Consider the following 124,820-nt stretch of genomic DNA (forward strand, 5'->3'; position numbering starts at 1 on the left):
CACGGGCCTCCCTGTCTGCTGCCAGATGCTCCTCCAGAGGCCAGGTTTCCCAGCAGGCCCCAGTGAGGAAGGGCCTGGACATCCCCCGGCCTCAAGCTGACAGCCAGGTCCGGCTGTGGACCATGCCGCCCTGGCCCGTGCTCCAGCAAGGACGGGAGAGGCCAAGGAGCCCCCGGCCTGTCTCACCACAGCGCCCATTGCTCTGTGCTCTGAGTTTCTTCTGAAAGGGTTACTGAGATACCGTGTCCAACCTGGACATGCCACTGATGGGACTGTTTCCACAGACAGCACTTCTGACCTCAAATGTGGGGTATTCCCCTTACCACCCAGCTTTCTGCCACCAGTGGGTATCCTGTGATTCAGCTCAGTTCTAACACTGACTTACAGAGTCAGGGCAGAGACCCTGAGCCCCGCTCCTTGACACCCCTTGCAAGTGCTGGGCCCCTGTTCCTCTGACTGACCTGTTAAAAATCAGGGGTTCCCACAACCCCGTCCTCAAATCCAGTAATTTACTGGGAGGGATCACAGAACTCTGGGAAACACGTTCCTGTCTCTGGTTCCTTCTAAAGGACAGCTGGGAAACAGACGGGAGAGAGGCACAAGGCAGGTGTGTGGGGGGGGGCACCTGGAGCCCCCCAGGGTACTCCCCCACATACACACGTCTCCAACCCAGAAGTTCTCTGAGCCCCTTCCTGAAGGTGTTTTACAAGGCTTCTTGCAGAGGGACTAATCAACTCAGTGGCGGGTGGTGACTGACTCAGTCCCCAGCCCTCTGTCCATGCCCTCCAGGGGGCACTGAACATCCCAATCCTCTAACCACCAGCCCCCATCCTGAAGCCCTTGAGGGTCCCACTGGGAGTCACCTCATTAGCACAAAATTAGGGCTTATTGAGAATAACAGGACACCCCTCTCACCCTCACCACTCAGGGCCTTACAGGTCTTTACAAGCTGTGTCAAGGACCAAGGATGGAGAGCAAATTCTATTTTTTATTATCCGGCAATAAACAGGGGGGGACTGGGAAGGGGGTTCGTGGTTTAAGGACAAGCAGGAAAGAGACGAGACATGACGAACTGGGCAATGAGCTCCAAGCTGAGGGGGCAGCTCACCAAAGGCCCTGAGCTGGCTGCTGCATTTAAGGAGCAAGGAGGAGGCGGTGTGAGGGTCAGAGCAGGGAGAGGGCAGGGGGACAGGAGGAGGAGGAGGTCTGAGGGTCAGAGCAGGGAGAAGGCAGGGAAATGAGACCCAAAGGGCGACGGGGAGGCTTCGGGGGCCACTGGGAAGCTGGACAGCGCTGTTGTCAGATGTGGAGCAGGGCTGGGACAAGATCAGAAATGGGTCTGGGCATGGGCTGTGGGCCATCCACATCCACTAACTCAGTCTGTGTTTGTTGCACTTCTGAGCAAGTGTCATGACCAGTCTCATGAGCTTGGCAAGCTGCCTCTGAGGCCCAGCCCCCTCCTCTCTGACAGGAGGGGTTGCAGGCCCCACCCAGATGGCTGGTGAGATGGGTGAGATGCTGCACACTCAAGCTGAGCCCAGGGCAGGCAGGGCGAGCGTGGAGTGGGCCCACTGGGCTGTGTCAGGGCAGTACCAGGAGCCCAGCCTGAGGCTGCTGGCCTTCAGGATCAGGGCCACCCTCTGGCCACCTTTGTGCTCGCAGTTTCTCCCCTTGACCTGCCCACAGTGCGTGGCCCCTGAAAGGTTGCTGGTGAGCACCCCCAGGTCCTGGCCACCTTGGGCCATGTGATCAGGCGCCCAGAGACCCCTGACTGCTGAGTCTGCTTTCCCTTTGCCCCAGCGGGGAGCCTCTACCAGCTGTGCGCCCGCCGAGTGTCTGAGATCCTCCGAAACAAAGTGCACAGGACAGAGGAAGTGAAGGATGTGGAATTCTATGCCTTTTCCTACTATTACGACCTTGCCGCAAATGTGGGCCTCATAGGTAAGGATGGAGCCGGGTTTGCTATGAGGGGGCCTGGGGTGTGGGACCTCCGGCAGAGGGCCCGCCAGTCACATCAGGGTGGTGGGAGGGCAGGGACCTGTCGTGAGTAGAGAGTACTAGGCCCCTTTTATAAATAATTCAGTTCTCTGAGCTGCTTAATGCAGGAAGGCTTCCTGGCTGTTGGTTCATTCTCCTCTCACCTGTTGTGATTCTCAAACCCTCAGCTGCTGGCACCCAGTCCTCAGACCACCCTCAGGAGCTTATATGTGTCACCCTGACCCCTTCCTGACCTGTGAGTGCCATCAGGGCAGAAGACGGCATTGGGAGTCTGGGACCAGTGCTCGTCAGACCCGCTAGAAAATCTCGAGAGGGTGATGAGGTCACTTCACTGGGTCAGGACTGGAAATGTCTTTTGATAAGATAGATTAAGGGTGTCAGAATGTTATCGATGGCGAGGATGAAACATTAGTGTGCATAGAAAATCACCCTGGAGAAACAGAGGCCAGCAGGACGAGGAAGGAGGAATGGGGGAAGGTGTCTTCCCAGCAGGAAGACCCACTGCCGGGTCTTCCGTGGATGACGGCCAGCAGGACGAGGCTGGAATGGGGGAAGGTGACCCCTCACCTGGGCCCAGGTCCCTCTCTCTGGGGCATCCTAGCAGCTGCCCTTCCAGCGGAGCCAGGGCACCTCATCCTTACTCTCTGATGCCCAGACATGCAGCCGTCCACCTCTGGACCTCTCCCCTAGGGTGCGTGGGCCCCAGGGCCTCAGTGCTGTCTCTGCTCCGCAGCCCTAGTGCCAACGGGGCACTTGGTCTCATCCACAGATGCGGAGAAGGGAGGCAGCCTTGTCGTTGAAGACTTTGAGATAGCGGCCAAGTATGGTGAGTGGCCTGGAGGCAGGACACCATCCCGGGCTCGAGGCAGGCCCTGGCCCCGGAATTTCTCTTCAGCTCCTGCCTGTCGCCCAGACAAGCCTTCAGGGGTGTGAGCATGTGAGGGGCCACCGAGCCAGCTGGACCCCAGCCCACCACGCCTTGTGTGGCCTGAGCGGTGGGGGCAAGGGTTTTAGTCCTGGGGTGTGAGGCGTGGACTCCCCTGATTTCACTTTTTCTGACTCTGGCTAGGGTAACCTCAAGCCCCCAAAGTGTCCCAGCAGATTCACAGTTGCCAGGGACCCCTGCACAGCAGAGCCCAGAGAGGGGGACCAAGATCCGTCCCCCTAGGGTGTGGCCGGGGGCGGGTTGCCCACCCTTCCCTCCTCACTCCCCACTGGCAGGTGTGCAGGCCGCTTGTAGCAGTTCCACCCTGAGTCCCTTTCCCAGTTGCAGGTCCAAGGAGTTAACTCTGTATTTCTCCATCGAACGACCTCCTTCCCCTCTCCCTGCCCCCAGAAAGGCTTCTTTTCCATCGTTCTCCTCACTTCTGGGTTTGTCTCCTGGACACCAGCGGGAGAAGGCTCTGAGCAGAGGCTATGGGTGGTTTGTCTGTCCTCGCTAAGAGGGGTGGGTTGCTCTCTCTCATCAGCTTTGAGGGTGTTTCCAGTCCTCAGGAGGCTTGGGTCCACACCCAGGAGAGGTGGCTGGGGTCACCGGGTGGAGACAGAGCCAGGGTGGGTAGTAGACCCTGGGTTGACCTCAAGTCCCTGCTGGTCCTGGGCTCTGACCAGCAGGGAGGCCCTGGGCGGCACAGGGCCTAGGGGGTGGTGCCCTGCATGGGTGGAACTAGGCAGCCTGGGCCCGTGCCCACACCCAGGAGCCGTGTCCCCCTCAGTGTGCCGGACGGCAGAGACCCGGCCGCCACCCAGCCCCTTCCTGTGCCTGGACCTCACCTACATCAGCTTGCTGCTCCAGGAGCTCGGCTTCCCGGGGGACAAAGTGCTGAAGGTAGGGACCCTGGGGTGCCCCCTCCCTGCCCCTCAAGAGCACGTGCCCGTCTTCCCCACACACGTGCTCCTCTCCCTGCTTGTCTCTTCAAGCTGACCCGGAAGATCGACAACGTGGAGACCAGCTGGGCTCTGGGCGCCACTTTTCATTACATCGATTCCCTGAGCCGACACAAGAACCCCGCCTCGTAGCCACTGAGTTGCCGGCCATTCCCACAGAAGCACAGGCTCTGCGAGAGCAGGCCCCTTTAGGACCCCTGACTTGCGGTATGGGGGCCACGGCGCCAACCGGGACCCTCCTCCCCATGGCCGCACACACCAGCCCCTGGGTGCACTGGAACGCAGCCCAGGCTTTGGCTCCAGGTGGACGGTGTCCAGACGGGGCAGGGGGCGCAGGCTGAGGCCAGGGCGGCCCCGCTGCCATCCACACTGTCCCGTCTCAGGCCTGGGGTGGCTGTGACATGCATCCTTTGACAGGAGTCTTGTTCTGTGCTGCTCTCCAGCGGGCGTCCCCCCCGGCCAGTGGGCCTGGCATCCCCCGGGGTGTGGACTGTGACGTCATCCAGAAGCCGCGTCCTCAGGGGGCTCAGGCTCAGCTGCCGGGTTGGCACTGAGCATGGGGCAGGGGGGCTGAAGGGGATGCCTCTCCATGGCCCACCTGCCCGGGCTCCTCGAGGGTCCTGAATGTGAGTGTGCGCTGCTGTGAAGAGTGTGTGTGTGTCTGTGTGGTGCCAAGCACTCACGCAGAAGCTGTGTCCTGAGCCGTGTGTGTGTGTGTCTGTGTGGTGCCAAGTGCTCATGCAGAAGCTGTGTCCTGAGTCGTGTGTGTGTGTCTGAATGTGAGTGTACACTGTGAAGAGTGTGTGTGTGTCTGTGTGGTGCCAAGCGCTCACGCAGAAGCTGTGTCCTGAGCCGTGTGTGTATGTGTGTCTGAATGTGAGTGTGCACTGCTGTGAAGAGTGTGTGTCTGTGTGTGACATCTGTGTGGTGCCAAGCGCTCGCACAGAATCTGTGTCCTGAGCCGCACGCGTGTGTGTGAGTGACGTCTGTGTGGTGCCGAGTGCTCACACAGAAGCTCTGTGCTGAGCCCACTGGATGTATCGCTGCCTGAGCCGTTGGCCTCCAAGCAATGTCCACCCGGCCACAGCCCTGGATCCACCCTCTGGCGGCCCAGCCCCCATGGGCTCACGGGGTGCTGGCCGAGCCGGGCACAGGGCTCTGTGGGCCCCAGGCCCACAGCTGCTCCTGTGGTGAATGTACAGTTCTCGAAATAAGCTGAACCTCATGTGTTCCACTTGAAATAAAGGGTTTTCCAGGGTTTCAGCTCCTCTGATTCTTCTTGGTGAGCATCAGCTCTGTCCCTCCACCCCCAGCGCCCACATTGGGCACCTGATGTTCCCGTTCACCAAAGTTGAAACAAAAACCTGCCCCCGTGGTTGGTGCGTGATGGCAGGATTAAAGTCCTGTCAGTGCCTCTTGGGGAGACAGCAGCAGCAGGACACACACAGGCCCCGCTGGGCACTCCTGGTGTGCCCTGTCCGGGGTAGGCCTGTGGAGGTCCAGGCTTTTCTGGGGTCCAGCAGAGCAGAGCACCCTCTGGACTGTGACATCTGTGGGCTCATCACTTCCAGGGCCGAGTGGTCTGGAGCGGGTACTGACCTCCAGCTGCAGTGTGTCTAGTGAGGATCTGGTTTTAATCAAGGACCAGGAGAAGGGGGTCACAGCCCGGACAAAGACCAGACCAACCCCTCCTAGGGCTGCAAGGGTCCAGAGCGGCGTGACTGCTGCATAAGCCCACTTGTCAGGCATACAGGGACGGAGCCCTGACCCCTGAGTGGGAAGGACCAGGAGAGAGAGACAGGTGTGAAACCTGAGAAGACTTGAGCCTGCAGGACAGATACGGGGAGTCTGCATCCTTCCCCGGGGGGCCTGACTAGGTGGGGGGTCACCACATCCCCAACTCCAGAGGGCTGGGGGCAGGCCATCAGAACACAGATGCTGAAAACCGGAGCCAACTGCCCTCTGCCCAGTGGGTTCACCGAAGTGTCAACCTTGAGGTGGGGGACAGAGGTCTGTGTCTGGGCACGGCAGGAAAAGACAGTGGGGAGATGCTTTCCCCAGACAAAAAGCCACCTCAGGACTGAAGCCTGAGGATCTGCTTGACAAGGAAATGAAAACCTGCTCCCCCCATCCTGCACCCCCACCTTGGCAGGCCTCCCAGCCCCTTCCTTCCACGATAGCAGCTTAGCTACTGTGCGGACTCCGGAGGCCAGGGATCAAAAATGCACGAAGGCCAAAGTGAAAATTGATTTGGTCCATTTATAGGTCGGTGATCTCAGGTCTGAAAAAGTAAACAACTGGCCGTCTCCCAAGAGAGTCCCAAATAAGTCATGGAACGTTTTTGAGCTGAGCAGACTATGCAAGTCATTCACTGTCTTTGTGATAATAAAGCAGGCTCTTGCTTTTTCAAAAATAGCCACACAATGCACATCCCAGCACGTCGTGGGTGATGCACACAGGTAAGAGGTTCCCACCCATGTGTCCTGCCCCACTGGTCCCACGCTCACCTTCCCGCGCTCACTCAGAATAGCCACCCCATCTGCATGACAAGACCCCACGGCATCCAGCTTGCACTCCTGCACACATGCGTGAACCAGCCTGACACTGCAGACCCAACGGCAGCAACATGCAAATGTGCTTCGTTTTAGGGTGCTTCTCAGAAGCGTATTTTAATAAGGAGTTTAAGAGATAAATTGCTGCTTAAATTGAATGGTGGTGGAGAGGCTTGGATTGACAGAAATTAGAAAAAAAAAAAATGAATCTTTCTCCCTAACATGAAATGTACCCTCTGAATACTCAGAATCATTCCACTTACTTCTTCATCCTCACAGGGTTAAACATCGAGAAAATAGGAAATATGCCTTGAGCTCTGTGGTCTTAGGTGGCTCACTGAGGGGTTGCCCTCTAGGGTCAGGTTCTGAGAGGCTGTTGTGTGGAGTTGGGAATCTATCTTCTCCACCCTCCTGAAGAGCCGGGACAAGTCTTGAGAGAGAGAAATGGACTGTTTGAAGGGGCAGCCTTGCCAATCCAGAGAACTGCTTGAGTGACAAGCACCCGTGAAGATCAGGGCCCTGTTGGGAGCCAAGTCCTTTAAGAAGCTACACTCTCCAGAAGATAGTTCTGAGAACCCCTAGAAGAGCTCTGGGAAGGACTTCACTCAAAATGCTTCCTAGGGCTTGCCTACTGCTCTTTCCCCACCTCACGTAGGAATGGGTTCCCCAGCCAAGACAGTCTTGAGCCATTCTTTTCCTAATTGAGGTTCAGTTGATGTATAACTGGATTAGCTTCCCTCTACAACATAATGTATATGTTGTGGGGTGATCACAGTAAGTCTAGTTAACATACATAGCATACATAAGTCTAGTTAACATAACAGTCACCATACACAGTTACAGAATACTTTTTCTTGTGATACCTACCCTCTTCAGTTCAGTTGCTCAGTCGTGTCCGACTCTGTGACCCCATGAATTGCAGCACGCCAGGCCTCCCTGTCCATCACCAACTCCCGGAGTTCACCCAGACTCACGTCCATCGAGTCAGTGATGCCATCCAGCCATCTCATCCTCTGTCGTCCCCTTCTCCTCCTGCCCCCAATCCCTCCCAGCATCAGGGTCTTTTCCAATGAGTCAAGGTGCATGAGGTGCCCAAAGTACTGGGGTTTCAGCCTCAGCATCAGTCCTTCCAATGAACACCCAGGACTGGTCTCCTTTAGGATGTACTGGTTGGATCAGGAGACGAAACTGCAAGGATGCAGTCCAAGGAGCTCTCAAGAGTCTTCTCCAACACCAAGTTTCAAAAGCATCAATTCTTCAGCATTCAGCTTTCTTCTTAGCTTTCAAACAAGCAATGTGGTATTGTTAACTATGGTCACCGTTCTGTATACTACATCCCCAGGGCTTTTATAACTGGAAATCTACCTTCTGATCTATTTCATGCTCCCCACTACTCCTGACCTCTGGAAACCAGCAGTCTGATGTCTGTTTTGATGACTTCTGTTTTTTAGATTCCACGTGTGTGATACCTCAGTTGGTAAAGAATCTGCCTGTAATGCAGGAGACCCTGGTTCGATTCCTGGGTCAGGAAGATCCCCTGGAGAAGGGATAGGCTACCCACTCCAGTATTCTTGGGCTTCCTTTGGGGCTCAGCTGGTAAAGAATTGGCCTGTAATGTGGGAGACCTGGATTCGATCCCTGCGTTGGGAAGATCTCCTGGAGAAGGGAAAGGCTACCCACTCCAGTATTCTGGCCTGAAGAATTCCAGGGACTGTGTAGTCCACGGGGTCGCAAAGAGTCAGACACAGCTGAGCGACCTTCATTTTGTGTGATTTTACAGTACTTGTCTTTCTCTGTCTGACTTATTTCACTTAGCATGATGTTCTTTAGGTTCATCCATGTTGAAAATGGCAAGATTTAATTCTTTCTTATGGCTGAGTCATATTCCATTACATACATAAACCACATCTTTATCCATTCATCTGTTGATGGACATCTAGGTTGCTTTCATATCTTGACTATTGTAAATAATGCTGCTATGAATGTCAGGGTGCATGTATCTTTTCTAATTAATGATTTCATTTCCTTTGGATATAGTCCCCAAAGTGGAATTTCTGCATCATATGGTAGTTCTATTTTCCTTAAAAGGAAACTTCATATTATTTTCCATGGTGAATGCACCAATTTATATTCCCACCAACAGGGCCCAAAAGTTCCCCTTCTCCACATCCTCGCCAGTACTTAACTCTTGGCTTTTGATGATAGCCTTTCTGACAAGTGTGAGATGATATCTCATTGTAGTTTTGATTTGCATTTTCCTGATGGTGAGTGATATTGAGCATCTTTTTCTGTGTCGGTTGGGTGTCTGTATCTCTTTGGCAAAATGTCTATTCAGATCCTCTGCCCATTTTTAATCAGATTGCTTGTTTTTTTGCTATTGAGCTGTATGAATTCTTTATAAAATTTGGATATTAGCCCCTTATCAGATATATGATTTTTAAATACTTCCTTCCCTTCAGTAGGCTGCCGTTTTGTTTTGTGGATGGTTTGCTTTCCTCTGCAGGGCAAGAACGTTTTAAATTGTGACTATTCTGCCAAATTTCCCTACAACTCCACTGGCAGTCAGGTGCCAGCTTCCTGAGCTCTCACCAACACAGCACTGGCTAGGCTGTTTGCTCTGCCATTCTAACAGGTAAAAATGATAACTGATGATTTCACTAGGCACCGATCTCATTCATCTTGTATGTGCATGTCTAGGAGTATTTCCTTTTCTGTGAAACATCTGTTCATGTCCCTTGACAATTTGTCTATCAGATTATGGTCATTTTCTTGCTGATTTTTAGGAAACTTTTATATATCAAGGAAATTAGCTATTGTGACAGAATATGTTGCAAATTTCCCCCATTTTATCAATATTACTACATTTTTACTTTACAGTACTTTTTCAATACACAGTTTTACTATTTTAATGTATTCAGATGAATCCAATTTCTCTCTCTCTCTTTTTGTGGCTATACTGCATGGCTTATGGGGTCTTAGTTCCTTGACCAGGGATTGAACCTGGCAGTGAAAGCACCAAGTCTTAACCACTGGACCGCCAGGGAATTCCCTAAATTTGTCTAATTTATGACAGTTTTTGTACAATTTATCTTGCTTGTTGAATTCTGGGTTTTGTGTCATCATTAGAAAGGGTCCCCCACTGAGAGAGTTTTAAAAGTTAACAAAACAGTTTTTTTTTAAGATATAGTTTTCATTTTTATATTACTTTCAGTATCCCTGCACATGCTTTTGAATACTCTCAAGGAAAACAAATCATTGTTTCAGGGTGGATTTGATTTTTAGAACAATTTCATAATCATTGGAAAGCAAATGGATAATATCATTTTGGGGATAAAATCAAGGGTGGCAATAAAGTCATGAGGTGATTCCCTAAAGGAATTTTCAGAAAGTGTCCAGAATCATCACAGGTCAGTAATATAAATACCACATCTCCCAAGGTAAGCACTGTGAGAAGCCACACTTGGGTGTGCAATTTCTGGTAAAGCTGTTTTTAAATGCCTTGTTTGGAGACCATGAACTGTGAAGAGGGTTCTTCCTCATAGAGGAAACTCTGTTTTCTACCCCTCCACTCCCCTCGATCTGCTGTCAGCGCCTCACGCTGAAACCAGACGGGTGGGCCTTTTCCCACCAGACAGTTCTCTGAGCCCAGCTGGGTGTCCTGCAATTCAACTCCATCTGACTCCATCCACCCAGAGATGGAGACAGCACCAGACCTCGCAGCTAAGGGTTCAGTCCTACACGATCGCCCGCCCTCCAGAGGCCCTTCTCAAGTCCAGGTACTTGGGATTGGACCTGTGCTTCCGATCGACCAGCTCTAAGTCAGACGTCCCCGCAACGCCCCCCCTCAGATTCTGTAGTTCGCTAGAGAGGCTCACAGAATTCAGGAGAACAGTTTACTCCTTATTGCCAGTTCATCACACAGGATACAAACCAACAGGCAGATGGAAGGGACAGGAGGGGAGAGCATAGGGGAGGGTATGGAGCACCCACACTCCCCGGGCATACCACCCTCCTGGCACCTTATCACCCTGGGAGCTCTCCGAACCCCGTACTCTGCAGATTTTTATGGAGGCCTAATTATATAGGTTTGGTTGACTAAGTCACTGATTTCCAGCCCCCATCGCCACCGCAGAGGTTGGGCCTAAAAGAGGCAGACTCCCTGAGCACTCTAATCACTTGGTTGGTTGCCCCAGCAACCAGCCACCACCCCAGTGGTTACCTGGAGGCTTGCCAAAAATCACCTCATTAACCCAAGTTCAAGTATGATTGAAGGGGCTAACAGGACTGAGGATAAGAGACGAAATACAACAAAAGATGCTCCCGCTGCTCTTATGTTTACAAACTCCCCAGAGTTTGGGCACTTATGAGCCAGGAACAGGACAAAGACCAGACATATATTTTGTTCTATAAATCATGACATCACAGTCCTGGAAAGAAGCTTTAGATGGGCAGGGGTCCAACAGCCCTGTCTTCAATACTGTAAGGGTTGGGACTCCATGCTTTCATTGCCCAGGGTGCAAGTTCAATCCCTGGGTAGGGAACTAGGAGCTGGCAAGCCAAATGGCACAGTCTAAAAAAAGTAAATAAAACAACTTGAAAGGTTTATCAGAGCCTGGCCCTGCCTGCGTGGCTCCAGAGGCCAGAATTCAGACTCATAGAGAAGCTGGTAATGGGGAAAGATGTCCTGAAAGAAGATGGCTCTTGATTCAAGGGCCAGCATTCAAGGGTACCCGAAAAGGCCTCCCTGCTGGGGGGTGAGAGGTCAGCATCGGTTGCATCCCTGGCTGCTTCATACTTCCCACTTCCTTGGACTCACCTTGAAAATTATGTTGAGTGTGTGGCCAGATAAGAAAACCACATGCTGCGTCCCTCAGTTCTGAGCTATAATAACAACCATGGCCTGTGTTGATGGAGGGCTTACTGGGTGTCAGGCATGAAGTCAGCAGTCCATCATGTAGCTCAGAGGCCGGGATGTCTGAGCTGAAGGTCAGTGACAGGAGATGAAGGGGGTCCCTTGCACCCAGGTCCACAGGCTTCCAAACCCCAAACTGGTGTGCCTCCCAAGTTAAGAGTGTCTCCAGATGAATTTTTCATCACATCAGGCCTTGAATGTAGCTATTTATCAAAAGTGGGTTTCCTTGCTGGAGAATCAGTCATTACAATACTCATGAGCATGGACTATTTAGAAAAATAATCAAAAGAAATTTTAAAAAATTAGCTCCAGGACTTCCTTCGTGGTCCAATGGTTAAGAATCCACTTGCCAATGCAGGGGACTCGGGTTCAATCCCTGGTCTGGGAAGATTCCACATGCAGTGGAGCAAATAAGCATGTGAGCCACAACTGCTGAGCCCTTGCTCTGCAACTACCAAGTCTGCACCACAACGAGAGGGGCCATGACAATAAGAGGCCCGTACACCACAAGTGGAGATGGGCCCCCATTCCACAGTTAGAGAAAGCCTGCACACAGCAGTGACGACCCAGCTCTGCCAAATAAAAAATATTTCTAAAGAATCACATTTAAAAAAAAAAGAAAAAAACCAGCTCCAGGCTTGACTGCCTCTGTCACTTTGATAGTCCAGATGTCTTGCTTTGCCGCATTATTGACTAGTGGATACAAGCTTCTCTTTAAGAGCCTGAGTGCAGCCTGTAAACCTCAGTGTCTGCCCCGGGTGGATGTGGCTAAGAAGCAGACATCTCCAGTTCGGCACCCTCTCCGGAAGCCTCTTTGAAGGTCAGGAGGGCGCCAGAGTGGTGCGTTTGTGGCACAGAACACAGGCAGTGGGATGGGTCCAAACGTACCTTCCAGGACGTGAGGTGATCAGCATATGTAGCTGATGGTTCTCCAGACCCACTGGAAAGCAGCTCCAGATTGAATGGGTTTGCACAGGAAAATGCTGGAGTTCAGGGCCTGCAGATACTTGTTCTACAGCAACAAGGGGAGAGGGGAATGTAAACCAGGGTTTTCAGCTTTCTCTTCCCTTTAGAGAAGAGATTTCAAGTAATTATTTTAAGTGACTCTTCATGCATTTGGAATATTATTTGGCAGTAAAAATGGCATAATCTATAACATGGATGAAGCTTGAAAACATGAGGCCAAGTGAAAGAAGCTAGACACAAGAGATCACATATTGCATGATTCTGTTTACACAAAACGTCCAGAATAAGCAAATCCACAGAGACGGCAAGCAGACTGGGGGTTGCCTAGGGCTCTGGGTGGGTGTGGGGAGAACTGGCAGTAGCTCCTAACTGGGGGGTACAGGGTTTTGCGGGGTTGATGAGAAGGTTCTAAATTTAGATTATGGTGATGGTGATGGTTGCATGACTCTAAAATATTAAACGCTGTTAAACACTACTGAATCAGGCTCTTTAAGGGGATAACTTATGGAATATAATTATAAAATGGTATAATATACCATATATAAAATCTCAATAGTTCAGCGTGCTGAGTGCCCAGTTGCTCAGTCATGTACAACTCTTTGTGACCCCATGGACTATAGCCCACCAGGCTCCTCTGTCCATGGAATTTTCCAGGCAAGAATACTGGAGTGAGTTGCCATTTCCTTCTCCAGGGGACCTTCCTGACCCAGGGATAGAATTTTAGTCTCTCACGTCTCCTGCATTGGCAGGATGGTTCTTTACCACTGCGCCAAAATAAAGCAGTTTGAAAAATGAAGACTGGAACTCTGGGAAGGCAGCTACCTAGAACAGCACATTCCCCCTAGAAAGTTCCCTTTGTGCTTAACCACATCTTATCATTTTGTTCCAGTCTGAAAGCACAAGGTCCTTTCTTCCTTTTTCAGCTCCTGCTGCTGCTGCTGCTAACTCACTTCCGTCGTGTCCGACTCTGTGCGACCCCATAGACGGCAGCCCACCAGGCTCCCCCATCCCTGGGATTCTTCAAGCAAGAACACTGGAGAGGGTTGCCATTTCCTTCTCCAATTCGTGAAAGTGAAGTCGTGTCTGACTGTTAGCGACCCCATGGATTGCAGCCCACCAGGCTCCTCTATCCATGGAATTTTACTGGCAAGAGTACTGGAGTGGGGTGCCATTGCCTTCTCCATATATAGTCACTGCTGCTGCTGCTGCTGCTGCTAAGTCGCTTCAGTCGTATCTGACTCTGTGCCACCCCAGAGACGGCAGCCCACCGGGCTCCCCCATCCCTGGGATTCTCCAGGCAAGAACACTGGAGTGGGTTGCCATTTCCTTCTCCTTTCAGCTCCTAGGCATTAAAAAAAAAATTGATTTCTCTAAGTTTACTTACTTTTAATTTAATAGACATATAACACTGTATTAGTTCAGTGTGTACAACATGGGCTTCCCCAGTGGCTCAGATAGTAAAGAATCTGCCCACAATGCAGGAGACCTGGGTTTGATCCCTGAGTCAGGAAGACCCCCTGGAGAAGGAAATGGCACTCACTCCAGTATTCTTGCCCGGAGAATCCCATGGACAGAGGAGTCTGACGGACTACAGATCACATAGAGTAGGACACGACTAAGAGACTAAACAGCCGTAGAACGGCAGTACAAGGAATGATTCAATACTTGAATATATTGCAAAATGATCACCACATCTCTAGTTACCATCCACCACCTCACATAGTTACAAGATTTTACCCTGGGGTTTCCCTGGTGGTCCAGTGGTTAAGAATCTGCCTTGCAATTCAGGGGACACGGGTTCAGTCCCTGGTCCAGGAAGATCCCACATGCCCCAGAGCAACTAAGCTGGTGAGCTGCAGCTACTAAAGCCTGCAAGCTTAGCGCCTGTGTTCAGCAACAAGAGAAGCCACCACACGGAGAAGCCCCCACATGATGACAAAAGAGTAGGCGTGCTCTCTGCAGCTAGAGAAAGCCCTCCACAAAGACAAAGACCCACCACAGCCAAAAGATAAATTAATAAATCTTTTTAAAAACTTATCCTTTTTTTCTTGTGATGACAACTTTAGGATCTACTCTCTTGCGTGGGTGCATGCTCAGTTACTCAGTCGTGTCCAACTCTTTGCAACCCTGTGGACAGTAGCCCACCAGGCTTCTCTGTCCGTGGGATTCTCCAGGCAATAATACTGGAGTGGGTTGCCATGCCCTCCTCCAGGGGCTCTTTCTGACAGGGATGGAACCTGAATCTTTGTGTCTCCTGTACTGGCAGGCAGATTCTTTACCACTGAGCTACTTGGGGGAGAAGGGAATGGCAACCCACTCCAGTATTCTTGCCTGGAGAATCCTAAGGACAGAGGAACCTGGTGGGCCACAGTCCATGGGGTCACAGAGAGTTGGACACAACTATAGTGACTTTGCACACATGCATGAACCTGGGAAGAGCCAAGATCTACTCTCTTAGCCACTTTCAAATACGCAATGCAATATTAGTACCTATAGTCCTACTGTGTGTTACATTCTCAGGACTTTTTTTTTTTTCTTTATTTATGGCTGTATCAGGTCTTCATTGCAGCCTGCAGGCTTCTCTCTAGTTTAGACTCGTGGGTTTGGTTGCCTTGCAGCATGTGGGAGCTTGTGCAGCCCGCAGCATTGGAAGGTGGTCTCTTAACCACCGGGGAAGTCCAGAAGTTTGCACCTCTTCACCCATCTCACCCACCCTCAGTCCCCTACCTCTGGAAGCCACCACATCTGTATCTATGAGATTGGGGTTTTTTGTTAGTTTGCTTTGTTGTTTAGATTTCATGTTAGTGAATTCATGCAGTACTTATCGTTCTCTGAGTTATTTCACTTAGCATAACATCCTCTAGGTCCATCCGTGTGGTCGCAAGTGGCAAGAAGATATCTTCTTTTTTCTTGCTGAGTAGTATTCCATTGTATACATATAAACATCTTTATCCATTCATCCATCAGTGGACACTTAGGCTGTTTCCATATCTTGGCTATTGTGAATAATGCTGCAATAAACATAGAGGTGCATATATCTTTGAATTAGTATTTTTGTTTTTCTAGATGAATACTCAGGAGTGGAATTGCTGGCTCAAACAGTAGCTCTATTTTTATTTTTTAAGGAAATTCCATACTGTTTCCTATAGTGGCTGCACATTCCCAGCAACAGTACTCAGGTTTTCCCTTTCTTCACATCCTCACCAACACTTTTCTTTTCACGCACTTGGCCATCTGCATGTCTTCCTTGGGAATCGTTTATTCAGATTCTCTGCCCATTTTTTAATCAAGTTGTTTGTTTCATTTTTGTTTCTGTTTTTGCTTTGCTATTGAGTTGTATGAGTTATTTATATATTTTTAATATTACCAGATATGCAAGTGATTTGCAAGTATTTTCTTCCATTCAGTAGGTTGCATTTTGTTGTTGATGGTTTCCTTTGCTGTGTGGAAGCTTTTCAAAATCTTGTACACTGGAAATTGTAAGACATTGATGAAAGAAATTGAAGAAGACACAAGTAAATGGAAAGGTATTTCATGTTTATGGATTGGAAGAATTAATATTGTTAAAATGTTCATACTACCCAAAGCAATCTAAAGATTCACTGCAATCCCTATCAAAATTCCAATGGTATTTTTCACAGAAATAGAAGAGTCCTAAACTTTGTATGGAGACACAAAAGACTCTGAATAGCCAAAGCTATCTTGAGAAAAAAGAACAAAGCTGGAGATATCCTGAGCTATAATAACAATAACATAATGATCAAAATGTTGTGGGATGGGCATAAAAACAGATACATAGATTAAGGGACCAGAATAACAAGTCCAAAAATAAACACATGCATATGTGGCCAATTAATTTTCAACTAAAGAGTCAAGAATATACAATGGAAAATGGACAGTCCTTTCAATAAATGGTGCTGGAAAAACTGGAGAGCCAAAAAAAAAAAAAGAATAAAACTGAACCACAAACTTACACTACACACAAAAATTAACTCAAACTGGATTAAAGACTTGAACTTGAGACCTGAAACCGTAAAACTCCTAGAAGAAAACAGGTAGAAACTCACTGATGTCAGTCTTGGCAATGATTTTTTTTTTTATCTGACTCCAAAAGCAAAGGTCATAAAAGCAAAAATAAACACTAAACAGGAAAAAGCTTCTACGCAGCAAAGGGAACTAGCAATTATCTGAAAAGGCAACCCCTAGACTTTTTTCAGTCTCCTCATGGTCTCCCCTCAGGCTGAGAGGATCCCCTCCCACTTGAGGTGAGAGGTCAGGTCAGCTCCTTCCTGGTGAAGCCCTGGGTCATGCAGGGGCTAGACTCATGGGGAAGGGCACTCAGCTGCCCTCCTGAGTCATAAAAGATTGCCTAAAAGAAAGCAAGAGAATTGAAAATCCAGAGAAGAGAGACACTGACTTTACTTCCCCTCCCCCCAGATTTCCTTGTGGAACCAAGGATTCTCTTGTTTCCCAGTAAGACTGCCTGGTAGGACTCCACCCAAAGCAAACAGCAGGGCTAAAGGGTTAGCAAAGCAAATAAGGTTTCACCAAGAAACCTTCCTTCGCTTCCCTGTTGGGTGGACTCTTCTCACTCAGAACCTCAGCTGGAATTTCTCTTCACTGAATGGATCTCAGGAGAAACTCAGTATCGCTTCCTAGAGGCCTGGATTTTCAAAAGCTGCCTGTTTGACATAGCCTGTTTTTGGTACTTAAGCTTTCTAGCTTTTACTGCTGACCTAGGGAATTTTTTTTTTTTTTTGAAGAATATCTTTATTGAGGTATTCTCCTGTAGTAAAATGTACCGGTCTTAAGTATAGAGTTCAAACAATTTTGACAAATACAACCTGTAGCCTACCTTAGTCTGTCACCCCAGAAAGTCCCCAGACAATCCCCCTACACTTGGCCCCTGGGGGACTGTTCTGAATTACATCCCAACACATTCCTTTTGCCAATTCTGGAACTTTGTGTAAATGAAATGGTGCAGTTTGTGCTCTTTTATGTCTGGGCTTCTGTTTGGCATCATGTTTGTAAGACTCACTGGTGTCTATTCATTCCTTTTTATGGTTGAGTTAATATTCCACTATTTCAATATCCTACACATTGTCTCTTCACTTTCCTATTGATAGTCACATAGGCTATTTCCACTTTGGGGTAGTAGTGATAAGGCTCCTGTGAACCTCCTTGCATTTTTTATAGACATACATTTTTTATTTCTCTTGGATGAATACCTAAAAGTGGAATGGTCGGGTCACATGCTAAGTGTCTATCTGACGATTTTATAAGAACCTGCCGGCACCCCACTCCAGTACTCTTGCCTGGAAAATCCCATGGATGGAGGAGCCTGGTAGGCTGCAGTCCATGGGGTTGCGAAGAGTCAGACACGACTGAGCGACTTCACTTTCACTTTCACTTTCATGCATTGGAGAAGGAAATGGCAAACCACTCCAGTGTTCTTGCCTGGAGAATCCCAGGGGAGCCTCGTGAGCTGCCATCTATGGGGTCGCACAGAGTTGGACACGACTGAAGTGACTTAGCAGCAGCAGCCACACCGTTTCCAGTGTGGCTCTAAAGGTTACTCTCCCTTGAGCCGCATGCTTCCATCTCTCCATGCTGTTGGTAATTTTCATGTTGAGCATTGTAACAGGTGAGTCCTGGGGCCTCCTGGGGTTTTTATGTGTGTCTCCCTGATGTGACCTAATCAATTTTAAAGAGGCTTCAAGAATCCTGCCCAGGCCAGCCACCTCTCCCACTCAGTGCACCCTTGCCTGCATGCGGCAGATAGAACCACAGGGATTTGCTCTATTTGGAGTATAATCATGGAGCCTAGCATGGGAGGCCATGCTGGGGACATGGGGCGCTCTCGGAGGAGCACATGTTCTAGGCCAGGGGCAGCACCCTCTATAAAGGGCAGAATCAGGGCCCACAGCTGACATCAGTCACGATGCTCAGCTCTGTCGTGGACATGTGAAAGCAGCCTAGACGAAATGCAGAGGAATTTGTAGACAGTGAAGTTTGGATTTCATCTAATTTTCATGTCATGAAAATTATCCTTCTTTTGATTCGTTTCAATCATTTACAAATGTAGAAAGTGTTCCTAACTTGAGGGCCAGGCCAAAACAGGTGGTGGGCCAGCCCGGGCCGAGGGCAAGCAGAGGCAGCGCCCTGAGATGCAGCTTGAAGCCAGGCCGGCAGCCTTCACAGCAAATCTGCCCCGCCAGAAAGAGGCTCCCCAAGGGCGAGGGCTGTGGAGGGCGAGAACCAGACCAGGGAGCCTGCGGATGTCGGCTGTGTGTCCTTCACCGCCTCTCACAGCCCCACAGGCAGCCCCCAAGCTTCACCATTCCAGCACTGCTTCTCTCTCTCCACCCCCAGCTCTCTCACTGACCCTGGCTCTGACCGCTTCCTCTTCGGCCTGGTCACCTTAGAATGCCTGCCCATTAGCTACAGGGGGGGCCTGCCCTCACCTGTCACCTCAACTCCCCCAGGTCAGCCTGGACCTGCTAGGGAGGGACTGAGACTGGTTTAGCAAGCTCACCTGGCCAGGGTCCTGGTTTGCAGAAGCTGTGCTGAGCTCAACCTTCTGTTGAGGGACTGGCCAGTCTGCCTTGTCGGGGGGATAGTTCTGGGGACTATCTGGGAGACAGGGGAGCCCATGAGGAAACTACCATGGGAATCCTGGCATGAGGACCCAAAGGAGTAGCTGAGGATGGATAGATCAGATCAAATCAGATCAGTCGCTCAGTCGTGTCCAACTCTTTGTGACCCCATGAATCGCAGCACGCCAGGCCTCCCTGTCCATCACCAACTCCCGGAGTTCACCCAGACTCACGTCCATTGAGTCAGTGATGCCATCCAGCCATCTCATCCTCTGTCGTCCCCTTCTCCTCCTGCCCCAAATCCCTCCCAGCATCAGAGTCTTTTCCAATGAGTCAACTCTTTGCATGAGGTGGCCAAAGTACTGGAATTTCAGCTTTAGCATCATTCCTTTCAAAGAAATCCCAGGGCTGATCTCCTTCAGAATGGACTGGTTGGATCTCCTTGCAGTCCCAGGGACTCTCAAGAGTCTTCTCCAACACCACAGTTCAAAAGCATCAATTCTTCGGCGCTCAGCCTTCTTCACAGTCCAACTCTCACATCCATACATGACCACAGGAAAAACCATAGCCTTGATTAGATGAACCTTTGTTGGCAAACTAATGTCTCTGCTTTTCAATATGCTATCTAGGTTGGTCATAACTTTCCTTCCAAGGAGTAAGCGTCTTAATTTCATGGCTGCAGTCACCATCTGCAGTGATTTTGGAGCCCAAAAAAATAAAGTCTGACACTGTTTCCACTGTTTCCCCATCTATTTCCCATGAAGTGGTGGGACTGGATGCCATGATCTTCATTTTCTGAATGTTGAGCTTTTTAAGCCAACTTTTTCACTCTCCACTTTCACTTTCATCAAGAGGCTTTTTAGTTCCTTTTCACTTTCTGCCATAAGGGTGGTGTCATCTGCATATCTGAGGTTATTGATATTTCTCCTGGCAATCTTGATTCCAGCTTGTGTTTCTTCCAGTCCAGCATTTCTCATGATGTACTCTGCATAGAAGTTAAATAAACAGGGTGACAATATACAGCCTTGACGAACTCCTTTTCCTATTTGGAACCAGTCTGTTGTTCCATGTCCAGTTCTAACTGTTGCTTCCTGACCTGCATACAAATTTCTCAAGAGGCAGATCAGGTGGTCTGGTATTCCCATCTCTTTCAGAATTTTCCACAGTTTATTGTGATCCACACAATCAAAGGCTTCGGCATAGTCAATAAAGCAGAAATTGATGTTTTTCTGGAACTCTCTTGCTTTTTCCATGATCCAGCGGATGTTGGCAATTTGATCTCTGGTTCCTCTGCCTTTTCTAAAACCAGCTTGAACATCAGGAAGTTCATGGTTTACGTATTGCTGAAGCCTGGCTTGGAGAATTTGGAGCATTACTTTACTAGCGTGTGAGATGAGTGCAATTGTGCGGTAGTTTGAGCATTCTTTGGCATTGCCTTTCTTTGGGATTGGAATGAAAACTGACTTTTCCAGTCCTGTGGCCACTGCTGAGTTTTCCAAATTTGCTGGCATATTGAGTGCAGCACTTTCACAGCATCATCTTTCAGGATTTGGAATAGCTAAACTGGAATCCCATCACCTCCACTAGCTTTGTTCATAGTGATGCTTTCTAAGGCCAACTTGGCTTCACATTCCAGGATGTCTGGCTCTAGGTCAGTGATCACACCATCGTGATTATCTGGGTCGTGAAGATCTTTTTTGTACAGTTCTTCTGTGTATTCTTGCCATCTCTTCTTAATATCTTCTGCTTCCGTTAGGTCTATACCATTTCTGTCCTTTATCGAGCCCATCTTTGCATGAAATGTTCCTTTGGTATCTTTGATTTTCTTGAAGAGATATCTAGTCTTTCCCATTCTGTTGTTTTCCTCTATTTCTTTGCATTGATCGCTGAAGAAGGCTTTCTTATCTCCTCTTGCTATTCTTTGGAACTCTGAATTCAGATGTTTATATCTTTCCTTTTCTCCTTTGCTTTTCACTTCTCTTCTTTTCACAGCTATTTGTAAGGCCTCCCCAGACAGCCATTTTGCTTTTTTGCATTTCTTTTCCACAGGGATGGTCTTGATCCCCGTTTCCTGTACAATGTCACGAACCTCATTCCATACTTCATCAGGCACTCTATCTATCAGATCTAGGCCCTTAAATCTATTTCTCACTTCCACTGTACAATCATAAGAGATTTGGTTTAGGTCATACCTGAATGGTCCAGTGGTTTTCCCTACTTTCTTCAATTTAAGTCTGAATTTGGCAATAAGGAGTTCATGGTCTGAGTCACAGTCAGCTCCTGCTCTTGTTTTTGCTGACTGTATAGAGCTTCTCCATCTTTGGCTGCAAAGAATATATAATCAATCTGATTTCGGTGTTGACCATCTGGTGATGTCCACGTATAGAGTCTTCTCTCGTGTTGTTGGAAGACGGTGTTTGTTATGACCAGTGCATTTTCTTGGCAAAACTCTATCAGTCTTTGCCCTGCTTCACTCCGTATTCCAAGGCCAAATTTGCATGTTACTCCAGGTGTTTCTTGACTTCCTACGTTTGCATTCCAGTCCCCTATAATGAAAAGGACATCTTTTTTGGGTGTTAGTTCTAACAGGTCTTGTAGGTCTTCATAGAACCGTTCAACTTCAGCTTCTTCAGCGTTACTGGTTGGGGCATAGACTTGGATTACTGCGATATTGAATGGTTTGCCTTGGAAACGAACAGAGATCATTCTGTCGTTTTTGAGATTGCATCCAAGTACTGCATTTTGGACTCTTTTGTTGACCATGATGGCCACTCCATTTCTTCTGAGGGATTCCTGCCCACAGTAGTAGATATAATGGTCATCTGAGTTAAATTCACCCATTCCAGTCCGTTTCAGTTCGCTGATTCCTAGAATGTCGACATTCACTCTTGCCATCTCTTGTTTGACCACTTCCAATTTGCCTTGATTCATGGACCTGACATTCCAGGTTCCTATGCAATATTGTTCTTTACAGCATTGGACCTTGCTTCTATCACCAGTTACATCCACAGTTGGGTATTGTTTTTGCTTTGGCTCCATCCCTTCATTCTTTCTGGAATTATTTCTCCACTGATCTCCAGTAGCATATTGGGCACCTACTGACCTGGGGAGTTTCTCTTTCAGTATAAAGAGACTAGAAACACTGGGAACAAATGGCTAGAGGTACCAGACTTCCTTTTGGAGGACCAGCTCTAGAGAGAGAGAGTCCTCGAGAGCTCGGGAGAGAAGGTGCGTCCACCAGGCCTGATGTATCGGCACCTGATTTGGGAACAGGCAGGAAGGAAGGCACTGGCCTAGAGAAGGATCTGGAGCCCTGTTGGGTGTGCAGGGAGGGCGAGGAAACAGGATGAGGTGAAGAGAAAGATGGTGGAAGGCCCTGGGCTGCATACGTGACCCCCGCCCTGGCCCTGCCCCAGGACTACACCACTACACCCACACCGGGTGACTCCTATGTGTGCCGTAATGAGATCGCACACCACGTGCGATCAAGAGCTTTCCAGAGGCCATGGAGACACCCCTCACCCAGCTGTGTCCACCCCTAAGGCTCAGCACCAGCCTTAGATCTGCAGGCCTAGAGACTGGCCAGTCCTACACCCTCATGTGAGTGGAGTCCTGAAGTGCTGCCTTCTCTCACGCAGCATTGTTCCTCTATGCTGTTGGATGTGGGCCATCGTGTTCATGGCTCTGGGCTATGCAACCGTGGGAATATGCCACAGTTTATTTAGCAGCCCAGCACTGGTGGGCATTTGCGTAGTTTCCAGTTTGGGACTGTTTCGAATATTTTAATGTTACGGGCATTTCTGTACATGCCTTTTGGTCAGCTTAAGCATTCATTTCTGTTGGGTATTTTCTTTGGAGTAGTATTGCTGGGTCAGAGGTAGGTGTTTGTTTAGCTTTAGTGAATGCTACCAGTTTTTTCACGTTCCACCCCCGTTGATGCAGAAATCACAGAGGCTAAGATAGGATCGAGGAGGAGCTGCGGGAGCAAGACTGAAGCCAGGGACCGGAAGATGGCCCTGGGGCACAGCAGCAGAGAGTGAGTGAGGGGGTCCCAGCCCAGGACCTTCAAGTAGGAACTAGCTGAGAGGCTTTGGAGACGGTAAGGAGCAGGAGGAGACGCCGTCTCGGGGGCGTGGACAGGAGAGAGATGCTGGGAGGAATGGGCCGCAAGCCCAGGACCTCACCCTCAGCTTTGCGCGTGGAAAAACTCAACAGTACTCCCTCACTCAGGCGTAGGTACTCCGCCCCTTCTGCGGCCCCGCCCTCCATCAGGCCCCGCCCCTCCGGCGGCCCGGCCCCTCCAGCAGGCCCCGCCCTGCCCGCGGCCCTGGCGCGGCGCGCAGTCGCGCCCGCGGCCCCTCCTCTCCTTGCCGCCGCGGCGCACTGCGCAGGCGCGGCCTGGCAGCTAGTGAAGCCGCAGCATCCCTAGCGCGGGTGTGTCCCAGCGGCTCGCCTCGTCCTCCTCCTGCTCGTCGTCCTCCTCGTCCTCGTCCTCCGGGCGGCCGGCGCGATGGCAAAGCCGCTGACCGACGGCGAGAGGCGGAAGCAGATCAGCGTGCGCGGGCTGGCGGGGCTGGGCGACGTGGCAGAGGTGCGGAAGAGCTTCAACCGGCACCTGCACTTCACGCTCGTCAAGGACCGCAATGTCGCCACGCGCCGCGACTACTACCTGGCGCTGGCGCACACCGTGCGGGACCACCTGGTGGGCCGCTGGATTCGCACGCAGCAGCGCTACTACGAGCGGGACCCCAAGGTGAGGCGCGCCGGGGAAGAGGGCGCCCGGGGGAAGACGGCTGCCCGGTGGCTCGGACAGGGAAGCGTCCGCCTGCAATGCGGGAGATGCGGGCTCGGTCACCGGGTGGGGAAGACCTTCTGGAGGAGGGCACGGCAGCCCAGTCCAGTGTTCCTGCCTGGAGAATCCCATGGACACACGAGCCTGGCGGGCTGGGGTACGCGGGGTCGCAGAGAGTCGGGCATGACTGAGCGAATCTCTGTCTTTATGTCTGTCCCGGGTGGAGAGAGACCTCGGTGGGGAGGGACCTCCGGGGTGGGGAGAGACCCCCAGGTGAGGAGGGAACCCCCCCTGAGATGGGGAGAAACCCCGCACCCCCAGGTGAGGAGAGACCCCTGGGTAAGGAGAGATCCCTGGGATGGTGAGAGACTCAGGGTGGAGAAGGACCTCTGGGGAGAAGAGACCGCTCCCACCCCGGGTGAGGAGAGACCCCAGTGAGGAGGGACGGACCACCCTTGAGATGGGGGGAGACCGCCCCCACCCCTTGCCCTGGGTAAGAGGGGACCCCTGGGTGAGGAGAGATCTCTGGTGAGAAGACCGCTGGGGTGAAGACACACACACACACACACACGCACAGGTGAGGCGGCCCTGCACACACACGCACACCCGGGTGAGGCGGCCCTGCACACACACGTACACCCGGGTGAGGCGGCCCTGCACACACACACACACCCAGGTGAGGCAGTCCTGCACACACACACACACACACACACACCCATGGGTGAGGTGGCCCTGCACACACACATACACGGGTGAGGTGGCCCTGCACACAGGCGCGCGCGTGCGCACACACACACACACACACACCCGGGTGAGGCGGCCCTGCACACAGCTTCATCTACACCTGCACACCACACGCTGAGTGCCTGAAGCCGAGCGGGGGGCCTGCTGTCCGGTGGTGGAGCTGGGTCACCGGGAAGCCTCTGAGACTGAGGCCCTCAGGGATGGGCCCTGCCTTCTAGGAGCGCACACCTGCTCTGGAGAACTTCTCTTAGCTGAAGGTTGGCAGACAGTAAGGAACTGTTGATTCTTTTTACATTTTATACAAGCATAGGTTTATGGTAGATGAGTACAAGGTGCACAAGAGAGAACTTGTTCATCACGTCCATTACTAACTGTGTTAAGAATCCAGGTGTATGTCTTTCTGCATCCTCTCCTGTTCTTGAATATACATGCACACCTTTCAAAGCATGTTGAGTGTACAGTTTTGTGGCTCTTCTGTTTCATTCATCAACATTTGTAACACTTGTAGTTTTTCAACAACTTGCCGAGTAAATATGATTCCTCAGTATCATTGATAGTTTTCAGTCTGATGCATATGTCATAGGCTTGGCCAGGCCCCTGCTGCCAGTTTTGTTTGTTTTTTTGGTTTTGTTTCTTGCTTCTCAACCATGGAGCATTGTCCCCTTTGTTTTATACTAATGTAGAGTGAAAACTGATGAGGGAAAGACACAGCTGTAGACCTGACACCAGTTTGCAAAGTTTGATTTGCAGTAGACACCTGGGCACTGGGCAGCTGCTTTGTTGATAGTGTTTTTGTAGGGTGTTAAGAAATGTTTATAATTGCTAAGTCTGAGATCGGTTGCTTTTCCAAGCTTTTTCTGGGGCACTCCTTTTTCTAAAAGAGTAGTGGTATAAAAGACAGATTTGTTAGAATACTAACCAGCCTCTTGGTGTTTAGTATGCAAGACAGTGAAGTCACACCAAATGGCTAAAACAGGTTATTTCAACAAGGGCTTGGGTCGACTTTGCCAAGGAAGCTGGCCAAGAGGCAGGGCTCCCCCAGAATTCCCTGCTGGTGGCAGAGCTCCACTTTGAAATATCATTGTTATTCATACAGCAGGTGACAAGCTACATTTCTGCCTGCACACTCAAGGGCATTTCCCTGCAGCTGAACCAGAATGTACCACAGCACCCAAGGGACCCCTTAGAGTCTTTATTCTATGTTTAGATCCGAAAAAGACTGATGATGGGCTCAGGGATTGCGGAAATAACCTTTCCTGAACAGGATTAAATTCCTCTAACAAAACAGGTTTGCTGATCCTCACTGATGGCTAGGGTGGCCATAGGCATAAACATTCCTCTTTTAAGGAAACCACACAGCCTGTAAATGGAAGGTTGTTTGCCTCTCCTGGATAGGAAGGTCCTTTGAAAGTGGAAACTTTGAATTTAACTGCTTCGGTCTGTCTGATCCATGTTGAAAATAGGCTCATCATTTCCTTTTCCTGCAAAAGTTACATGTTTGCTTGTAAAGCAGGGGTCACCAACCTTTTAGGGACCAGGGTCTGGTTTCATGGAAGACAGTTTCTCCACCGCCCCTGGTGGGGTGGGAGGGGATGGTTTCTGGATGATTCAAGCACATTACATTTGTGCACTTTGTTTCTATTATTATTACATTAGCTCCACCTCAGACCCTCAGGCATTAGACCTCGGAGGTTAGGGAGCCCTGTTGGAGAGGACAAGAAACCCTGTTTTGTTAGAGGAATTTAATCGTGTTCAGGAAAGGTTATTTCTGCAGTCCCTGAGCCCATCACCAGTCTTTTACGGATCTAAACATAGAATAAAGACTCTTAACGGGTCCCTACGGTGCTGTGGTACTTTCTGGTTCAGCTGCAGGGAAATGCCCTTGAGTGTGCAGGCAGAGATGTAGCTTGTCACTGCTACACCTCTGATGCTGGGAGGATCAGAGCATGAGGGAAGGTGTGAGGGCTCCCAGAAATAATCCTGCAGAGCCACACCCCCACCCTAAGCACGGCCTCAAAGATCTGTACCATTACTTCAGACTTTGGCAGCCTGACGATCTAAACAATAATCAGACTGCTTTTATTTAATATTTTTATTTACTTAAAAACAGTTATCCAGGTCCTTGTGGTTATTGGAGACAAAAATTTGAAAACACAGATAAGCCAAAAGGATACATTAACTGTAATCTCGCCACCTAGTGATAACAATGTAAATGCTACAGACGTCTTGTGTTCCGCATCTCTTTTTCTGGGCAGGTAGAGACACTTGTTTTTATTACACAAAATAGTGCAGTGCCATGCTGCACCTATTGTTTCGTAACTCTTTAAAGCATTCTATTTTTGGTAATAGTAGAAACAATTGAAGCTCAGTGCTCAGAGGAAGAGTTTTCAAGTAAGCTGCCTGGCAAGGCAGCAAGTCAAAATATCTGGCTAAAATTAAGAGGTCTGCACTTGGCAGGACTCAGCGCTTAATTCTAAAGCGGCTCCAGGAGACTGAGGAGATGGGGAGGTCAGGACTCCACTCCAGACTCGAGAACGGAGAGGAGCTGGGTGGTAAGGGATGGCTCACACAGATCCAAGCCCCTCAAGACCTGGCTTTACCACTCAGATTGTTCCACCTTGGGCTGGGGTAGATTTCTTTCTTAGTTTTTTTCATCTTTAAAATGAGGAAGGTCAAGCTAGGTAATCCATTTCTGAGTCCCTTTCCTTTCTAAAACATCATAGTTTTGTGTTTGCTGGTAAAATGTTTCCATTTTACATCGACATTCAGTCCAAAAAGAATTTGAGAATGCTTGAGGAAGACATGACATGGGCTTCCCTGGCAGTCCAGTGGTTAAGAATTTGCCTGCCAGTGCAAGGGACACAGATTTGATCCCTGGTCTAGGAAGATTTCACATGCCTCTGAGCAGCTAAGCCCATGTACCACAGCTGCTGAGCTCGTGTGCAGCAACTGCTGAAGCCCAAGGCCCCTAAAGCCTGTGCTCTACAAGAGAAGCAGTGAGAACCTCTGCAATGCGCAGAGCAATGTGCTCTGCAATGAGAAGCCCGAGCACCACAACAAAAAAGACCCAGCACAGCCAAGAATAACAAGTAAATAATTTTTTTTTTTAAAGATACAATCAATACAAAAGGCTCAACTTCATAGAAAACCTCAAAGAGAAAGTTGGGGCAAAAGACAGTAAGGGTAGGAAAGTGGATTAAGTTTAGGTGTAAAGTCAGGACACAAAATGCCAACCTAAGTTCTGGCAACAGAGCACATGGCAGGTCATGTGCAGTTATGGGAGTCCTCAGTCTCTACTAGAGATTCTAGAATGGCAGGTGAGAGATTGCTTCCGTGGATCTCTAGAGCAGACGTTGTACAAGGTGGACAGCTGGCCCGATGGCACCCCTGCAGTGGATGGACTGGTCAGTTTACCATGGCTCTTCTCCATGAGCTCTTGGCAGAACCATCATGGTAGACTAAGAAAAGAAGCTCTACCACTGGGCCCAAGCTCCTATCTTAAATATTTCTAGTAAGATAATCATAAATAATACAGTCAGTCTTATGGTTTTACTGGATTTGGTATTGAAGGAAGATAATCTGGAGCAGTGTTTTATACCCTTGGCTGCCCACAACCCCCACTTCTGAACTTCTGTTCTAATAAGGCAGGAGTGGGACCAGCACCGGGATCTTTTTGACCCAGGCAGCGGTTCTGACGTGTTTGCTGTGTTTGCACTCTGTGGTTCTGGTTGTGGCTGTGGTGTTCTGATGTGTTTGCACTCATCTGTGTGAACTTGATCTTGTATCCCGTGGACAAGCCTCCCTGATAGCAGAGAGCTCAGAATTACTTTCTGTGGCCAGAAGCTGGGGAGGGGCAGCTGGTTCGTGTTGCTGATTACCCTGACAGCTTGCCGAGTGGAAGGTTGGGTGAAGCCACTGTCTATGAGATGGGGAAACTCTGCGTGTGTGCCAGTTTCTCATAGAAGACAGCCTAACCTCTGCTCCTTTAGGCTGTGATGGTTCATTTTCTGTGTCAGCTTGGCTGGGCTATGGAGCCCAGATATTTGGTCCGATATTAATGTGGATGTTTGTTTGAAGGTGTTTTCTGACTAAACATGAGAGTAATGTTTAGTCAGTGGATTTTGAGGAAAGTAGTGTCTTCTGTAACGTAGGTGGGCCTCTATTCAGTTGAAGGCCTGAACAGAGCAAAGACGGACACCCCATTTGGAGTCCAGATGCCACTCCTCCATGCCTCACCTCTCCAGATTTTGGTCTTGAACCTCTGTGATTACGTGACCCAGCTCCTTAAATAAATCTGTGTGTATGTCCTGGAGATTCTCTTTCTCTGAGGAGCCCTGACTTATCCAAGCTGCTGTAGATGGCAGGCCCTTTGTATCTTTATGAAATTTTGTAACCCATCTCACTTCTGTATCCCAGCCCTTTGTAGATGATTTTTTAAATTTTATTTTTTGTCTGCATCACATGACATATGGGATGTTAGTCCCCCCCCACCAGGGATCAAACATTTGTGCCCTACATTGGGAAGGCAGAGTCTTCATCACTGGACAGCCAGAGAAATCCTTGATGATTTTTTAAATGTTTATTTTGCATGATTCCAGACTTTCAAAAGTTGCAAGAATGATGTAAGAATTCCCATATGTTCTTTATCCGAATTCCCCATTTTTAACTTGTTTGTTATATCCTTCTCTCTTTATAAATACAATTTTTTTTTCTGTGAACCATTTGAAAGTAAGTTTTAGACTTGATAACCAACACTTTCCCTCTACAAACTCAAATATGTGATTGGAAAAAAACCAGGGAGACTCCCTTATACTAGCAGAGCACTTAGAAAAAACTTGGGGTGTTCACACCATCACAGTGTTGTCACCTGAAGATCTTACTTGGCTTTGTTGGTTGTCCCACTGATAAGAAATACAAGTAAGAAGACTGAGAGGACTTTATACATCTTTTCAGATGTACCTCCTTCCCCACCCTACCCCCACCCCCTCATTAAGCAGAGCAGGCTCTAGCCCATATGGAATCCCATACATTTTAAGACACGAAGCAGGTAAATAGCAGGCAATAGATGGTTAGCTTTTTCTACCTTGTAGAGAAGGGGGTTCTTAGAATATGGCGAAAGGGCAGGAGAAATGAATACAGAAATTTAGAAAGGTGATTGGATGACAGAAAGGTTTCGCTAGATCTTCTGGAATGGGAATTACATATAATTTCAGTTTTAGCTGAGTGTCTTTTCTCAGCCTTGAAACATCACTTCAAGGTGAAAGTAGCTCTGTTTACCGGGCTTCCCAGGTGTCGCTAGTGGTAAAGAACCTGCCTGCTAGTGCAGGAGACATAAGAGACATGGGTTTGATTCCTGGGTCAGGAAGATTCCCTGGAGGAGGGCATTTCAACCCACTCCAGTATTCATGCCTGGAGAATCTTATGGACAGAGGAGCCATAGGGTCGCAAAGAGTCGGACACGACTGAAGCGACTTAGCAGGCACGCACAGCTCTGTGCACAGCACTGAGTCATAACACTGAGTCACAGGTGGAGCTTGACATGGTCCAGATCACTTAATATAAATTGATCAGGCTCTGGCTATCAGTCAGTGACAAGGAGGCCTCCATGACTGTCTGGCTCTGGGATGGGTCAAGAGGACACTTCATAGGTAGGGCTTAGCAGCATGTGAGGTAGACGGCTCAGGACTATAAAATTGACGTCATGGAGCGCAAAGTGAATCTGTTCCCTGCAAAACTAAATGATCTCTAAGATCCCTGCAGGTTCTCAAATCCTGTAATTTTATCCTATTTTACATTTCGCAGATTTACTTTGAACAAACATACCTGCGTTCTAATCCTAGGTAATAGTACCTAAAGTAAAAAAAAAAAAAAAAGAAGTTTGTGGTCTTCATTGAGATACAGCCTGCCAATTAGGGGAAACCAAGATTCCTTGGGATTTGACTCCAAAGGAACATGCTGAGTGTGACTTTGTAGGTTAGGCCCTAAGACGTGTGGTAGATACCACCCTTCCTCTTCATGTGAGCAGAGTTGTGGTTTTATATAGAAAGCCATTTTCTCCAAAAAGCCCCTTGGACGCAGTGGCATGGACGTGGAGACGTGCTTAGGACAGGAGTGAGCCTCAGCTCTCTGGCCAGTGGGGGCCATCCCCCCTCCATAGCAGCTCTCGTCTCGCAGTGGGATAACAGACACGAGGGGGCCTCCGTGGCTTTGGAGAGGCTGGGGGGGCCCACCAGAGCTGACCTCTGTATTGGGTCAGTGATCAGTGTCCCTGTGTCATGTCAGGGCCAGTTCTGTCTGGCAGGAGCCTCTCTGTGCTGGGAGGGCAGCTGGTGAGTTAAGATGACAGGAGACTGTGTGGCTGCATGTTCCTGGCACAGATAGAATCCGGTTCTTGGTGGCGGGGAAGTGGATTGCCCCAGTCTGCACTCAGCTTCATTGCCCTGAGTGTTGAGAAAGTTCTTTGTTTCCTCTTCCTGCAGAGCGTTCAGACCTTGCTGTTAAACAAGGGCTCTAAACACACTTTTAGGAGAGGGAGAGTAAATGGAGATCTCAGAAAGCCCAGTTCTATTATTATTAATCTCAGTTCTATAGAGAGATTGACAAATGAGGCTGTATCTATTTATATTAAACTCCATGTTCATAGAGTTCATTAACTCCTGAGACTCTTTGTGAAGTCGCTCCGTCGTGTCTGACTCTTTGCAACCCCATGGACTGTAGCCTACCAGGCTACTCCATCCATGGGATTCTCCAGGCGAGAGTACTGGAGTGGATTGCCATTTCCTTCTCCAGGGGCTCTTCCCAACCCAGGGATCGAACCTAGGTTTCCCGCATTGCAGGCAGATACTTTACCATCTGAGCCACCAGGGAAGCCCTCTAAGACTCTTTAGGAGATTAATATGCTGTATAATATTTTCATTGATCATGTTTTCATCTGTTTTTGTCAAAGAGCTTTGTTGATGGTTTTCTGTGATGTTATCTGTTGGGGTGGGCTCTGCATGTAATAAATAAACTCAATTGAGAAAAAAAATCAAGGCTGCCTCTAGGCCATATAACACTTGTTACAGCCATATTGCAAAGAAGGAACCCAGCCAAAAGGTTCAGTGACCTAGTTCAGCCCTGGAGATGGCCCCCTAGAGGTGTGTGGCAAGGTTAAGGGGGCCCTGCTGTTCTCAGGCTCCAGGAGATGAGTATCTGGTCCTCAGTCAGAACCCCTGAGCTGGGAGGCCCTGTCCAGAGTTACAAAGATGGTGCCGGGACACTGGGCTGGGCCTGGCGGGCTGTGGGCCCACAGCAGCAGAGTTTGGGGCCAGCAAGTATTGGCCCTTTGCAGGTGAGCCCCCAGGCTTTTTCTTGGACCATGCCTGTGCCCTCAGCTGTTTTTGTTTGTATTTTCCAGAATTACCACCCTGTTCTACAGGTTCCACACCCCTCCCCAAAAATCTGGCCTGGTGAGGGGCCCAGCATTGCTGAGTCCAGGGTGGACATGGTGCTCTCAGGGACATAAAGGGACCAGGTCACCCCATCTGCCGGGAAGGAGCCAGGATGGGACCCAGTCTGTATCATTCAAATGTCATCGGCCAGCTTCTCAAGAACTTTCAGTTTTGATGGCTTCACACCAAAGTATCTTAAGGAAACTGGGGAAAGCAAAATCAACATGTGTGGTGAAGTTATAAAAGTACTCCCCACACAGGCAAAAACAGCAGCAGAAAACAAGGCACAGACCCTGAGACCAGAGCTCTGGCCAGGCGGGGCCTACAGAGGTGCCTGGCACAGGGCTGACCCTGCTCCGTCCCTTCTGAGTAGGGACAGTGCTTGGGGGTCCCCAGTGCCATGGCTGTCCCTGCTGTCGTCTTGTGCAGGGAGCCACAGGAGACTCTCCCGGGCCTCTGTGCAGAACTAAGTACACTGCTGAACCCTGGACACCCGTGTTCAACTTGGGAGGAAAGTGAAAGAGAGTCAAAGATTTTAAGGCTGATTACAACATTTTATGCCTCAGCACCCATCTCTTAGGAAAAGAGATAATCAAGCTATTTTCCTGGTGCTAGTTAAACGTTGGAAAGATCAAACTACAACTTTTAAAATACATATTTGTATGAATAGTTGCAGGCAAAAAGAAAACATCTCAACCATATCCCTGACCTGCCAACTTATAAAACCTCTCGGGAGAACCCCAGAAGGAGGCCGGTGGGGGAAAATGCCCCTTGTGTGTGCCTGGGAGAAGGGAATGTTCACAAGATGTTCACTCGCTCAGACAGCTAGGCACTGTCATCTCGGTGTGTTTGCCTGTTGGTTACCAAGCCCCGTGGGAACCCCATAAACTAATAAATCAGCTCAAGTGTAGGGTAAATACCATCCAGGACGATGAAAGGTCAGGAAGAGGCAATGGGCCGTGTGCAGCAGTGACAGCTGTGGTGGGTGGAGAGAAGCTTGTAACACTGTGATGAGTCTGTGACTTAAACGACACTGAAACAGGGATGGGAATTTTGAAGCCAGGCATTCATATGATAAAAAAAATGTGGAAGAAAGGCTATCTGAGACTGAAATCTGTACTTTTTTTTTTGTATGCATACATGTTCTTTCGATTTGTAGATTTGATATGTATGGAAAGTTTTCTTAAATTATATTTTTTAAAAATACATTTCTTTATTTGGCTCCACTGGGTCTTAGTGGTGGCATTCAGGATCTTTAGTTGTGGCCTGTCAGGTCTGGTTCCCACCAGGGATCAAACCCAGGCCCCCTGCATTGGGAGCGTGGAGCCTTAACCACTGGACCACCAGGGAAGTCCCCCCAAGGCCTTACTCTGGATGGCTGGAAGCAGCATGGAGGTCCCGTGTAGGAGCAGGACTCTGTGGGCCGGATCTCGACTCTGCCGCTGCCTTCCATGGCCCATTGGGTGGTTGCAGGGGGCAGACAGCCCCAGGTGTGGGAAGCGTTGGAATCCTGCATGATCCCCAGCGAGTGTTGGTGGTCGTCTCTTCTTTTATACAGAAGTTTATCTCTTAGTCCCCCAAAGCCAGCAAATAGGCAGCAGATGAAAATAGGCAGACATGTCCATCCGTCTGTCCCATTGTGTTGACCGTGCCGTTGACACTGAGTGCCCAGTGCAGGTGTCAGGAGCTGTTTACCCTGCAGGGCTGGCTCACCCCTGCCAAGTGCCGACAGGGCTCCTTCTGGCCTGGGGGTCGATTCCCCACCACCGCCCTGCCCCACCTCCCTGCCCTCACAGGGGGGTTCCTTTTTGTCCCCTTGGGGACTCCAGAAGGGCAGTGCACAGAGTCTGCTTTTGAAGGACCCTCCCTGGGGGGCAGCCCCTGGAAAGGCGAGGTTGGCCAAGGCTGAAGGGAGGGAGCCCATTTTAGGGGTACGGGTAAGCGCAGTGTTGGCTGAGTGCAGCCTCTCAGAAGGTCTGCTCTGCACTGGGATCTGAACGTACATGGGGCGGAACCAGCTGTTTCAGATGCCTCCTTTTGCTCCCTCAGCGCATCTACTATCTGTCCCTGGAATTCTACATGGGCCGCACCCTACAGAACACGATGGTGAACCTGGGCCTCCAGAATGCCTGTGATGAAGCCATCTATCAGGTGTGGTCCTTGGGGCCGGGCTGCTGGGGTGGTCTCCTGTGGGCACCGAGCCTTAATTCAGCCCTGCGGAGGCGAGTGCTGCCATCTGGGACTGACCGCTCGGGCGTTGGGGGGATGGGTGGTGGGTGACGCGCCTTCTCAAGGAGAGAAAGTGAGGAGTGGATAGGAGCTAATGCCCGGATGGCAGGGATGGGGGCAGGTTGTGATGCCGAAGCTCAAAGCTTCTCGACCACTACGTGTCACATGCGCACCCCACGTGGCAGAAATCCTGATATCGTTTCATTTCTCTTTACTTTATTAAGCTGGTGGCCCACCTCCAGCTCCCCTCTCCCACCCTAAAGACACTTGTCCTGCACCTGCTTGTAAAATTGCCCTTCTCTCCTACTCGGAATTGTTGTCATTCAGTCGCTGAGTTATTAACGACTCTTTGCAACTCCACGGGCGGCAGCACGCCAGGCTTCCGTGTCCATCACCAACTCCCGGAGCTCACTCAAACTCACGTTCATTGAGTCGGTGATGGCATCCAATCATCTCATCCTCTGTCGTCCCCTTTTCCTCCTGCCCTCAATCTTTCCCAGCATCAGGGTCTTTTCCAATGAGTTGACTCTTTGCATCAGGTGGCCAAAGTATTAGAGCTTCTGTGGACAGAGGGGCCTGGTGGGCTATAGTCTATGGAGTTGCAAAGAATGGGATGCGACTGAACGACTAATACAAGCAATAGCAAATACAGAGAGGCATGTGTCTTTTTAAACATTGTACATTTTTTCCCCCTAAAATGCTATTTCACTTGCTGTTTAGCTTTTAGTTAAGCTTGTGTTGGGAAGGTTTCCATGATGACGGAACTTGAGAATCTCAGGCACATGTTAGCAGTGCCTGCCTTTCAGGCAGGACGTGGGTACCAGAGGCTGTGAGCTGGACTGTCGATGGTGCAGGGCTGGACGGCCTCCTCCCCAGGCTCCGCAGTTAAAGTGCAGTGTGAAAATAAAACATGCGAGACTCCCATGCTGGTCCACAGGTTACCACTTGACCTTCCAAAACAGGAGGTACCGGGAGCTAAGAGCCCACATGCCTCACGGCCAAAAAACCATAACACAGAAGCAATATTGTAACATGTTCAATAAAGACTTTTTAAAAAATGTTTAAAAAAAGAAAAAAACATCCCACTGCTGCCTCACCCCAGGCTCCAGTTCCAGAGCGGGTTCTGCTAAAAACTAGAAATTCATAAGAAGCCATTCTCTCCTGAGTGTGCCATCAAGGACACACTTAAAATTACAGGGAAGTTAAAACATACATGGAAATTGTCTGCTGTGATGAATGTCTTCACACACCATCATCACCTGGCCTCCTTAGTCTTCAAGCCCAAGTCATGGCTGGTCTTATTTCCTGTATAGCCCCACCACTCCCAAGTTATTTAAGAGCCAATATCAAATGTCTTAATAGTTCACGTGTAAATATTTCACTAGATATCTCTTTTCTTTTTCTTTGGCCAAGCTGCACAGCTTGCCAGACTCCTCTATCCTTCACTGTCTCCCAGAGTTTGCACAAACTCATGTCCATTGAGTTGGTGATGCCATCCAACCATCTCATCCTCTGTCGTCCCCTTTCTCCTCCTGCCTTCAGGCTTTCCCAGCATCAGGGTCTTTTCCAGTGAGTCAGCTCTTTGCATCAAGTGGCCAGAGTTCCTATTTTATAAATAAGTTTATTTGCACTGTTTTTTGGTTTCCACATACAAGTAATATCACATAGTAATTATCTTTGTCTGGCTTATTTTGTTTGCTATGATAATCTCTAGTTGCATCCGTGTTGCTGCAAATGGCACTATTTCGTTCTTTTTTATGGGTGAGTAATATTCCACACCTTCTTTATCATTTATCTTTCCATGGACATTTAGGTTGTTGTTTCCACGTCTTGGCTGTTGTGAAGGTGCTGCAACAAACATCGGGGTGCACATGTCTTTTCCAGTTAGAGTTTTCTGCTGACTGATATATGCCTAGGAGTAGGATTGCAAGATCATATGGTAGTTCTCTTTTTAATTTTTTGAGAAACCTCCATACTACTCTCCCAGTGGCTGTACCAATTTATATTCCCACCAGCAGGATAGGAGCATTCCCTTCTCCCCACATCGTAACACCAAATTTTAATGTTGGGTTCTCAAGTCTAAAAGAAAGCAGCCTCTAACCTCTGATTGCTACAAGCTCACAGGATTTAAATATCTTTCCACCTATTACTTGAGGGAAAATATGAAGTACTATTAAAATGTTACCTCTGTTTCTGTTCACAGTTGGGGCTGGACTTGGAAGAACTGGAGGAAATAGAAGAGGACGCTGGCCTGGGGAACGGAGGCTTGGGGAGGCTGGCAGGTAACCCCGGCCCCCGTCCAGGACAGGCCTTTCCTGACATGGCACTTGGTCAGTGTGCTCACTTGCACATGGAGAGGCCAAGGTCAGCCGTGCTCCCAGCGCTGGCCTGTCAGGGCAGATTTGTCTCTCAGAGTGGATGGGACAGTGTATCCTCCAGGTCGAAATCTTTGCCATCAGTAGGAAGAAAAAAATCAACTTATACTATTCTCTTTCATACAAGGGGCGCTTCATAATTATGGAGACCAGATTTGCCAGTCCTGGGACCTGGTGCAGAAAGAGATTTCCGACATACCTACCACCTTCCTGATTGGGAGGAGAACAGGGATAGAATCACACGCATTTACGAACATAGCCCAACTTAAAGCACCTGCTCCTGCCTTACTGCAGTGAGCTGACTGCCCCGAAGAGGCAGAGCTCTTCCTCTCGGAGCTGTCGCTCCTTTCTCACCCAATTGGAGAGCAGCCTCAGTTTGGTGTTTTTTAGTTTGGGGTATTTTTTCCCCCGCCTGTTTTAATTATTTTTGCCGGCCTTTATGGGGCGAAGGAGCTGGGTTAAGAACTCAGAAGCGGAAGCAGCAGCCCCAGTGAAACTGGATCACGCTGTGTCCTGCTGGGCTCTTGGGCCCAGAGCTTCTGGAGCAGAGAGGATCGATTCTGTGCCTCCCTGGAGTGTGTGGGGCCTCAGAGTTTATAGTACCATGCGATGGCCCCGCCTGCCCCTTCTGAGAGGCGTCCTCCTGTGAAGGGAGCAAATGTCCTAACATTGCTGTGTGCGTGTGTGTGTGTTTATGCTTTCAGAATTCAAGTTAAATTAAATTAAATTAAATTAAATTCAAGTTAAATTCTGCAGACGTTATAAGTGCAGCATGTTTCTGGCAGATGAAACATCCCACAGATCTTCACCCTGGGCTGGGTCTGCCCCGCATCCGGGGAAAGGCCCCGTGCACCCCACTTGAGGGCGGGGACGGTGTGTGGAGATGGGCCGAGTTTGGCCGTGTCCTTTGTGTTCGTCCCCCTTCCCACGCCCCCAAGTAGTCCCCATGTTGATGCTGTCTTGGCCATAGGCTCTTAGGCGAAAGAGCCTCAGCGGTGGCCCAGCAGCCTCAGCCTTTCCTTTTCACGAGACCTGAGGCCAACAGGTCCCCACGGAGCTACTGCCTGCCACCCTGGGGGCTTCCCCCCAACACGGGGTGTCTGCTTGCCTCGGTGTCCAGGCCTGGGCTCAGAGGCCTCGGATCTGCTGACTGTCCCTGTGTTTGTACTTCCAGCCTGCTTCCTTGACTCGATGGCCACCCTGGGCCTGGCGGCGTACGGCTACGGGATCCGCTATGAGTTTGGGATTTTCAACCAGAAGATTGTCAATGGCTGGCAGGTGGGTGTGGTTTTCTTCCTTTGCCCACTTGTGGCCCTCAGGCACACAAGAAAGTCACCAGGCGTTGTCAGGTCTGCTTCTGGACTTTCTGCTCCTCCAGGGAGGCTGTGTTCCAGCCCTTGGCAGAGCGGAGGGGACGGGGGTGGGCGGTGCTGAGGGCCCCGGGTGCTCCGTGATCTGCGTGCCATCCCCTCAGCCAGCAGGGCCTGTCGCCCATGTGTTCTCATTGCACATGGCTTCTGTGTGGCGACAGGACGTCTGGCGGGCTCAGGCCAGAGCCCAGCTGGGCCTCTTGTATTTGGGAAGATGCTGCTTCTGCAGACAGCTCGTGGTCCTGCTCCGCAGAGGGGACCAGGCTCTGACGTTGGAATCTCACTGACATACAGGGAAGGAACACCTTCCTGCCACCAGGAAGTCAAAGGCAGGACCAGTTCTGTGATGAGTGTCTGCCTGCCCCAGGCAGAAGGGGCTCGTCTTCTGTAGAGTCCTGAGAGAGGGACTCAGGAAGCAGTAACCTCAGCCACACACTGTCCCCAAACCACAGCCCAAATGCTCCTTCTTGGGACTTGCCTCCTTTCTGTCTCTGTGACTTGGTTGTCCTGGACGTGTGGTGTAGCCAGAGCCGTCTTTCTTTCGTGCCCTGATTGTCCGGTCACGTCATGTAGATGGAGTGGTGTGTGGACTCCGAGTGACATCTCGAGGTTCATCAGTGCGCCTCAGGACTTCTCCCTTTTACTGCTGAATTCAAAGCATTCTTAATGTCTTTTTATTTTGATCTGTTTTTCTGCATTTTATATGAATTTTTTTAATAGTCCAAAAGTGAAAGTGAACATTGCTTAGTCATGTCCGACTCTTTACAACCCCATGGACTATACAGTCCATAGAATTCTCCAGGCCGGAATAGTGGAGTGGGTAGCCTTTCTCTTCTCCAGGGGATCTTCCCAACCCAGGGATCAAACCCAGGTTCCCGCATTGCGGGCAGATTCTTTACCAGCTAAGCCACAAGGGAAGCCCAAAAATACTGGAGTGGGTAGCCTATCTCTTCTCCAGTGGATCTTTCCCGACCCAGGGATTGAACCAGGGTCTCCTGCATTGCAGGCTGATTCTTTACCAGCTGAGCTACCAGGGAAGCCCTAATAGTTCAAAGCGTTCACTTTTAAATCGAGAGCCTTGACCAGAATTGGGAATCTTTACCTTGTAAATCAACTGCAGTTGTGTTTCCATGCTGGGGCTCATCATCTGGTGGCGTGGTGGTGTGGGTCGGGGGCGGGGCCCATTGATGCCCAGGACCACCACCCCTCTCACCTGCCGCCCCCCCCACCGCCCCCACCCTCAACCTGCCGCCCCCCCACCCTCACCTGCCACCCCCCTGCCCTCACCTGCTGCCCCCCCCTCACCTGCCGCCCCCCCACCCTCACCTGCCATGCCCCCCCTCACCTGCTGTCCCCCTCACCTGCCATCCCCCCTCACCTTCCGCCCTCCCTTCACCTGCTGCCCCCCTCACTACCCCCACCCTCACCTACCACCCCCCTGCCCTCACCTGCTGCCCCCCCACCCTCACCTGCCCTCACCTGCCATGCCCCCCTCACCTGCTGCCCCCCTCACCTCTGCCCTCCCTTTACCTGCCACCCCCCCACCTGCCACCCTCACCCGCCATCCCCCTCACCTGCCGCCCCCTCACCTGCCGCCCCCCCTCACCTGCCCCCCTCAGCTGCCGCCCCCCCTCACCTGCTGCCCCCCTCACCTGCCGCCCCCCCTCACCCCTCCTCACCTGCCGCCCCCTCATCTGCCGCCCCCCCTGCCGCCACCTCACCTGCCCCCCTCATCTGCCGCCCCCCCACCTGCCCCCCTCAGCTGCCGCCCCCCTCACCTGCCTCCCTCAGCTGCCGCCCCCCTCACCTGCCGCCCCCCTTCACATGCTGCGCCCCCCTCACCTGCCGCCCCTTCAGGTGGAGGAGGCCGATGACTGGCTGCGATATGGGAACCCCTGGGAGAAGGCGCGGCCGGAGTACATGCTGCCTGTGCACTTCTATGGGCGCGTGGAGCACAGCCCCGAAGGCGTGCGCTGGCTGGACACGCAGGTACCACAGGCGCTTCCTGGGGAGGGGGGCTGAGCACAGGGACCCTCAACTTGCCTCATGTCAGGGGCTTCCCTTGGGGCTTCCCTGTGGGAGCTGACTCCCCACACACTTGGTCGGGACGGTTCAGACCCCAACCATGAAGCTACATCTGTAGTTAAACAGGAGCTGTGTCTCAGGGTGTTTTGTGGTGAGCAGGTTGGTGCCTGGAGGGACAGGGTACTGGGGGGTGGGTGGTGAGAACAGCTCTGCATCCCAGGGTCCAGCGCTCACTCACTGTGTAGCCCTGGCTCTCAGTAGGGTCTCCCGGTGCGGCTCACTGATTATTTGGAGCCATCAGTACCCTGGGCAGGGAGCCTTGGGCAGATGTCGCAGAATGGAGCATCCCCACCCAGCTGGGCCCTGGTAGGGGGACCAGAGCAGGAACACCAGGTGCTGGAGGAGCACGGTGCTGGCCCCGACGGGCACACACGCAGAGTCCCCCCAGCTCAGAGATGGCGGGAGGGTCAGAGGAGGGCTTTGTAGGGGACGGCGGTGGGGGGATAGTTTGCAGTGAGTAAGAAAGAGTCTGCTGTCCAGTGATCTGGGCAGATGAGGAAAAATAGGGCAACCCATGAGCCACAGCTGTTCTTGTGGGCTGTCCAGATTCAAGTCTGAACTGGGACTCAGGCCAGGCAGGCCGGCAGCCCAAGATGCCAGAATAAGTTGTATTTAATTTTAAAAAGTGGGGAAGGGGTCTGGTCTTCTAGGTGTGTGCGAGTGAACAAAGGCCTGGAGACCCCAGTGGGATGTGATGAGGGCCTTCCCATGGGGCTGGGCCGTGGAGAGGGCCGGAGTGGTTTGCAGATGCTTCGCAGGGCTGGTTGAGGCCAGGGTCAGGGACAGGGTTGTGGGGAGATGGAAGGGAAGGATGAGACTGGGGTATAGCCCCCCACCCAGTCCTTTGTGGCTCTGGGAGCTGCCTTCACACCCTGAAGCCACCCTCGGAAGTGGACCTGAGTGTGAGCAGCCCCACAGGAGGGCCCGAGGGCAGCGAGGACCCGAGGTGGGGGCGCCTCTGTTGGCTAGAGCACTCTGATGCTTCCGGGTACACGGGGATGGGGAGCAGGGAGCACACAGGCTGCTTTGGTTTGCTGAAGTTCAAGGTCAAGGCCATAGAAGGAGCCCCCACAGACATGGAGCATGGTCAGAAATAGCGGCTGTGTGCGGGGCGAGGCTAAGCGAGTCTCGAAATCAAAGTTGCCCACGCAGAGTTGAGGGACGAGAGGGCAGGTGTGGAGGGCGGAGGCCAAGGATGCGGGAGGAGGGGCTGCCCAGGGCCAGGTGACCATGGACACTGGTGTGGAAGGTAGGAGCTTAAGGAGGCCTGGAGAGCGGTTGGTGTTGTTCGAGGTGGGAAGAGAGAAGCCAGAGGAGGGTGGGTGGCAGCCACCAGCGGGAGGCTGCTTCTGTGAGGGAGCCACCCCAGCCTCGGGGGGCACGGCCCAGGTTGGGGACCACGCTTTCCCTTGGCAGGTGGTGCTGGCCATGCCGTACGACACCCCGGTGCCAGGCTACAAGAACGACACCGTCAACACCATGAGGCTGTGGTCCGCCAAGGCGCCCAACGACTTCAAGCTCCACGACTGTGCGTCCCCTCCTGTCCCCACCTGGGGCCTGATCCCAGACTGACCCCAGCTGCACTCACAGCCCACAGGGCTCCCCAGCGTGGGAGGGCTGAGGGCAGGTTTCCCGTGAGCCTTAGGCTTCCCTGGGATCCCACGTCCTCCAGAAAGAGCCAGGGCCTGGGGCTGGGAGGGGCTGGGCAGCAGAGCAACCGTGGGGCGCCTTCTGCTCAGGAGTGCTTGTCCTCAGACCCATCAGGGCGCTTGTGAGCCTGACAGGCTTGAGGGTCCTGACCCCGCTCTCTGCCCTCAGTCAACGTGGGCGGCTACATCGAGGCGGTCCTGGACCGGAACCTGGCCGAGAACATCTCCAGGGTCCTGTATCCCAACGACAACGTGAGCAGCTGCTGCCGTACCAGGGGGAAAGGGGACTCTCATCTGTGCTGCCTCTCAGTGCAGGAAGCTGGGCTCCATCAGGGCCCCCCTGCACCTCACACTGGTCTCAGCTGACCTCCTGAGAGTGAGGACAGACACAGCATCCCCGACGGGGCCCAGGAGCCCCCAGCCTCACACCTCCAGTCCTCCCCGTAAAGATGGCCACAGAGCCCTCACCTCACCTGCTGCTGGAGTCTGCTCTTCGGCACCTGGTGTGGCTCCCTGAGAATCGGGGGGTGTACTTGTCGGGTGGGCCCGGCAGTGCCTATCCTGTAGTGACGCCTTGAGACCCACACGATTGTGGTTTGAAAAGCTTTGTAGGCGTTTCCCTACATGTGAGATGGGGGTCTCAGCCACGTGCTCCACAGCCCCCAGATTCTTAGCAGACGAGCCCTCAGGGCCAGCTCGGTGGGTGTGGTTTCTATTTTACCAGCGAAATATGTGCACACCGCAGCACAAGACTCTGGGCTGAAGGGCTCACAGGAAAATGCCCCCCATTCCCCATCCTACCCCACAAGATTGCAAGCAGAGTCTCCCGCTTCAGGCGTGAGGCCTCCGGACGCCTGCACCCCAGAGGTTGTGTTCCTGGCCTTGGCCCGTCGTAGGGCGCTGTGACCCCCTCCTGGCTGCACTCCTTCCCTGTCTGAGGGTCACCTGACCTTGGCCCCAGATCTGGGCTGGACCCCAGCCTGGCCCCTCCCTGGGTTGGGGGCCCCTCCCTGGGTTGGGGGCCCCAGGGCCCAAGGCCAAGGCTGAGCCCAGACTTGTCCTCTGGGCATGTCTGCAGTTCTTCGAGGGGAAGGAGCTGCGGCTGAAGCAGGAGTACTTCGTGGTGGCCGCCACCCTGCAGGACATCATACGGCGCTTCAAGTCGTCCAAGTTCGGCTGCCGCGACCCCGTCAGGACCTCCTTCGAGACGTTCCCAGACAAGGTGTGCTTGCAGAGGGGCTGAGCTGGGAGGCGAAGCCGGCCGTTTCCGGGCGGGGCCTCCTCCTTCTGGCCACAGCGGGCTGGGCCGGGCTTGGTAGGCAGCGGCTCCGCAGCCTGGGTCTCCATGTCCTCCGAGGACCGGGCCTGCGATGCTGTGAAGGGCCCTGTCGGGCAGAGCAGCCAGGTTGCAGGCTCAGTGGAGAGGCCAGCCACCCGCGTCTGCCAGGCGGGAGCAGCGTTCCGAGGTGACCTGCTCCCTGCTCCTCGGCCCGTGCTCCACACTGGGACCCAGAGCCCGTGCCGTGCCATCCACTGCCCGCGGCCGGCCCCGTGACCAGGCTCCGTGGGCAGGCAGCTGAGGACCCCAGTTCTGCACGACCGGTCGAGAGGACTGAAGGGGTCACCCTGTGTCAACGCAGGTGGCCATCCAGCTGAACGACACCCACCCAGCGCTCGCCATCCCCGAGCTCATGCGGATCCTGGTGGACGTGGAGAAGGTGGACTGGGACAAGGTGAGCTCTGCACCCCGCCCTGCTGCAGGGCTGAGGACTGGGCTGGTCCTGGGACACGGAGCGGGGCCTTCCTGAGGGCCTCGGGAAGAGAGGGACGCTGTCGCTGGGAAGACAGGGCCGGGGGAAGGAGGATGTACAGGAGCGGCTCTGGGGTTTCTCCCGAGGGCAGAGTGCTGAGTACAGGCAGCAGGGCAAAGGCCAGAGAAGAGCGGTTTTCTGGACAAGAAAAGGATTCTGACACTTGTCGGAGCTTCTCATGTATGCTTTGTCATCTTGGAACTGTGGCCAAAGACCCAGAGGTGTTCAGCTTACAGAAATACATCGTTTATTTATAGGCTTGTTCTCCTCACCTCACTTATTTTGGTCCTAGACTCTTTAGAGGGGTTTTCTTGATATCACTAAATTAAATCAACATATAAAGCCATTTTACCCCCTTTTTTAGTGCCAGAGCCCCTTTCTGGTTTGGGGTGCACCTGTGGGTGGGGCTGAGCCGGTGCAGTTCACCTCTGGCCAGCAGAGGGCGGGGCCGCGCTCTTCACCAGCTGTCCGTGGACCACGGGTGTGAAGTCAGTTTGGTGGAAATAAAGCTGCCTGGAGCTCTGTCGGGTTTGCAGAGGAAACGGGGGCGATTCCCAGGTAGCAAAGAGGTGCTTGGTTCCGTGTATGTCCCGGGTCATGACAGGAGAGTGAATCGGTTTGGTGTATGTGCTGGGTCACATCAGACGAGTAAGGGGCGAAGCACTCACCACGGGTCTGGAAAGCTCCAGGCCCCAGAGCAGAGATATGCAGCTGGCAGGGCCCTTCCTGGTGGCATCTGAGCACCTGCCTCTGACCCTACACGTGCCCCTCAGCTTGGCGTCTGGCAGCTGGTCTTCTCTATTCACTGTGGGGTTTCTGGAGTATTGCGAGCTGGTCTTCTCTATTCACTGTGGGGTTTCTGGAGTGTTGCGAGCTGGTCTTCTCTGTTCATTGTGGGGTTTCTGGAGTGTTGCGAGCTGGTCTTCTCTGAGCACTGTGGGGTGTCCTGAAATGTTGTGAATTAGTCTTCTCTGAGCTTTGTGGGGTTTCTGGAGTGTTGCGAGCTGGTCTTCTCTGTTCATTGTGGGGTTTCTGGAGTGTTGTGAACTGGTCTTCTCTGTTCATTGTGGGCTGTCTGGAGTGTTGCGAGCTGGTCTTCTCTGAACACTGTAGGGTTTCTGGAGTGTTGCGAGCTGGTCTTCTCTGTTCATTGTGGGGTGTTCTGGAGTGTTGGGAACTGGTCTTCTCTGAACACTGTGGGGTTTATGGATTTTCACAGGCCTGGGAAATCACAAAGAAGACTTGTGCATACACCAACCACACGGTGCTGCCTGAGGCCTTGGAGCGCTGGCCAGTGTCCATGTTTGAGAAATTGCTGCCGCGGCACCTGGACATCATCTACGCCATCAATCAGAGGCACCTGGACGTGAGCATGGCGGGGCAGCGGGGGTGCACCTGCAGGGCCCGCCCATCCTGTCGTGATGGGGGGAGGAGGGCCGCGCCTGCTCCCCTGAGCCCTCTTCTCCACTCCATATCGGACTGTCAGGCCTGAAACAGGTGCTTCTTGAACAGAATAGACTCTGCTCACAGAGGACTTGGGGCCTGGGGGCTGGCCCTTGGCAGAGATGGTGGCTGGTCCCCACACTGGGAGCCCTGCTTTTGGGGTTAGGGGGAGCCCTTTTTCCCATATCTGAGGAGGTTCAGCTGTAAGTGTCTGTTCCTGGCACGCCAGAGGCCTTTGTCCCGAGCCATCACTGCAGCGTTTGGGTGATGGGGAAAAGTCACCTGTGTCTTTTCTCTGTCACGCATAGAGAGGATGCTGGTACAGGAACGGGGGGACTTAGGGTTCAGGTGTGATGATTTTCCTCCTTTTGATCTTTTGGTGAAAGAGTGGCTGTTCTCACTGCTAGACTGTGGTTACATCCTGCCTGGGCCACCGGGCGCAGCATCTTCATCTCTTCCTGTGGGTCACACGGCACCTGCTCAGCTCCGCCAAGTCCACGGGCTGAGCCCACGGCTCCCTGGGCCCAGGCAGCCCTGTGCTCAGGGCTAGCCAGCCTGGGTTCTAGCCTGCCTGGGGGAGCAGCCCCCGCCCTCCTGCTCACTGCTCTGTCCTTGTAGCATGTGGCCGCCCTGTTCCCTGGGGACGTGGACCGCCTGAGGAGGATGTCGGTGATCGAGGAAGGGGACTGCAAGCGGATCAACATGGCGCACCTGTGTGTCATTGGGTCCCACGCCGTGAACGGCGTGGCAAGGATCCACTCTGAGATCGTGAGGCAGTCAGTGTGAGTGGGGGGCGCCCTTCAGCTCCCACCCCATCCCTGCCACCTGCAGCACAGTGGCTGAGGCTGGTAACCACCCAGAGCTCAGTGGTGGGAGGGTGAGCCTCTGGCTCAATGGACGATGCTGGGGGTGAGCCCTCTTGTCACTAGGAGCCCCTCCGGCTGTCAGTGTTCTCCGTCTCTCCAGGCGGAAGATCTGCTCCTGGAGCACCTGCCTGGGGATGAGGGGCCCCGGGCCAGATGTGGGGAGGTCAGGGCTGAGGTCAGGGCTGGGGCTCATCCCCGAGAGGAACGAGGGATTCCGAGGGCAGGTTCCCTGCTCCAGCCCCTCTCCATGGGACGGGATCTCAGAATTCCGTCTTTCAGTCCTCATCCCAGTCCTCGAGTGGGACACCTGCCGTGAGCGCCCAGTGGCCTTCATCCTCAGGGCTGGCCTGAGGCTTTGTGTGATGTACCGTTTTATCCCCACTGTCTGTCCGCGGCCCGCTGTCAGGACCAGTGGGAGGAGGCCAGGCTCCAGCCACCTGCCGGGGTGGTTGGGCTCCTGGGGAGACAGACAGCAAGGCTGGGTCCGGGGCCCTCCAGAGGGCCCTGTGCCCTTTGCCCACCTTGTTCCAACCAGCGTTTGCCGAGTCGCCTGTGGTCTGTGTGTTTAGCTTTAAGGACTTTTACGAGCTGGAGCCCCAGAAGTTCCAGAATAAGACGAACGGCATCACGCCCCGCCGCTGGCTGCTCCTGTGTAACCCAGGGCTGGCAGAAACCATCGTGGAGGTGAGGCCGGTGCCCCTGGGCCCACCTGGGGCTGTGTGGGTGCGACCCACCCCCTTGTGTATGGAGAGTGGGGGCTCCTAGATCAGTGGAGGGTGGGCACTGCCGCCCACAGGTGTGACCAGCCTGGCGGTTGGTCGGCAGCCCTGGCAGTCCGTGCAGGAGTTCAGAGGGGGTCCTGGGCTTCAGGTCCAGCTTGTGAGTCCTGACGAGATGTGTGAGCTGGGAATGGGGTCATTGTTGAGTTGTTCCCGTGTTCTTGAGCGGCCCCGGTGTACAAGATCTCCTGGGAGGGGGTGTGGTGGAGATGAGCGGCCAAAGGGGACACAGAGCGCAGAAGCTGTGTATCCCTCACGGTTCTGCAGAGAATCGGGGAGGGTTTCCTGACAGACCTGAGCCAACTGAAGAAGCTGCTGCCACTGGTCGGGGACGAGGCACTCATCAGGGACGTGGCCCAGGTCAAGCAGGTAGGCCTGGCATGGGGCCAGGAGCCCAGCCCCCACTCGGCCCTGTGGAGGGGCCCTGGGTCCTCTGGGAGAGCTTGTCTGCGGGGGAAGCACGTGGGAATAGATGCAGGCCCCGCATCTCCACTCGAGGTACTGTCTGCGCCCCCAGGCCCCCCACAGCCGCCTCACGGCCAGGCAGGCCGGCTCTCCGGGCGGCCTCTGAAGACCGAGACTGACCCTCTGCTACGCCACTGGCCTGGCCCTGGGGGCCCAGAAATAGTGTTCACTTCAGGGTCTCCGCCCCTGTCTTCTCGTCTCCTCTTTCTGCTTTTCTCACCCTCGCTTCTCTCCCAGGGTTTGCTTGTTGGTCTGGTTTCTTGCTTAGCTCTGAGCTCTCGTGCGGATCCACTCTCAGGGTCATGCTTCCCCGCTTCTGCCCACGTGGACCGTGTCCTCCCTGGGGCGGCCCCTCCCTACCGTGTCTCTGACAGGCTCACAGGCTCAGCCTTGTGGACACCCCACTGTCCTTACCTCTGTTCTCCCAGGAAAATAAGGTCAAGTTCTCCGCCTTCCTGGAGAAGCAGTACGGGGTCAAGGTCAACCCCTCGTCCATGTTCGACGTGCACGTGAAGAGGATCCATGAGTACAAGCGGCAGCTGCTCAACTGCCTGCACGTGGTCACCTTGTACAACCGTGAGTGTCCTGCCCGCACCCCCCGCCATGGACCAGGCCTTTTTCTCACGCGCTTGATCTGACGTGACACGTTCGCTTTAAGCAGCGACTTCTGGTTTCCTGTGTTCACAGCAGAGCAGCTACAAGGAGTGAGATGTGAGCTCAGAGGTTGGGGAGCTTGAGGCCCAGGGGACGCCCTGCCTCTGGGGTGGGGCCTTGGGATCCCTGGAGGCTGTGTCGTAGGTTCTCTGTGTAGCCTTTCTTTCACATTTAGTTATTATTAGACTTGTTTACAGTTACCTGGAGACACTTTACTCAGCAAGGGAGGCATTTAAAGTGCACTCTTGGAAGATGGAATAGTATGTTACGTCTGTACGCCTTAAACTAGTAACGTTTAAGTGGCATTTAATTTTGAAGCAAATGTGAATCAAAGAGCTCCCTAACCACAAAGTCACTATGAACATTTTCTAGTTCTATAAATGAGGTAATAAAGCCTCAAGGAAACCCACAAGGTTTTTTAAATTTTGTAACATAGTAACATAGCAGCAGCAGTAGTAACATAGTAATATTAATAGTAAAATAGTAAAGTGAATCCTAATTTTGAAAACAAAGGAACCGCAAATACAGCTCTTCTAGAGAATGTCAGCTCCCCAGTTCCCACGAGGGAGACTTGGTCCCCAGGGCCCCACCCGGTCACTCATGAGACAGTTCAGATGCTGGTTTCGGTTCAGCGGCTCTGACCCAGTGCTCAGAAAAGGCCCAGGGGAGCGCCCTCCCGTGCGTGTGACCCAGGCATCTCCTGGGTCGGAGACGGCAGTTCCCGGAGACTGTGTTTTGAGCCGGGGTTTCCTTTCACAGTTGTGATTTCCTGCATTTCCTTTGTCGTTGCCCCAGCGGTGCCCCCGAGTCCCCTGCTCCTGAGCAGCGGGTCGGGTCTCCCAGAGGCCTGCCCTCCCTCCCCGCCCCCTCTGGTGGCCAGGGCCACCTACTGCCCCCCGCACTGCCCCTGCTCGGGGCCTTGGCAGCGTTCTGACGGGACTGACAGGGCGTGCGCCCCCCACCCACTCATCCACCGGTGTGTGTGTGCACGGGGGTGTGCTTGTGGTCTCCCCACGGGCAGCCCCCTCACCGTGCCCTGACTTGGGTCCCAGTCTGCTGTGAGGGCCGTCCAGTCACCCCTCTGCTTGGTTCCTGCGACCCGGGGTCTTCTGTGTCCGCGGCGTCGGTGGCCTTTCCCAGGAAGGGTGACTGGGCTGAGGTGATGTCCTCGGCCTCGCTCTTTCCTGAGGTAGCGCGGTCAGGAGGGTGGTCCTCGGGGGCAGCTCTCTTGGCCGGTTCGTCCGGCTCAGCTGTCGCTGGCCATCCGGTCAGTTCTCTCCATGCTCGAGGCCCTCTGAGCGTGTTGGCTGGTGTCTTCTCTCCCGTCTAAGGAGTGCTTTGAAATACGTGGAAACCCGGATCCGGCTTTCTCCTCCTGGGGCTCTGGTGCGGTGTGGGGTTGGGGTTTTCTCCCACCGTCGTTCCGCCCGTGGCGGGCTCGCTCCCCTCTTTTCTGCCCCGTGCTGTCTGCTGCTCCTGTCTCCGTGCTGTTCTCTGCCTGTTTCTCCTCCCTGTGCTTTCTGTGATCGGGTCGCACCTCATGGGGCCGTTCTGCCTTGTGGCCTGTGTTTTCCCCCACCTTGGTGTTGCGTTTTGGGCTGTGGTCTCCCGTCTGCGTTGACCATCCTCATAGGCTGGAGACTTACGGGGGGTGGCTTCCACTTCCCTTGTCTGTGGCGAAGCTGTGTATTGGGGTCGGAGGAGCTGCATCAAGGCCCTGGTCGTGAGCTCAGGGCACTGTAGGCCTCCCAGCTCCAGATGCCTCTCTGAGGCCATGTCCCTCTCTGTGGCCATGAACCTCTCTGTGACTGTGTCCCCTCTCTGAGGCCATGTCCCCTCTCTGAGGCTGTGTCCCTCTCTGAGGTTGTAAACCTCTCCGAGGCTGTGTTCCCTCTCCGAGGCCGTGTCCTCTCTCCAAGGCTGTGTCCTCTCTCCGAGGCCGTGTCCTCTCTCTGTGGCAGTGTCCCTCTCTGAGGCTGTGTCCCCTCTCTGAGGCCGTGTCCACTCTCTGAGGCCGTGTCCCCTCTCTGAGGCCATGTCCCCTCTCCGTGGCCATGTCCCTTTCTGAGGTCGTGAACCTCTCTGAGGTCGTGTCCCTCTCCGAGGCCGTGTTCCCTCTCTGAGGCCGTGTCCCCTCTCTGTGACCGTGTCCCTCTCCGAGGTCATGTCCCCTCTCCGAGGCCATGTCCTCTGTCTGTGGCAGTGTCCCTCTCCAAGGCTGTGTCCCCTCTCCGAGGCCATGTCCCCTGTCTGAGGCCGTGTCCCCTCTTTGTGACCGTGTCCCTCTCCGAGGCCGTGTCCCCTCTCCGAGGCTATGTCCTCTGTCTGTGGCAGCGTCCCTCTCTGAGGCCGTGTCCCCTCTCCGAGGCCATGTCCCCTCTCTGAGGCCGTGTCCCTCTCTGAGGCTGTGAACCTCTCTGAGGCCGTGTCCCCTCTCTGTGACTGTGTCCCCTCTCTGAGGCCGTGTCCCCTCTCTGTGACCGTGTCCCTCTCCGAGGTCATGTCCCCTCTCCGAGGCCATGTCCCCTCTCTGAGGCCGTGTCCCTCTCTGAGGCTGTGAACCTCTCTGAGGCCGTGTCCCCTCTCTGAGGCCGTGTCCCCTCTCTGTGACTGTGTCCCCTCTCTGAGGCCGTGTCCCCTCTCTGAGGCTGTGAACCTCTCTGAGGCCGTGTCCCCTCTCTGAGGCCGTGTCCCCTCTCTGTGACTGTGTCCCCTCTCTGAGGCCGTGTCCCCTCTCTGTGACTGTGTCCCCCCCTCTGTGGCTCTAATTCCAGGCTGGCTCAGGAGGCATCATGGCCTGTGGGCCTCTGCCCACCAGGTTGTCCAGGCCCCTTTCCGAGGTTTCCCTGTGGGAAAGGGGCTGACATAGTCCACCCGCCCAGCCCTCAGGGGCTCTTTGCCTGCCTCGCCCCCTCCCTCCCCACGAGGCCGGGATTCCTGAGACCCTGCGCTCACAGCCCCATCTCCCACCCATCTCGTGGCCCGGCAGGACTTGCTCAGTGATCTGGAGTTTGCGTATTTTTCTTCTTCACAATGTAGCTCGTGGATTTGGGGCTTTTTTTTTTTTTCCTTGTTCTCTAGGTCACTTTGTCCACTATCTGGAAGCAGGAAGGTTCAAAACTCAGGGACTACAGGAACCTGAGGTCAGACGTTAAAGATCAGCCACGCCCCTTAGCAGTTCCTGTAAATCTCCTGGGCGATTCCCAACCCTGGTGAATACTGTTCAGGGCAGCCCCGCACCTCTGTAGACACCACCACCCCGATGAAATCTGAAAACCCAGTGGCCTGGCAAGGACACCTCATTCTGCTGGGGCTGGAGGCGAGCTGTCTGTTCCTGTGCAGGAAAGCTCTGGGGGGGGCTTCTCACCCTCTGTCCCAGTAGGGAGGGGGCTCAGGGGTCTCACTGACACCCTGTGCAGGTTAATCACCACTGTCCCAAGGTCAACCCATTTTCGAGTGCCCATCACACGCAAGGGCCTTCAGTCCTGGTCACCAGACCCAAAGGAGCTCCTGTCTAGGCTGTTCTGGACACAAAGGCGCAGCTTTTCCAGTGAACCTTCTGGAAGAATCTGCTTCTGGTTAGCCTTTGGCACCAACCTGGACACAGTGCAGAGTTCTGTAAACAGAAGCTCCTGCGGTGCACCGCTTGCATTGGGCTGGTCTCTGAGGATGCTCGTCTCTGTGGCAAGCACAAGGCTCAGGCGTATCTGGCTCCAGTTGTCTCACTTGGCTGTCTTCTGTTTGTCTTGCAGGAATAAAGAAGGACCCGACCCAGGCCTTTGTGCCCAGGACTGTCATGATCGGGGGCAAGGTGAGGTGACGGCCTCTATGCTCTTGCTTGGCGTTGGGTGGGAACATACAGACCACCATGCTTTTCTGCAGTGTCCCTGTATCTGGGCTGGATGCTGCGGGTGGCTGGGCGCCGACCTGCACACAAAGCCCGGAGGTCCCGGCCCCAGCTGTGCCTCTGGGCCAGGACGTTCAGGTGTCTCGTCAGCTTGACCACAGGAAGGGAGCTGGATGGGGCCCCTGCCTGCCCAGGGCAGTAGGGTCCCCAGGGCCAGCATCCAGTGGGGAAGCACCGTTCCTCGGTGTGACTGCCAGCGTTCCACACGTCCCCTGCATCTTTGTGCTGAGTGGACACCAGTCACTGACTGCTTCATCAGCGAGATGTGGGCCTGCTCTCAGCCTGGCCTCACGCGTTTTATTTACCGTGGCACGTGCTTTAGGACACGTGATCATGGAGTCCCAGTGTGTTGCCAGGGGGTGTCGGCGGGTCCCACCACAGGTCTCTGGACTCTAGGCCCCGTGTCCCCACCCTCTGCCACCTTTCCCAGGAGCCTGGGCACGGCTGCTTCATGGGGGCCGCAAGCGGGCACAGGCTTGTTCTCTCTTCCGACTTGAGCAGCTGCACAGGTGGAGGCACCCTGTGGGCTCCCCCAGCTCAGGCAGCAGCTCACACCCGCCGTGTTCTGTCTCAGCCACGCCCCCACCCCCGACTCCTGCTGTTCCTGAAACAGATTCTGCACAGCATCTGTTTCATTTGTCAGTATTTCCATATGCATTTCTCAGAGATGGGGACTGTCAAAAAGTTTTAAAATGTGTTTTAGAAACGAAAATCCAGAGGAAAAAAGAATCAAAGAACGTCCACAAACCTGTTGCCTGATTTCTGCTGAAGTTTCTCAAAGTAGATTACAAACAGTAACATTTCACCCCTAAGAGCTTCATTAGTTGTCTTCCCAGTGACGTTTTCCTGCAAAACCACACAACGCCACCATCACATCCACAACACTTGACAAGATTCCTCCACATCATTAAATACCCAGCCAGGGCCACGTGCCTGGCTGTCTTATTAGAAATCTTGTTTGTTTGAATCAGGACCCGGTATGGCGCCAGGCAGCTGTGTCTCGTCCACAGGTTTCCGTCCACATCCCCTTTTTTCCCTGCAGTTTTTTACAGAAATCAGGTTGTGTGTCTCCCCCAGACCATGTCCCTCTGGTATCTCCCAGAACCTTCGTGGGTTCCCCGTGTTTCCTGGAGGTTGGTAGTCAGTCCTCAGGGATCCTTGTTCCCTCTCTCCATTTCTGAAAAACAAACTAGAATCAGGAACCCCAGTTTGAGGCTGACAGATCTGTGCGTGTGGGTAAGGGGCTGTCACGAGAGGTGCTTGGTCGGCACCAAGGGAGCGGCTGGGGTGCCGCGCCTCGTGGGCCTGTCGGGTTGAAGGACACACAGATGCCATGACCTCAGCCCCCGTGGGGCCCCCTCCCAGCAGCCAAGCCACTCAGCTGGGCGCGTCGAAACCAGGCCGCAGTGACCCTGCCCTGAGCACAGGGTGTGTGCTGTGTGCTCCTTTCCCCGTTGCAGGCAGCGCCCGGCTACCACATGGCTAAGAAGATCATCAAGCTGGTCACGTCCATTGGCAACATCGTCAACCATGACCCGATTGTGGGCGACAGGCTCAAAGTGATCTTCCTGGAAAACTACCGGGTGTCTTTGGCTGAGAAAGGTGAGCCTGCCCTGCCCGATGCCACAGGCGGCCCTTGCTGGTCAGGGTCTGTCTTGCCTCCAGGCAGATTAATGGCTCTGACACCACGTTCCCCAGCCAGAGGCGCCCCTGTCTGGTAGCCAAGGCCCTGGTCTCTGTACTTCCTGCCCTCCCCTCCTCGCGCCTCTGCCCCTCAGCTTGGTCTTTCTGCCCCTGGGCTCGCTCTTGGTGGCCCGTGCCCCCTGCTCTCCCCGTGCCCCCCGCTCTCCCCCTGCCCCAAGGATGCTTATGTTTGTCCCCACCTGTTCATTCTGGCCTGCATCTGCTCTGGGGGTGTCTAGCTGGGGCCCCTCCACCGTAGGAGTCCTGGGTATGTGTTGCCACCCAGAGAAGGGCCTGTGGCCACATGTGCCTCAGAGCAGGGCTCTCCTGAGCTGGACTGGCCTTTCTAAGGCAGCCACTTCTGGAGACCTGGCAGGAAGTGCGAGGAAACCTGAGCCTGGAATCATGGCCCGAGTCGCAGCCCCTCTGGTCCAGGGACTGTACGCTGCCCTCCAGGCGTCCAGTGGAGGGCAGGCTCTCACACTCCCTCCCTCTCCAGTGCGGCCAGGTCATCAGCACCATCCCTGGGATCCCGCCACTGCCCTGCACCATCTGTGGCTCCGGGGTTGGGTTGTGGTTTGTGCTTCACTGAGCTTCTCACACGTCTCACACTTTGCCGCCTGGAACTCCCAAGCTAGCTCTTGCACTTCCTAGAACTGACCTCGGGGACAGGCCCCATGCTCCCCAGCTCTTGGACTTGCTGTGGTCATGTGTCCACCATCCCGTCTGCTCATGTCCTTCTGCCCGAGGGGCCAGGGGTGCCTGTGTCTCCATCCTGGCACCTGGGCCTGACCGTGAAGACAAGGCCGGACTCTGGACTTGGTTGACTCTGAGTGCCCGTTGGTTGGGTTGGGGAAGCAGCATCCATCAGCCCTGAGGACCAGCTGAGGATGCAGGAGTAGGGACGCCGAGGCAGGCAGGATGGAAGCCGCGCTCCTGCCGCCATGGCAAGACCCTCACAGGAACCCGAGTGTGGGAGAAGCCACCCAGCTGCTGGGGGGTTGTGACTCAGCTGCCACGCCCAGTCTGTACAGAGGGGCTCCTGGGCATGAGGCCACGGGAAGACTGTCCCCAGTCCTCTGCTTCTGCGAGAGTCAATTCCTTTCGAAGTCATTTAAGGAGCCTACAGGCTGATGGACTAAGACAGCAGTGATGTCAGGATACAAGGGAAAGAATACCCCACCTGGTTTTGGTACGGCCCTGGTTTGCAGGTTCTAGAACAGAGGGCCTCTGCCACTGCAGGGCTTCTCGGCATCTCCACGTGGACCCGCTGCCTCGGGCTGCGGGTCAGGAAGGGGAGCTGTGTGGGGTGGGGGCGCAGCGCACGGTGTCCCCTTGCCGTTGCTGTTGCTCGTGTGCCTCCTGACTGACGGGTCTTGCCCGTGCCCTGCTCCCCGCAGTCATTCCCGCCGCCGACCTGTCGCAGCAGATCTCCACCGCGGGCACCGAGGCCTCGGGCACGGGCAACATGAAGTTCATGCTCAACGGGGCCCTCACCATCGGCACCATGGACGGGGCCAATGTGGAGATGGCCGAGGAGGCCGGGGCCGAGAACCTCTTCATCTTTGGTCTGCGGGTGGAGGATGTGGAGGCCCTAGACCGGAAAGGGTGGGTCCCTCTCGAGGCCTCCATCTCCTCTACGTGTCCCACACCCATGGATACCTTGAGGGGGTCCCAGCTTGGCCTTGTTGCCTGAAATCCCTCAGGGGACCCAGGGAGGCCACAGGCACCAGGGGCTGAACCCAAATGGTGGGAACCTTGTCAGCCCGCTTTGGGCCCTGTCCCGTGTCTGCTGCACGCCTCCCTCTCCCAAGATTCCCTGATGGCTCTCAAGTCCCACTTAACGTGTTATTTTCTTCTGCCAAGTCCTGGCACAGACTGGGGGTGGGAGCTCTGTGGGAACCTTTGAGCAGCTCCTCCTGGAGGACCATCTCAGCCACCACGTGTCTGTACCAGGAGGAGTTGGGGGTGATGTGCCCTCGGCGGCCAGCCCGACCTGGCTGGCCCCGGCCCCACCTGCTCACGAGTCCGCTGTCTCCTGCAGGTACAACGCCCATGAGTACTACGACCGCTTGCCCGAGCTGCGGCAGGCTGTGGACCAGATCAACGGCGGCTTCTTCTCCCCCCGAGAGCCCGACTGCTTTAAGGACGTTGTCAACATGCTGCTGAACCATGACAGGTGGGATAGGACCCACGTCCCTCCCCACCACTGGGTCAGACAGAGGGTGCCCAAGAGCACACATCATTTGGGGCAAAGCCTGGGCTTCGGTGAGGCTCACCTCCACCTCAGCCCATGGCCAGAGGCTCGGCCACATCCAGGCACTCAGGCTTGTGGGACCTCTGACCGTGCTTGGCAAGCCTTGGAGCCTGGTGATGGGATTGCACGACAAGCAGGAGGTGATGTCACCTCTGTGGGTGGATGGAGGTGATGTCACCTCTGTGGGTGGATGGAGGTGACGTGCCTGGGGTACAGGGAGCCTGGGTGTTAACTACTGCTGGGAGTCCAGGAGTGGTTCAGGTAGAATGAACTTGTGAGGCTATAAGTCTCTACGTGGTTGGTGTTTTATGACAAGCACTGACACGGGGTGATGCGTCTCTGGGCACAACCTTGCTCACTTGTCACAGGTCGACAGTTCCATCTACCTTGACCAGAGGCCTCTGCTCCACCCTGGTAAAATGCGGGTCTGCTGAAGGCCGAGAATCGACCTTTATTCATTCCAGTTTCAGTTCCCGTGGGTTAGTCTTGTCATATTCCAATGAATATCGTCTGCTGGCTTCTGTCAGACCCGATCATAACTCCGCGCATGCCTGGAGCTGGGCGCTCAGTCCTGCTGATTCTGGGATCCAGGAGGGACTTTACAGGGTTCTATGAATTGTGATCCCGATTCAGTTGTAAACAAAACACGTTTATGTGTCATAAATCCTGCATCACCAGTTGTCAACTCGTGAGACCTGAGAACAGGTGGTGGTGGAGCCTGCGTCCCCTGGGCCCCCCTGGAGGTGGAGGGGGACCTTAATCTGTGTTCCTGGAATCCACGGGCACAGTTTCTTTCAACAGCATGGGGCTATAATAAGGTTTTTCTAGAGTAGTGTCTGCAGGACAGCAGTGTTGCTCAGAGCGCAGCCACTGTGGCCACCCCTTCCTGTGGAGCACAGACGCAGCCAGCCAAACCTGGGGGCCCTTTTCCTGACCTCCCCTTCACCACCCGCCCAGCCCAGCTTCCTGTCTCCCATTTCAGGTTCAAGGTGTTTGCGGATTATGAAGCGTACGTGGCGTGCCAGGCCCGGGTGGACCAGCTGTACCGGGTGAGGTTCTTGGGCCCTGGCAGGGAAGTTGCAGGATGGGACCATGTCCTGCTGTCTCGGGCCACTCTCGGGAGCTTGCAGCTGACCTAGTGGCCCAGAGCAGGTTGGGCTTATTCCTCTCTTGCTCAGGGACTGCCTCAGCTGGGCATCTGCCTGGGCTACCTAGGACCCTTGGGCCCAGGCTGCTGTCCACACCAGCACGCATGCCCCTGCAGCCTGGGCGCTGCCACAGAGCCGGTGGACGGGGCAGAGGTGATGCCTCCCAGAGGTGCTGCCACGCCCTGGCCCACGGTCTGATCGCCTACGTGCAGTGAGGAAGGCAGGGATGACGCAGGGCATGAGGCCCAAGGCAGGAGACGGGGCTTGTGGGCAGTGAAGACCTTTGTGCTTAAAGGGAGGTGAATGGTTTCTAGGGCAGTGGACACGTTGCCAGTGAGCAGAGTGAGGGCCTGCAGCTCTAGAGCGGGCATGCTGGAGCTGGCTCTCCACTCCTGGCCCCAGGTCCCGCCTCTGTGTGACCTGCAGAAAGCGGGCACAGCCAGGGGGGCCTCCCAGGAAGACTCAGCTCCTGAGCTCGGGGAGGTGATGGGGTGTCATAGTCCGTGCACCTGGCCAGGGATGGCCGCAGGAGGGGACACTGGCGATGGGGGTGTGGCTGGGTAGTCACTGCCCAGATCTGTTAAAGCAGGTTCTTGGACACGGCCCGAGGGGCTTGTATCTAACCATCACCCTCAACTCAGGAAACAGCTCCTGAAGTCTCCTCCTGAGACAGGACAGGAGGGAGCCTGGGAGGCCAGGTGACCCCGGGCTCAAGGAAGTACCCTGGCTTCCCTTCCAGGAGCACCCTCCTGGCGCTGGATGCAGTCTAGGGGTGAATCCCCTCCTGGCAGGGTGTCTGTGCATCGTGTGCACTGTGCCCTGGCAGGACCCCTCGGGCTCCAGACCCTGTCTGCTCACCTGGAAGCTTCCTGGTGGGTTGGCCCCCTTCCCAGTGAGCTCTGAGCTTTGAGGGCCTGCCTTCTGTCAGGCTGCCCAGGGCTAAGCACATCTGGGAACAGACCAAGGTCACTAAGTGTCTGCCTCCCTCTGCAGAACCCCAAGGAGTGGACCAAGAAGGTCATCAGGAACATCGCCTGCTCGGGCAAGTTCTCCAGTGACCGGACCATCACGGAGTACGCCCACGACATCTGGGGTGCGGAGCCCCCTGCCCTGCAGACCCCACCGCCCAGCCTCCCCAGGGACTAGGCCCTGGTCTCGGGACCAGCTTTCATCCCCTTGCTGACTCTGCCCGTTGTTTCCAAGCATTTTCCTAGTTCCCTGCTTCTTTCAGTGCCGCTTCCAGGAGGGCTGGGGGAATCGTGGTGGTGGCTTTGAGGGGCTGGGGTGTGGAGATGCCCCCTCATTGCCTGCCGGAGAGCAGGTCCCAAGCACTGACAGGGCTCGCCCCCCCACACCCCCCCGCCCCCCAAGATGCCCACTCAGCTTCCCCACGGCCTCGTACAAACCTGTGTGAGCTCGTATTCAGTTTTGACCCTCTGCATTCTGGGGTCCAATCAGGTAGCCGTGACAAAGCTTGGGCAAGTGTGTTTCTGCAGCATGCAGGCTGGCCATCCAGTCTCTCCCAGCCCAGCTCTGCCTCCTGGCCATGCTGGCAGGGTCCAGTGTGCCGAGCCGAGTCCTCATAACTGCCATGTGGGCACCCGACCTGGGGTTTCCAGATTGAGAAGATAGCAGGGCCCCAGGGGAACCGAGGGTGATACTGGGGAGGACGCCTGTGTCCAGCACCAAGGGCTTCGGTTAGGACAGGCTGGCTGGTGCAGAATTGGTTTGATTTTGCTTTTTTGAAGATTTTTCACAAGAAAATGAAACTAGCTGAGGTCTTTCCTTGTTTTAGCAACGGAAAGTAGTACTTCTGAAGTTTATGCCAGGGGAGGCAATGCTGGGGTTTCACTTGGGGTCCCCACCTAGCTGGGTGAGGCTGCATGCCCAGCCCTCTGCGAGGCCTGCACCCTCCCTGTGCCTGTCAGGCAAGAGGCAGCAGGAAAACCTGGTCTGGAAAAGGACTGGTGGGCCCAGAGGGGAGCCCACCCTCCATTCTACCCAGACGGCAGGCTGGCACCAGGGATGGTGGCTGAGTGGTGGGAAGGACGAAGCCAGGGAGCAGGTGTGAGCTCGGGGTGGAAGCTTCCGGAGGCTCTACAGCCTCACATGCAGGACCTGGGTGGCTCGGGGCTCTGCTCTCACCCCACCAGAGCTGGGGGGTCTGCGGTCACGCCCCAAGCACCCATTGCTGCCCGCCTTTTAGGCCAAGCGTGACCGTCACCGTGCCCTTCGCTGTCACTGCCTCGTGTAAGAAAGCGATTAAATCTGCTTGTGCTCAGATGCTCTGGCCTCTGTGTGTCTCTGTACCCAGGGCGCTGCATGTCCCAGCTGGGATACACTATGGCCCACCACTCTGGGACTGGGGACAGGACGTTCTCTCACCCAGCTGCTGTGGGACTCAGAGCCCTGGGAGCCTGAGTCATCAAACCCAGCACTGGGAAAACACCAGCTGGGTGTTGGCGTTTTGGGTGTGAATTGTACTCTTCTTGTGTACCTGTCTTTTGCCACCCACTCCTGGTCCTGGGAAGTGGAACTCCTGGGCACCAAATCATTCCCCTCCCCAAACTGTATGGCTGCAAGTTAAATCAAAAACCCAGCGAGATGTGAACTCAGGGCTCAGTGTTACCCAGAGAACCCAAGTGTTGGGGGAGGGGCACCTGGTCTCAGGTCTGGGGCACCTCCCAGGACACTCGCTTCCATAGGCTGTGACCACAGATCAACGGTGGGCATCTCGAGCTGTTCCTGACCAGACTGACTCTGTGACTCAACAAAAGGTCAGTCCCACTCCACAGTTTCAGCTGAGCTTCTTGGACTGAGGTAATAAGCGGAGACACCCCTAAGCAGAGACATGTAGACCTAATTACCTGAAAGGTGTCAAGGGCGGGAGCTACTTGCTCAGCAACCTTGTTATGCTTTATCTTCAGGCTGTCAGACACCTGTAAAAAATACTAACAGCTTGTATTTTTACTTTATATCCTACTTTATCCTCCCCACCTACCCCCCACCATAAAATCTGAGGCAACTTACACAGACAAAAGATAAAGAAAAACAGGTCTGAAGACTTGAGCCCAGGCAGGGCAGGTGAAGTGTAGATGGTCTCAAATGGCCTCGCTGGTCAGGACGAGCAGGGGACGTGGCTCTGGGCTGCGGGGCTGCCAGGAGCCCCAGTGACAAAGCCCAAGAGGCCCCAGGGGGCTGGCCACACAGGCTTTGTGCTTTAGTTACATGAAGGCAGTTGTCAGGTCAGGATGGGCGTCCCAGAAAGCCAAGGGGATGTGAAGCTGAGGCCCAGGTGGCTGAGAATTGCAATGGGCAGCTCTAAGGTGTTTCGAAGAGGGTGTAATCTCCTGTTTCTGGGCCTCCAGCCAGTTCACAGCTGCTCACAGGCCAAGGGCAGTGAGTAAGAGAAGGCAAATAAGCTCCTCCCCACCCCGGGGAATTTCTGCACTGACTCCAAAGTGTCAGAGCCTAAGGATCTAGAGGAGGAAGTCCTGCCTTTAGGAGAGGGTGAAAGTTACTCAGTCGTGTCTGACTCTTTGCAACCCCATGGACTATACAGTCCATGGAATTCTTCAGGCCAGAATACTGGAGTGGGTAGCCTTTCCCTCCTCCAGGGGATCTTCCCAACCAGGATCGAACCCAGGTCTCCCGCATTGCAGGCGGATTCTCTACCAGCTAAGCCACAAGGGAAGCCCAAGAATACTGGAGTGGGTAGCCTATCCCTTCTCCAGTGGATCTTCCCAACTCAGGAATTGAACCAGGGTCTCCTGCATTTCAGACAGATTGTTTACCAACTGAGCTACCAGGGAAGCCCAAGGAGAGAGTTGGGTAAACCAAGTCCTCCGCCTGAGACCAGCCCTGTACTGTACGGCATGCAGCCCCCTTAGAAAGCCACACACCATCTCTCTCTGGGGGTGTGAGAGGGGGGCGGTGAGTGGGCACTGGCGTTGTGTGTGGGAGGTGGGCTTGGCCGAATGCCACGACCAGTGAGTGAACGAGCTGACACTCCCAGGGCAGAATGGGAGTCCCTGGACTCCAGCAGCCTGAGTCCTTCCACGAGTGACCAGGGCTCGTCCCAGGTCTCTGAGTGAAACCCCACCACCCATCTATCAACACAGCAACATTCAATGAGCTTGTTAACCGTAAGGTTGAAAGGCTCACCCACAAAGACCTGGTTTTAGGAAAATGCCATCTGCCCCACCAGAGTAGACAACCTCCCCATGAACACGCCTCCTCCGACACAACACCCCTCCCCGCGGGACCTCGGTGTCTGTAGGAGCAGGAAGAAAGCCCACAATCCTTGGCCTTATAGAGCCACCTCCTCCTCACATACGGTCGGGTTCTGAGAGTGGCCTGGGGCTGTAGGCACAGCCTGGACACCACTGGAGGCAGCACTGAGAAAACAGACAGACCACCACCACGATTTTATTCTTAAATAAATGCTCAGTCTAAGGTCTGGTTAGGCAGACAAGTGGGTGGACATCAGAGGAAGGCAGATCGCTGGCCCCTCCCCGGTGGGGAGCAGCGGGGCAGCCCAGGGAGGCAGGGACACCGAGGAAGGCAAGCAGGGCGGGCAGGGCAGGAGGGGCTGGTGGAGCCATGAGCGTCCATCTGGGGGGAACAGAAAGAACCCATGTTCGCCCACATTCTCAAGGGTGGTGCCAGAAAGCTCAGCGTGGTCCCAAGACCCCTCACCTCCTGTCCCAGGCTCCCCGTGCCTGGCTCAGGAGGTATGGGATTGACTAGCCGATGGCCAGAAAGTTCTGTCACTGTCTTCCCAACAAGCCCTCGGGTTGAGGGGCAGCACGAGGTGGAGAGGGCCACATGCCGCCTCCGCGTGGTCCACAGAGACCCCCTGCTCCCCGCCACCCAGGGCGGTGCCTCAGGTCTGCCAGGGCCTCCCCTGGAATCTGTGTTCCCTCTCCGGGCGCATCTCCGGGGGGCCGGGCTGGCAGGAGGAAAGGGGGACGAGGGCAGAGGCCTTCATGCTCCCGGGTGGCGAGCAACTCAGTGCTGGCGTCCCGGTTCCGACTTCCCCAGGAACTCCCTGGAGCAGAGGAGGACACCTGTCAGCCAAACCCCTCCAGGCCAGATCGGAGACCCCACCTCCCACGGTCCTCCCACAGCCCACCCGGGAGGCTGTAATGGAGCCCCGAGGACCACACTCTGCCTCGAACACCCTGCGAGGCAAATGGGCAGGGCGCCAAGGGCAGCGCCAAGTCCCGACACGGAGTGAGGGCAGGCCACTGCACCCTGGCACTGGAGGGTTCTCAGATCACATGTTTTGTGATGTGTGCCTTTTACAAGGAAAACCACGGTCCCAGAGCAATGCCATGCTCCTACCATCCCCTCAGCAACACACATTCCATGCACCAAGAAACGTCAAAAACACAGAGCTCTGCCTCTGGGACTTTGAGGGCCTCACATACCAAGTGGAGTTCCCCAGCACACATTTCTCCGAGGGCTGATTCCAGCAGCCGGGGCTCAGCAGAGGCCCTGCAGTTGGGACGTGGCGGCGGCCTGCACCTCCGAGTGGGAGGCAGGGAGTGTCTGGTCCATCCAAACCCTTCCCTCTGCCACCCGGGCACCCTCGTTCCCAGGCTTGTAACAGGTGGCCGGGCTGCAGCCCACGTGCCGGCCCAGGAGTCTGGCCAGCGCAGTGCAGCCAGGGGCACGGCCTCCCTCCCTGAGGCAGCTGGGGACCAACAGGCTTTGGGGGAGCTGGCCCAGACCTGCATCACCCCTACCATATACACCCCGTGCAGGGGCAGAGACCTGACGGGCCTGTGGGAGGGGACGGGGGCCTGAGGACAGTAGCCGTGGCGTCCTCACTGCTCGACCACACGCGGGGCCACAGCCCGGCAGGCCACATGTGCTGACACCGGACCCCCCTGACCAGCCTGACACGGCTATCCCAGCTGCGGCCGCAGGGGCTCGCCCAGCTCCCGCATGCCATCCTGCATGGTGGGTGATAGTAGTGCCTCACCTCAGGATCCGCGGGAGCTCGGGGCTCTTGTAGATGTACTTGTGCCTGTAGCCAAGGTCCGAGTGGAAGGGGATGAACTGAACCTTAAAGTCCCGGAAGCTGCGTGACGGTGCGGCGATGTTGTAGAGCTGGGGGAGGGAGAGGAGGCTTGGTGCCCGGGGCCTGGGGTGACCTGCCTCAGCCACAGGACCCTCGGGCCACCCCTCGAGACCCTCTCTGTCCTCACCCTGTCTCGAGACCAGCCTTCCTCAGGGGCCCTCAGCACCCTCAGGCCACCTGCCCTGGGATGCCACATGGCCTGAGTGCCCAGGGCAGCCTGTTGGCTCTGTCCCAGGGCTGGGTGGGCCGTATGCCTAGGTCAAGGTCCATCTACAAGCTGGCTTGGGGTCTGTGGCACCGCAGCCCCCTCCTTCCAGCCCAGGATGGCCAGGTCCTAGGCCCAGACGTGTTCGGAGGTGGCCTGGGCCCCCTGCCCTTTAGCCTGCCCCTGCCCCTCACCACCGCCACAGTCAGAGGGTGCTCCCTCCCACCCTACTCCCACCTACAGATCTGAGAGCAAAGGCAGATGCGGCAAAAGCAGATGCAGAGGCCCCACAGTGAGAGGATGTGCTCAGACGTCAGCCCAGAGGCAAGAGAACGCGTGAGAGCTGTGAACCGCCAACCTCCACTGCCTTCTCCCTCACAAGGGGCCCGGCCCGCAGCGGGACCCTCTTCCACACCTGCCTGGCCTGAACACGAGTCTGCCCGACGCCCACCTTTCTGCCGAGCTGGAAGGGCACGACCGGGTCGTCCTCGGCATGCAGGATGAGCAGGGAGCAGGAGATGTGCTTCACACTGCAGGAGGCGGAGGGAGAAAGGCACTGGATGGCCAGGACAGGCTGGGCCTCCCGGGCTCCCGGGCTGCCAGCAGCAGGGGCCAGTGAGGGAGCCCTGCACTGCAGCGTGGAGCGCCTCAAACTGCCAGGCGCTTTTAATACAAAGCCAGCAGCTGATTTCTTAGATGTTTCCATCAGTATCTGTTTTAGGTGACAAGTTTCAATCAAATCTAGAGCTCACTTCATTCACCAAATCGGGTCCCTGAATATTACCTGGAAATTTAAAAACAAAACAAAACAACTTTGCCAGTACACTATTCTTAAAAAGTTACAAAACAATATTTACAAACTGAGTAATAGGTGGGCCAGGAAACTTACTGCAAATGAACATTACTGGACATCAGCTGGCAAAAGAGCCACCCTCTAATTTCTCTTCTGTGTATATGACATTTAATTCCTGAATGTTTCAAATAAATGAACATTCTCAAGATGGTCACTGAATCCAAACCCCTCAGCAAACCGCCAACGGAAGGACAGGCTGCAGGACTGATGGGCCCTGGACGCTCCTAGCTGCCCCTCACTGAGGCCGCACGGGGAGCTGGTGGATGCAGCACACGCCTGCTTCTGGCGACCTCATGCTGAACTGAGGCTTTGCGTAGGCAGCCCCAGGGCAAGCCTGGCACCTGGCAGGACTAGGCCTGGGTGTGCGCCCAGCCATCTGGCAGGCTGCACTGCTGCTAGTGGCACACAGATCACCCACTCACCACATTCTACTCCCAGGGTGAAGTGCTTGCTGGTGTACAGGACAGTTTGACATTCGACATCTTTTCATAACTTCCACCCACCAAGCTGGTCCTTCACTTCTCCAACTCTCGAGGCCTAGCTCACATGCTGGCACCTTGGCAAGTATTTGGGAACAGACCTTCCCACCATGCAGGGGCTCCTGACTTCCAGGGGGTGAGGGACAGCCAGTCCCCCAACACTCACACTGGCTCAGCTGGGGGGCAGCCACAGGGTGACTTTCTCACTATCGTCATTTTTAGAGAAAATCCAGTTTATTCAGGTAATTCTTCTTTTAAAAATGTAGATTTTTAAATGCTAACTGAATATTCAGATAAAAAATTTTTTTAGAATAAATTAAAGTCCATGAAATAAAGATATCACAAAGATAATGTTAATTGAACTTGAACGTTGTTCAAAGAAAGAGTCCTTAAATAGAATATGTAACTTCTGGTTCACCTAATATATATATTTTTAGTATTAACCTTCAGAACATCTTTCCATAACCAAACACAAATCAAATGGCTAAGGCAAAGTCATTTTTTGAACAACAGTTACTATTGCTGCTTTAACACCTGTTCAAGAGTTCTGGTTTTGACAAATAATTTTCAAGTAAAACAGTTCTATGGACCAAAAGATATGGTGTTTCCCTATTTCTTTAACTCTACAGTCTTTCCACCTTCCTTCTTCCCTTCCTCTACCTTTATAGAGATGTGTTGCTTAGAAAAGACCCTTACATGTCCAGAATCCCACCCTCCTTGGTTAACATGACTCAAGACGCTTATTCTGAGGGTTCTTCGGGTTCTTCTAAATTCTCTCCCACAGTACTCACTTTTCATCATTTGCAAACTGAATTCCACTGCTTGTGATGGGATCAAGGAAGAACCAGTCAAACCCAGGGAAATATCGATAGATCTGGAGGTTAACATGTAGACAACAAGGAGAGAATCAATCACTACACCCCCATGGGGGGGTCACCCCTGCTTCCAATCAGGTGGCCCCAGAGCCGGGGGGGGATGGGTAGTAATATACCCCCATAGGGGCCGGGGTCACCTCTGCTTCCAATCAGGCTGACTGGTGGCCCCAGAGCTGGGGGGATGGGCAGAACTATACCCCTGTGGGGCCAGGGTCAGGCCTGCTTCCAATCAGGCTGACTGGTGGCCCCAGAGCTGGGGAGGGATGGGCAGAACTATACCCCTGTGGGGCCAGGGTCAGGCCTGCTTCCAATCAGGCTGACTGGTGGGCCCAGAGCTGGTGGGCGGGGTGGGGCGGGCGGTGGGCAGCAGTCCTGCTATCCCTCCCACCACCCTCAGACTCCCTTTTCAAGAGGCCCCAGACTGGCTGCGGGGGATTGCCCACAAACAGGACTCCCACACCCAAGACTCAGAGACCAGGCTTCCCACACAGAACAGGCCACAACCCCCAAGAAAACAGAGGACCATGTGATTCGGGAGAAGAGCAATATCAAAGAACACCCAACAAAGGATTCTTCTGTCTGTACCAGGCAGCATGAGGTCAGGCAGGCCGACACAGCACCACTGGACACACAGAAGCAGTGGGAGGAGGAGGAGGAAGCAACAGGACACAGAGGGGCCCCCTCTGGGCCCAGCCTGTAAACGGAGGGTCTCAGGCCTTGAGGCCAGCCAGTGAGGACCCAACAGCACGGGGTTCCCACCAAGGGTTCCCTGGGGTGCCCACCAGCTCCACTCCCAGCCCGCACCGGGCCCCAGGGGCAGCAATGCCAGATGGGCAACCTGTGCCATGAGGCAAGGCCTCCTATGGGTCTAGCCGCCCTCAGACAACCTGACTGTAACCATACCCTTCTACCTGGCACGAAGCTATAAATATCCTGAGTGGCTCTGCAGTCAGGCCAGTGCCCAGAATTAAATGAGAATTAACTTTCATAACATCTGTATTTATTAGAATACTTAAATAATTTTTATGACATTTTAATTTACTTATATGCATATTACTCATAGTCATTTTCATATGTTATAGCTATTATTTCCATTATATACATAAGTCTGTCTTTAATAAGCTCTGTACTTGCCACTGAGAACGGATGGCTCTTGGCTTCTTCACGGATATTAGTGAATGGAGATTCCAAGATGAGGGCATCTGGAGGAGTCTCTAGATAAATAAGACCAACAGGGAGCTGGGAGGTGAGCAATAAGCCCCAGTGGGACACTCCTCACGCCACCACCCCCTTGACAGGACCATGGACCCCAGGTGCCCACCTGGCTGGCCCTGCCCCTCAGGTCCTCCCCTGGGGTCATGTGAGGGAAGTAGTCTCAAGGGGACCCTGAGAACCATGTCTGCCGAGGCTGCCTGTTTGGAGCCCAGCCCCTGTCAAGGCACCGCCAGTTGCCAGAGAATCTGGGGAACAGGGTTGGGCCCTCGGGGGTTTGCTCAGGCCCCCATTTCAACGCCCAGCTCTTGTCTCACCACCCCGCTCATCCACCACCACCCACTTCACAAGAAACTGGCAGGGCCTGGAGCACAGCCGGTGCCTGAAGAGCCCTCCTGCATGGGAGCCGGGCCATACCTGTGGCGTAGGACCCCACGCAAATGCCTACCTCGCTCACAGAGGCGCCGCACCAGGTTTGTGGCCACTCTGGAAAGAGGGAAAAGTTCAGTTGGATCATGACAAAAACTTGCAGACGAGACTGTTCCTGGGGAAGCTAGGACTATCGCGGTGACGGGTGGGGTTTTGGGTGGGGTTGCACAGGGGCCCAGCAGCCAGCCCCTCCAACAGGGACTCTGTGATGGGACCTCCACGATCCCAAGGCACATGCTGCGCCTCACCTGGAAGGGCCCTTGTGGGCTGCAGAGCAACGCCCCAGCTCACACCCGGTCCTACAGACACAGATGGGAGGGGCCCCTGAAGGGGGCAGCACCTGGACTCTGCCCGGCCTAGGCCTCCTGCCTTGCTAGGACCAAGCTGGGCAGGTCCAGGCAGACACCCAGGGTGGGAAGGCCTGCTCCCCTCTGGCCAGGGCTCACTCTCACCCAGGAGGGCCAGTCCCAGACACTGCCCAGCCTGCAGACAATGTGTCCAAAGGAAAAGCAGCAGGAAAATGGAGGTGCTGAAGATCTGGGGCGCCTTTACACCGGCCACATGGAACATCAGAGCGCTTCCTCTTTCAGCAGATGGAACAAGGGAACCCCAACTGCTGCCTCCCCAAGTTTTTAAGTAATGACACCACGTGTGAGGCAAAAGGCCTGTGCTCCTGGATGCGCTGCATAGCACAGCCACGCTCAGCGAGGCCTGGGGAGCCCAAGTGCCCTGCACTGTGGGGCTCCATCCCCGGCCCCCACCAGGGCAGTAATGGAGGCTCTAGGACGCTGGGGGCCCCTCAGGCAGCCTGGGCTGCAGAGTCACCCGTGAAGACCTGCTCCCACAAACGCCATGCTGGGAACTCTCACCCGGTGCCAAGAGAATGGCCCCAAATATACACAGGGTTGTCTCCACTTCGCACTTTGATCCAGTCAAAAACATGGAGTGCATCATACGTCATGCCCCGCTCCGACGGCGTTCCTACTGAGTCACCCCAACCTGGGAAAGCAGCATCAAAGAGGACATCACGGGACTGCAAGGGGCAAGCCCCGCTCCGCCCCCGTCTCAGCAGAAGGCCCAGGCCATCTGGGGCCTCAAGTCTTGGCCAGGCCAGCTTGTATTCTCCCAACTCCTCAGCTGTCGCAATCTCTGAACCCAACCACCACCCTCACCTGAGTCTCAAAGAGCAGAAGCAGACAGGGTGGTCGGACCAGCAGACCCCTGGCACTGGCACCTGGGGCTTGGCCAGGCTCAGCTATTGATAGTCCAGCCCGCCCCAGCCTTGAGCCCAGCCCCGGCTCTGTGGCCCAGCTGTGAAGAGGCTTCAGGATGAGCAGATTCCAGGCTCAAGGCAACGCTGACCCACAAAGGAAGGGGCTCCTAGCATCCTGTTTGCATTACAGAGGAAAGCCAACTAAACTCTGACCTCCCACAGGTCCTTCCCTCCAGATTCTGGAAAAGTCAAATGTGACTGTCCTTTCCAGCAGCTCAGCAGTGAGTCATCATCAAATGATCTGAAAATACCACAAGGCTCATAGAGAGCAAGTCCTGCAACACAAGCAAAACCTAGAGGCAGGGGCACCACAGGCCACCTCCCCGGGGCGTCCCAGACCCAGATTAGCGGAAGAAGCCAGGGCCAGGAACAAGGCCAGAGGGCGGGCTCAGGGCACCAGCGAGGGCAGGGACAGAGACAGGGAGAAACACAAGAGAGACGGAGACGGGGAGACAAATGAGAGAACGAGACGGGGACAAGGAGCCACAGGCAGAACTTTGGTCTCTTGTACAGCTTAGAAAGGAAGAGACTCAACAGGAAGTGAAAAGAGGAAGTGTTAGATGGGATCTTATTTCTGTTAGAAGCACAGGAAGGTGAATAAGGGAGAGGGCTGCCCCCTCACTGCCCTGAGGTTCCAGCTGCAGGGGCAGGAGGGAAAGATGAGCCTCCTTTCGGAGTTTCTTCAACCCAGCACCTTCCTCCTAACAGAACACTCTTTCACAAAAGAACCAACCTGCACCCTAGGCTGGTGGAATAATGGCACTCAAAGACGTGCACGTCCACACCTGGAAACCCGTACCTCTGGAACCTCACACGGCAAGGGCAGTGAAGGGTGCAGAAGGAAAGAGGCTGCCAAGCAGGGGACCCCGAGACAGGACAGTGTCCTGGTCAGCATGAGCCTCAGGCAATCCCGGGTCTTTATGAGCAGAAGGGACAGAGTCAGGGCCAGAGTAATGCAGACGCGAGGGGCCACAGGCAAGGAACCAGCGTGGCCTGGAGAAGCTGCAAGAGGCTAGGAACCTGACTCTCCTGGAGCCTCCATCGTGTCCACACCTTGACTCATCCCAGTGACTAAAGACTTGGAACCTTGACCACCAGTGCTTCAAGATAGTTCATCCGTGCTGTTCTGAGACATTACATTTGTGGCCAGTGCTTCAAGACAGTTCATCCGTGCTGTTCTGAGACATTACATTTGTGGCCAGTGCTTCAAGATAGCTCATCCGTGCTGTTCTGAGACATTACATTTGTGGCAGCCATGGCAGCATCAAGAGGAGACTCTCCCAACGTGCACACCCAGGCGATGCCAACAGCTGCTGGTTCTGTGGGTGTGAAGCCCCGCCTCCCCCCAGCCAGGGTGAGCTGGACAAGAGGCCTCAGCCCTACGTCCTGTCCAGGCGAGGGCTGTCTGAGGCACACATCGCCGCCACTCTGCTCCCCGCTGACACAAAGCATCTTCCTCACGCAGCAAACTGCGGGAGGCAAGGAGAAACACAGAGGGACGAGAAGAGGAGTCCCTCTTTCCTGTCTCCGTAACTTCAACAAGACAAGCTCTGCTGAGCACGAAACAGGCCCAATACCCAGCTGTGGGGAAAGTCTGAGTCCCACAAAGAGGAGACAGCACCTTTGACACGTGAAAGCGGCCGGCAGAGGGTGTGTGCCGGGGTTCCAGGCGCCCATGCCTACTATCTAGGGGAGGATGCACGAAGGACTCACAGCCAAGAACCTGGACCCTCCACTACCTCCACACACTGACAATCTCACAAGGACCACAGGTCACGGCAGAGCCACCAGCATTTCAGAGTCACACATGGCCACCCCACACCAACCTCAAACAGGCGGGGTGAGCAAGGAACCCTCACCTCTGTAGTCAAAGGTGACCACGTGGTAGCCGAGGGAACTCAGCACCTGGAAGTGAAAAGCAAAAACTGAACAATGCGGCTCTGACTAACCCACCCGCCTCGCTCGAGGGAACTCAGTGAAGGCCATCACCTCACTGCCCCATCCTGCCACTGTGGGACACTCAGGAAGGCGGAGGCCAGCCTGAGCAGCACCTGTGCCCTCTGAGGTGCTTGCAGGCTGATGGCTGTCCAGGGGTTGCCAGGGGTTCTGACCACCCAGAGACCCAGGAGGAAGGACCCTGCAGTGTGGACTCCACACCTGGTGACCTTTAATGCAACCCAGCACTGTTCAGATTTAAGCTTCCATTGAATTTTTCTCACTTAGAAGAAAAAAGTCTCTCAGGATTAGGTGACTGCTTGCATGAAGTCACTATTCACTGTCCCACCCAAGCCCTGGCTGGGTGTGCTCAGAGCCACGAGGAAGCTGCCACAGACACCAGTGTCACCAACCTGAGGTGCGCTCCCGTCCCCGAGAAGAGAGCTTGGCCAGGGACTCCCAGCCCCCACAGGACCTGCACCCTCTGGAGCCATAGCTGTTCAGTCACCCACCCCACCCCCGCCTGGATCCAAGTCGCTCCAGGGAACCAGCCCTCCAACAGCCCAGAGCTGTCCACAGGGTGCTGGACAGACAGCAGTGCCCACATGTCTGACTTGTTCCTCCGGCCCTGTTCCCAAACACAGATCCACCCGAGAGGAGGGCGACAGGTGTGGTGGCCCCAGACGCTGCATCAGCAGCACGTGTCAGCTCGAAGACCCACACACCCTCTGATGACAGCCACATGGCGGAGAGGGTTTGCATCTCCCCTGGGATCCCGCACCCAGACACCTGCTTCCACCACATTGGCTGGGAACCTGCATCAATGGTGCCCTGCGCTTGGTGGACACGAGAAACCCCAGTGCTGGCAGAACTCCTGAGCCACAGCCCAGAGGACAGTGTAGCTCTCGGGCCCCTCAGTGTTCTCCCGTCATTTCCTATGTGAGTAAGTAACTTTACAAACAATTGCAAATCACTTTACGTTAACTTGTTAATTTCTGGCATAGGAGCCACAAAGTCCATTCATCCTGATCTTGGAAACTATCCCCAGAGGCAGCAAAATGGGAAACACTCCATGAGGAGATGTCCGTAAAAGGCAAGATGAAAAAGACCGACAACGATTAAGTCAGATTATTAGGGGGAACTCCGTTCTGTTCATGACTCCTGGAAAGAACAGCCAGAGGCAGTAGGCGAGCAACGCTCTCTGTCCACACAGTGAGGGTGGGCACTGCCCCGTCCATCTGTCCACTGCATGGCCTCTGCTGTGTGCCATAGCTAAGGGCACTGCTCTCCATCAGACGCCGTGAGCCGACCTCACCTACCTTGTAAAGCTCCACCCGGTGGTCGCCGCCTCTAGATCGTCAGGGAAAGGAAACAAGAACAGCTGTTAGTGCATCTTCTCAGAAAGGAGGCCCGGGATGAACACTACAGCATCCGGGCACTTAGAGCCTGGTCCCCAAATCCATGTGGGAGGGTGACGGACAGGTCACCTCCTCCTCTGGGCACCTATGTGGCTCCCCGCTGGTCTCCACAGTGTGGTGCCAGGCAAGGGACCATCTGAGCACCGTGGGGATGTTTCTTAATTATTACCTCATCTCTGGTTTGACTAAGGTGGCAGAACCTAGGAAACACAAAGGCCCCTCGACTCCCCAGTGTCCAGGACCACAGGTGAACAGAAGGGACGCCCATCCTCGCTGGCACATACACCACGGGGACAGGCCACAGGCACCTCCTGCCTCAACCTCCTCAGCCACAGAGCCACCGCCAACCTTCAGGGTGCTCCTCCGTGGCTGTTCACACCCCCACCACCTGGTCATCTGGCTCTTCCCCACCTGCTCCGGACAGTCTGCTGCTGTGCCTCCTACCATGCCATCCTTCCACACACATGTGCCCGTGGGAAGACGCTGGGTCAGAGCCGCCATCGTGATCCAACAGCTGCAGAGAACCTCCCAGGCCCTCACCGGCCGCCTCATGCCCACCCCTCTCCGGGCGAGGCCTGTCTGCCTCTGCCTCCCACTTCCTGCCCAGATGCTGTCCGGCTGTTCCCTGCAGACACCCTGAGGGGGACAGGGCTGCCTGATGAGTGGGAAGCGCATCAGTGGGCAGGCTCTCCCTCGACAGACTTCTCCGCTCTCTCCCTTCCTCATAATGAGCATTTGGGCCATTTTGGGTGTGTGTGTCCAGAGAGAAAGTGTCCTCAGGGGAGGAGAGAAAAAGATGGAGGAAGAAAGCCAAAATAACCCAGAAATAAATATCAAAGGGCTGAGTTTCAAGACTGGAGAGAAATAATGCAAGATGTCTTCAGTTATCTTTGCAAGACTTTGTCATGGTTCTTTTATAAGATCTCCAGTACCCTACCCTGAGCAGGAAGAGGGGTTCAGAGCATAACGGGGTCTTGGGACATCCTTGGGGTCCAGGCCTCAGGGAGACACGGCTCCTGCCGTCCTGCCTAGACGGGGTGGCCATCAAGAACTGCACACTGTGCTGTCCTTGGGGACATGGGGGCAGGGGGCAGCAAACCTTCAGAGTCACAAGACGCCTTCCATCCTGAATCTACAGGCAGACTTTGTCTTCTTTACCACGTGACTGGCACTGCTCACAAAGAATGCCCAACTTCCCTCATTTATAGAAAGAGGCTACAGGAGCTGTTTGTAGTCATTTGCTCTTTGTAAAGCAGAAGAGAAACCCGCCGCAGCTTGTCCCAGACAACGGGGAAGCGGGCTGCCAAGGGCGTGCTGAGTCAGCAGCTCAGCACTCCGCTCTCTGGACTCAGGGTGTCCTGGGGGCCACGTCCCGGACATCCTGCTGACCCTCTGTGCAGCCCATCTGCCCAGACCCCGCCTGTGGCCTGCTCTGTCCCCTTGCCAGCTCTGCCTTTGAACGGACAGGCCCCAGCCTGGCCCCACGGAGCCTGATGGCTCTCGTGCAGATTCCTCTCCTCTCAACAAGGCCGCCGTGAAGGCTGGAAGGAGCCCTCTTTCAACAATGGGATCCAAACCTGCAAGTCTGAAAGACGTCCACTGAACCTGCCCTTGAAAAGCTCCCGGGATGACTGTGGGTAAGGATGGCTACATGGGGACACGCTTCCTCAATGGCCCAGTGGGATGTGCTGGCACTGCCGGCTCAGGGCTGGAGGTACCTGGCCTGACAGCGTGGCAGGGCAGCCCCCCGGACAAACTCGTTCCTGACTGCTTGGCTGGGGTCTCTTCGTGTGCCCCCAGGAAATGTGCCTCCTGTTCCAGAGGGCATGCCTGACGGTGAAAAAGTGTCCTCACCCCAGGATGGCAGATAAGATGATAGACGCGCAGGGGCAACTTCCAGGGCACACCATGGCCTTGGAGGGTCTCAAAGCCTCCGCCAAGGGGCCGTGCTTCCTGTCCACTGAGGAGCCTGGGTCCCTAACCCAGGAAGAGCAACACCCCCTGGTTGAGGCTCTTGGTTGCTCAGGCAGACACAGCTACCTCCATTCTCACCCCAGGCACGAGCTTCTGACCAGGGCTTTCTGGACATAGCTGCCAACTTCCACTCAGCTGGCGGTTCCCAAACAAACAGGCCCGGCCCACCTGGCACGCAGCCCTGTCCTGCTCTGGGCCTGTGGGAACAAGGGTTTACAACCACTTCTCCCAAAGCCCAGAGGAGCCCTGGCTTTCCCCGAGCTCTTGGGTCACCCGTGCCCAGGTGCGCCCTCTCTCCCTGCAGCGGGCCCCTGCTCACCTGGTGCCCGCGTTCCCATGCAGGTACAGGATGATCGGGTGGCTGGAAGACAGGGCATCCTCGTACCACATCTGGTCCTTCCCCTGGGCATTCTTCCACCAGACAGTGGGGACCGTGTGCCTGGAAGCAGCAGCAGAGGGGAGCATCAGGTGACACGCCCGCAGGCAGGATGCCCGTGGCTCGGGACAACTGAGCAGAGAGCAGGAGGCTGAGGGGGCAGACCCCACGCTGTGAGGGCAGCACCTGGCAGCTGAGAACATTTTCTGACTCGCAGAAGGGCCCCTCTTGGCCCCAGTAGCTTGCCCCGGCAGCAGTGACTCCATCCATAGAAAGGGGAAGCTGTGTGAGGTAAGACCCCTTCTAGCTGGGTCAGAGCATGGAATGGGCACTGAGGCTGTCCCACATCCCCTCACACTCGCCCATGTTTATAAGCTACATGAAACTGCACCCATGAGTACACAGGACAGTACTGTCTGTCAAACGTGCTAATTCAGTTAACACTGGTCTATACAGGCTGACTGGAAGCCTGGCTGTCCTTAAAGCACCATTTCTAACACAGAGCCTGGCCACAAGCCATCATGGCATTAGACTCACCTCTGCAGGAAGCATCACAGGCCCCTGTAGGCAGCCCGGATTCTTGCACACCTGGCCAGGCATGCAGACACTTGGTCTATGTAGCCAAACCCTCCTTCCGAGAGGTGCTCTGGTCACCCTTAACTCAGGACACATCAAAGTCACTGCTCATGACTTTGAACAGTGACTTAAAAACACTGCACGGCTGATTTCTTCTTCTCCAGGTCTAAGTGCCAGCATCTCATTTCTGATGTGTGTCTCTGACCATTTCACAGGATTGCATTTTGGGTAGTTCTGACCACTGCAATTACCACTCTCTCATAGTTACAAACCTGTGAGACAGAAAGGTGCACTTGGCAGATGCTGGGAGCTGATATGCCTCCAGGAGCCAGCCTACCCGAAACTCGGAGCTCTGAAAAAGGCCCTGGCAGCTCTCCGTCCCTGGGCTCCGCCCCTGCCAGGCAGAGAAGGAGCTGTTTCCCCCGCTCCTTGGCCGTGGGAAGACCTGGCGAGGCACCAGGGAGGGCAGTTGGTGAGCGGAGTGGCTGCCGTCCCAGGGCCCACGCTGCTGCCGGCATAGCACTGGGTGTAGACGTGGGCAGGCAGAGGTGCTCACCTGCACACAGAGGTGGTTGTTCCCGGAGACCCACATGGTCATCACCAACACGACCTTCACGGGTAACTGCCCAGATACCCATCCCATCACATGACTGCTCTGCTTGAGAAAGAAGCCTGGCTGAACCCACGTCTTCAAAGCACAGATCCTAGTAACTGTCAGGAGAGCTGCCAAGTCCCCCAGACAGCTCTGCACAGGACGCGCAAGCTTGACTGAAGACGGACACACAGAGCAGCCCACATGCACACACTGGCCCTGAATGCTCCACTGAATCACACCAGAAACGACCACAGACAATCCCTGCTTCAGCCACTCAGAATCAGAGCCTCCTTCTCATTTTTGAGTCTTCACCCAGGACGTCCTAGCCTCACACAGGGGAGCAGTTCAGAGCATTTCCCTCAGAAGCTCCTCCCGGGCACAACAGTTCTCCTGAGTCCAAGGAGCGACTTGAAGCCACTCCTGAGACAAAGAGACGCCGTGATAGGAAAGTCAGAGTCTGTTCTGGTTCCACTGATCGGAAACACCCACTTGTCCATGGGTGTACTAAATTGTACTATGAAGAAAGGCCAACAAGTCACAGAGCTTAGATCCAAACCTAAATTTATGGCTAAAAAAAGCAAACACAAAGAAAAGAGCAAACACCACCACCACTGTCAGGGCCTGAAAGAGCTGTGTATGAAAGAGATGCAACCATTTTCAACCCCTGGATGGGCCCTTCAGAAAGGTTGTTGCTGAACCATGAAAAGAAGCCGGGATTCTTGGCCTCCGGAGGAGAAGAATTCAATCCGGGGCCAGAGACAAGGCTTGATCGCTCAGAGCTTTTGTGCAATAGAGTTTTATTAAAGTATAAAAAGGATAGAGAAAGCTTCTGACATAGACATCAGAAGGGGGCAGAAAGAGTACCCCCTTGCTAGTGTTAACAATGGAGTTATATACTCTCCAATTAGTTATTACAAAGAATCAAAAGAATGTCTAGAGGTTGTAAAGACCTCACTAGACCTACTCCTATAATTTACATTTTAAGATAACAGGATTAGCCAGAAGGCTTTTTCCAGAGACTGTCCTCAAGCAGGATACATTATTGTTATATAATCCTAAGGAACGTAGAGGAAAAAAAGTTTGTCCTTTCTTCCTCCTTGAGAATTCCAGACCCCTCTCTCCTTGGGGAACCCTGGACTTCTTATCAACCTGCTTAGGAAATGACTCTCTCACTTCTCTGAAAGACAGGTGTGGCTCAAGCCTGTGCTCATGATTCCATGATACACAGTCTCTTTTCTGGCTTTCTTTCCCCCTGGAAATATGGCTTTCTGCAAAAACTGCTAGGGGAAGCATGCTGACTGAAACCGCCCACCCTGGCCAGGCACCATAGTAACCATTTGCATGAGTTATTCTACAACAGGAGGTCCTGGTAACACAGAACTAATAAGCCACCACTAACCAGAAGAGTTTGGGAAAGGTCTAAACCACATGTCCAACCACCGCCCAGAACCCTTCAAGCTGGCATCCATCTTGGCTAAGCAATGAGTGGGCCCCCAGGAAGGACTCTCAGTCAGAATGATTGGTCTGAGACAACCCAGAAACTAACCCCATCACCATAAAACCCAGACTGTGAGCCACGTGGCAAAGCAGTCCTCCCGGGTTCCCTTTCAATCAAGTCTCTTGCTTTGTCAGCTCATGAGTCTCCACAGACAATTCATTTCTGAGAGTTAGACAAGAGCCCACTCTAGGGCCCTGGAAGGGGTCACCCTTCCTGCAACAAAAGCAATCTGGTTTACAAACCCTTTGCTGTTTGAAAACGGGAGAACAGAGTTGGTGCTAGTGCTCCATTATCATGGAATCTAGAGGAGATTTTTCCTTTGGAAACAGATAAAGATAAAAGTGGACAAGCAACAACAGTTTCAGAGCCTACTGTCAGGACAATACTGGCCACGCCTCACAGGCCCTGCTGCCTCGAGGCCACACTGCCAACGCCTGGCCCTGTAGTCCTGGGGCCAACACTCACCAGACTCCAATGGTTACGTCTTCCTCTGGCTGGAGGTAGTAATTACAGGTGTGATTCAAACCTTGATCCTGTGGTCTTTTCAAATCAATGAAATAGGGAACCCGCACTGTAGGGGACAAAGAGATGGAAACAGGATTAGGGGGGCTGTTACTTTGCCAACAAAGGTCTGTATAGTCAAAGCTATGGCTTTTCCAGTAGTCATGTATGAATGTGAGAGTTGGACTATAAAGAAAGTTGAGCGCAGAAGAATTGATGCTTTTGAACTGTGGTGTTGGAGAAGACTCTTGAGAGTCCCTTGGACTGCAAGGAGATCCAACCAGTCCATCCTAAAGGAAATCAGTCCTGAATATTCATTGGAAGAACCGATGCTGAAGTTGAAATTCCAATACTTTGGCCACCTGATGTGAAGAACTGACTCATTGGAAAAGACCCTCATGCGGGAAAAGATTGAAGGTAGGAGGAGAAGGGGATGACAGAGGATGAGATGGTTGGATGGCATCACTGACTCAGTGGACATGAGTTTGCGTAAACTCCGGGAGTTGGTGATGGACAGGGAGGTCTGGTATGCTGCAGTCCATAGGGTCACAAAGAGTCTGACATGACTGAGCGACTGAACTGAACTGAACTGAACAGACCACCCTGTACACAGCAGAGCTGAAGCTCTCAAATACTTTCTCGAACCCTAATGCCTGGGGCACTGGGCCCTGCAGCCTCAGGAGCAGGTGTGGGCCGGTATATCTACAGATCCTTTGGCAAGGGTGAGGTCCAAGCAGAGACCCACTGAAGGTTGTTCAAGGTGTGAGAGGATACAAAGGATGGAAGGAAAGATCCTTGGGAGCCCTGAGGATTGGCCTGGCCATGAGAGAGGCTGGAGAAAAGAAGGCTGAGAACTGAAGGCTGGGGGCAGGGTGCTGGGGGAGGGACTATGGGAAAGGTGACAGAGGGATGTGTTTTTTGGACCTGCAGCCATGGGCTTGATGACCACCAGAATGTGGGTGTGGCCAGGCGAGGGGGACACTGAGGTTTCTAGTGCTGCCACTGACTGAATGAGGCCCAAGATGAAGCGTGGGTGCAGGACATGGAGGAATCCACAGGACCCAGAGCCCAGGGAGAGTGGAGGGAAGTTATGGGGACAAGTCGGCAGCTGCTCATTGAGCCCTGAATTTACAGGGGACCTGCCAATAGGGCAATGGCTGACGGACTGCGGTGTACCCACCGATGGGAAGCCCCAGGCCTTCACACAGGGGCAACCGATACCCACAGTTCTGGAGGAACCTCTGTGAGTTACAAGTAGGTGAGAAGAGCAGGGAAGGAGGGGTAAGATCACTGTGATGCTGCTACGTGATCCCAGGTCATCAGTGAACAAACAGGCCACACCAGCGTCAACACCGAGTGCGGCCTGGAAAACACAGAGACACAAGCCAGGCTGCGAGTGGGAGTTTAAAGGTGTGCATGGGGTGCATATCCTTCTTGTATGAAAAAGTGCAAGTGAAAGTCACTCAGTCCTGCCCGACTCTTTGCGACCCCATGGACTATACAGTCCATGGAATTCTCCAGGCCAGTATATTGGAGTGGGTAGCCTTTCCCTTCTCCAGGGGATGTTCCCAACCCGGGGATTGAACCCAGGTCTCCCGCACTGCGGGCAGAATCTTTACCAGCTGGGCCACCAGGGAAGCCCGAGAATCCCTTGTATACCACTGCACTTGTAGTCCTTGAGGTGGATACCGTCTTTCAAGTTCTATTTAGTTGAAAAACAAAAAAAAAACAACTCAAACCTTGAGATGGGATTTACTCACACTATAAAATGGCAATTCTCAGAAGGGGTAGGGACAATGGACAGTGTGGCCATGACTTCCAGCCAGTCTCACCTTCAATAAGGAAGTCACGCAACTCTGGTTTTCTCTGGTGAAGGCAGTAGTGTCCTTGTGTAACCCACATGGCCACGTGACACCGGAGCCCAGCATGCCCGCCTGCCACACTGTCGCCTCCTGAGCCCAACTCCCGCCCCAGGGCCTCTGCATTGGCTGCCCTGAATGCTCTGTCCCCACATACCTGCATTCCAACTCTCAACTCCTCACATGTCCCCATGGCTCAGAAAACGTTCACTGAAGAAATGAAACAGCCAACTGGTGAGGCCATGGGAACACCTACTCACTCCTTCCCCTGGGGCTGCTTTTGAACCTCCAGCTTCTTTACCTATCTCTTTCCTAAGAAGCAGGCTACATTTTAAAAACTTAAAAAGAAAACTGACACTCAAAGGAGGTGGCATCTTACTTGCTGGCGCATGTTCCCTGTACTCTGAACACCGTCCCCGAAACAGGAGGGTACAACCATGACCACAGCACTTGCTCAATGACTCACATGGGGTGACTCTGGGATCCGCACCCAGGCGACCAGACTCCACACTCTTGACTACTTGATAGGAAGTGCGGACAGTAAACCAGTTCTGATCCTGGTGGACCCTGAATGCTCTCCAATTGGGTCCCCTCAAAGGACAGTAAAGTCCTAACCCCAGCACATCAGAAGGGGACCTCAGCTGGAAATAGGGTCTTCACCGAGATAAATAAACTTAAGTAAGGTCATTTGGTGGACTCGATCTAACACAACTGGTGTCCTTATCAAAATGGGGAATCTGGACACAGGGACAGAGGGAAGACAACATGAAGTCCCAGGGAGAAAGCAGTCCTGCAATGGAGGCAGGGGCGGCAGTGATGCAGCTGCAAGCCAAGGAACACCAGCCACCACCAGAGGCTGGCAAGAGGGAGCCCGGAATTTCGAAGCTTCAGAACTGGGAGAGAATACATTTCTGTGGTTTTAAGCGCCCCGCATCTGTGGTGTTCGTTATGCTGTAAAGGGACCAGTAGGTCTGGAACAGTCTCCCTGGATGCATCTCTTCCAGATGCAGGCGCCCACTCCTGCCACACCCTGACTGCTCCCGCTCGGCAAGCCAAGGCTGCAGCATCGTGTACGACTCAGGGGAAATGACTGATCAATAAAACTCTGAATATGCCCAATGAGCCCAGATTCAATCAACTCTACCCCCGAGGCTGGAGATTCCATGCCACAGAGGAGACGGTGCTGCCGAGGGCACCGCTGTCGGATCTGGCGAGTTTTGTCCCAGAAAAGGTGGCCACGTGGTTTAGTGCCACCCCAAAGCTCCAAGGGCTCCCCACCAGTGAAGAGTGTCTTCCCGGGATCGGCAGTTAATCCTGAAAGCTTCCACGGCTGAGAAATCTAGAACCAAGATACTCGATTCTGCTCTAGGACAGGCTCATTCCACAAGGCTCATCCTCCAGTTCACTTCCATTTCTATTTTAGAAATAACTATGGAGAGGCTTCCCTGGGAGCTCAGTGATGAAGACTCTGCCTGACAATGGAGGAGAGGCAGGTTCCAGCCCTGATCTGGGAAGATCCCACATGCCATGGAGCAACTAAGCCCGTGCACCACAACTATTGAGCCTGTGCTCTTTAGACCGTGCGCCACAACTACTGAAGCCATGTACCTGGAGCCTGTGCTCTGCAACAAGAGAAGCCAGCACAGTGAGAAGCCCGCGCACCACAACCAGAGAGCAGACTCCGCTCGCCACAGCTGGAGAAAAAGCCTGAGTGGCAACAAACACCCAGCACAGCCAAAAATAAATAAATAAAGTTAAAAAAAAGAAACAGGGAAAAGGGTGCAGATTAGTGCAGAGGTGCCCCTGTATGCCTCCCAGCTGGCTAACAAGAGGTATCTGGTCAGTGCTGGGGTGAGACAGCCCAGACAGTGGTGACCAGGCCAGAGGAACCACCTGGCCACTACTGGTAAAAGCCAGTACGACTGCTGCAAGGGAAGGAAATGGGGTCAAGGGGTGCAGAGCCCCAGGCTGGCCTGAGGAGGGTCTGGGATCTACCTGGGCTGGAACTTGGCTCGATCCTGCGAGCTTCCATGTGGCCTGAGCCCTCAGCTTGTGACTCTAGGATGTCGGCTGGATCCCACGCTCCCAGCCTCTGTGTCCACAAAGGACAGAGCATTGAGCACGCCAGCAGCCCGAGGTGGCAGGGCAGGAGCTGGCAGGGTGACCCAGCTCCACATCGCTGTCAGTTACAAGTGCTGCTGCACAGGGAGGTCGGTGCACAGCCAGTGACCCGGCACATAGGCCCAGGCAGCTTCCAGAGCGAGGCCCTCTGCGGTCCCCTGCTTTCCCAGCTGTCTTATCCACTGAGCATGCTGTCATTTATCAGCAACCACAAATGTCACGGGGATGATTAAGGAAGGCCTCTGCATAGCCATGCTCGGTAAACAGTGAGAAAATACAGGAACAAAAGAAAACAACTGAGTCGGCCATCCTTTAGATGCTGGTAGGGTGGGAGGCCAGAACTCCTGGGCTGCAGGGGACATATCCAACCACCTGAGAACTATAAACACCGTGGCTACGCCCTGTCCCAGGCACTGAGTAAAGAGCAAGAGAGAAGAGGTGGGGCGCCAACAACGGAAGGGCCCTCCCAGCTGGGTTTTATCAAACTCCAGCAGCCTCCATGGACTCTGGGCTCCCAAAGAAGGAAGAGATAAGGAAAGGAATCAGGGGTCACCAGAATGGCTAAGAGGAAGGAAAGAGAGGAGGATGAAGGATGGCCATTCCTTGAAAGCTGTAGTGGACAGGCTGTTGCATTAACAACAAAGTAATTCAGATATTAACTCTAATCTCCAAAAAAAGGCACAGAGCAGTGTGCAGAGAAGAGCATTTCTACACCAGCCTCTGAATTGAAACACTCCTTCCCGCCAGGAGACAGTTCTGGATTCCAGGGCAAAGACTGTGAGAACCGGCGGTATCACCCTGACACTGCTGGGGGCGGGCGAGCTGACTTTTGAGTGTGGGATTGAAAAGCATGTACACTTATGTTTACGTGTACAGACACACACACCAAAGGCCAACAGGAAACAGGCAACAACGTGACAGCAATTTTCTCTCAGCAAGTTTCCTTTTCTTCTTCATGCCATTCAGAGCTTTTCAGTTAATCTTTTGTTTTTAAGAAAGTTATCTATTTTTTTGTTTATGAAAAATATATTTAAAGGAGAATAATGCCTTAAATCATAGATGCTATGCTTTGTCTAATGCTTATTTATCTAATTTATAGATTTAGTTTCAGATAGATTTGTTACGAACTTAATACTTTGATCATGTTTCGGAGCTCAAAAGATGGTTCCACTTCCTTCAACGTCCAGACAGAAACCCACAGCTCACGATTCACACCCTGAGAAGGAAGGTGCTCCAGAACACACAGGCCTTCCAGCAGCGTGAAGTGAAACTACCACGTTACTGCCCATGCAACCCCACCTCCACAGGGGAGGGCAAGGGCCCTGACAGCTACGCCCCCACACAGCAGGCAGAGGGAAACAAGCAGTTGGGGACAGGTGCCTCTCTGTGGGGGTGCAGGGCAGCCCTGCCAACCCCTTCTCTTCTGTGCCCCGAGCCCGAACAGGAGAATCCAGGAACATCCTGCCATTTCATTAGGAAATCAACAGTGCAAAATGCATGAGCTGCATCTAAAGGGACCCCAGTGACGGAGCTGAAGAAAATCAGCTCAACTCAGAGAGCTGCTGGGACCCACAGTGGAGCAGCCCAGAGGGCAGCGGGCCACTGGCTGCCAAGACGCCTGCCCAAGGTGCCTGGAGGTGCCCGGAGGCCTGCCCCGTGGGAGAGCTGGGCAGGGCTGATTCTAAGATCTGCTATCAGGAAACCTGCAGCCTGTGGCCTCATGTTTGCATGTAACCCAGACTCTCTTCCACGCAAGGCTGACTGGATACCTAAAGGACATTACAGTCAGAAAAACAGAACTTTTTTGATTTTAGTATGTTGTGAGCTCCTTCCAAGTTCGGGCTTCTCACAAGCGATGAAAACTCAGAGATGTTTCTGATAGAAAAACGAAATCTTTCTTAGTGCACTGACATGTGTTTTACACTTACTTTCAGATACCCAAATAAAAACCTCTTTTATATTCATTGCATTTTATTATCCACCTTACTATCTCTGTTCCTCTTCCTCCTCTGGCTCCTCTTGATTTCTTGGCTGCCCCAGGCAGCGCGTGGGATCTTAGTTCCTGGACCAGGGATGGAACCCAGGCCCCTACATTGGAAGTGCAGAGTCTTAACCACCAGGCAACCAGGGAAGTCCCATCCTGCTCCTCTCTAGAGCACAAATTCCTTTTCAGCAGTGACATCCGCTTTTCTGTGATCAACTCTACTGCAGACTTAACACCCTAAACTCATATGTCCCAGTGCCCTGCAGAGCCTGCAACACTGGTGTTACTTAAGGGGAGGGGCCGCCCACCCCCGCCCCGCCGCCCCAGGCCAGTCATCACACAGGACACCTCAATGCCTCCAGTCTGTCCTCTCCTCTCCCTCCCCTTCACCAGCTCCCGTGCCGCCTCAGAGCACCAGCATGGTTTCCCAAGCCTCTGGTTCCCACACACACAAGTCCAAACCCACTCTTCGCAAACTGGCACAGCTGCAAGAACACAGAGACCGCTTCACCTGCCCCAAATACTCCCTACACCCAACAGCAAGGCCATCACTCATGGGGCACTACTGTGTGCCAAGCACCAGGTTCTATCCGCCAACCCCCAACTCTGCAGGTGCGGTCTCTTCTCTCCTGGCCTCATCTTGTGGGTGCAAAAAGATGTTCCTTATAATGATTATTCCCGGCAACTATACACTTTCCACTTCATAAACCAGATACTTCCACCCTTTTTCCTCCCACTTGTCCAAAAGTAAACATATAGCATAAAAAACAAAAACAAAAAAAAACAACTTTGGAACACACCAGGTCCAAGTTAACTGAAGGGCATTGTAATCTAACCTCTAAACCTCACCTTGAAAGCCAGCACACAATTCCATAGAAACCAAAGCAGCATGCTAGGGTCTTTTAAGGGGAGAAAAAAAGGTGTAGGGGTGTGTGTGTGTGTTTTAAAGAAAAAAGACCAGATTTGTGTCTGTGTGTTTTAAAGAAAAAAGACCAGATTATTTTTTCAGTCACTACAATTTCAGTGATCACCTTTTCCAAGGACAGCTAACCTCCTAGACTGCACTACAGACAGACTACCCCCAATATGACAGCTTCAGAAGACTCTACATGTCATCAACACTTCTACCCACATTGGTGAAGGAAGACCCCAGCCATGCAGCCATCATCTATGCACACAAATGCCAGTCCTGAGAGAAATGCCCCCGTTACAAACACCCCTTAACTGGGACGGGGCACAGGGAACCTTCTGGACAGTAGCAAGGCTCTGCTTCCTGAAAGTGAATGTTGCTCAGTCGTGTCCAACTCTTTGTGACCCCATGGACTATACAGTCCATGGAATTCCCCAGGCCAGAATACTGGAGTGGGTAACCTTTCTCTTCTCCAGGGGATCTTCCCAATCCAGGGATCGAACCCAAGTCTCTCGCATTGCGGGCAGATTCTTTACCATCTGAGCCACCAAGGAAGCCCAAGGATACTGGAGTGAGTAGCCTATCCCTTCTCCAGTGGATCTTCCTGACTCAGGAATTGAACTGGGGTCTCCTGCATTGCAGGTGGATTCTTTACCAAGTGAGCCACCAGGGAAGCCCTACTTCCTGAGCTGAGTGGTAAAGATATAAATACATAAATCACTATGAACATGAATTCTTACTAAAATTAAAATGAAAACGGACACACAGCACTTACCGAAATTCAAGAAAATCAGTTTGGCCTGTATCCCAGGACATAGTTTGATGAGAAATGGAATGGCCACATACAATCCCAGGACAAAGAAGAGTATCTTCCTCAGTCGGAAGCACAGGCCCTTTCGCCTGAAAGAGAAAAGCAGTGCACAGGAATGAGTCCACTACAGTTTAGTAACAGTATCGTCAAAAATCACTTACCAAGACCCAAACTTGCTGTGCCCAACAAGAATATCACCGAGGATGAGAGCAGCCTCCCACCTGTGTGTGCCTTGTCATTTGCTCAGAACTCTACCAGCAGGGTAAAATTTGTTTCCTGAAAGCCAAAGAAACAGTCCTGCTGATTTCCTATGGGAGCCCTGGGATCCTTCAGATCTTCAGAAAGTGCCCAACCTCATGTCAGACTATGGCTGCAATTTCCCCTCAGGCGAGAGGCTGCCTCTGGACCTCTGATTCCCCTCCTGCAAAAGGGCATGGGCTCCCCAGCAGAGGAAGCACCTACGCACAGAACCTGTCAAACCAGATCCCAGGAGGGGGCAGGGGGCCGAGGACAGGACAGTGGCCACGACTCCATGTTCTCATATTTCTGCCTGCATACCTTCCGGAGGCCCCTGCTCTGGAAGCCTCAGGCCAGGTCTCAAAACCCTCTCTAGCCCAGAGATCCTCAAACTTGGACCATGGGCCTCTCGACAACTGAAAAACTGAGGGCCCAAAAGACCTTCATATGATTTGTGTTTACCACTGTTTGTTTTATGAGACATTAAAGAAAAATTTACATATCTATTATACTAAGTCATTCAATAATAATAAACAACCCATGACAAGTTAATATAATTAACATCTCTTATTTAAAAAGATTAAATTTTCCAAAAGGAAAAATTTTACTGAGGAGATTTTTACAAATTTCTTCAAGACAAACAGCTTAGCATAAGACAGATGGGTTCCAGTATGTGCTTCTGCGTTCACTCTGCTGCAATATGACACATCATGTAGCACCTGAAAAGCTCCCGGAACTCCATCAGAGATCGAAAGGGAAAAAGGCAAACAGTGCTACCACGAAATCTCTCTGACATCAAGGTTCAACCTCAGGGGGGCTACTTATATCTGCGCTATTTCAAAAAAGTATTCAAGGTGGTTCTAGGTATGTGAACTCATCACATGCAACAATACAGAAGGCTATAAAAGCATCTGGCTAAATTAAATAAAAGGGACACAAAAGACTACACACTCTATAACCCCATTTGTCAAAAATTCCAGAAAAGACAAAATTACAGAAGACAGGGAAGCCTGGCATACTGACGCTTAAATGGTCACAGAAAGTTGGACGTGACTAAGTGACTCAACAACAACAACAGGCAAAACAGCAGAATAGTAATCTCCAGGGCTGGGACAGAGGGAAGAAGAGATTACAAGGGGTATGAGGCAACTCTTGCAGTAAATCAACACTCAGCAAAGCAGACTGATATAAGTAATACTTCAGTACAGCTGATGACAAATACACGTATTTGACAATGTAATCCTTTCACTCAATCACCTGGCTCATCCTCCAGTTGTTACTGAGCACCAGGTGCTCCTTGGGCAATGGACAGTAAGGGCAGAAAAGGATGCACCTGCCTCTGTGCTGTGCTCTCAGCTCAGCAGGGCAGATGAAAGCCTGTGCCAGCACACCTGCACAGGGTGACCTGACCTAGTCCAGGCTGCCAGGGCAGGGCCACTGGTGGGAACACTAAGTCAGGAATATAGGAGTTAGCCAGATGACACAGGAGAAGTTTAAAACGGCATCTTGGGACTTCCCCAGTGGTCCAGTGGTTAAGAATCCGCCTTGCAAGAGGGGCCGTGGGTTCCATCCCTGGTTGGGGAACTAAAATGTTGTGGAGCAACTAAACCCACGCATGCCAAAACTAGAGTGCCCACATGTTGGCTGCAGCAACTGAGCCCGTGAGCTCTGGAGCACCCACACCACAGCTACTGAGCCTGTGCGCCACAAGAAAAGATCCTGCATGATGCAACTAAGACCTGACACAGCCCAAGAAATAAATACATATTAAGACTGCCATACAGTTATTTTGGGAATAAAATTTTAATACAACTGATTTGCAAAAAAAAAAAAAAAAAAAAAGGACACTTAGAAGTCCATGCACAATCTACACTTTCACTGACAAAAGGCATACGATGTGGTGGTTAAACGGAAGGCTGTGGAGTTAAGGTGATCTGGGCCAATATCCAGTCTGCCACTCACTAGCTGTCATACCCCTCTTGAACAAGAAATACGTATATAAATAGAAATTTCAAAAAACTATGTATCTGCAGCAGTAAGTCTCTTCTACATTGAAGTCATTTTCTTCTGGATTGAGTTATGATTATTACCATACACATGAATCAAAATGACAAACGTTTCATTTTTGGTAAATCATTATTAAGCATGGAGAGTAAACTTTTACTGAAAACACATCTCTAAATGAAATGGATTCCACTACTTTCCCAAATGCATCATGTCTCTCTATATATTACTTATTGATGTAGAAAAAGGAAGGGTTAACATTAATTAAGGCAAGAGGAAAAGGGGATGACAGAGGATGAGATGGTTGGATAATATCACCGACTCAATGGGCATGAGTCTGAGTAAACTCTGGGAGTTGGTGATGGACAGGAAGGCCTGGTGTGCTGCAGTCCATGGGGTCTCAAAGAGTTGGACATGACTGAGCGACTGAACTGAACTGAATATTAATTCTAGTTGTTTTTTTGGTTTTTGAAAAATATAAATATTGAGAACTTATTCACATCAGTAAAAGGGAATGGAAGTTTACTAGTATTACCAATTTTTCAGGGTTAAATGCCAAAAATCCCACAGTGAAAAATACTCAAGCCCTTTTTCATTTTTGTTGACAGCTAAGAACTCGACACCACCGGACTTGTACCATTTTATGCAGTCATTAGATATTCACTTAGTTTCCCAGCTTTTACCAAGAACTGAGCCCTCTCTTCCTCTGTGCCTTGACTCTGACCTGCTTTAGTAAGAATTCTGTTAAGTCATCCCCCATCTTGGTATCTCATCCACTGACCTGCCTTTGCAAGAGCCCTTCTATCCTTGATATCTCAACTGTTTCCATCTACTGACCCACTAACTCTACCTTCTGTCTGGAAATCCCACGCTGTCTCCTCAGAAGGCACTCCAGACAGGACTGCACACGAGACTGACCTTTCTACTGACTTCTCTGCCCATCCTGCCAGGCCTTTCCCCACCTTCCTACAGGCACTAGAGTTTTAGGCCTCTGCCTCCCTTGGGGGGGCTGTTAAGGGACTCAAGGACCTCACACAGCCTCTGAGGATGAAAAGGAAAAAATGACACATGGGAAACAAGCTGGGTATTTTACCCCCTCAGCTGAGCTATGGAAACACCCAGACTGCTGCTTGGTATTTTAAGAAGTCCCTCACGGGAAATTTAGTCCATTGCCCCCACAGATTACACATTATGGCAAATGAAAATCTTAAAAGTTAAACATTGTACAAAAGCACTAGCCCTCATCTTGGGCAGGTAATCTTAAATTGTTCCATTTGGCCCAAACTAAATTCAGATAAAAAGACAATTAAAGCAGGGCAAAGACGAGAACCAACTCTTATGTTACCTAAGCTGGTGAGCTTGGTTTGACTACGGTTATGCTGACTGGTGGCTCAGCTGTTAGGACAAGTGCAGTAACGTGTGTGTGTGTGTGTGTGTGTGTGTGTGCAGTAACGTGTGTGTGTGTGTGTGTGTGTGTGTGTAACCTACAGTTGACCCTTGAAAAGTGAAGAGCACGGGGTGCCAACCCTCCATGCAATTCAAAATGTGAGTGTAACTCAGAGCTGGTCCTCCATTTTTGCTATTCCACATCTACAGATTCAACTAACTGTGGATCACATGGTACTGTGGCACATCTTTGGTGAAAAAAACCAGTCCATGTATGAGGGGACCCACACTATTCAGACCCATGTTGTTCAAGGGGCCACAGTATTTGTGATGTTTTCCTAGCCCTGGGTGGTATTACCAAATTAATTTACAAAATCCCTTAAAGGAGCTCTGCTCCAAATGACTTAAAGAGAAATAAGTGCTAAATTAAATATTCCTAAAACTCCCAGACATATAAGAACCCAAATATTTTTCAAGTTCATGTACAAATAAAATCAGTTTAGTAGTGTCACTTTAATAAAAGCAGTTGTCCTCTTGAAATGGAGGGAAGGGGGCAGGGCACAACCTTTAAAAGAATGACAAGGCCATAGGACATGACAAAACTGGTTAGAACCAAGTAGATCCAAGATAGCAGGAGATTCAACTTTCAGTAGACCTTGAGCCTCAATTTAGGCCCATTGTTATGCATTAGCTAAATGACACACCAACCAGCACCATGACACTTCTGTGGCTGACCAAAAAGGCCAAAAGTGGGTGGTGGCCCAATTCACGGAAATCCGCACCCCTTCCCTGAAATAACTGGAATAATCCTCCCCTTCATTGTTGTTGTTCAGTTGCTCTGAGTCAGTCCTGTGACTCTGCAACCCCATGGACTGCAGCACGCCAGGCCTCCCTGTCCTACACCATCTCCCAGAGTTTGCTCAAAATCGTGTCCACTGAGCCAGTAACGCCATCCAACCATCTCATCCTCTGTCACTCCCTTCTCCTCCTGCCTGCAATCTTTCCCAATATCAGGGTCTTTTCCAATGAGTCAGCTCTTTGCAACAGGTGGCCAAAGTACTGGAGCTTCAGTTTCGTTAGTTTACCCCCATTAGCCTATGAGTTTACCTGGCCCACAAAAACTGAATTATATTTTGGGGCCTCTTGATGGCCCACACTCTGAGGAGTGTGTTTCTCTCTAAGTTAATTCACTTCTTACCTATCACTTTGTCTCTCACTGAATTCTTTCTGCAAAGAGACATAAAGAACCAGGGCTTCATTAAGTCCTGACACCAAGTGTGTGATCTCAGGGAAAAGAGAGTGGTTCTTGACTGAGTCTGACTCCCTCACTGGAGTTCAAGTCCCATCTGCAGTGCACATCTTCACCCTGAGTTATTAGCATTAAGTATAACATGAGCACCCATTATTTGACAAATAAACCCAGGCAGAATGACAACCTAATATAATCTACTATTAACAGATTTTTAAAATTATAAATTCAACCTAAAAGTACAAGTAGATCTGCAGTGAAATTGCTTGAAATCCATTATTTCATGTCTATCAAGCAAAGCAATAAAACAATTAAAAAATGAATTTAACTTTCTAAGGTTTTTTACTTTCTAATTTTTTTGATATCTGCCTAACACATGTGTTATAAAAATAATAAATAGGGAAATAACCTGACAATGATTCAGTTCAGTTCAGTCGCTCAGTCGTGTCTGACTCTTTGCAACCCCATGAATCGCAGCATGCCAGGCCTCCCTGTCCATCACCAACTCCCGGAATTCACTCAAACTCAACGTCCATCAAGTCAGTGATGTCATCCAGCCATCTCATCCTCTGTCGTCCCCTTCTCCTCCTGCCTGCCCCCAACCCCTCCCAGCGTCAGAGTCTTTTCCAGTGAGTCAACTCTTCACATAAAGTGGCCAAAGTTCTGGAGTTTCAGCTTTAGCATCATTCCTTCCAAAGAAATCCCAGGGCTGATCTCCTTCAGAATGGACTGGTTGGATCTCCTTGCAGTCCAAGGGACTCTCAAGAGTCTTCCCAAACACCACAGTTCAAAAGCATCAATTCTTCAGCGCTCAGCTTTCTTCACAGTCCAACTCTCACATCCATACATGACCACTGGAAAAACCATAGCCTTGACTAGACGGACTTCTGTTGGCAAAGTAATGTCTCTGCTTTTCAATATGCTATCTAGGTTGGTCATAACTTTTCTTCCAAGGAGTAAGCATCTTTTAATTTCATGGCTGCAGTCACCATTTGCAGTGATTTTGGAGCCCAAAAAAATAAAAGTCTGACACTGTTTCCACTGTTTCCCCATCTATTTGCCATGAAGTGATGGGACCAGATGCCATGATCTTTGTTTTCTGAATGTTGAGTTTTGACAATGGTTAGCTTATGGCAATTTCATGAACAATCCAAGTATAACTGTTACGAACCAATGTGTTAGGTTGATATAAGTGAAATAGAAATTGTAGGAATGGATTTTTCAACAACAGTTGAAACTCACAGGACCTTAGAGGGCCCTCCAGGACACAAAAGCCTTTCTGCATCTTCCGTTCCTAGGAAAAAGGCTTCACTCAGCCTCTTTGCTGCTGCTAAGTCGCTTCAGTCGTGTCCGACTCTGTGCGACCCCATAGACGGCAACCCACCAGGCTCCCCTGTCCCTGGGATTCTCCAGGCAAGAATACTGGAGTGGGTTGCCATTTCCTTCTCCAATGCATGAAAGTGAAAAGTGAAAGTGAAGTCTCTCAGTCCTGTCCAACTCTTAGCGACCCCATGGACTGCAGCCCACCAGGCTCCTCAGTCCATGGGATTTTCCAGGCAAGAGTACTGAAATGGGTTGCCATTGCCTTCTCCGTGGCTTTCTCTGATTTCCAAAGGGCAGATTCAGACAGTTCCTAATCAGGGAATGGAGCCAAAGCAGAAACAAAGAAGGGGCAGTTAAGAATAGTGCAGCCTTGGGGCAGCGTCCTGGTTCCGCCTCAAGGGATATCTTTTAGTTCAGAATCTGTATGTACTATGACTTCCCTGGTGGCTCAGATGGTAAAGCATTTGCCCACAATGCAGGAGACCCAGGTTCAATCCCTGGTTAGGGAAGATACTATGGAGAAGGAAATGGCAACCCACTCCAGTACTCTTGCCTGGAAAATCCCATGGATGGCGAAGCCTGGTAGGCTACAGTCAATGGGGTCACAGAGTCAGACACAACTGAGTGACTTCACTTTCACTTTTCTGTATGTACTGCAGAGACAAAGTTCTGTATGGTCAAAACTATGGCTTTTCCAGTAGCCCTGTATGGATGTGAGATCTGGACCATAAAGAAGGCCGAGCGTTGAAGAATTGATGCTTCTGAACTTTGGTGTTGAAGAAGACTCTTCAGAGTCCTTCAGACTGAAAGGAGATCAAACCAGTTGCTTCTAAAGGAAATCAATGCTGAATATTCATTGGAAGGACTGATGCTGAAGCTGAAGCTCCAATACTTTGGCTACCTAATGTGGAGAACTGACTCACTGGAAAAGACCTGATGCTGGGGAAGATTGAAGGCAGGAGGAGAAGGGGATGACAGAGGATGAGATGTTTGGATGGCATCACCGACTTGATGGACATGAGTCTGAGCAAGCTCTGGGAGTTGGTGATGGACAGGGAAGCCTGGCATACTGCAGTCCATGGGGTCGCAGAGTTGGACATGACTGAGTGACTGAACTGATACTGATCTTTGCTTGGCTTTCTAGCTTCAAAAGACTTAAAAGTCTAATCTGAGATTCCTTATGAAATGTTCTAGCAAAGGAAACTTTTAAGAGGCTTATGTGGTCAGCTGGTATTCTTGATGCACCTGTGTAAATGATTAGGCCAACTTAAAAAAAATCTGATTACCTTTGATCAAAGAAGACATGACTGTACAAAGAAATTTAATGTTTCAACAGAAAACTAACACCCTAGTGGATTATTCGGATTCTAGTCCTGTTCATTATCTTTGACCTTTTATGATCTGTCTGTAAACTGGCCTAGATCCTGCCCTCTTGCACATTTTATCAGTTTTTACCAAACTCTCAATTCTTTGGTTTTCCTTCAAAGTCTGGTTACAAACGTCCTAACTAACATTTCTAATTTTCTACCTGATGCAGGAAAGAGCCAATTCTGACTCCATGATGGATCTTTTTCTTTGACTTTAATCTTTGCTTTCTGCTGTTTTTGGTATTATAACCATATATATATATACATATCATGGCTTGCCTCAGGGGACTCTGCCTCTCTGCCTTACAATTAAACAAAAAATGCCTTTGTTTAGAGAGATTATCTGACCCTGCCCACCTGTGAATGGCTGTAAGAATGAAGAGATTAACACATCCCCACCCCCTGCTGCTCCTAGAGGTGCTCCTAGAAGTTAAGAACACAACCTTCCCTTTGACATCCTGGGATTGACCAATCTTTGAAAGTGAAAGCGTTAGCTTCTCAGTCCTGTCTGACTCTTCGCGAACCCACGGACTGTAGACTACCAGCCTTCTCTGTCTATGGAATTCTCCAGGCAAGAATACTGGGGTGGGTAGCCATTCCCTTCTCCAGGGGATCTTCCAGACCCAGGGATCAAAGCCTGGCCTCCTGCATTGGCAGCCAGGTTCTTCGCTGTCTGAGCCACCAGGGAAGCCCAGGAACACCTGACCAATTTTTCAGTTCAGTTCAGTCACTCAGTCATATCCGACTCTTTACCACCCCATGGACTGCAGCATGCCAGGCTTCCCTGTCCATCACCAACTCCCAGAGTTTACGCAAACTCATGTCCATCGAGTTGGTGATGCCATCCAACCATCTCATCCTCTTTCATCCCCTTCTCCACCTGCCCTCAATCTTTCCCAGCATCAGGGTCTTTTCAAATAAGTCAGCTCTTTGCATCAGGTGGTCAAAGTATTGGAGTTTCAGTTTCAACATCAGTCCTTCCAATGAACACTTAGGACTGATCTCCTTTAGGATGGACTGGGTGGACCTCCTTGCAGTCCAAGGGACTCTCAAGAGTCTTCTCCAACACCACAGTTCAAAAGCATCAATTCTTTGGTGCTCAGCTCTCTTTATAGTCCAACTATATCTTCCCCAGGCAGATGCTCCAACCACCTGCCTGATCCCTCTGGGTGAAGACTCAGAGCAAGGCCCCCTCCAGTAAAACACCCCCTCAGGCCGTAGGAGACCCCGGAAGTCTAAGTTGCCACGCTCCCAAACCTGGGCTCTGAGTGGAAGTGAGACAGAGCTGGCCTGTCCCTCCTCACATTCTAGACGCCAGGGCCAATCCACCCTCTGAGTCTCGGTCTCTTCAACTCTAACAGAATCTACCTGAGAGGCCTGCTGTGCAGAGCAGACCCACAAGCTTGGCACGGTCATGGTCTCTGTCTTGAATTTGGGGAACACTGAGCTGAACCAAAAGGGTCTCTGTCACCACATTAGTGCTTAAGAGCAATAGTTTGACACTTCAGAAATGACCCTGAACTCTTGTGTGCAGCGTCAGAAGGGAAGCAAAGCAGAACTCAGGCACCGGGCAGTGGTGGGGCGGCCAGCCTGCCCAGGGTGGACCCCACCCGGGCCTGGCAGCTCAGAGTCAGACCCACCTCACCCTAAGGCGCTCGGGCCCCAGCCCACGTGCACTCTCCTAGCAGAGTCACAGGACCTACCTGTTCAGCTTAAGTGTTCCGCTCTGGGCCCCCAAGGACACGTCCCACGTAAGGGAGGCGGGTCACGGTGCTCTGAGCTCAGTGTTACCCAGGCCTGGTGCTCCTCGACTGTCACCTGCTCAGAAAGGCCTGTCAGCTCATGCCCAGAACTATGAGGCAGTCATCAGACGTGAGCACCGTTATCTCCGACTCTGGGCCTTCCTAGGCCACGACTTACCCCTGTAGTTAGGGGCGGCCGAGTGACTTGCTTCGGCTCAGGAAACATGAGTGGAGAGACTACGTCCTTTCTGGGTGGATGCTTCAGGAGCAGCAACAGCCCACAAGGCAGAGCAAGAGTGTGGAGCTGAAGGCCTGGCCAGCCTGGCTCCTCGGCAACCCCGGTGAGCAGAGTCCACGCCGGACCCCCAGTGGGTAAGAACCACCGGTGAGCTGAGGGTTCTGCTCCATGAGCTGGTCTGTCCTGACAGCACTCAGGTCAGATCAACAACATGCAAGTCTGAAAGGACTGAGCTCCCAATCTGTGTGTCTTGTGTGTCTCCAGGTGGAGTTTCCCAGGCAAACCAAACTAACATGTCCAGAGCTAAACGAACACTTGGGCTTCTGCCCTCTCCTCCGGCTCTGCTTCCCCTCCAGTTTTCCATCTTAGCAGATACCTGTGCCCATGGCAAACCCTTAGTAGTCATTCCTGACCCCTCTTCTTGCCCTACCTCCACTTCCAATGCCACCAAGTCTCCAAAACATTTCAAATCTGTCCACCTCCAGTTCCCTTGCCTGCTGCCTCTCTGCTCCAGGCCAGCCACGTATCTTGCCTAGACCAGCAGCCCTAAACTTTTTTGATTACACATTCAATCAGTAACATTTCTGAAGCATGCCCTCAATATATACATATTAAATGATGCACACATGTAACTGGGTGGTTAATATATGAATATGAACATAATAAGAAGTCCCAATATTTCCTTCCCATATCTTAATGACTGTCTCATCCACCTCCTGGGTGAACCTACCCCATTCTGGAGATCAATACCTTGGCCTTTGGAAGAGACTTCTTAAACAGAACCACCCCCAACCTCTACTTGCCTGCTATATAGCCAGAGAGAGCCTTTGAGTCTCCTCAAAAGGAGACTTGGTCATAGCACTGCCCCCCTTAAATAATCAGATCCAAGAGCATCTGAAACTGTCCCAGGAACACTGTGCACCTCTGACCTTCCAGCCCTCAGTCTCCAGCACAGGCCTAGTGTTTCCCCACTTCCTCTGACCTTCCAGCTCTGTCTTGGGCATGGGTTTAGTTGCTTCCCCACTTCTGAGACCTGTCCACATCCCCAGCCCTGTGTTCCCTCCAGCTTTCAGCTTCAAGGCTGTTTGCTCCAAGGTCTCCTTGGCTGTTTATTCTAATTCCTCTTACAATCATTCTATATTAAGGCTATTACCCCTCTGTCTGACATTATATATATTAAAATATTTTCCTCTACCATTTGTCTTTTTAACTGGGAATATTTATAAGAGAACTTCTAATGGTTTTTTTTTGTCCTTATTGAAATACATGCAACTTTAGAAAAGGATGCTGAAAATCTCGGCCTTCTTCCTCAGCTCCCTGAGAGGTGGTGAGCTCAAGGGCAGCCTCCCCACTCTGACTACCCTCTGCTTACCACCTAGTCCCTGGTCCCTGGTCCCTGGCTTGCTGTTTGCAACTGTGGATGATCTGTGTCCCTAGGACCTACTCATGACCATGCACTCTGCCTTCCCTAAAGGGAAACTGAGGCAGACTGATCCCAAACAGAACTGCATTAAGTCTATTTGGGGAAAAAACACCATCTTTGGACTTCCCCGGTGGTCCAGTGGTCAAGAATCTGCCTGGCAATGCCGGGGACATGGGTTGGATCCCTGGTCCAGGAAGATTCCACGTGCTGCAAAGCAACCAAGCTCCTGCACCACAACTACGGAGCCCGTGCACCTAGAGCCCATGCTGTGCAACAAGAGAAGCCATGGCAGTGAGAAGCTGTGGACTGCAACAGAGTAGCCCTTGCTCGCCACTAGAGAAAGCCAGATCTGGGGTAGAGGTGGCTAACACATCACCAGAAGTTTGTACTTGCCCTTTCTTAGGGCAGAGCTATTTTCCTCTTACAGATTTTGTATATATCTTTCTTAGAGGTATTTTTTGTTACTGGCATTTTTGGTCTTCTCTTCCACTACATCTCACAACCAACTCTTGTTGCTTTTATCAATGAAAGCTATGGTCCCAGCACCTTGACCTTCCGCCTCCCACACAGGGGACCATGCACCCACACACCAGGGTGGCATGCAATGACGGGGGTAGAGACTGTTCATGTCAGGGGAGACGGGGGTAGAGAATTTACCACTTATGCTTCAGTATTTTAAAAATTTTTTAATATATTTCTTGTATATAATAAAAGATTTCAAAACTGGAGGGACTGTATTAGCATGAACAGGCTACATCTCATGGCAGTAATGACCACCCCCAAATCCAGCAGCATGAACAACAGCTCACACTTCTTGCTCTGGCTGCATGTGCAGTACAGGTCAGCAGGGGCTTCTGGTAGTCTTCGTTGCTCAGGAAGCACCATCGCTTCATGACATCATCAACTCCACAGATGGTGTTAGGAAACATGGCACGGAGAACCAAGAACTGGCTGTGAAACACTTCTACCTAGAATCACATGTCACTTTCTACAGACCACAGGACCACATCTCTGCTTCAAATGGGCAAGGCCTGGAACTGGAAATTCAGGGAGCGGCAGGGACGCGCCCACAGGGTGGAAAAGCTATGACAGCACAGCACTCACACACAGATAAAGTGAGCTACTTCACAATTTCACATTGGAAAAACTCGCTTGTTAAAGGAGCTCTAAGTAAATATTTTAACAAAGGGCTATTTTTAGATGCAAGTGAACCTGTCTTCTCATTTTTGTTTTCCTATCTGAGAAGCCTTGCGCTCTGGGCTCTTTACTCTATTAGAAGAGTGCACACAGGCATCACAAAAACCCCTACTTAACCTCATTACAGCTGCCTGGGACATGTTCCACCTCCAACAGCCAAGGTGCCCAGTACTGATGTTGTGGGAGTCCCAGATAACACTGGCTCATCAGAAAGCCACAGAAGCCAATGAGGCTGGCTCTGGGGACATCGCCCTCAGGCTCCTGGCTTCCCCTGGTACCGCCACGGATGTGCAGGCCTCGCCAGCCACTCCAAAGCTTCCACAAGGAGGGGGTGCCAGACCAACCAGGAGGTCCCAGAGGGTGACACCCACCGGAGAGATGGCTCTGCACCAGGCCTGTGAGCTTAGAAGCCCACTCCTTAGCACCTCACTGTGTCAATAATGTGGTCAGAAAAGGAAAGCAACATACTGGCTAACTCATTAGCTTCCCTCAACTGAAATCTGCCCAATATTTTCAACCCATGCCATTTCCTTGTTCTAACAGTCAGGCTGTGTTGCAGCCCTAATAGAGGCAGGAGCACACCGGCTCTGCCTCCAGTGGCTGTGTCACTCTGGACAAGCTATAATGCGTAACTATCTGTGACTTGATTTCCTCATCTGTGAAACGGAGATTACAGTACCTTTCGAGATAGCTGTAAGCACTTAAGTCAATACAAGGGATTCCCTGGCAGTCCGGTGGTTATGGCTGAGTTTAATCCCTAGTTGGGGAACTAAGATTCTGCAAACCACATGGTACAATAAAAAAATAAATAAATAAATTATTATAACCCCCTTTTTATTCAAGAAGCAGTATTTGTCCAACACTAGAACTGTCAATAAGAGACAGTACAAGTCTCTAAACAAGGCAGTACCCACCCTACCAACTATTAATAGAAACTACCTGCTCTCCAGTGCCAGTTTCATAGCATAAAAGTATCTGAGAAAGTTCTGAAACCTGTAGCAACAGAAAGCAAAAAAACAAGGACTTAACAATACAGGTGGGACTTTCCTGATGGTCCTGTGGTTAAGAATCTGCCTTCTAACACCACGGGACTCAGGTTCGATCACTGGTCAGGGAATTAAGATCCCATATGCCACAGGGCAACTAACCCCTTGCACCACAATGACATGGCCCGCGTGCTGCAATGAAGACCCAGAGCAACCAAAAATAAATAAAAACACAACCAACAATACAGGTAATTCAATTATCTCCCCCAAAAAGCATAAAAACTAGGGAAACAGATTAACATGTAAAGTAGGTTTCTCTTGTGAACTTCTTTTAAACACAAAAAGTAGATGGAGTGAGTGGACAGGAAAAAAGCACTACACCCCTCTCTCTATAATGATATATTATGCTGCTACAACCTTGCTGAAATCTTAGTACAACTCCATGAAGCAGGTAGAATAGGTAACACTCCTCTTTTAGAGATACAGAAACCAGGCTCACAGTATGGATTCATTTACTCAAGATAAGGCCTCATCATGACTTCATGTCCTGGGACTCTCAGTCTGCGCCCCCTCTTTCCATTCCACCAAATTTTCATTCAGAATGAATTAAATTGCATTTTCAGAAATCCAAAAAAAATTGAGAATGAAACTTGATCCTCAGCTTCCCTGGGTTTCTCCCTGACACGTTCCTCTGTCCATGGGATTCTCTAGGCAAGAATACTGGAGTGGGTTGCCATGCCTTCCTGCCAAAGACAGGACAAAGACCAAGACAAATTACAATTAAAATAGCAAAATTAAAGATAAAGAATCTTAAAAGTAGCAAGAAAAAAGGCAATTAGTTATGTGCAGGAAAACTCCCTAAGCTGACTTTCCAGCAGAAATTTCACAGATCAGAATGAAGTGACATGATATACTCAGTGATGAAAGGGAAAAGAAATCTATACCTGTAACCAAAAATATTTTACTTTACATATAAGCAATAGCTAAAAGAATTTCACACCATGACACTGGCATTGCAAGAAATGTTCAAGGGCCTTCTCTAAGTAAGATTTTAAAAAAAAAAATGGAAAAAAAAAAAAAACCCTCACAACTAGAAATATGAAAATTATGAAAGGAAAAACCTCATGGGTAAATGCAAACACACAGTAAAAGTAGTGCATCAACCACTTATAAAGCTAGTAGGAACAGTATAAGACAAAAGCAGCAAAATCATCTATATCCACAATAAGTAGTTAAGGCAGATACAAAACAAGTCATAAAATATGCTATCAAAAACACTAAATAATGTGGGGGAATAACGCACGGTTGTTAAGAGTACATTTCAACTTAAAAGATCATCAACTTAAAATAACATGTTATTACTAATATATATTATATATATTTATGTGTGTGTGTAATTGTTATATATGAACATCATGAAAAGTGAAAGTTGCTCAGTCATATCTGATTCTTTGCAACCCCACGGACTATACAGTCTATGGAATTCTCCAGGCCAGAATACTGAAGTGGGTAGCCCTTCCCTTCTCCAGGGGATCTTCCCAACCCACGGATCGAACCCAGGTCTCCTGCACTGCAGGTGGATTCTTTACCAGCTGAGCCACAAGGGAAGCCCAAGAATAATACTGGAATGGGGAGCCTATCCCTTCTCCAGCGGATCTTCCAGACCCAGGAATCGAACCAGGTCTCCTGCATTGCAGGCAGATTCTTTACTAACTGAGCTATCAGGGAAGCCCATGAATATCATGGTTATGAATATCATGGTAACCACAAATCAGAAGAAAACCCTACAACACACACACACACTCACCCAAAGAGAAAGCAATCCAAATATATCATCAAATCAGATGGGGGGAAAGAACAAAAGAAAGAACAAATAAGAACTATAAAAACAATCAGACAAGAATTAACAAAATGGCAATAAGTATATACCTGTCAGTAATTACTTTAAAAATAAATTGATTAAATACTGTATTCAAAAGACAGAGAACAGCTGAACAGATAAATAAAAAACACAACCTATCTATACGCTGACTACAAGAGACTCATTTCAGATCTGAAAACACAGAAACTGAGGTAATGGAAAATGGTATTCCATGCAAATGGAGACAAAAAGAGAGCTAGGGCAGCAATATGTATACCAGACAAAACAGATTTTCAAACAGACTATAACAAGAGACAAAGAAGGATATTATATAATGACCAAGGAATCAATCCAATAAGATACAACAATTGTAAACAAATACACATCCAACATAGGAGCAACTAAATACATAAAGCAAATATTATCACATTTCTGACTGGAGGATTTTTGCAGAAACTATTGCCAGTAGCCGGCGATTTGTTATGTAAGTGAATACTGAAATATCTCTGGTCAATAATGTTCATGTAACAAAAGATATATTAATACATTTCTGGTCAATAATGTGTTAACAAACATAAAGGGAAAAACTAACAACAACACAATAATAAGAAAGGACTTTAACACCCCACTTGTATCAATGGACACATCATTTAGTGAAAAAAATCAATAAAGAAACATTAGCCTTAAATGACCCACTAGACCAGACGAACTTAACAGATATATCAAGTCTCAACAAAGTTAAGATGGAAAGCATACCAAGGATCTTTTCAAACCAAAAACCAAAAGTAGGGAAAACCACTAGAGCATTCAGGTATGACTTAAATCAAATCCCTTACGATTTTCCCAGGATCACATGCTAATAAGTGAAGGGTCACATGGAGTTGCTAAGAGTTGTACACAACTTAGTGACTGAACAACAACAATCCAGTAGCTCACAATATGATTGTATTTGGAAACGGAGCCTTTAAAGAGGTGAAAATTTCATCTGGTGTCCTTATAAGAAACGTGGACAGAAATGCAGAGGAAGGACCATGTAAGACACAGGGAGAAGACGGCCTAGGAGAGAGGCCCAAGAAGAAACTATCGCTGCCAACACACTGATCTCAGACTTCCAGGGTCCATGTATAAAGTACACAAATAAAATTTACTGTTTTAGTGACTCAGTCTGCAATACTTTGTTATGGCTGCCCAAGCAAACAATTACATCTGGTAATCCTTGATTTGGAGTATTACTTTGCTAGCGTGTGAGATGAGTGCAATTTGCGGTAGTTTGAGCATTCTTTGGCATTGCCTTTCTTTGGGATTGGAATGAAAACTGCCCTTTTCCAGTCCTGTGGCCACTGCTGAGTTTTCCAAATTTGCTGGCATATTGAGTGCAGCACTTTCACAGCATCACCTTTCAGGATTTGAAATAGCTCAACTGGAATTCCATCACCTCCACTAGCTTTGTTCGTAGTGATGCTTTCTAAGGCCCACTTGACTTCACATTCCAGGATGTCTGGCTCTAGGTCAGTGATCACACCATTGTGATTATCTGGGTCGTGAAGATCTTTTTTGTACAGTTCTTCTGTGTATTCTTGCCATCTCTTCTTAATATCTTCTGCTTCTGTTAGGTCCATACCATTTATGTCCTTTATCGAGCCCATCTTTGCATGAGATGTTCCTTTGGTATCTCTAATTTTCTTGAAGAGATCTCTAGTCTTTCCCATTCTGTTGTTTTCCTCTACTTCTTTGCACTGATCGCTGAAGAAGGCTTTCTTATATCTTCTTGCTATTCTTTGGAACTCTGCATTCAGATGCTTATATCTTTCCTTTTCTCCTTTGCTTTTTGCTTCTCTTCTTTTCACAGCTATTTGTAAGGCCTCCCCAGACAGCCATTTTGCTTTTTTGTATTTCTTTTCCATGGGGATGGTCTTGATCCCTGTCTCCTGTACAATGTCACGAACCTCATTCCATAGTTCATCAGGCACTCTATCTATCAGATCTAGGCCCTTAAATCTATTTCTCACTTCCACTGTATAATCATAAAGGATTTGATTTAGGTCATACCTGAATGGTCTAGTGGTTTTCCCCACTTTCTTCAATTTAAGTCTGAATGAATTTGGCAATAAGGACTTCATGATCTGAGCCACAGTCAACTCCCGGTCTTGTTTTTGCTGATTGTATAGAGCTTCTCCATCTTTGGCTGCAAACAATATAATCAATCTGATTTTAGCGTTTGCCATCTGGTGATGTCCACATGTATTCTCTTGTGTTGTTGGAAGAGGGTGTTTGCTATGACCAGTGCGTTCTCTTGGCAAAACTCTCTTAGCCTTTGCCCTGCTTCGTTCTGAACTCCAACGTCAAATTTGCCTGTTACTCCAGGTGTTTCTTGACTTCTTACTTTTGCATTCCAGTCCCCTACAATGAAAAGGACATCTTTTTTGGGTGTTAGTTCTGAAAGGTCTTGTAGGTCTTCATAGATCCGTTCAATTTCAGCTTCTTCAGAGTTACTGGTCGGGGCATAGACTTGGACTACTGTGATACTGAATGGTTTGCCTTGGAAATGAACAGAGATCATTCTGTCGTTTTTCAGATTGCATCCAAGTACTGGATTTCGGACTCTTTTGTTGACCATGATGGCTACTCCATTTCTTCTAAGGGATTCCTGCCCACAGTAGCAGATGTAATGGTCATGAGTTAAATTCACCCATTCCAGTCCATTTTAGTTCGCTGATACCTAGAATATCAACATTCACTCTTGCCATCTCCTGTTTGACCACTTCCAATTTGCCTTGATTCATGGACCTAACATTCCAGGTTCCTATGCAATATTGCTCTTTAGAGCATCGGACCTTGCTTCTATCACCAGTCACATCCACAGCTGGGTGTTGATTTTGCTTTGGCTCTGTCCCTTCATTCTTTCTGGAGTTATTTCTCCACTGATCTCCAGTTGCACATTGGGCACCTACCAACCTGGAGATGAGCACCCAATTGCACTCATCTCACATGCTAGTAAAGTAATGCTCATAATTCTCCAAGCCAGGCTTCAGCAATGCGTGAACTATGAACTTCCAGAAGTTCAAGCGTTTTAGAAAAGGCAGAGCAACCAGAGATCAATTTGCCAACATCCGTTGCATCATCGAAAAAGCAAGAAAGTTCCAGAAAAACATCTATTTCTACTTTATTGACTATGCCAAAGCCTTTGACTGTGTGGATCACAATAAACTGTGGAGAATTCTGAAAGAGATGGGAATACCAGACACCTGACCTGCCTCTTGAGAAATCTGTATGCAGGTCAGGAACCAACAGTTAGAACTGGACGTGGAACAACAGACTGGTTCCAAATTGGGGAAGGAGTACATCAAGGCTGTATATTGTCACCCTGCTTATTTAACTTCTATGCAGAACACATCATGAGAAACGCTGGGCTAAATGTAGCACAAGCTGGAATCAAGATTGCTGGAGAAATATCAATAACCTCAGACATGCAGATGACACCACCCTTATGGCCGAAAGTGAAAAACTAAAGAGCCTCTTGATGAAAGTGAAAGAGGAGAGTGAAAAAGTTGGCTTAAAGCTCAACATTCAGAAAACGAAGATCATGGCATCTGGTCCCATCACTTCATGGCAAATAGATGGAGAAACAGTGTCAGACTTTATTTTTGGGGGCGCGAAAATCACTGCAGATGGTGACTGCAGCCATGAAATTAAGACGCTTGCTCCTTGGAAGAAAAGTTATGACCAACCTAGACAGCATATTAAAAAGCAGAGACATTACTTTGCCAACAAAGGTCCTTCTAGTCAACACTATGGTTTTTCCAGTAGTCAGGTATGAATGTGAGTGGACTATAAAGAAAGCTGAGCCCTGAAGAACTGATGCTTTTGAACTATGGTGTTGGAGAAGACTCTTGAGAGTCCCTTGGACTGCAAGGAGGTCAAACCAGTCCATCCTAAAGGAGATCATTCCTGAGTGTTCATTGGAAGGAGTGATATTGAAGCTGAAACTCCAATACTTTGGTCACCTGATGTGAAAAGCTGACTCATTTGAAAAGACCCTAATGCTGGGAAAGATTGAGGGCAGGTGGAGAAGGGGATGACAGAAGATGAGATGGTTGAATGGCATCACCAACTCGACGGACATGATTTTGGGTAAATTTCAGGAGTTGGTGATGGACAGGGAGACCTGGCGTGCTGTGCTTCATGGGGTCACAAAGAGTCGGACAGGACTGAGTGACTGAACTGAACTGAATCCTTGATTAGATATATCAGACATTGTGAATTTCACTTTGTTGTGTACTGGCTGTTTTTATATTCCTTATAAATATTACTGAACATTGTTTCAGGATGTAGTGAAGTTACTTGGACACAGTTTGATTCTTCCAGGGTTCATTTTTATGATTCGTGCTGAGTGCACACATGGGCAGAGCAGCACTCTGCTGAACACAGAATACAACTCTGGATGGCTCTCCAGAGTTCTCTCTGTGCCACTGTCTCCCCCTGGTCCTCTGTCCTGTAAACTGTAGGCATGCCGGTGTGCCTAGGCTCTCAGCACCTCACCCACGGCTCAGGGAGTCAACCAGGCTCTCCACATCGCTTTCCCCTTCCCTGAGCTGCAGTGGAGAAACTCACATACGCAGTGGGAAGCTGAGCTGTTGCAGGACTCCTTTGTTTGTCACCCCTCACACACCACTGTCTCTCACTGCCAGTGGCCAGTGTTTTGAAAGCTCATTTCATGCATTTTGTCTGGGCTTATTTGTTGTTGTAGTTATTTCAGGGTAAATTTAGCCCGTTACTCTATCTTGGCCAGATATGAAAGAATCAAACTTCTATTAAAAAGTGTCTATACTTAGTTTTCATCAATTCCTCCATGACTGCAACAATCAAAATTATTAAGAAAGAATTTTTGGCCTTATTCCACTATATTAATAGGTATATCCCCAAACACATTTTCTATTATAATAAATATTCCATCATATATGAGTTTATACATATATATTCCATTATATTTTCTCACATTCTCTCAGAAGGAGCAAAAAAGTAAATCCAAAATTCACATCTGAAGACTAATAGTTGGACTAAATTCTACCTAGTTTATAGGTGGAAACCTGAAGAACAATCTTCAAACTCTTACTCAAACACAGTATTGGGAGTAATTTCACTGAACACATCTGAAAGCTTCAAGACCTTAATACACAAGAGCAATCCATAAATGTTCCCAGAGAAGAAAACAAAAAGTCATGAGGAAATTGGCAGAGCTTAACAGCTGGTTGTCCCACTGTGAAAAGGCCTTATTCTCCTGACAGTAACAAGCATGTTTTATCACTATAACATAGCTTGTTTTCAAGCGCTTTATACATAATTGTATTACTTACTGTTGAAAAACAAAATTCACCTGAGCAAATCCTAAAAGATCTTATTGGCTTTATTTAACAATTCATCAATTGGGCAGCATCTCACATAGTAAATAACAAAGCAACTCCAAAGAGCTACACAAAATGAAAGACTTTCCTAGGCAGAAGGGAGCAGGAACAAGGAAGTTTTACGAGTCAAAAAAACTGGGTTGTTTATTCCAAGGTCACTTTCCTTTAGGAGATGACAGGTTCCGATAGGCAGATGACCTCATCAGTGCTGACTAGGTGATTTCCAATTGACTGGTTTAAGAATTTGAGCCGAGACTGTAATAAAATTTCTGTTTGGTGATGTGGGGCTTATTTAGCATAAGCAATTCCATTCTGGGTATGTTGTCTGCTTTTTAAAACTACCTTGCTCTATTTTTCTTCATAGCACTTTACCACCTCCTTGAAATTTACTATATATTTACATCTACCTTTTTTTGCTATCTTTCTCCCTCAAGAGGAGAATGAGTTCCACAAGGACTGGGAACTGTCTGACTGTAACATTCTATTCACAGCCTCCAGCACACAGTAAGTCTTCAACAAATACTCACTGGATGAATAAAAGAAAAATCATACTAGCAGTCTTCTCTACAGCTGCCACACTGCTAACAGTAATTATCCACAGGACAATTTTACTTTCTCGATTATATTCTATTTTAAATCTATATTAGGAAATCCTTTTCATTTCTGCAATCAGAAGAAAAAAAAAATGAGAGAAGAGCAGAGGGAAACAGACAGGATCCCTCTGGGGCTGCCTTTCATCACGACGACTGCCATCTCTCACAGCGGCCTCACACCAGGATCCCTCCTCAGTCCCTGCAGAACCTCCCTGGTGCTTCCTCAGGAAGCCCGGGGCTGTACCAGCAGGTTCCCAGCTGGCCGACACCATCCCTTCCTTCTGGAGCCCAAAGCTGGCATCCAATGTCCTAGGATGGCAGTCTTATTTTCCTTCCTGTAGGTTCTGCCATGACGTGCCTTGTCAAACTGTGCTCTGTCCCTAAACTATGAATATTTATTTTATCTATAGATAGCTTGATATGCCAGGGATGCATTGAAAAATGAGTTACATCCTGTCAGAGAAGTGGAAGCCTAAAAGATGAGATATTCTGAAGATAAATCAGTACAAAACAATGTCAAGAGTAACAAAGGACGAATGTGAGATCAGACTAACCGTCTCCAGCCATCCTTGCATTGTCTCTACCACAGACATCATGAAAATGTCACACATAAAAACTGACAGACAACAAATTCCCTGAGGATACGCACTGCCTTCTTTCATTTTTCCCAGTGCCTAGCATGATTTCAAACAAACAAGTTAAGAAGCAAGTTAACTGTTGGTTGAATAAAATAAACCTATGAGCATGGAACAACAGACTGGTTCCAAATAGGAAAAGGAGTAGGTCAAGGCTGTATTTTGTCACCCTGCTTATTTAACTTATATGCCGAGTACATCATGAGAAACTGATGGGTGTACATCATGAGAAACAGCTGGGCTGGAAGAAACACAAGCTGGAATCAAGATTGCCAGGAGAAATATCAATAACCTCAGATATGCAGATGACACCACCCTTATGACAGAAAGTGAAGAGGAACTCAAAAGCCTCTTGATGAAAGTGAAAGTGGAAAATGAAAAAGTTGGCTTAAAGCTCAACATTCAGAAAACGAAGATCATGGCATCCGGTCCACCACTTCATGGGAAATAGATGGGGAAACAGTGGAAACAGTGTCATACTTTATTTTGGGGGGCTCCAAAATCACTGCAGATGGTGACTGCAGCCATGAAATTAAAAGACGCTTACTCCTTAGAAGAAAAGTTATGACCAACCTAGATAGCATATTGGAAAGCAGAGACATTACTTTGCCAACTAAGGTCCATCAAGTCAAGGCTATGGTTTTTCCAGTGGTCATGTATGGGTGTAAGAGTTGGACTGTGAAGAAGGCTGAGCGCTGAAGAATTGATGCTTTTGAACTGTGGTGTTGGAGAAGACTCTTGGGAGTCCCTGGGACTGCAAGGAGATCCAACCAGTCCATTCTGAAGGAGATCAGTTCTGGGTGTTCTTTGGAAGGAATGATGCTAAAGCTGAAACTCCAGTACTTTGGCCACCTCATGTGAAGAGTTGACTCATTGGAAAAGACTCTGATGCTGGAAGGGATTGGGGGCAGGAGGAAAGGGGATGACAGAGGATGAGATGGCTGGATGGCATCACTGACTCGATGGACGTGAGTTTGAGTGAACTCCGGGAGTTGGGGATGGACAGGGAGGCCTGGCGTGCTGCAATTCATGGGGTCACAAAGAGTTGGACACGACTGAGTGACTGATTTGAATTGAACTGATGAGCATGCAACACTGACAACGCCACTTTCAGGTAGGAACAAAATGATGTTCCAGGCCCAGGAATGGCACAAGTCAAGCATGAAACAGTAAAGAGTCTATGCTGTACACATTATTAGGAGAAAGAACCAGCTGAAAGTTAAAAGCCATACATGTATTTTAAGACCCTGAACTATAGCATCCAAATGAACTGCTTCCACTCTGAACATTTTCCCCTTCCCATTACAAATAATTCAGTCAATTCATCTAAATCTTGCATGGAGATCCAAGTTTGCTAAGACCTGAAAAGAGTTTCAACTTTCTTTTCTTTACCCTAAACCTCAAACCAGTCAATCCTAAAGGAAATCAACCCTGAATATTCATTGGAAGGATGGATGCTGAAGCTCCAATACTTTGGCCATCTGATGCGAAGAGCTGAGTCACTGGAAAAGACCCTGATGCTGGGAAAGACTGAAGGTGTGAGGAGAAGGGGATGGCAGAGGATGAGATGGTTGGATGGCAAAATCAACTCAATGAACATGAGTCTGAGCAAGCTCCAGGAGATGGTGAAGGACAGGGAAGCCTGGCATGCTGCAGTCCATCAGGTAGCAAAGAGTCAGACACCACTGAGCGACTAAACAACAACAAAGCTCAGGACAACTTTCAAGTTTCAAGAACAAACCCCAAATTCCAGCATTCCTGAGTTGTGCTTGTATTTCTTCATTGACACTCCTTCTCTGTCTTCATTTTTGCAAAATGACACTCCTCACACAGACATTCATCTACCCCCTCCTCTTTTTACCTTCTCAAGACATTTCCTGGTAAACCAGGGCATACTTGGAAAACAGAACACACATAATTAAAACCAAGCCTACAAGCACCATCTCAAGACAAATTCTGCTAGAAACCTCTATTTGTGTATTAGCAAAACCTGAGGGGCAAGAATTCTGCTTATGAACCATATGATCACTGACGTTGCCCTCTGTTCATGTTGATCTTTTCTCCACCTCAAACCCAGCCTAACACCCTCCTCACTGGCCTGTGTGTGGAGTCCTCAGGTGGGGGGTGCAAGGGGAGCTGCCCTCAGACCTCCCAGGACCAGGTCGCACTCAGCGGTACAGAACACACACAGCAAGTCACAGCTGCAACGACTGCCCGTGAAAACCATTTCTGTCATCCAGTGTTGCAACACCACATGTTAGAAAAGTGAGTCTCTGCCAAGGAGATTGTCTGTCTTGTTAATGAGACATTAGCAAACATGGTAGGAAACATCCGATTAGGCCAAAGATCGAGAGCTAAGACTGGGTCCAGGTGGAGAGCTGAAAGAGAAACACTTGTGGTAGCTCCTCTCCCCTGGGCAGAGGGCTTTGTTCTTATTTCAGAGAAAACAGAAGCACCCAGAGAACTTCCAATGCTGTCCCACACAGCAACTTCACAGCACCCTTGGGGATCCCTAACCTATTTCTGGATCCCAAAGACATCATGCCACCAGCAGCTCTTTCATACTGGAGCCTCACCCTGCTTCTATAAGGGAGATTTTTATCCCCACATCACGAGGAAGAAATAAGCTCAGAAACTTAAGCAATTCTCCCCAAGACATGAACCTGAGAACACTCATTTGAGACTACACAAACTTTCCTCCAAAATATCAAATGATACTAAGATGGGCACCAAGCCTAATAACAGGTCTTTCTACTCAACGGACATCTCGGGCAGATTTCTGGGCATCACAGTTCCTTGTGTCAGCAGCCTGACACTCCAGACACTGGCTCTCAGTTCAGGAAGAAACAAATCACCTGTCCACTCCCCATGTGGACACTCAAGTTCTCTGGCATCATGTCAAGCATTTGACTTAATCTGTCAGTTTTCAAGATTGTATTACAGTTAAATTTTCCCTATAAACTGCATTTTGGAAGGAAAAGTGCTCTAGTGGGAGGAGCAGGAGGAAGACCTTGAGTCTGGAAAGGTGTCCCATCTCCACTGCTGTCAGCAGAACCCTGACAGCAGAACCCTGATGGCGATGATCCATCTAAGCCTCTCTCCAAGACTACCTCTATGCTAAGTGTCTTCTGGAGCTCTTAATCTACCTAAAAAGTAACTCCTGCGTTTAAGCAGTCCATGCCCAACACTACTGTAGAAGACAGGCACTCCCTTGAGAAGGGAGAGTACATACTGGCTGAAAAGAACTGGGAAGTAAGCAGAGATACAAGACTCAAGTTCCAGGGTCCTGAGTTACAGGGCTGGAATGTGTCCCTGCTAAGATAAACCACAACTGGGAAGAGAGGGACTCAGTTGGGAGCCCCACTTGAAGCACCATAATGTAGCCTCCCTGGCTGCTTGTCTTGGTCCAGGAACAGACTCTACTCTGGGGAGGGAGAAGAGAAGAGGGTGGAGAAAAGTAGACTTTAAGTACAAAAGCTAGCTCTGAGAGCAATCTCTTATCTCCATATGTAAAGAAAGAGATACCAGGCAGAGAAGCTTGTCTGGTGAGCTCCCTATTCACCCTCAGGAAGATGAACCACCCGGCTTTCTGGGTTTCGGTAAAGCCTTCTGCAACTGTGCATGAAGTTCCTTCTTTTGGGTCAAGGAGGAACCAAGGGTGATGCCTGCATTCTTCTGTATTTACACACAAAGGTCATCAGATATGAAACCTCCCAGGCAGTCCACTGATCTTGATTATCTGGCAGATTTGGCCTCTGAGTTGGCAGTGGGAGGACAGTCTAGTTCACTTAAACACAGACATATACATCTTACCGGGCTTCCCAGATGGCACTAGTGGTAAAGAACCCACCTGCCAATCCAGGAGACATAAAAGCTGCAGGTTTGATCCCTGGGTTGGGAAGATTCCCCCGGAGGAGAAAATGGCAACCCACTCCAGTACTCTTATCTGGAGAATCCCATGGACAAAAGAGCTTGGCGGGCTACAGACCATGGAATCACAAACAGTCAGACACAACTGAGCACTCCCTTTACTGAATACTGCCAAGAACTCCAGGATTACAGAAGAGAAGATCAAAGGCACACAGAATCCCTCATTTGCCTCCTCATACCAGACATGTGCAAAGCCAAAGCAGTATCCAGTACCTCCTTTCATAGAGTGCAGGGCTAACCTGTAAGCCAGATGCCTTCCAAAATGACCCTTTAGTCCAACTTAGTCCAAAACAAACCCAAAGGGAGCTACACTCAGTATTTTGTAATAATCTAGAAGGGAAAAGAGGGAAAAGAATCTGAAAAAGAATATATATATATATATATATATATATAAAACTAACACATTGCAAACCAACTATACATCAATTAAAAAAAAAAAAAAAACACCTGGTTTTACCTCTGAGGTGGTTGTCTTTATCTAAATTAGTCTAAAAAGTTAAGGGGTCACGGACACACACCCAGCTACTCTTTAGGAAAGACTGGAAGATCTGGATGCCCTGGAGCCACATTCCTGCTGGGCAGTCAAAGGAAAGAAAGCAGCTCTTGCTGCCCTCTTCAGAGAGAGAACGTTCTCTCCACTTCTCCACAGCCTCAGCACCATCCTGGGCTCCAAGAAAAATACACACAAAATATTTTTTTATTCAGGAGAAAATCCAAAATTTTTCTGTGTGTGCACACATGTGTTAGAGCAAGAAAAAAGAGGGGAGGGCATGTAAATACCTAAAATAGCAAACAAGACTGGGGAAGAGCCCCAAGTCTAGAGGAAAAGCCAGATGTAACAGATGATTTTCTATAGACATATAAATCACCAAAACTGAGCCCAGAACGAGACTGCAAATCTAAGAAACTATGACAGTTATAAAAATGCTGTATTCTAAAAAAGCACCATGCTCAGGAAGTTTTACAGGTGAATTCTACCAAAATTTAAAGAAAGAAATCATTTCAAAAGTACAATATTTAAACTGGCTAATGAAGAGAAAGAGATAACTTTTAATAAAGCTATAAAAAACACTAAAACCACTTGGTAAAGATGGCATTAAAAAAAGAAAATTACAAACTAGTCATACAAATAACGGTACAAAACTCCCTAGTAAAATATTAATAAATAGAATCTGTCTACACAATAAGAGTTATTATTGATGATTCAATAATATAAAATGATGACTCAATAATATGAAATCTATTACTACAACTCAGTATATTAACGGGTCAAGAGACAAAATTCATATGATCATTTCACAGATGCTAAAACAGCATTTAATATAATTCAACAACCATTTTTGATCTTGAAAAAAAAAGACAAAACAGCAGCAACACACCCCGTAGTAAAATAACTAACGTGGCGTAAACACTAAAAGAATTCTCCTTAAAGTCAGGAATAAGATAAGGATACTCAGTATCACCCCTATTATTCAACCTTGTTCTGGAAATACACTGTAATCAAAAAAGAGAAACAAAAGACATAAAAAGTAGAAAACAAAATGATTATTAATATTTGCAGCCAATATGATAGCATACCTGGAAAATTCAGGAACTGCAAAAACTACTTGAAACTAAGATTATGTAAGTTGCTAGATACAGAATTAATAACTACAACTAATAATGTATAATATAAGAAAATAACAAGAGATTAACTAGGAATACACTTAAGAAATGTGCAGGATTTTAAAACTGACTTAAAAAAACATTTCTAAGACAAGGAAATGTATATGTAGACTCATGCTCAGTTGCTCAGTCGTGTCTGACTCTTTGCAACCCCATGGACTGTAGCTTGCCAGGCTCCTTTTGTCCATGGAATTTTCTAGGCAGGAATACTGGAGCGGGTTGCCATTTCCTACTCCAGGGGATCCTCCCCACCCACATCTCTTTGTTTGCTTCATTGGCAGGCAGATTCTTTACCACTGCACCACCTGGGAAGCCCAGATAGGATACTAAATAATATTAAATTAATTACAAATAATAAATTGCTAGTTTTGATACAATTCAATAATAGTAATGGGGTTGTATATATTTCAAAATCCTTATTTGTTCAAGATATGCTGTGAAAATATTTATGGACGAAATCAGTTGTTTTAGAACAGTCTAGTCTCCCCACCATATCAAAAATGGAGGAGAGGAGGAACAGATGATTCAAGACTGGCAAAACATGGAAAACCACTGAAATGAAGGGACGGGCTCATGGAGGTTCATTATGCTGACTCCTCTACTTCTGTCTATTGAAAATGTGCACAACAGAAAGTTAAAAGAAATGTGCAAGGGGACTCAAACAAAGATGGTTCAAGACGGAAATAATTCCAAAGATGTATAATAGGCTTACAAAAACATACAAAAACTGCCACCTAACCACTAAGAAAGGCAAATTAAAGTTACAAATCAGATGTCAATTTTCAGCAACCAAGTAGAAAAAGATCAAAATATCTGGTAATATTCAATATTTGGGTGAGGAGACTGACATTAGTGGAGGGTGTACCAGTCGTACAAGTTCTTGGGAGGGCACTTTCAGTCATCAGCATACACCCCTTGGCTTAGCAGTTCCACTTCTAGGAATCTATTCTGGATATTCATTCAACAAAATATTTTCTCCCACCTAAGATGTGCCTCTGAAGACAGAGGCCCCAAGAACAATGTCCCTGCTCTCACAGGGCTTCCCTTCTCCTGTGGGAGACTATGCCCAAAGCCAGTCAAGTGAGCAGGCAATTAAGGGGGATGAAGAAACAAGTAAGCAGAAAGGGGCCAGTGGGGGCCAATGGCTATTTTGGATGTGCTAGTTTGAGAAAGCCTCTCTGAAGAGGTGACAGCTGAGCAGAGACCAGGCTGAAGGAGAAAACTCAGGAGGAGAAAATCCAGGAGAACATTTCAGGCAACAGGGAAGGAACCATGGGGTAACTCACAAATTTGCCCTTCCTGCCCTCTGCTTTTCTTTTTATTCCCGTAACAGCCTTTTGTTTATTCAAAGGAAGTGGCACCACTAGAATGTCTCTCTTTGTCCTCAACTCAAAAATAAAAATAATCAGACTCTTTTAATACAGTAGATCTTTCAAGGGCGATTGCTTCCCCAAACATTACTGTGCATCACAATTTGTCTTCTTCAAAGGAAGAGCTTACAACCTAAGTGTTATGTCAAATCTGTTAATAAAAGTGCATTAAAGCCAACTGTGCGTTTTTAATGCAGATAAACCTTTCCACAAAACAGATTATCTTCACAAGAGATGCTGGTCAGTTGCTAGATAATTTTACACAAAAACAAAAATTCTGTCGATCCTTGGACTTCCAGCAGGAAGGGGAACCACTGACTGAGGTGAGATGTGTATATAGTTTAACTTTTGCGATCTAAGTTAACATTTTTTAGGGGCTCTTTGGATAAATATTTTACTCCAGAGGCCTGTGTCAATTAAGGGCATTCCAGGGGATCCCAAAAGCAGTGACTCTTGCTACAACATCTGAGAACATTACATACTAACTTTTTCAGTCACCAAGAAACATCAAGACTTCAAAACTGTCATGAGTGATAAGTTTCACCAACAGCCAGATAATAGACACCAGCCTAGAGGAGGGTCCAGCCGGCGTGAAAAACACTCCTCTCTCAACTGCGAGATGAATTCAACGTCAACGAGTTCATCTCCCCAAAGGGAAGCCGAAGACATGTTCCAGACCGGACAGCGCTTCCCAAGGGGTCGACTCGGGTGGACGCGTTCCACACATCAGAGGCCAATGGCTCGCGATCGCCGGGTCGAGGGCACAGCGCCCCACGACCCCGCCGAGCCCTCAACCTCCCCGAGAAGGCGGCGCACCCCCGCGACTGCACACTGCGGACCCTCCACCGTCCCCAGGGGCCCCGCGGGCGCCGGTGAGCTGCCCACCCCGCGGGAGGGATGCTGGGTACACGCCGCGCGCGCGCTCCCCGGCCCCCCCGCCCTCCACCACCGGGCATCCAGGGGCTCCCCCATCCTCGTAGGGAGGCGCTCTCCAGCCAGGCGCCGGGGGGTGGCCCGCAGGCCCGCTCGGGGAGGCACTCAAGGATGGGCCGGCTCAAAGAGGCCGGCGGGGCGCGGGGCGGTCAGCTCCGAAGGGGCGCGGGCCCCAGCCGCCCCCACCGCCCCTCACCTGCCCAGCGCCCGCTTCATGCCCGCGTCCGCGGCGCAGCGCGGCTCGGCCGGCCCAGGGCCCGCTAGGCACAGGTTCTGCTTCAGGCGGCAGTCGGCGTCCAGCGCCGCGGCGGCCGGGCCGGCGGAGGGCGAGCCCGAGGCGGTACGGCGTTCATGCTCCAGGGCGACGGGCTCGGTCCGCTTCCTCATTCCGTGGCCAGCACGGCCAGTCTCGCCCGCGCCGCCCGCCGCCGCCGAGGGGAGCCGCCGCCGCCGCGAGCCCGCCGCCCTGACGTCCCTGCCGGCCGGCGGGCCCGCCCAGAGCCGGTCAGAGTTGGCCAATGAGCGTCGGGAGGCGGCCAACCCGCCGCGCCCTCCCAGGCCCGCCCCTTCCCGGGGCCCGCAGCCATCTTAGAGACGGGCAGACGACGCCGTGGCGGGCGTCACCGTCCGGGCGTGACGTCGCGGCGGGGCGGCGGAGCTGCGCTGCGTAGGGGTCGAGCTAGGTCCGAGCCGGGGTCCCAGGCTTCCCGCCCAGTTTAGCTGCCCGAAACTGCCCCTCCGCTCCCGTCCCAGGCTCTCTGACTTCCCTCAAGAGTGGAACCCCCGAAAGGGTCTTTTAAGGGTTTACACAACGAAAAGAGAAGGGTGACATCACAAGTCTGTCCTAATAATGATTTACAACTATTAAATTTTCCCACAAGGCCTTTAAAAAATAGGCGATCAGGTAGGTTTGTTTTTAATTTGAAACACACATGTAAATATATTTTTCTTTTGGGCCAAATATGAAAACTGACCTGCTAAAAAATCAGTTTTAGATTTTTTATAAAGCAATTAGAACTAGTCGATGAGGGAAGAATCCATTCACAAATTCCCAGTTGTGAAACACAAAGTAACAATTCAACGGATCCTAAAAACACAAAAGAAAGTTTTATCTATTAGTTTTATAACTTTGGTTCTCTTTAATATGACATTATTTTTGTACAAATGAGCTACAACCAAGAGATTTGCCTATTTGTTACAGAGTAACTTGTAATTTCAAAATTTGTGCTAGTGAAAACTACTAGCAACTGATGATTTAAAATTAATTAGAAATGTCTTTATAAATTCAATAGCTCCTTATATTGGCTTCCAAATGACACTTAGAAACTGCAAAAGAATTTCACTGACCATAATACTAAATATCACAACCAGCATTCATATTTGTCCAAACATACTTTTGGTGAATTCTTTAAAATAATGTAGAAGCATATACTGATATATTGGGAATCCAGAAACTAAAGTGTAAAACAATTTTTACTCCATCACTCACTAAATTATTTTCAATCAGATCAGATCAGATCAGTCGATCAGTCGTGTCCGACTCTTTGTGACCCCATGAATCACAGCACGCCAGGCCTCCCTGTCCATCACCAACTCCCGGAGTTCACTGAGACTCAGGTCCATCGAGTCAGCGATGCCATCCAGCCATCTCTGTCGTCCCCTTCTCCTCTTGCCCCCAATCCCTCCCAGCATCAGAGTCTTTTCCAATGAGTCAACTCTTTGCATGAGGTGGCCAAAGTACTGGAGTTTCAGCTTCAGCATCATTCCTTCCAAAGAAATCCCAGGGCTGATCTCCTTCAGAACAGACTGACAAAAAAGCTAGGAAGGGAGGACTAGAAAAATAATAAAATAAAATAGAAGAATGAAGAAAAAAAGAAAAAAGAAAAATAGAGTAAGGGTTACTGAGTCTTTCTTGATGGTATCAGGCAAAGCCCATCTAGTCCTCAACTCTTGGTTCACACTCCAAGTAATCTTTTCCAGGCTCTGATCTTATCCAGTGTCACCCCACAATAGTGACACCTACACTAGTATTTCTAGTCCACACCTCTTCCTTGAACCCATGCTCCTTGTCTCACTCATTCACTCTGATATCCTATAGGCACTTAAAATTATGTTCAAAGCTGAGCTCTCGACTCTTCTCCCACCCCAACTCCGTCCATAACCTTTCTCACCTCCAGGATGCTAAGTCCCTGATGCTTGCAGTTTCTCAGGCCAAAACCTTGGGATTCTACTTGATTCCTCCCTGCTCATGACATAGTAGGTCCATCACCAAGCCTGTTCAGCTCTCCTTTCAAAATCTATCCAGGGTAGACCATTTCTCACTACTTCTACCATGGGCCAAATTGCCATCATACCTCACTTGGATTATTTATTTTTTCATTTTTTGCTGGGCTACATGGCATGCAGCATCCTAGTTCTCTGACCAGGGATCAAACCTATGTCCCCTGCAGTGGAAACACGGAATCTTAACCACTGAACCGCTAGGAAATTCCCTACTTTTGGAGGGGGGTGGATTATTTTAATAGCCTAAGTGGGTCTCTTGCCTCACTTGTGTCTACTTAATTCAGTGGCCACAAAGCTCTTTTAAAAACTCTAGATTCAGTCCTGTCAAAATACTTCAATGGCTCCCCACCTCAATGAAAATAAAACTGAAAAGCATGAAATGGGTCAAGGGCCCTACCTGACTTGGCCTCAGCCACCCACTCACCCAGATCCAGCATCACTGCCTCCATGCTGCTACAGGAGCCCCCCAGGATATGGGTGACATGTACATGAGTTGTCAAATCCACATGGAGAACTCCCATTTACTTAAGGTCTGTGCCTTCTCTCAGTGCTAACTTGAAACCTTCAGGCCCTCTCACCATCACTTTTCAACTTTCCTGACTTACACTCTTCTTAGCACTTTTCACAAATGTATTTGTCATCAGTATATCTGTATTTGCTGTTACCCACACTACATCTTAGGCTCTGACAGCAAGGACTCTGCTGCTTTATCTTCAGTGTCTAGAACAGTGCTGAATAGGCACTTCATAAATACTTGCTGAAGGAATAATGAACCATCACAACCCCTCAGAGGCGGGTACTATTACCCCTTCCCCTCCCCAAACACAAAGATAAAGAAGTCAGTCTCAGGCCTGGGGTCTGAAATTGAAAAGGTTTATGGCAAAACTCCAATACTTCAGCCACCTGATGAGAACAGTCAACTCATTGGAAAAGACCCTGATTCTGGGAAAGACTGAAGGTAAAAGGAAAAGAGGGCAACAGAGGATGAGATGGTTGGATGGCATCACCGACTGAATGGCCATGAAGTTGGACAAACTCTGGGAAACGGTGAGGGACAGAGACCTGGCATGCTGCAGTCCATGGGATCGCCAAGAGTCGGACACGACTGAGTGAAGGAACAACAATAGGGCAAAGAAAAGATGTAGATACTGGTGTTCTTTAGATTACGGTCCTGGGGCACCCAGAGTCAGTGCCTTCAGGTTTGAAGCGGTGACTGTTCTCAGCTGTTGCTTTGGGTCTGGGCTCCAGGTGCCAGTATGAACCGGACTGCAGAGACAGGTATGGCTTCACGTCCTTCATGGACGCTGTTCAGTGTGGCCACATGGACGTGGCCAGACTGCTCCTCGAAAAGCACAAGATAGAGAAAAAGTTTGGTTCTGTCCCTTTGGTTATTCCTATAAGTTTTAGCCCAGGGGATAAACAGAAAGCATGGTGATTCAGATGGTGGGTTCAGATCTCAACTCTGCCACCTTCCCCGCTATAAGCCTGCTTTACCTCTTTAAGCATCAGTGTTTCCATGTGTAAAACAGACAAGTTTCACTTTTTCACAGGGTTACTGTAAGAATAAAACAATGTAATGTACAGAAAGCAGTTAGCAAAATGTCTTCAGCACCCACAGGCAACCAGCCCCTCACTCCAGGGCGGCAGAGGGAAGCCAATGAGTTCAGGGACACAGACTTTCCCCTCATGGCAAGGGGGTGAGACCCAGGATCTTCTGGCTCCCAGGAAGCATACTGGAAACCCTCAGTGTCAGTTTCCAACCAGAATGGAAGCTGTGTCAGCAGTTTTTCTTTCATTAATCTTTCTGATGCATCATGATATTTTCTACTTACACAGAGAATTCACAAAATTTTGAAAATGTCTTCTGTATCATTTAAAGTCTGTTTCTCATTTACTGACTTCTGTGTTTTAGACAAGTCTCTCAAATCCTGCCCAATTGATTCTATTTTTAAAACCATTTTTGACCAAATCAGGTTAAAGAAAAATGTTCAGACCCAGAATAGACAAAGTCATAGGAATGAATACAAGACTATGAAATCTGTGCAGCTGAAGGAACCAGAGTTTCTATCAGGGGCACCCGGCTCCCCTGTCTGTACTGCTGTGGGTGATGCCCTGAGCTGGGTCGTTCCCCACCCAGCCCTGCACCTGGCCTGCCAATTCAGGTGATGTCCTTCGGCCCTCCTGTTCCTGATGCTTTCAGTTCAATGAGCGATCACTCCCGCCTTCCAGAAGCTGGTTTCCTGTCACCTCCAACAACGTGCTTCCGGGCTTTGCTCTATTTCCTTTCCTGTCTCCATCAGGCCCTGACCTGTACGAGCTTCTGTCCCTGCTCCGTCCTGCACAGCCACGTCTCACCCACTCTCATCCCGCTGCCCCTGAACAATGAGTCCCTCCAGGGTCAGTCCCTCCTGACCCTCTGCTGCTGGCTGTACATTTTTGCATGGACGTCCTAATCCGGCCCCACATCCAGCTCACTTAAAACCTAGCCTCCCTCTAATATCAAAAATTTAGACTTGGGCCCCAGATCGCGCCTTCATCCTCCCAAGCCCAGACTCCAGGGACACTGAGTGGCTCACCAGCTTTTTGCTCTGTTCCACCATGACTTGCTGCCCCTGGCTGTTCTTGCACCAGATGGGCACATGGTTGATCATCAGCTTCTCGTCAGCCGAGGTGAACAAGGCCTCGAGTGTTACACACGAGCGTGGCCCTAATGAAGCCGCCCTTCCCTTCAGCAAGGAGACAGTTGACCATGAAGGGCGTTGACTTGAAGAGATTCAGCTTCTTTCTCAACTGGTATCTGGAAGGCATGTCCTGAGGGCACAGGGTGGGCCTTCCTGGCCACTTGGGACTTGTGTCCCCCAGGCCCTGCCCCCGTCTCTCTGATGACACCACCAGGTCCCTGGCAATGGCTCATCCAGGTGAGGAAAAAGGCTTAAAGGGCTGAGTGCTTCCAGGCCACGTGGGACTGGAAAGGGCTCCATTCGGCTTTCCAAAATACACATCTAATAACCCAGGAGACAAAGTGGCTCACAACAGACACCACTCTTCCACAGTGTAGACAGGACTCCAGTAGGCCCCAGGGGGACCTCAAAGCTCCCTGAAACCTTCTTATCCCAGGGGGACCTTGAAGCTCCCTGAAGCCTTCCTATCCCAGGGAACACAACTCAGAGGCCTCAGGAGCCTGGGTCTAGTGCCTCTTAGCCCTGTCCTTTCCCCTCCTGCTTCCAAGGACAGTCTGATCTGAACGCGTCAACCAGGCCATTGGTGCCCGGGACTGCAGACACATCGTCTGACCCGTGCCTAAACTCCAGACACACAAGCCTGCCTCCCTGGGTGACAATGTATCTCTCTGGGGTAAAAGTATAAATCACTAAATCTTTTGTTATATTCCCTGCCTATAAGGGAGATTAGGCACTAAGTTCTCTCCTGTGAAAAGCACTGACCGGATGTGACGGTGACAGCGGCACCAGGAGCTCGACATGACTGCAGGCCACAGAGTGGAGTGTCTTGCAGATGACGTGGCTTGGGGAGATGAGCTCCGGCTACCTGGTGATGTTCTTGTTGAAGGTCACGTGTGGAAATCTGCTCTGAGACCACTTCTCGGCATACGTGACCAGGGTGGAGGTCTTCCTGGTGCCTGGGGATGCCAAGAGGAAGGGGGTCACCTCTGACCAGGAAGACACACTCCCACGGTGCCCTAATCAGGATCTGCCCACGCTCATCTTGCTGCAGCCAGGCACCTGACAGCGGCACGCTCTTAGTACCGATGAGAACTAAATGCCAGGTGGTGAAGGGAGCAGCAGAGTGCAGGCAGAGCCACCTGGGTTGGGGTTGAGGCCTTGGCAGCTCCAACAAGGTGCCCCTTGACCTCCCTGGGCTTCAGTCTGCTCCTCAGCTGTGTGCCTGTAACACACAGGGAGGGAAAGCCATGTGAGCAAAGCTCAGACAAAGAGTGACCAAGCACTTTAGGAGCCAGGCAACACAACTAGGTAACCCTGGCAGAACACTAGACATTCATCTGGGGATGCATGTGAAGGTGGGAGGCCCTTCTAAGCTTCACCGTACAGAAACCCAGGAGCTCCTGACACTGAACAAGAAAGTCACATGACCGGCCACCCCACAGCCATCCGTGTCTGAGCAGATGTGTTGATAGATAACAGGCCAGATCAACCCCCACCAGATAGGCCATCTGTCCATCCAGGGTGGATGCCCCCTGGAGTAGGAAGAAAAAGCAATTATTCCTTAACAACTGCTTTTTGGATGATTTAATTGCAGCAGTTCAATAATAGATTAAGGTAAAGACACTCCGGCAGGTGGTCGGAAGGGGGACGCAGTGACAAGAAATCTTCCAGGAATGGCAGCCCCTTACCTGCAAACATCATTATTTTCACCACCTGGAGAGGCCCCACTTTGTGTCTTAGGATCAGCTGTTTGTTCATGTGTCAGTTGGATGGTAGTTTTCTTGCTGTAATCATTACAGATTACATTACAGATTACAGATTACATAAAAAGCATTTCACCCAATTTCCCCTTCTGTTGAGCAGTCCCAACAGAGGATGGTCATCTAGCTTTTGAACACTGATCAGTAAGGATAGCTTTACAAGGCAGCCCGCTGTATTGGTAACAACTTGGGTTATTTGGAAGGACCAGAGAAATGAAGGGCTTCATGCTGACACACAGTGAGTTAAGGAGAAGCTGGAAATAGTCCTCTGTGTTCTGCCCCCATCTTCTCTTACAGAAGAGAAATTAGGGAAAGAGCAAGAAATTGAAAAGATCAGGTGATAAACTACCAAAATGAGGCTGGGGTTGCTCCTGGCTTCCAAGACAACATTTAAGAACCCCTGATGATGGATTCTACACGACGGGGGCAGAAAGCCCTTCATTTCTCTGGTCCTTCCAAATAACCCAAGTTGTTACCAGGACAGCGGGCTGCCTTGTAAAGCTATCCTTACTGATCAGTGTTCAAAAGCTAGATGACCATCCTCTGTTGGGACTGCTCAACAGAAGGGGAAATTGGGTGAAATGCTTTTTAAAATTCCTTCCAAATTAAAGAATCTGTGGCCTTTTATTTCTCTAAGGGACCAATGACAAAGATTAAGGCTTCAAAGCAGAGATTGAAGGAAGATTTTGAAAATAAATCTAAAATAACTTTTAGCCAAACTTGACCACCAAGACACAGTCTTCCAAAGAGAAAAGGTGACACCTCCCCAGCCCTCCCTACAGACTCTTCACGTACAGCAGGGGCAGTGTAGAGGTCAGACAGGTGTTGGCACACACAGGCCTCTGCCTTGGCGAGGAGGGGGTGCTCCATCAGACTCCACAACGCCCACCCAGGGTCCACACTCAGGGAGCACTTAGTTGTGGCTGTGTAGCTGTAAGACATTCACAGCAGCGTCCGTGGTAAAGATGATCCATTAAATGCTGATATCTCAGAAAGGACTTCAGAAACCAACTTCCTCCTAGGAGACGGTGACTTATCAGATGAGGTTCAGCACATACAGGTCCGACTCCTCTATGCCATAGCTCAGCAGGATGCCGTGCACCCTGCTGATGGCTTGCTCTTCATTCATCAGGTATTGGCGACACAACTTTTTCCAAGGAATGAATGAGATAGTTTAAGAAATCCAAAAGAGCATGGAGGCAATGGCTATTAGAGCACAGATCAAGCTGCAAACATACAGACAGTTGTTTAAAAAACAACTAGAGCCCACAACTCAAAAGCTGAAGGAAAGGGCAGAAACATTACAAAAATTTTAGTTGGAAACTAGGAAAGGGGAGGGTTCATTTTTGGTTTCAACACCAACTTGTTACAGAATCTATGAAGAGCTAGTACTTCAATTTTCCTATCTGAAACAGTGTCCAGTTCCTGTTGGGACACTAATGACTCAGAGTTTCAAAGAGGATTAAACAACATGAGAGCTATGGCTATAATCAGATCAGTCGCTCAGTCGTGTCCGACTCTTTGTGACCCCATGAATTGCAGCACGCCAGGCCTCCCTGTCCATCACCAACTCCCGGAGTTCACTGAGACTCACGTCCATTGAGTCAGTGATGCCATCCAGCCATCTCATCCTCTGTCGTCCCCTTCTCCTCCTGCCCCCAATCCCTCCCAGCATCAGAGTCTTTTCCAATGAGTCAGCTCTTCACATGAGGTGGCCAAAGTACTGGAGTTTCAGCTTCAGCATCATTCCTTCCAAAGAAATCCCAGGGCTGATCTCCTTCAGAATGGACTGGTTGGATCTCCTTGCACTCCCAGGGACTCTCAAGAGTCTTCTCCAACACCACAGTTCAAAAGCATCAATTCTTCAGCACTCAGCCTTCTTCACAGTCCAACTCTCACATCCATACATGACCACAGGAAAAACCATAGCCTTGACTAGAGGAACCTTTGTTGGCAAATTAATGTCTCTGCTTTTGAACATGCTATCTAGGTTGGTCATAACTTTCCTTCCAAGGAGCAAGTGTCTTTTAATTTCATGGCTGCAGTCACCATCTGTAGTGATTTTGGAGCCCAGAAAAATATAGTCTGACACTGTTTCCACTGTTTCCCCATCTATTTCCCATGAAGTGGTGGGACCGGATGCCATGATCTTCGTTTTCTGAATGCTGAGCTTTAAGCCAACTTGTTCACTCTCCACTTTCACTTTCATCAAGAGGCTTTTTAGTTCCTCTTCACTTTCTGCCATAAGGGTGGTGTCTCTGCATATCTGAGGTTATTGATATTTCTCCTGGCAATCTTGATTCCAGCTTGTGTTTCTTCCAGTCCAGCGTTTCTCATGATGTACTCTGCATATAAGTTAAATAAACAGGGTGACAATATACAGCCTTGATGAACTCCTTTTCCTATTTGGAACCAGTCTGTTGTTCCATGTCCAGTTCTAACTGTTGCTTCCTGACCTGCATACAGATTTCTCAAGAGGCAGGTCAGGTGGTCTGGTATTCCCATCTCTTTCAGAAGTTTCCACAGTTTATTGTGATCCACACAGTCAAAGGCTTTGGCATAGTCAATAAAGCAGAAATAGATAGCATTAAACAAAACACACTTTAAGTCAAAAATTTTAGAAGAGACAAAGAAGAAGATTATAAAATGATATAAGGATCAATTCACCAAGAAGATCTACCAATTATAAATATGCACACACCAAATAGCAGAGCTCCTAAATCTAGGAAGCAAACAATGACAGAACTGAAGAGAGAAACAGACAACAGGATAACAGGAGACTTCAATACTCCACTTTCAAGAATGGATAGAACAACACTAGATCAACTGGACCTAACAGACATATAATGAACACTCCACCCAACAATATATAATCTTTGTGAGTACACACAGAACATTCTCCAGGACAGATCACATGCAAGGCCACGAAAGAAATCTTAACACATTTTAAAACACTGAAATTATAGAAAGTAAGTTTTTCAATCACTAACAATGAAACAAGAAATCAGTAGTGGAAAGAAAACTGGAAAACTCACAAATATGTGAAAATTAAAAACAAAAACATTTTTTAAAGCAACCAATGAGTCAAAAGGAAATCACAAAAAAATTAGAAAATACCTTGAGACAAATAACACAGATACCAAAATGTATGGGATGAAATGCAAGCAATGCTAACAGTTAATAGCTATAAACACTTACATTAAAAAATAAGAAAGATCACAGGGACTTCCCTGGTGGTCCAGTGGCTAAGACTCCAAGCTTTCAATGAAGGGGGCCAAGGTTCAATCCCTGGTCAGGGAACTAGATCCCATGTGCTGCAACTAAGACCCTGTGCAGCCAAATCATAAATAAATAAACTTATTTTTAAAAAATAAGAAAGATCACACATCAGCAAGCTAACTTTACACCTAAAAGAACTAGAAAAAGAACAAACTAAACCCAAAGCTAGCAGAAGGGAGGAAATAATAAAGACTATCGAGCAGAAATAAATGAAATAGAGAATTTAAAAATATGGGGGAAAATTAATAAAACTAAGAGTTTTCTTTTTTTAAAACAAAGTTGACAACTCTTAGATATATCATGGAAAAAGGGAAGATCTGAATAACTAAAATCAGAAATGAAAAGGAAACGTTACAACTGATGTCACAGAAATAAGAAGGGTTGTAAGAATACTTCAAATAACTGCAGGTCAATCAAATGGATAACCTATAAGAAATGAATAAATCCTTAGGAACACACAATCTACCAAGACTGAATCATGGAGATACAGAAAATCTGAACAGACCAATAATGAGTAAGGAGATTGAATCAGTCATTAAAAGCCTACCAAAAAGGAACAGTCCAGAAACATATTGCTTCACTGAAAAAGTCTACTGAACATTTAAAGAATATCAATCCCCCTCAAACTCTTCAAAAAAAAACTGAAGAGGAGGGAACACTTCCAGACTTATTCTGAGGCCAGCATAACCTTATACTGAAGCCAGAC

The 124,820-nt window shown here is 50.7% G+C and overlaps 4 protein-coding genes and 1 non-coding gene across 10 annotated transcripts in view; 3 read left to right on the forward strand and 2 right to left on the reverse strand.

Moving 5' to 3' along the window:
• ENTPD6 (ectonucleoside triphosphate diphosphohydrolase 6) overlaps positions 1-5,143 on the forward strand; it is an 18,510-nt gene extending 13,367 nt beyond the window's left edge. For 2 of the 3 annotated variants that reach the window (XM_025000444.2, XM_059892498.1), the window contains 4 exons: positions 1,801-1,941; positions 2,732-2,824; positions 3,714-3,826; positions 3,919-5,143. In XM_025000444.2, the coding sequence (XP_024856212.1) occupies positions 1,801-1,941; positions 2,732-2,824; positions 3,714-3,826; positions 3,919-4,017 (446 nt within the window). In that variant the 3' untranslated portion in view covers positions 4,018-5,143. 3 annotated transcript variants of the gene reach the window in all.
• An 18,155-nt stretch (positions 5,144-23,298) lies between these two features.
• On the forward strand, positions 23,299-58,881 carry PYGB (glycogen phosphorylase B). The gene is given in 20 exon segments (NM_001035270.2): positions 23,299-23,664; positions 33,927-34,028; positions 36,310-36,388; positions 37,656-37,759; positions 39,709-39,840; positions 41,353-41,464; positions 41,755-41,837; positions 42,664-42,807; positions 43,226-43,318; positions 44,616-44,762; positions 45,458-45,621; positions 46,275-46,389; positions 46,752-46,853; positions 47,378-47,525; positions 51,356-51,414; positions 52,971-53,112; positions 54,594-54,801; positions 55,238-55,372; positions 56,433-56,499; positions 57,592-58,881. Coding segments are annotated over 20 exon segments (2,532 nt in total). The 5' UTR covers positions 23,299-23,421; the 3' UTR covers positions 57,745-58,881.
• Positions 44,700-54,596, reverse strand: LOC132346905 (filaggrin-2). Its single transcript, XM_059892949.1, has 2 exons — positions 53,855-54,596; positions 44,700-52,687 (listed from the first exon to the last, which is right to left on the reverse strand). Exon 2 carries the CDS (start codon positions 50,103-50,105, stop codon positions 48,930-48,932), a length of 1,176 nt encoding a protein of 391 aa, XP_059748932.1. The 5' UTR covers positions 50,106-52,687; positions 53,855-54,596; the 3' UTR covers positions 44,700-48,929.
• A 2,129-nt stretch (positions 58,882-61,010) lies between the features above and the next one.
• Positions 61,011-120,946, reverse strand: ABHD12 (abhydrolase domain containing 12, lysophospholipase). Of its 4 annotated transcripts, XM_059892786.1 has the most exons (14): positions 119,838-120,946; positions 118,971-119,205; positions 84,535-84,659; positions 76,850-76,955; positions 73,659-73,778; positions 71,267-71,297; positions 69,872-69,917; positions 67,609-67,738; positions 66,759-66,796; positions 66,233-66,312; positions 65,015-65,097; positions 63,343-63,421; positions 62,588-62,715; positions 61,011-61,648 (listed from the first exon to the last, which is right to left on the reverse strand). In XM_059892786.1, the coding sequence occupies exons 2-14, from the start codon at positions 119,033-119,035 to the stop codon at positions 61,609-61,611; spliced, it is 1,071 nt and encodes a 356-aa protein (XP_059748769.1). In that variant the 5' UTR covers positions 119,036-119,205; positions 119,838-120,946; the 3' UTR covers positions 61,011-61,608.
• On the forward strand, positions 91,207-91,278 carry TRNAC-ACA (transfer RNA cysteine (anticodon ACA)). The gene has a single exon. It is a non-coding gene; the product is annotated as a tRNA-Cys (tRNA).
• Positions 120,947-124,820: the final 3,874 nt, after the last annotated feature.

Source organism: Bos taurus, chromosome 13 (assembly GCF_002263795.3).
Source record: "Bos taurus isolate L1 Dominette 01449 registration number 42190680 breed Hereford chromosome 13, ARS-UCD2.0, whole genome shotgun sequence".
NCBI classification, from domain to species: domain Eukaryota; kingdom Metazoa; phylum Chordata; class Mammalia; order Artiodactyla; family Bovidae; genus Bos; species Bos taurus.

Excerpts from the sequence above, each read along its gene's own strand:
- LOC132346905 (XM_059892949.1), bottom strand. The coding sequence starts at position 50,105 with ATGACCTCGGAGAGGGACACGGTCACAGAGAGGGGACACGGCCTCAGA.
- ABHD12 (XM_059892786.1), bottom strand. The coding sequence starts at position 119,035 with ATGTGCCCATCTGGTGCAAGAACAGCCAGGGGCAGCAAGTCATGGTGG. Across the intron at positions 84,660-118,970 it reads TGGAACAGAGCAAAAAGCTG|GCGAAAGGGCCTGTGCTTCC; the intron begins GTGAGCCACTCA and ends TTTCTCTTTCAG. Across the intron at positions 66,313-66,758 it reads GCGGCGCCTCTGTGAGCGAG|AGACTCCTCCAGATGCCCTC; the intron begins GTAGGCATTTGC and ends TTATTTATCTAG.